Raw genomic sequence first — 144,179 nt, forward strand, 5'->3', positions numbered from 1 at the left:
TTTTCATTGTTGAATCATTATGTAATGTCCTATGGACCGCTACTAAAAATGCATATTTGAAGCATTGAAGTCCAGTGTCAAAATAGAAACCCTGAACTCCTCCTGTAGTCGACAAATCCGGGTGACATTTTATTTTTAGATTACCCGCTCCCCTTAAAATAAAGTTTTTTTTAAATCTACTGAGATTCAGATCCATGCGTTCAATGTATAAAATGGTGGACCCACTCCACTTCTCGCTAAATGTATCCAAAGTTGAAATTAGTTTATTTAATCAGTTGAAAAAATTGTCTTCAAATTCGTTTAGACCTGGGTAGAAAGTCTGGTTGACTGTCTAAAAGTGAAAATAAAACACGTCTATTTATGTCCCCTGTTGCAGAAAGAATTGTTGGTTCACTTATGATTAAATTCCCCCTGACTCTCCCATGTCTGGATCTGAATCTCAATAAGCTCTCGTATTCTTTCGATCTAAATATGGAGATTTTTCACAGGGTCAGTTAAAATAATGCCAGCGTTTTCCTCGGGAAGGCTAAAATCTACCCTGTACGTTTGCAAATGACCTAGAGCAGATTCTAACAGATAAAAATCAAGCAATTCCGGGGACGTAGTACTGTTTTGATGTCCTGACCCTGTTTGTTCAATCACATTGGAGGGATGTGACATGAGATCTCCTAGTACATATTCTAAGGTGTTTTGGGACAATTGGTCGAGCCCGCTGGTATTTTCCTCTGATGGTATTTAGTTATGAGAACCCGGTTCAGATTTACTTGTAGCATCATCATCTAAATATTCGTGCATGCAAATATCTGCCCACTCTGGGTCCTCAAGCATGTCAATATCACAAGTTAAGTCCTCCAGGCTGGCCATTTCCCCAAAAACATCATTAAGGAACCCCTCATGCCACTCCATATGCTCTAGAACCAGTGTAGGTTCATCCCTGAACTCTGCTGGTGGTGACAGAATTGGTTCTATAAATATACTTTCATCATCACTCAATGGTGCTGCCGTTGGGGGTTATATATTTTTAATCTTTATAAAAAAAAAGTTTTTTTTATTTTTTATTTAAAATAATCATTATTTTTTTTTTTTTTATATTTAATAAACTTTTTTAAATTTCTCATAGTAATTGTCCAACCACATGAACAATTAAAAGAAGAAAAAAAGTTAAATTGCATTATGTCATTCATAATGTCAACTGAACATGTTAAAAAAAAAAATATTTTTTTGTCGGGAAAATTTAGTCTTAGTCTTATTAGTATGCTAATTTCGAACAAGAGAAGGATATAAAAAATTAATGGTTTTATTCCAAATTTTTTTTTTTTTAAATAAAAACGCAAAATATGAGTACAATTCGATTCTTTTAGCCTCTTCATTATAACTGTCTATGAAATTTGACCATTGTTCGACTGACGCAGTATGTTGTACGAGCAGTTGCTCCTCGGCTTCAGTTAAAGGAAACGAACTCCATATGTCGGAGCTCGTTGGTGTTGTTGTTACTTTCTCAATAATCCGTATCTTCCTCTGTGTTTTACCAACGGATTTTTTCGACCTGGGCTAAATAAATACTTGTAAGAGAGAAGAACTTTTTTCTCCGTCCATATCAACAATTAAAATGTTGGATGGCCCCCCCTTTTTTTTTAGAGCCCTCCTCCCCCCCCTCCCAAACCCCTCCCAGGGAGAACCCTTGGGAACCGGGGGGCTTCCTTCGATGTAGGAGGATCGATACCCTTTCCGAGTTGGAGGGGTATCAGATTTCACAACACTGTTCAAATAGAATAGTCTCAAATTCTTTTCTTGAAAAACACCTAAGTGTTTCAATAAAATGGCCAAAAACGGCTTCATCCAAATAATGTTTATTAACATTGATGCGATGAAATATTTGTAAATTATCAAAAAACATTTTTCCCTGTGTAAATTGCTTATTGAAGATATACATCTTGCTATTTAAAGTCCAATTTGCATGCGACCCTACTTCGAATTCAAATCGGATTAAAAAGCGGTGGTAGATCTGATAAGTATAGCGGATGTATTCAAATGCATTAGGACAAAAATAGCAGTCTAAAAGTGCACGTTAACTGTATAGTAGCAATTGTTTTCGCTTTTCTTTTTTTTTTTCAAATAGTTAGTTTTTTTGTATAAAAGTAATATTGCATTATAACGCATATTAGTTATAAGTTACGAGGTAAGGTTTTTTTTTTTTTTTTTTTTTATTTTGAAATGCATTTTAAGCAAGCAATAAATATAATTAATTTGGTTAATGAAAGAAAATTAAATAGATTATAAAAAAATTTTAATTTTTTAAAAAGAAGTGTACATTAGAAAATTTTGTCTTATATTTGAAAATAGAGATAGAAAAAAAAAATTATGTATATACTTACAAATTCTGATTGGACTTCTAGATCTGAACTCCTTTGTAATACTTGAGGGGGGTTTGCCATGGAGCCAACGCAGGGGTCAGAGGGTTCTGTCGCTATAAGTTGAGTGCTAGATGCATGGTCCAAATCACGTGTAACTTTTCTAGCGAATTTGATAACAGACGGTCTTGTGGGCTGTATTAATGAAGGTTCGCCATATTTTGCTTTTTTCTCGGAAGGGGGATTATTGCACGTCTCTTCTTCCTTTAAAAAAAAGAAAAAAAAATTAGCCTGTAGCAAAAATGCATTTTGGGTTTTTGAAAAATATTTCAGTTTATGTTAGACATCTTGATTTCAAAATCAGAGGTTTTGATAGTGGGATGGAGGGCCTTTTATAAACTGCTCCCCCCCCCCCCACACCTCCTATGTCCATGTTTCCGTGACTGTATTTGTAAATTAAAACTTAAAAAGCAGTATTTTCTTTAAATATTAAACAAATTGTAGAATAAATTAATATGACAGTAAAGTAAAACTATAAGATTTAAATCAAATGTAGACATAAATAGAAATTTAAGAAGTGGAAAAGTTAATTAGCACGGCTCAGTCAATCCCTCTTATGAGATAATTAGGTCCGTTAAATAAAAAGGATAGCTAATAATGTTATTTATTAAATAGGGTTATAAGGTAACAAATTTTATTTTTGAGAAAATGGGGGGTGAGGGTTTTGAACGCATTAAATTTCAGGAAGAGATTCTTCAACGCAGAGTGGTCAGGAAATATTTTCAAAAAAAAAACATCCCTAAAAAACCACTGATCGTGATAAAAAAAAAAATCGCACTGTAATAAAAAAGGAAGCCTTTGTAACAATTAATACATTAAAAGAATGAACATTTTATTATAACCCCAAATTACCGATCGAAAGCTAAGCACTTTTTTTTCAAAAATATCATTAAAAAGGCCGCTTATATTGATAAAAAATCACACCATAAATGCAGACTGGCCTGGAATTTTTTTAAAAAACATTCCCTAAAAAAAAAAAACAATTTACTTGATAAAAAAAAAAAAGCAAATTATATTTATAAAAAAGTATTATTTTTTAAAAATTAAAAAATTAAAAAAAAAAAATTTTTTTATAATTCCCAAATTAAATAAAGAAAATAAAAGCAATTTTTTCAAAAAAACATTACCTAAAAAGACCACATATCTTTATAAGAAATCACACCTTAAATTTCAACCTATAAGAGAATTAGAGGTTTTTTCAACTCCTAAAAACAACAAGCTTCTAAGTACATAAGTACCCTTAGTTCTAGTTTAATGCAAGAATTTCTTCCTTAACTTAATGAAAATTTGTTTTTAATAATGTGAATATTTTTACTCACCATAAAAAGTTTATAATTATCCATTTTTTATATGTAAATGTTTTTTACAACAAATGCTTGTAATCTCTAATATAAACGATTCGAAACTGATGGAGAGTCAAATATGGAACCTGATTATATACAGAAAATAATAGGCGAGTAAAAAAAAAAGAGACACCGGTTTTTTGAACTAAAAAAAAAGACATTGAACTTTGAAATTGCGTCGTTCCTAGAGTGTAAAGACCTATAGACCTGTTTGTACGTGAGCATTGTAGAAGCATAAGGCTATGTGAGAGGATACTCACTCTCTTTGAAAGGGTGTAATGCCTCTCTAGAATAGAATTACCAGAAAAACCGGAAGGAACGTAAAGGCCGCAATAAACAGGATGGAACATAAAGTGGGCAAAGTAGTACCTTGATTACTACTAATAACGACTACTTCTATTGTGACTGCTGCCAATGCTAAAGATATTGAGGTGAAAATTTCGGGGAATGTTAAGAATTTGAAATTAATCAAAACACACTCCGTGAATAAAGGTGGTCAAAAGTGTGTACCAGCATCATCTTAGGAACGGCTTAGATCATTAAGTTCAAACTTTTAAGATATGACGAATTGACTGAAATGCAACATGTGCACGCTACTAATACTGCTACTATAACTAATACTACTAATACTATTACTACCGCTACTACTGCTACTGTAACTACTACTTCTATTGCGACTGCTACTAAGGCTACTACGAGTGGTTTGCACTGTTGATTTGGAATCCTTTATCAGAGGGGCTGGGGTTCGATTCCTGGTGTGGCCGAACCAGGGCATATATATAAGGAAATGCAGGCTCATTTCAGAATAAGAGGGCTAAGTTGAAAACGCTAAAATTAAACATTTGAGAAAATCAAATTGTTACTCAAATATTTTCGAAATTGATTATGAAAAAAACAAAACAATTACTTTCACAAGGAGGTATCTATTTCACGTTCTTAAATGCTTTGGAAAAGTACTTGTTAACATTTTGCATTTTAGAAAAAAGAGCCCCAAAGCCTCAATAGCCTCGAAATATATGGGATAATTGTTTTCCATTTTATGTTCTAGGTGAAGCCAGAACTTTTCTGGGGTGGGATACCAAATTTATTAATAATCTTTCCCAATCACACCGGAACCTTCCAATGGTGCAATTGTGGTCCTGATGATAGTTTTCGTCGTGTCATCATGGCTTGAGCTAATTTTCCTGGAGTATTCCCTGATCCAAAATTGAACTTGGTTTTCCCAACACAGCAACTTTAATTTTTCCTAACATACTTTGGTTCTTTTAAACAAAAATGTGCCTTTTTGAAAATTTTGCTTAAAAATGGCTGCCATAATAAAATAGCTTTTAATTAAAAAGGTACATGATGTAAACAAGATATATGACGTACACGTTGTCATGTTTTGAACTCCTATTTTTGGTTATTTCTTCTGTTGATACTTTTATTGCTTTCCAAAAGCCTGGATGAGACGATACAATGGCCACTTCGGCACTTTCCGTTGTCAATGGATTTTCTGTTGTTAATATATCCATTGTTTGACTTGTAGCAAACTCTTTAGATGTGCTACACTTAGCTATATTTTTAGCCTCTTCTTTTACAGCAAGTTTGTCATCTTCATCATCGTGGGATGACAACGCAGAATCAGTTATTAATATTTTAGATTTTGAGATCTTAAATCCATTTTTGAAGTCTTTAGAATAGAGAGGGTTAGGAGGGGAACCTTCGTTAGAATTTTTAAAATTATGCAGCACCGCTTGGACTTCACTGAGTAAATTAGGAGGAATGCCTCCTTGAATGTTCGGTGGCCTTGCTTTAACATATTCATTTTTAATAATATTAAGAGTTTTAGTGTCATTCATGTTGTTGTAATTTTCTAAACTTTTAGGACTTCTTTCACTATATGTTGCCGCCTTACTTACAAAACTATTTCTATCTTGAGCCTTTGCTTCTGAGTTCACGGTCTCTAAATTCTCTCTCGTTATATTCAGAGAATCCTCTAATGTTTCACTATTATTTAGCTTCTCTAGATTCCCTTGTCCTTTACTATAGGTTGTATTTGACAAAGCCAGTGACGAATCATTCAGTTTGACAATAACTTGTATTTCATTGTCGTTCTCTTTTACTAGTATCGCTTGACTAGTTTTGGATGAGGTCTTGACATACTCTTCTATATTATTGAGTTTTTCTCTATTCGTTTCTGTCAAAGATATTGCCATTCTTTCGTCACCATTAATTGCTCCTCCGGGATGAAGATTTGAAGCTTCATAATTGCCTTCAACTGGAACATCCTTCTTTATTGCAGAAATCTGTTGTTCATCTCGAGTTTCTTTAGAAATATTGTGTAAGTTTTTCTTTGGAAAACTGAGAGGAATAAAAACTGGCTGAAAAGTGGAATAATCTGATTCATTGTAGTCTATATCACTTATTCCATCTTCAAACTGGGGGCGATAATCATTATCAGACGCTTCCGTATAAGAGCCAGTTTCTTCTGTTACACGACTGTCTACTTTGGATTTCAGGACTTCAAGGCCCATTTTTGTTCCAGCTATCAGTTGAGGTAGTAAAGTTTCTCGGAGAGATTTCCAATCAATGATAAACCCAGGTGGATTTTGTACAGAACCTTTATTGCTTATATTGTATCGCTTGTCTATATTTTTGGATTTGTCGAAAGGGTTCGGGGTTTCGTAAACACTTTCTGGTTTTGCCAGAGGTAGGAAGGCTGGAGTAGAAAAAATAGCTTCTGGAGTAGCATTATCGATTGTGGGAGGTTGAAACACTTTTGTCTGTTTTGAATTTTGATCTGAAAGAGTATAATCGAATTAGCCTGTTAAACACTGGAGGTTACTATGGCTTTGTAAGGATTACTATCGTGTCTTTTCTTGTAGCATTCTGTTCTATGGGCTTTTCTGAAGGAAGCAATATAAAAAAAAGAGTAATACCATCAGGTAACCAAGTGAACATTATTTTCAAATATAATCATGACTACCATGATGATCCACCTAATCCTCCCCCGCACCTAATGGGGCCAGGTATTAGCCCAAAATAATATAATTGTCGATTACCATTCATTCGTCTTTTCATGGATTGCCTTTCGCGGCTTGGTTTCTCACGTCGTTGGTCCAAAAGTTATTAGTGAATTATAGGCTACGGATTATTTTTCTTTTTTTTCTCTCTTCCCTGTTTTTCTAGCCATGGGACCTCTTTTGGGGGGTGGGGTGGGGGAGGGAGTTGTGCTTTATTGTATGTTTTTTTGTAAATTTGTTCTCAATAAATGAACTCTGAATTCATTGCACATCTCTTCGTTATCAGGCATTTTGTTCCTAACAAATATCAGATTATTGTGAAAAATGGAATCAGTCGGACAAATATATAATTTGAAAATGGCTAAAAATGTTGATGATAATGGAAAAAAAATGGAATACATTTTCAAACGTAAGAATTTCATTATTGTAGCATCTTCTTGTAGTTTTGTACATAACTTGGGACTATATTTGACCTCACTGCTGGTATATACTATGGGATAATTCTTTTGCAAATATAATGTTTCCAATAGATGTATTCATATGCCGGTGTGTTATTCTCTTTTCTTTTTAAAATCGTTTTCAAGCACAAGACCAGTGTGCCCGAATTTATTGTCTGCACTTGTAACTACACAAACTTGGTAGAAAATTCTTTTGCCCTGCAGAATTAAGAAGCATCTAAAGTAAAGGACAAGGAAAATGGAAGAAAACATAAAAATCCGATTAGTAGAAACTTTCTACATATTGTAAAATACGGATTCAATCATTACGGAGTTTTCTTGTTTTTTTTTTTATATTGGCTAAGGCTATACCTGGTCCTATTGAAACGAGGTGGGTCCTTTTTTCATGATAGAGACCCCTATAATTTGAGATAGTGTTGATTGGGGAAGGAACTAGTGCTACTGTTTTGTTACTAAGTTTTATGGGCCTTCTGACCATGGCGATTCAGGTGGTGCATCTATGATTTTGATCCGACACCATTTTTGATGGGTTTGAGGCCATTATTTGGAATTCCCATAAAATTATTTTTGCAATAATCATTTATTGTTAAGATTGACAGCTTTTAATGGCAATTCTTCCTCATTTGAATGTTTGTTTCAAAGTACAGTTTAATATTTTTGGTTGTTACGGGGTAGAGTTCGCTCTTTACTAGTTTGCAATTGCTACTGCAACCATACTAACATTTCCTTCAGAAGAACCCACAGAAAAGTGTCATATTTTTTTTTATATTCGAGTGTTTTGCTAGTGCCTACTAATTTATTGTCTACTCTTGTAACTTTAAAAACTTAGCATAAACAGGATTTGCCGGACAAAAATTAAAGAAAATTTATATCCGATGATTACAATTAGCAAAGTGCTGCTTGGGAGGGGTTTCCTCTGTTTTACGAATCAACATGACAATTTTGACTAAAAAGTGCCTGATTACCTAGAACTCTGTAGATTAGTTAGTTAAAGTTTGTAGATTAATTAAAATTTGAAAAAAATATTATGTAAATAAATACTTTACGTTTTGTCTCTTAATTACCACACACACAAACTTTTTTTTAAAGAGAGAAACCAATCTATTGCAATGACTAAAAACTACTTAATTGCTATGTCAATTAATTCCCTAGACTAAGCAAAATATTTCTCGATATTTCCTCCCTACCCAATGCTGTCAGGATGGTCACTTATTACTTGTTATCCCTATCAAGAAAAGGGCGCAAAAAATGAAATGAAGTTAGGGTATGTAGGGTACGCAAAGCAGAGACGCAGGTGAAGTTCAATTTTGAAGGTTTTTCAAAAGACTCATATCTTATATCTACTTACTATTTTTTTTATAATTCCAGTTATTATTATTACTATTGTAGGATGGCTGATGATATGCTGTATAGGCGGTCAAAAAGATGATAAAAAGGTATTATTGATGTTAGGAAATAAAGAGCCCATAGATTTTTAAAAAGACGATTTTTTGGTATTTTCATAAAAAAGACCTCCCCCATACATTTGCGTGAATTGACACCCTGAGTTTCTCGTGTCTATAAGGAGCTCTTTGTTAGTTCATTTTCTGTTTTGGTTGGTTATTAATTTTCGCCGGGGGGGGGGGAAAGGGCCCCAGGATAAAGTTTTGCTGGTATTCCCTTTGTTAATGTAGCCAAGGACACTTTATTCGAAATTTTTTCCCCCTAAGATTTATGTAGTGCATGTATTTCGTGATAGAGGGTTGGGGAGGCAGGGTATTGACGAGGATTTGTTCCCTGTTTCTTCTATCCGTCTTATCAAACTGGATCCTAGTATTACGGGTTTTAGCAACTAATGAAGAAAATTGTATTCTTTATTTGGTTGGATTTACTATATTGCCATCTGCTTGTGTTATTCCAAGCTAACATATAAAATTTTATGACGATGGCTATGGCTGTGATTTTTATATGTTTAGTGCCTTATCTTTTATTGTAACAGAAACTGCTTTTGTTTTTTTTTGGTTTTTCGGGGTTCCAATGTCATCCTTCAGCATCTCCATCTTAAAGTCTGCAAGATTCAACCCCCTGTACCACCTAGATCATTTGAAATTTGAAAATTTAGCTTTTTTTTCAATTCAAGGACGCATTTTGTTCCAGTGAAAGGGGGATTGAAGGAAAGGCAATCCTATTTCAGTTTGAATTTGTCTTCCAGCAATTTTGTCTGCCCAGTAAAAACCTTTTTTTTTATCTCAGCTATGAGCATGTAAACAATGTATTACCGATAGATTTTCTATAGTATCGAAAGATTAACAAACTACAGAGTTCTATAATTTACGAGCAAAATAAAAGTCTGAGTTCATTGTATTCTCCATTTTGGAATAAAAGCAATAAGAAAATTATCGACCATCATTAATAATAACATTCCGGAGTGGAACCTGACAATAAGTTTCTTAATATTCTGGAATTGAAAAAAAAATATTACTCCATTACTTCAATATATGAAAAAATAAAGATGGCTGAATGGAATTAAGTAAAGATAGAATATAAAAATTACAGCTTTACAGAGTTAAAGATAAAAATGTAAAAAGATCCAATATAATAAAAGTTATAAGAAGAATATTTAAAAAGATTGGCTATTTTAACTAGTTCATTCCAGAACATATATATGTAAAGCAATGAGAGAGAAAATAAGGACCCACAGACCAGGAATCTCCAAAGTGTCAAAAATTTGAGGGCGTTTGGAAAATAATACAAAATAAAGACAAGAAAAGGGTCTTGCCTGTTGTTTACAAGTGCAAAAGTAAAGGAAAAATCATTAAGAAGATGATATTCGTTTTGAAAATAGAAGTTTCTGGTTTTTTAATAGTTATAATTTCAAGAATTTTTGTCGTAGCTGAGGTAAGAAAATCTATCAGCGAGAAAACAAACTCCTGTTATAATTAGATATAAATGCTATTTTACTTACAGAACTCTCTTTCCAAAGGTAATGCACAGTGATCCATCGATTCATTATTGCAAGGCAGTCGGCTTATAGGAACTGAACGAAGGTCATTTCCGTTAAATTCAGCAGGAGTGTGGCATATTAATTTGCCCTCGTCTACCTCTTCTACACCTCGTGCTACCCTTTAAATATTAAAAGCTAAAATTAGGGGAGGCATGAAATCATAAATATATAGACTATTCAGCGGGATTGTGGCGTATCAATTTGCCCTCGTCCACCTCTTCTACACCTCGTGCTACCCTTTAAATATTAAAAGCTAAAATTAGGGGAGGCATGAAATCATAAATATATAGACTATTCAACAGGAGTGTGGTATATTAATTTGCCCTCGTCTAACGCTTCTACACCTCGTGCTGCCCTTTAAATATTAAAAGCTAAAATTAGGGGAGGCATGAAATCATAAATATACAGACTGTTCAGCAGGAGTGTGGCATATTAATTTGCCCTCATCTAACTCTTCTACACCTCGTGCTGCCCTTTAAATATTATAAGCTAAAATTAGGGGAGGCATGAAATCATAAATATATAGACTATTCAGCAGGAGTATGGCATATTAATTTGCCCTCGTCTACCTCTTCTACACCTCGTGCTGCCCTTTAGATATTAAAAGCTAAAATTAGGGGAGGCATGAAGTCATAAATATATAGACTATTCAGCAGGAGTGTGGTATATTAATTTGCCCTCGTCTAACTCTTCTACACCTCATGCTGCCCTTTAAATATTATAAGCTAAAATTAGGGGAGGCATGAAGTCCTAAATATATAGACTATTCAGCAGGAGTATGGTATATTAATTTGCCCTCGTCTACCTCTTCTACACCTCGTGCTGCCCTTTAGATATTAAAAGCTAAAATTAGGGGAGGCATAAAATCCTAAATATATAGACTATTCAGCAGGAGTGTGGCATATTAATTTGCCCTCGTCTACCTCTTCTACACCTCGTGCTGCCCTTTAAATATTAAAAGCTAAAATTAGGGGAGGCATGAAATCATAAGTATACATACCTAAAGAGAAAAAAAAAAAATATAATAGACCTGAATGAGATTTTGTCTTTTGCAATTGCCGGCAATGCTATTTTAGAGACGGACTGCATACATACGACCTAACAAGAATTAAAAATATATGAATTAGCTTTTACAGCTCTCAAAAGCTTCACCCCCTCCCGGTCGATGAAAATAGATAAATATTCAAAAAAAAAATTAAGTAATAGATTTTTATTTATGCATTTTTTATTCTTTAATTATTTTCATCCTGCCACGATTTGATAATTATATATCTATAATATAATTATCAATGGAAGGAGGCAATGGAAGGAGGTCTGGGGATATGATAATTATTTTAAAGCGGGTTTAAATAGTGAAGAAATTAAGTGGTATATATCAGGGAGGGGTAATTCTCTAGCACTTGGAGAAAGGAGGAAATATTTAGGGAGGGTAAGGGTAAAGGAGGGTCCTTACTCATGCCCTATGTGCGGAGAAAATGGGGAGGATCTGCTTCACTTCATGGCCCTTTGTCCCGAATTACAGGATCTAAGGAAAGATTTATTTTTTGTTAGTGTGGGGACAAGTGAGTGGTTGGTTTCAGTAATGGGATCAAAAAATTATGGGACAATAAGAATGATAGCAAAGTATATAAAATTGGGTATGTCACATAGAGATAGATTTGTGTAAAAAGGGGTGGGGTGAGTGTGGAAAGTATTGTTGTATGTGTGTAAGTTGTTCTCTTGTTTGTTATTTTTGTAGTCATGGCACTTGATAGATGTAACATACATCTATCTATTTATGTTAGTTTAATGGTATCGTGTGCTTTATTATGTTTTTGTAATGTTTTTTAATTTTGCGTTGTTATTGTTATGTAGGCTATCATACTTTGCTATGAGTGTTATAATCATGTTATTATTTTGTGTGATTTTCCTTTTTTTGCCATGGCCCAAAGTGGCTTTTATTGCAATAAATATCTATCTATCTATCTATCTATCTATCTATAGGGGTTGCCCCTATCCGACCTTACCCCCTGCTCACCCTTACCTTCCCAGCATACCCTTACCTCTAAAGCTCACCCTTCCTTCCCTAATAATTGAAATAATAATTTAAGATACAGTAAACATTTTATGAATCTCTTTAAAAACAGGCTTGCTTCAGCTACGTAATTTTTTGGCAGAAAAAAGACTCAATCTCTCTGGCAAAATAACGACAAATTTACTGTTTTCGTGGGTCTAAACCATTACTTTTAAGTGGATTAAATGTATGTTTTTTTAAATGAATAGAAATCTTTTGAACTTTATTTTTAGTTCTTTTTCTACGGTTTACTTTTCTGTTTACTTTTTCTTTTTTTTCTGTTTACTATTTGAGGTTCTGTTTACTAGTTTAGTGATAGTTTTTACGGTTTTATTATTTCTATTTTTGCACTTTCTATTTTGGACAGTTGAGCGTAGATGTCAGCCAAAAGATTTGCACTCTTTTTCCATTTCCACTAGCTGGAAATATAATCCGTTTGTTCTTCTTTACAAATATAAACTTTTTATCTTATAATACCTACCCAGTGTGGTCTCAGAAAACATTTAATAATAGGTAAAATATGATAGCAAGCAAATAAAATATAAAAGTAGTGTAGCATAAGAATAGTAAAAATATTTACAGCAAGACAAATAATATTCAATTAATTTTTTTTTATTAGTTTAGGAGCATTATTGCCTACGTCGTGACTCGGCCACGACGTAATAATGAAAATAACCCCTAAACCCTAAACCTTATCTATTTTTCATGACCATTTTAAGTTTCGACAATGAATATGAGTGAAATCTGAGGTACGAACCTATAGAAACGGTCCCAATTTTCAGCGACAAGCCATCCTAACTCCGTCCGTCTCTTCTTTTTGGGATTACTATGTTCATGAAACTCTGGAGAGAAAATCTGACTTGTAGTAATTCTTTTGAGTAACCACTCCATTCGGCAGGTACAAGACAGTGGATTGCCAGATATTTTAATGTCGAGAAATGCGCTAGGCCCTAGAGCAACAGATTGACTGATTTATCAAGACTAGATCAATATTGTCCGATGCGTCAAATATTGTTTAAATATATACATAGCCTGGCATACCTTTGAAAACTTTTGTAGGTTTGAAGGGATGTAACTTTGGAATTTGTTAAGGTTTTTGTTTAAATTTATAAGTTATACAACTTTCCAAAAATGTGAAAAATTGCTATTTTTAATATTGAGAAAAGAAATAGGTCCTAGAAAAATTTTTTTAAACTTATCAGAATTACAGTGAGCATGCACGTGCAGGGCAGGGAACTGAAATTAGGACTTCAAAAAGTGAAATTGATAAAAATTAAGGAAGGTGCTATTTCGATTATCTGAAATTTCAGCTTCCGCAGAACCTCTGGAAGGAAAGCAAGAGAATTTACTACTTTAAATGGTTCAGCAGGAAGAATTTACTGTTTTGACTTGTTTATTTTGCTGCCATCAGGAATTTAACTTAAAAAAAGACATAAAAATAAGATAATGATGAATGGCAAATAGTTAGGAACCCTTGGTCCTTTGTATCCCCTCCTGGTCAAAACTTCGGCTCTTCCTATCTATTGATCTATTGTGATAAATAAATTTGATTACAATTATAAGCCCAAAACAAACCTTTTGGCTAACTATTATTTTGGTTAAAATATAATCTATAAAAAGTGAAGAGCCCCTTTTTATGCCCAAAACTTTAGTCTGTTTCGCATCATCGGGATCCACCATCTTGTATCACAACTGTAAGACTAAAAGACGAGGTTCACCTGACACTTGTCTGTATTTACGTAATCCTTAGAGGCGATTATTATGTCGTTAAGATTTAAGTCTATTTCAATTTCCAGGGAATCATTGAAGCTATTCCGGGATGAGAAATGCTCATTTTTACTGGCTCCGGGTTACTGGAGTTGGCCAACCTGACGTGAACGCTGTAATCGTGATAAGCTGGCAGACAGGTGGTTACATGGCAAACGTGCCCTACAGCTTGCAATGTTCAACAGCCTCTGGGTTGCCAACAAAATTTTTCAGAACAAAAGTGCCACCATACAACATTGAACTCAAATTGTAGTGCAACCAGGACAAAGGTCACCCATATCTTGGTAAGTAGAAGTTGGAGAACCTTTTGCCTTGTTGAAGAGCCTACAGTGGGTTGGGCACTTGGGCATGATCACGGTCTTCTTGTGTACAGGTTTTACCACAGCTGAACCTTCAGTAGAACAATAAGGTAGCACAATACCTTGAGATATCAAACTTGATATACCCAGATATAAAATCCCCATTACTCTTAAGATAGTCGCTACTTCGAATCACAGGATCTTCTGACCAACTGAGGAAGAGGTCTCAAATAAAGGAGGTCACTCAAGATATAGCCGAAAAAATACTTGGGTGTAGGAAGTCCGAAAGGAAAATAAGGTTAATAGAGGATATTGATCCCATACAGCTGATGCTAACAAGATTATCAAGCATCAAGAAATCACAATACCAGGAAGACGTTCTGCCTACTAAAGGAATCAACTGGCAAAATACCTGTACCCACCAACTGACTGAAAAAAAATATGCAGCTACATCAAAAAGGCAGGCTCTAGGAGTTACCATAAAAACTAGCCTTAAAACCGTTGCAGACGTCTTGTAACTGTCGAAAAGCATAAAAAATAATAAATCCCCATGAGAGAATGGGATCGTATTTGAGAGGAATTAAGCCCTTCTTAACACTTTTATATCGTCTGAAAGACCTAGTTTTCTCTGTGGCAATCATAACATTTCCACAGAATTTTAAGGTTTCATGCTTCTACCGTTTTGTAAAAGCGTTGACAAGGCCTTTTACTTTTAGCTATCATAGGGGAATCTTGACCTGACTCTTCTAATTCAGTTTAAAGATATCCAAAATAGACACTGTTGGTCCAAATATACACAACTTACACCAGGCTGAGGATGTCTAGAGACATACCTGTGTTTACTTCAATTATTCGAGAAGATTTTGTGGAGAACGATTGCTAAGAATAAAGCACATCTAAACACATTGCGACTCTGAAAAGTGTTTATAATTGTACAGACATAGGCTGTACGTGCCAATGGATGGCAATAAAACTCTAGATTTGCTGAACAACACGGAATTAAAGAAGATTGCTCACTCTCTCAGATCGTTTTCAAATAGTCTATAGATTGGATGGCGAGCAAAGCCTTATATCTCACTAAGGGTTGCTTTCATCCAAAAGAATGACTCTTCTTTGCAAATCACCGATCTTTATTAGTCCCATGATGAGGCAAGATTGAACAGTAGGGTTGATAGTTCCCGAAGGCTTGTAGACCAACTGTTGGATGTTTCAAACACCTTGGCCTCAGAGTCGGTAAGGAAAAGACTACAATATGGCCAACATGACAATATGGCCAATATGGTCAAATGTTAACCAGATCCCTCTTTTCCTTCATTTGTATTAAACTAGAGAGCGTAAAATTTGACGTATTAAAAGATGGATGGAATAATTTTAGGAAAACCGTTTTTGAAGTAGTAGATGGTGTCTTAGAGAGGATAATTAGAAAGCTAGGAAATTAGTAAAAATGTTGTAACTTTATTAGAAAAAAGAAGGAGCTTGTACTAGAGGTATTTGAGTGATAGATCATATGAAAATTAGAGGAATATAAGGAAAGAAGAGAAAACATTAAGATATGGATTAAGGAGGTATGGATTGGACACCATGTATAAAATTGCTGAAGATCTGGGAGATGCAGCCAGACGGTATAATAGTGAAATATAATGTTGGCATATCAAAAAAAAGAGAAGGATCAATCAATCCAGACTTGTCCGAGTCAGAGATAGGAAAGGGGCAAAATTACTTTTGAGTAAAGAGTTAAAGAAAGACATGCAGCACATTTTGGTGATGCACTAAACCTTGATAAATCTATAGGAGACGATAAAGAAAAGAATAAAAAATCTATGACGCTTTGGAAGTGAAGGAAGATATATTTTATGAGGAAGGATTAGAGACAGTACTCAAAGGATTCAAAAATAATTATGCCCCATGAGCTGATACTGTGGTAAATGAGTTTTTTTTATATATAGTGACTGTGAAGTTAAGAAAAGAGTGTAAAGTTATGAAGATCAAAGTAGAGAAAAAACTATTCAAGATTATGAATGATTTTTGAAAAAGTAACCAGTGATTTTAGGAAAAATTTATTTAAGTCCCTATATAAGAAAGGTGAAAAGAGTGAGTATGGTAGTTACAGAGGCATAAGCTTGGTTTCTGTAGGAAGCAAATTAATTAGTATGATGATACTTTTGAGACTTAAAGATGATCTGGATACAGTCTTAAGTGAAGAACAGTGCGGTTTTAGGAAAGGGGGTCGATTCGCCGACCAGATTTTTACTCTTTGATCAATAATTAAGGAGTGCCTGAGTCATCAGACTTCTTTGGTACTCTTTTTTACAGATTATCAGCAACAATTTGATTCGACCGATGGAAAATTTTTACTAATGATTCTATCCTTGTATGATATACCAGATAAACACATTAAAGTTATTAGCACTATGTGTGAGTAAAACACTGCTACACTTAAAGGAGAAAATGAGGTTTTAGCTGGTTTGGTATTGAACTAGGAGTCAAGCAGGATTTTGTTCAATCTCAACTTATACGAATCATTTTGATGGACTTTGTCCGAAGAAACACGGCAAAGGCCATAGCACAGCATGGAATAAAATGCGAAAGTAAAACTCTCCTATACTTATATCATGCCGATTTAAGTGTCTTGGATGAAAATGTCGGCAAAGAAAAGGATTTTTCGGAGGTTTTAAGAGATCAGGGTACAAGAATAGGTTTGAAAACTAATGTTATGGAGACGAAGTCACAAAGACTGAAAGCAAATGAAACTGGATAGGTAATGCAGGGTAACGAGAAGATGGATCAAGTGGATAGTTTCACTTACGTAGACAGTGTTATCAATAAAAACAAAGCACGCAGTGAAAATGTTAAAAGCAGAAAAACCAAGGACCAAGGTGTTTTTTTTTCACAGCTGAAAAAGGTTTGGAATAATAAGAAGATAATTATGCGAACCAAAATTATAATATTGGAAGCTACAGTGACGACAGTGGTCAAGTATGGGTCTTAACGTAGGTGCTCCGAAAGACAGAGGAGGATTTGTTAGATGTTTCCAGAGGAGTGGTCTGAGGATACTTTTGGGTAACTGTCTGACTTACTGTATTCCAAACCGTAGTCCGTACGAAAAATGTCACTCTATCACACTTTCTAGGGCTACAATGAGAAAAAGGTTAAGATTGCTAGGAATGGGACGAGAGGAGGTCATAAGGAAAGATTTAGAAGAAATTAGAGGCTCTTGGGAGTGTTTAAAGAGGAAGCCTTTTAATACACTGGGATGAAGGAGGACCGGGCATAGCTGTGTTGGCTTCAGGCAGCTTGGTGCTGCAGTAAGTAGTGGTAGTAGTAGCAAACACTGCATTACTAATAAGGAGAGTAATTAGAATTTGTCATTCAGCTTACACTTTTTGGAATTATGGCATCACCTCACGGGGGAGGGGGTTGGAGATATAAGTGATAAGTAGAAGTACCGGTTGGAGAATCCTAGACACGGTTTATTGAGCAGTTATCTTAGTCTATAATTTCAAATGGGGAAGATAAGAAAGAACTGTGGCCGATAGAAAGATCTCGGCCACAGTGAAGAGATACTAAGACGGTTGACCTGTGTCACTCATAGACGAAAAAGCCAGGTTATATATATTATATATACCCTATATATATATATATATATATATATATATATATATATATATATATATATATATATATATATATATATATATATATATATATATATATATATATATATATATATATATATTAATATATATTATATGCTTATGCATATAATCATATTGTATTACGTTTATACATATACATTCATATATGTATACATGTGCAAATATATGTCTTTTTCTTGAAGTTATAGTCTACCTCTTATAGTCTTACTCTTATAAGTTTTAATCTATAAATATTATAAATACTTATGCATATAATCATATTGAATTACGTTTATGCATATATTCATATATGTATACACGTACAAATATATGTCTTTTTCTTGAAGTTTTAGTCTAACTCTTATAGTCTTACTCTTATAAGTTTTAGTCTATTAATATTATAAATACTTATGCATACAATCATATTGAATTACGTTTATACATATATTCATATATGTATACACGTACAAATATATGTCTTTTTCTTGAAGTTTTAGTCTAACTCTTATAGTCTTACTCTTATAAGTTTTAGTCTATTAATATTATAAATACTTATGCATATAATCATATTGAATTACGTTTATACGTATATTCATATATGTATACACGTACAAATATATGTCTTTTTCTTGAAGTTTTAGTCTAACTCTTATAGTCTTACTCTTATAAGTTTTAGTCTATTATTAATATTATAAATACTTATGCATATAATCATATTGAATTACGTTTATACATATATTCATATATGTATACACGTACAAATATGTCTTTTTCTTGAAGTTTTAGTCTAACTCTTATAGTCTTACTCTTATAAGTTTTAGTCTATTATTATTATAAATACTTATGCATATAATCATATTGAATTACGTTTATGCATATATTCATATATGTATACACGTACAAATATATGTCTTTTTCTTGAAGTTTTAGTCTAACTCTTATAGTCTTACTCTTATAAGTTTTAGTCTATTAATATTATAAATACTTATGCATACAATCATATTGAATTACGTTTATACATATATTCATATATGTATACACGTACAAATATATGTCTTTTTCTTGAAGTTTTAGTCTAACTCTTATAGTCTTACTCTTATAAGTTTTAGTCAATTAATATTATAAATACTTATGCATATAATCATATTGAATTACGTTTATACGTATATTCATATATGTATACACGTACAAATATATGTCTTTTTCTTGAAGTTTTAGTCTAACTCTTATAGTCTTACTCTTATAAGTTTTAGTCTATTATTATTATAAATACTTATGCATATAATCATATTGAATTACGTTTATGCATATATTCATATATGTATACACGTACAAATATATGTCTTTTTCTTGAAGTTTTAGTCTAACTCTTATAGTCTTACTCTTATAAGTTTTAGTCTATTAATATTATAAATACTTATGCATATAATCATATTGAATTACGTTTATACGTATATTCATATATGTATACACGTACAAATATATGTCTTTTTCTTGAAGTTTTAGCCTAACTCTTATAGTCTTACTCTTATAAGTTTTAGTCTATTAATATTATAAATACTTATGCATATAATCATATTGAATTACGTTTATACATATATTCATATGTGTATACACGTACAAATATATGTCTTTTTCTTGAAGTTTTGGTCTACCTCTTATAGTCTTACTTTTATAAGTTTTAATCTATAAATATTATAAATACTTATGCATATAATCATATTGAATTACGTTTATGCATATATTCATATATGTATACACGTACAAATATGTCTTTTTCTTGAAGTTTTAGTCTAACTCTTATAGTCTTACTCTTATAAGTTTTAGTCTATTATTAATATTATAAATACTTATGCATATAATCATATTGAATTACGTTTATACATATATTCATATATGTATACACGTACAAATATGTCTTTTTCTTGAAGTTTTAGTCTAACTCTTATAGTCTTACTCTTATAAGTTTTAGTCTATTAATATTATAAATACTTATGCATATAATCATATTGAATTACGTTTATACGTATATTCATATATGTATACACGTACAAATATATATCTTTTTCTTGAAGTTTTAGTCTAATTCTTATAGTCTTACTCTTATAAGTTTTAGTCTATTAATATTATAAATACTTATGCATATAATCATATTGAATTACGTTTATACATATATTCATATATGTATACACGTACAAAATATATGTCTTTTTCTTGAAGTTTTAGTCTAACTCTTATAGCCTTACTCTTATAAGTTTTAGTCTATTAATATTATAAATACTTATGCATATAATCATATTGAATTACGTTTATACATATATTCATATATGTATACACGTACAAATATATGTCTTTTTCTTGAAGTTTTAGTCTAACTCTTATAGTCTTACTCTTATAAGTTTTAGTCTATTAATATTATAAATTCTTATGCATATAATCATATTGAATTACGTTTATGCATATATTCATATATGTATACTCGTACAAATATATGTCTGTTTCTTGAAGTTTTTAGTCTTACTCTCTTATTTTCATTTGAAAACACTGTGTATTCATTTAATTGATGAATATAAAGAAAGTAACAGATCTAAGTAAAGGAAAGAAAAGTAAGGTAGCGAGACCTACCATCACCAAATACTTCGCTGAGAAGATTTTGTATTTTATTTTCCCTTAAATCTAGGTATGATAATGCACTTTGGCTGGAAAAAGCATTTGGATAGATTTGACATAGTACATTATTCTGAACCTGAAATGAAAAAAATGTATAAAAAGATATAATAAACAGTAACATGGTTACGAGGAATCACTCTGCTTGTAACTTAATTCTGCGACCACACTGGCTTGGCACAACAGCACGAGAAAACGTGGGAAAAAAGAGGAAAACCAGGTGATTTGCAGCCAGTTTTTCCACTTTCCGTAAATCCCTTCGTTTTTCTTGTTTTCAAAAATTTTTTCGGACCGGCCCTATTTATGAGATAAATGAGAGTTTATTTTTAAGAATTTAAGAAAATAAATCTTATGATAGCGTGAATCGCAGCAAATGATAGCAAAGAACTTTACGTAAGAACACTTTTTTTTTCAATTTAAAAAGAACATGATGATTAAGGGGTTTTCTTTATATAACTTCAGCCTCCTTCACTAATAGAGAACTTGATCAAAACATGATACATACAGCAAACAAATAAAAAACTTTGTTCAGTAATTTAAGAAAGCACTGTGTCACTTTCAGGGGGTTTTAGATCGTTGGAAATACTGACAAATCCTAAAAGAACGTTAACATATTTGATACTGCTCGTTTTCAAAAGAAATTTCATAGGTGCAGTCCCCCCCACCCTTAAATTGACTTTTTATTTTCCACTGGAGTGTATGTTTTGTTTACAATATGAAATTTTTTATGTCTAAATTAAGATATACTTTAAGCAGATATTTAAATTATATTTTTTTATGTGTCATACCTCTTTGTGAATTTTTTTCATGTTGGTTTAGCAGTAAATGAGTTTTTAGTAGCTTATATTTAGTTTTTTTGCGAATTTGATTAACTTTGGTCGACAAAGCCTCTGTACTGTTATTTTGAAACGTAGCCCACCTTATTTTATGTAGTGAAAGCCTATTTGTTAGTAGACAGAGACAGAGACAGAGAACTGTTTTATCAGGGAAAAACAAATAAGGCATAAAATATACTAAATTCGGATGGCCACTAAATCCTGGGGAGTCTGTTTGGGTAAAATAAGCAAAAGATTCCTCCATAAAGCAACCAAAGACAAAATGAACAAAAAATATATACATAAAAGTTAAAGTGAACACTTATTTTCAACACATTCGTAAATACGTACAAGCACACAGTATGAACAGCTCATACTCCAGCTTATTTTATTACAAATTTCTTTAGTAATCTTTATTACTGATTTTTAATCTATCTTATAGCGTAAGTTTTGTTTTGTAATTTCCAATCAAATCAACATAATTTTTCACAGTTTCGGTTACTGTTATTACCGGCTATTCTTTACTCGCAGTTTGTTACCAGGATTTATTTAGTAATGAAGGAGCATCACAGATGAAGTGATTATCAGCAATCGCTGATAAAGTATTGTGGTAAATTGTGCTGCGTAAGAATTATATATTTTACAAGAGTATACAAAGGCTGTTGGTTTTCTCCCCCCCCCCCCCCGAAAAAAATATCTGAACATTTTAATAGTCTTTTGTGTAAAATAGGTTATTATTGATATTTTTTTACGAAGTCTTGCCCCCCCTCCATCCACCCTTCAAAATTTCAGGTGATCCTAACACAAGAATCTTGCGTGAATTTTAGATCTGTGATTATTCTCCTGGAGAAAAATATTAAACTTATGGTTTTTGTCGATGGCAGGCTAAATCCTAGTTGAAAGGGGTTCTCATGCATGATGAATTTGTTACCTCTCCCTGTAAATATGACGTAGATAATTTCGGAGACCACACTGCCTTTTCATGACTATAAATAAAAGTTCAAAATAAGGATAAAATCCTTTTAATCGACAGTGTTTCACAAAGAGTGATGGAAATTCACAAAAATACCAGATATTTCGGTCACATATGCAGTGACCGTCATCAGTAGTAGAACTAGTTTTACTACTGATGACGGTCACAGCATATGTGACTGAAATATCTGGTATTTTTGTGAATTCCTATCACTGTTTGTGAAACACCGTCGATTAAAAGGATTTTAGCCTTATTTTTAACTTTCCCATATAATAAAAGACATTTAATGCTGTTTACTCCTAAAAGAAACTTTAAATTTAAAGTATTCAGTTTTTAATTGAATGCAGTAAAAAAAAGAATGGAGTTCTTTCAGTTTATACGGTCCTACTTTTTTCAAAATTAATTTTTAAAGAATCTCCGAAAAAGAAGTTTTTTAATGAAAAATAAAGACACATAAAAACTTAAGACCACCAGAAATAGATTTCTATGATATTTTAAACTCAAAACGACCAGAAATTAAGAAAAAAAAAACGAAAACGAAAAAAACAATTAAAGGTCATATCAAACATTTAAATAACAGATACTAATACATATGAATAAATAACTCTTAAAAAGAGTAAAAAATTAAATCGAATTTCCAAGTCAAATTCAAATCAAACCAAACTACTACAAACAGGAGTTTGCCTAACCTCTCCTACCCTCCCCCAACTGTAAAAGACTTTTTCAATTTTGTAGGTATAACAATCTACTTATAACCAATACGGTGTTTGGTCATAAAATGGCTCATAAGTTAACTTGGTATTCACGTGATGGTAAGACAGCAAACCTTATTGATTATGTTATTGTAAACCGAAGACTGGCAGGATCCATACAAGATACTAGGGTACATAGGAGTGCTGTTATTGATATTAAAAGTAAAGATAACCATCTAGTAGTGTCTAGGGTTAATTTAAAGCTGAAATTTTGGAAGGGTAACTACCTTCTGGGAAGTTATGATGTTGGCAGACTCCAGGATGAGAGTTTGAGAGAAACTTTTCAGGAAAAGTTGAATACTAAACTTTAGAGCTTAAAATTTAATAATGCGGAAGATACCTAGGACTGCAGCTAAGAATATTAGTGAAAAAGCTTTATGTTTAATAGAAAGTATAAAGGACTTGTACAAGAATTATCTGAGTGATAGATCATATGAAAACGAAAGGAATCTACAGAAAGTGGAGAAAGTATTAAAATATGAACTAAGGAGGTGTAAAGTGGAGGCCATGGATAAAATTGCCGAGGATCTGGAAGATGAAGCTAGACATCATAATAGTAAAATATTGTACTGACATGTTAACAAATTGAGAGGGAAGGGAGTAGTCAATCCGGACTTGGCCCAGTTAAAGATAGGCATGGGGCCGCAATTAGCGATAAGGAAAAAACTAAACAGAGATGGGCCGAACATTTTGAGAATTTGCTTAACCGAGATAGAGTTGCAGGAAAAGATATAGAGGAAAAATTAAAAATTTTTTAATACCTTCGATGTGAAGGAAGATTTGTTTTGTGAGGAGGAATTAGCAACAGTACTAAAAGGATTAAAAAATAATAAGGCTCAAGATACTGATAGGATGGTAAATGAGTTTCTTAAATATGGTGGCTCTGAGGTTAGAAATAAGTTATTGAAGATTATGAATATAATTTTTGAAAAAAGGGAAGTACCTAACGATTTTAGGAAAACCTTAATTAAGCCACTTTATAAGAAAGGTGATAAAAGTAAGCGTGCTAATTATCGAGGCATTAGTCTGGTCTCTGTAGGTAGTAAATTACTTAGTAATATGATGCTTTTTAGACTGAGAGATGCCGTAGACAAAGTTTTAAGAGAAGAAAAGTGTAGTTTTAGAAAATGTAGAGGATGTGTCGACCAAGTTTTTACTATTAGGTTAATGATTGAGAAGTGTCTGAGTTTTCAAACACCTTTGGTCCTCAGTTTTATAGATTATAAGCAAGCGTTCGATTCTGCTGATAGAAGAGCTTTAGTAAAGGTTTTATCCTTTTAAGGTATACCAGAAAAATACGTTAATGTTATTAGTGCTATGTACGAGAATAACGCTGCTGCGGTTAAGGTAGGAAATGAGGTTAGCGGCTGGTTTTGTTTTAAATCAGGAGTTAAGCAGGGTTGTGTTCTATCCCCCTTTCTGTGGATTATATTGACGGAATTTGTTTTAAGGAGCACAGGAAAGGCAATGGGAGACCATGGAATCAAACGGGAAGGAAGAAACTTTCCTAGACTTCGATTAAGCAGATGATATCAGCATCCTAAATGAAAGTGTGAGCAAAATGAATGAAGTTTTAGAGGTTTTGCGAGTTCAGGGTGCTAGAATTGGTTTGAAAATTAATGTTAGAAAGACTAAATCACTAAGGCTAGGAATAAGTGAAGATGAAAATGTGACGTTGGGTAACGAAAAGATTGATCAGGTGGACAGCTTTACTTACCTTGATAGTATTATTAGTAAAGACGATGGGAGCATTGAAGATGTTAAAAGTAGAATAGCCAAGGCTCTAACAAAGTCTGCAAACAAAGATTAGAATATTAGAAGCTACAGTGATGACAGTGGTCAAATATGGCTCTGAAGCATGGGCGCTCCGAAAAGCAGATGAAGATTTTCTAGATATTTTCCAGAGAAATTGCTTAAGGATTGTTCTGGGTACCCGGCTGACTGAGCGTATTTTAAACAATAATCTATACGAAAAATGTGGTTCAATACCGCTCTCTAGGGCTATAATGAAAAAAAAGGTTGAGGTGGGTAGGACACGTTGTGCGAATGAAGGATTACAGATTCCCGAAGATTGTTCTTTTCGGCCAACCGTATAGGGCTAAACGGAAAGCAGGTCGTCCCCGTCTGGGGTGCGAGGACGTCATAAAGAAAGATTTAAAGGAAATGGGAACTTCGTGAGCGGGTGTAAAAAGGGAGGGTTTGAATAGATTGGGGTGGAGGAGGAGCGTGCGTAGCTGTGTTGGCCTCAGGTGGCTTGGTGCTGTGGTGAGTTGATAGTAGTAGTAGTAGGAGTATCTTGAAAAGTGTGCTTTGTTTTTCAAACAATCGACAACAAACAAAAAATAGATCACTATAATAATCAAGTTGGCTGGAAACGACTAATGTAAATAAACTGAATGTTTAATAAATAATGACGTTAGGCCCTGGAAGCTTAGCGATCCAAAATTTTATTTCACTGTAATTATTTTATTTTTTAATGTTATAAATAAAAACAAACTTGTGTAACATATTTCGCTTTCAGCAAATTACAAATGACACAACAGGCTTTTATTGACAAAACAGGTCAAACATTTCTCATTTCCCAATGATTTAATCCTGCATGTAAAAAATGTAAAAATTTTATAATTTACATTCCTTGTGCCGGGGGCTGCTGGGGCATGGCATCCCCAGAGGTATAGTTATTTGATCTTTGACTATTTTGAACGAAATCACTTTTTCAAAATTTCAGTCTGCGCTGAAAGGAGGAGGTATCTAAACAGAACAAGGGAAACTGGTTGCCATCCGATCATCTTCTAAATGTGCACTGAAAGTTTCAATTTGATACCCTGAGCTGTTCCTTAGATATTGCTGTTACACCCTTTTGATAACCAACATGTATACAGCGTGTTTTGATTGTGTTTGGCGTCCCTCTCAATATTTCCTTAAGGTTTCACCTTAATGCCCTAAAATTTTTGAAAACCCAGGATTAAGGAGCCCACACAGTTTCTCGTTAATACTCTAAGCCTTTTTAGAGACCGCTGAGAAAAGGAACTCCCTTTTCCCAATAAAAAGTCTTATATTTTTAAAACAGGTAGCTTCCAGAACTTACAGCCCTTACCCTTGGGACTGTGGAAGGTTATGTCTACTCCTGAGGCGTAGTAATTTGACCTTTGAAATATTTTGAACACACTGGCTATTTCAAAATTTGGATCGGATGTATTTGGGGAAATGGGGCGTGGAAGAGGGAATTTAATCCTCCAATCACTTTTGACTCTTCAAGGGCAATAGAATTTACAACGTCCAATCGAATTAGCCCCCTCCAAAGTTTATACGTTTACGCCCTCCGTACAAAGTGGAGCAGGGAAAAATAAATAGATAATAATACCTTGAAGCCATGTGGTTCTTTACTATAGACAGCGCTAGATTATTTGTGTGTTTAAGAGTTTCATTTAGTGTTAACGTGCCTCTTGGACCGCCTCCCCCCTCATATACGGAATAATTTCTGTTCGTTTTAAGTTTGGATCTGAGCAGTTGTTTTTTTGTTTTTTTTTTAATAATTTCTGACCGTTTTTCAAAAGCGGCCAGGCACCCCCCTCCTCTTGTGTAAAATTTCTACTTCTTCCTCGAAAACTTGACTTCACATGGATTAATTTTACCCGTGGAAATCCCCCCAACAAAAATATCCCCCCCCCCTCCACCACAAAAAACCGCACATTCCCCTAAAAAAACACTATGAGTAAACAATAAGCAAATTTCATAATTTACAGCCCTTCCCTCGTGGAATATGATGGGTCATATCATCCCCAGAGACATAATTAATGAACCTTTCAACTATGTTGAATCAAATGGCTATCTCTAAATTTTAATCGGAAGTCTTAGGAGAAAAAAGAAGGCGGGAGGTGGTAAAGCACTAGAACTTTTGATTTCCATTCGAATGGGCTATCTCCCGATCATCTAGGACCATTGGTTCGTTACGATCATCCCTGAAAGGAAAAAAAATGGCAAAAAAGACAACATTCCACATGTTTATAAACAGGAACCTGAGACCTCTATAGTACGGTCCTCTGATATGTTGAATCTGATTGTATAATTTCTATTAAGATAACTTGACATTTTGGGGATGTCCTTTCCTCCCTAGTGAAAAATAAGGCAAATTTTCTCAGGCTCAGAACTTTTGATGGGTAACATTAAACTTAATAAGTTTTATAAATTTGGAATCAACATAAAAGTTCACTCTTTTGATATAATAGTTGTTACTAAAATTTCGTTTTCTAGTGCTTCAGTTTCTGTTGGGCCGAGTCCCTCCTTACTTACAGTACGTTACCAAGAAATGTTTAATAATGTTATTTAAAAAAATAATAACCCATTTTTTTAGTTTAGTTATATTATTACTAGCGTAATAGCGTATAGCGCATATGGGCTATTAAATAGGTACAATTGTTAAAATATTACTCATAATGAATATATTTATTGTAGCCTAATAAGCGTACAAAAAACTGAAATTTAAACATTACTGTACAGATATTCAGATGGAAGCAGCTTCCCTCATATTTATGTTAATTCTTTTTCGTCTTAAGCCATTCCGTATCCAGGGAAGAGGGGGATAGGGGGTGCTCCCCCCCAAAAAATCTGACTTGTAAAAACGTAACAAAAATGATTAAAAAGAAATTTTTGACGCGTTTTTTAATTTTTGTTGTGTGTAAAATATACCCCGAAAAAACTGTTTTGTAGAATCCCCACCCACCCCCCCCTGAGAAAAAAAATCCTGGATGTGGCCCTGGTCTCTGTATCCCTCTTTAATTTCATAAGAAAAAAAAACTTTGGCTTAGTTTGATTTCTGGAAATGCATATCATTGTTATCCCCTCCTACAGATATCTGGCTATAAAAAATCAATATAAAAAAAAAAACAATGATACAAACAAACAAGTAATAATTAAACAGAACTATAAGGGATATAACAAAAAGTGAGGAATAGAATGTTAAAAAAGAGAAAAATAGAATACAGATAAAGCCTTACTCACTTTGATATCTGTAAGTCGTTCCATTTTTCTGAACACTACATCATCAATTTCTATCAGGTTATTTCTACTCAAATCAAGTTTTTCCAAAGATGACAGTTTTTCAATTCCAGATCTTGAAATCGTATTCATCTGGTTATTACTCAGATTCAAATTAGAAATAGAAACAATATCATGAAATGCCTCAAAGTCAATACGATAAATTCGGTTATTACTCAAATTGAGTTCATCCAAATCTCGAATGTTCGTGAAAGCATTCTGGCGAACTACAGCCACTTCATTATGATCAAGTGATAAGTAGCGTAAGGATGGCAAGTTCGAGAACGAATACGGAGGTATTTCTTTTATTTTATTATAAGATAGATAAACACTAAGAAGAGACTCCGAGTTTTTGAACGATTCAGGACCAATATATTCTAGAGAATTATTTTTCAGATCCAAATAACTAAGGGAAGGAAAATTAGGTATCTTGAAAGTGTGTAAATTTGCGATACGGTTACTCGAGGCGTCTAGAACTCGCAAATTTTCAAGTTTAAAGCTTGGAAAGCTCGTAAGCACATTACCAGATATATCGAACACTTTTAAGTTTGACAAACTTTTAAATACTCTTCCCTCCAGATATTGTATCGCGTTATGGCTGATATTTAGCTTCATAAGAGCATATAGAGTACTGAACAAATTTGTGTCTAATTTGTATAGGCTGTTATAAGATAAATCAAGCTCAATTACATTTTTTAGATCTTGAAATATTTTTCTCGATAGAATAGACAGATTATTTTGAGAGAGATCCAAAATTTTTAACCTTTCTAAACCTATGAAAGATCTTTCGTCCAGTGTTGTCAGATTATTCCCTCGTAGGGAAAAAAATTCTAAGTTCCGGAATAGATGGCTCATTTTATAATCTAATTCTTGCATGTTATTTGCTGCAAGATTTAAATGTAGCATGGAGGTTGTTCGTGGAAAGACACTAACATCTAGCGATAATAATTTGTTGTAAGATAAATCCAAATTCTCGATAGAGTATAAAGTTGTAAATGTTTCTCCATGAAGGGTTTGAAGGTGGTTAAAACTAATATTTAAATTAAGAAGGTTATCAAGTCCTTCTAATTGATTTGAGTTCAAATTTTCCAAATAATTTCGGCTAATATCCAGGGTTGCCAGATTTCTAGTGGACTGGAACGTTCCTTCTTCTATCGCGAATAACTTTGAGTCACTTAAATTCAAGATTTTCAAGTTATCTAAGTTTTCCAAATTAAATTGTCCGATCATGTTAATCTTGTTCTTGGACAAATTTAGTACTTCTAATGATTTTGGCCATGAAAATTGTAGAGCTGATGACTCTAAAGAGTTTTCACTGAGATCGATAAATTCTAAGAAATGGAACGAAATGGCATCTCCAGAAATTACCTTCAGCTGATTTCTGGCTAGACTCAACATTCGAACTCGTGAACGAATCTGCAAAAAGTAAATACTTTCATACCATGCTAATGATAAATTTAGTCTATAAAATAATGATGTACACAAAAGAAAATAATGATCAGCTACTAGTATTATGACTCCGTTAAAGTTTATGTTCCCTGTCAGTGGCGGTCCTAGCCTATCTTGTGCCCAGGGCAAAATCTTTATTAGCGCCCCCCCCCGGCCCGCCACAAGATTTTTAAACCAAATTTTAACATAATTTACATTTATTAACAAAATTATTTAAAATTTATTAATTAGTAAATAATTTATTTCTAAATTATTTTTTAATTTATTATTTGAATTATTTAATCATCTAATTACTATCAATTATTGTAATTATTAATATTTAATTATTTTAATTTTAATTTTTCTATTTTATTAATTTATTAATAATTTATTAATAGTTTACATTTATTGACGGCGCCCTCTACTTTATTTTATTAAAACTAAATTTTTATAAATTACAAAATGACTTTAACCGTTTGAATATTTTTTTTTGAAACTTCGTGCCCCTAAAATTTCTGCACCCGGGGCAATTTCCCCTCTGTCACTGCCCTAAAACGTCCTCTTTTCCCTTTACATGTTCTGGTACACAATTTTCTTGAAGTCTTACGGCTTTACAACTAAAATAGGACTCGCAATAATTTTTGGTGAATTTGCTTACCTCTTTCTAGATTGATAATACGTCAGAAACACTGTAAATATGAAAATTTTTCTGATTTTGAAGGAAGTTTAGATTTTTCTTTAAGAAAAAGTCATTTTTCTTTGACAAAAATTCTGTCTCAGTGGATATATAGATCTTAACCTAATTTATTTAAAGATATAAATGTGTTATCCTTTCGATAGACGCTACACCTATTGGCTATTCGTAAAATAGCGCACCTCAGAGGGAACATCAATCTAAGTCAATATACATATAGATATATATATATATATATATATATATATATATATATATATATATATATATATATATATATATATATATATATATATATATATATATATATATATATATATATATATATATATATATATATATATATATATATATATATATATATATATATATATATATATATATATATATATATATATATATATATATATATATATATATATATATATATATATATATGCTAATGGATTGATATTTTACTGACTAAGGATTGAAACTGGAGGAAAAATCAGAGGGATTTTTACTTTTCGTTGTTTTGCTTTCAGGTTTTACAAAGACTGGGTTGTTTGATTCTCCCCTATTGACTTTCACTAAAAAAATATATCACACACTAAAACCTATAAATGCATTATATATATATATATATATATATACACACACACACACACACACACACACACACACACACACACACACACACACACACACACACACACACACACACACACACACACACACACTACTATCATCATCATCATCATCATCATCATCATCATCATCATCATCATCATCACTCTCTCTCTCTCTCTCTCTCTCTCTCTACTACTACTACTACTACTACTACTACTACTACTACTACTACTACTACTACTACTATCTATCTACTATCTATCTATCTATCTATCTACTACTACTACTACATACATATATATATATATATATATATATATATATATATATATATATATATATATATATATATATATATATATATATATATATATATATATATATATATATATATATATATATATATATATATATATATATATATATATATATATATATATATATATATATATATATATATATATATATATATATATATATATATATATATATATATAATATTATAAAATATATTTTACTGACTAAGGATTGAAACAGGAGGAAAAATCAGAGGGATTTTTACTTTTCGCTGTTTTGCTTTCAAGTTTTAAAAAGATTGGGTTGTTTGACTCTCCCCTACTGACTTCCACTAAAAAAAACATGTCACATACTAAAATCTTCAAATGAAGTAATGCACGTTTTTTGTCACTGAGTTATCGCAAAGCGCACTTTTCGCAATATGTGATAAAGTACATTTATGTAACAGAGCTAAAAAAAAAAAAGTAATCTGTATTATCAAAGAGCTTTCATTTGTTTAAAATTCGGGCTGAATTTGGCTTTGGTAACCAGCTTCATGTCATCTAATAAAAAAAACTCTTTATATATGGTTCTATCTTGTTTCAAACCAGAGTTCTTTTATCCCAGGCATACTTGGGAGTTTTTTTTTTCAGGGAGATAATAAACCTAAATTTTATTTAAGAATTTGAATATTAAGTGGCCAATGCATTGTGAAAATCTAAGATTTCGGGAAGGAGCCCGTCTCCCGAACCCTCCCTCCTCTGCACACATCCCTAGGTTATTCCTTCTAGAAAAAACTGCCCCATTCCACTAAAAGACTGACTATCAACTGGCTGGGAGTTACTGACAAAACTAATCATATAGATAAATATTCAAAACCCAGGACGCTTACTGGAATTGGAGAAGTTACATCTATTTCTTCTAATTTGTTTTCATCCAAGTTTAGCTCTGCTAGTTGAGGACATTCATTCAAGAATTGCAAAACTTCTATCCAGTCTGAAATAAGGTTACTTTTAAGATTAACAGTTTCCAATTTCGGAACTTCAAAAAATATTTGGGTTGTTACCATTTGCAAAGAGTTCTCACTGAAATCAACATTTGTCAACACTGGTAAATTATTGAATGCACGTTGGCCGATATAGCTCAAATCACATTTGTTGAGACTCACTTTTGTCAATTTTGTGTAATTTTGAAAAGTGTTACTTTCTATTTCCTGCAATCTATTTCCATCAAAAATGACTTGAAGTAAAAAGTTTCCTTCCTGCATGCCTACAGAGAACGGTTGAAGATCATCAATAGAATTATGACTCAGGTCTAATATTTCTAAGTTAGGCAACTGTTCCAAAGCACGCGAAGTAATAATTTCTATCTCGTTGTATGAAAGGTTTACGTGCTTCACCTTCCATAGTTTGGATGATGAAAGTGGTGGAACTATTTTTAGGTCTGAATAAGCTATTGTAACATCGACTAGTTCTGAATTGATATCAAAAACTTTTCCTTCCACTTTGCTGATTAAAGATGTCTTTAACTCGAATGATTTTAAATCTTTTAAATTTTCCAGATTAGGTATTGTGTCTAAGGGTGTATTTTCAACCGATATAATTTTCAGTTTACGAGAAGTGAGAAATACATTATCTGACAAGTAGAATAGTCTATCTTCACGAATAAAAATTTCTTCAAGGTCAAATTGTAATCCCTTCAAGGCATTATCTGATACCGACTCCACTTTGTTGCTCCATAGCATGAGTTTTCTCATGCGCAGAGAGCCAAAGAAGTTATCTGAAAAGTAAAGCATGCTATTAATCCTTAATACTCCCTGTTACGTTGTAAACACAATAGATTTGCCAAATAATCTGCTTTATTATAAAGCAGCCAATAGAATAGGACATTTTCGTTCACGTGTTTGTGACCAAAATCAAAATGACAAGAAGCATCCCTGAAACTATGTTTATTAAAGGGAAAGATTTCCAACAAGTATTGCCTCAACGATAAAGGGGTATTAGTCATGAATTTCTAATGGAAAGTAGAAATGTCTTCGAGGACTGGCTAGAAAGAGCATTGAAATACAGATTAGTTCAAAATTGACCATGCATCCAGTTATCACTATAAATTCTCTATGCTTGGTCTTAGCAATAATTCTAAGGTTTCAAAAAAGCAATTAATTTCACTAAGCTATTCACAAGAAAAAAAACAGTAAAATTTAGCATTATTTTTTGCCATCTGTGTAACAGTTCGAATTTGTTGCTAAAACAACTAGCCAAAAATACTTTTCGACAGTAAGTTGAATCCACTATCCGAGTCAAATTAATTCTTCTCTCCTCAGGAATATTGGTATGGCCACTTTCTAATTGTCCTGGACATCAATGGAAAGCAAAGCGGCTTCATAAGCGAGCTTCCGAAAATCATTTTAAAATGCCAAAGACATCAAAAATAAAATAAATTTGCCATAATTTTAAAATGTCACAATTTTACTAGACTTTTCTTGTGGATATTTCAAAATAGTGAATTTTTAGCGCAGTACACAGTTTATAGAATTATCCAGTAAGTTTATCGCAGATCATTTCTGGTCTTCATTCTCGGTGCGAACAAAAAACTCCTCCCACTTATTCATGGGTTAGCGGGCTAGTCTGTATGCGTCAATCAATGAGAAATGGTTCGAAATTGTATCATTCATAATTGTGAAAGCAGAAAAAAACTTGGTGAGCCAGCCAAGTGGTTTGCAAGTGTCCCATCTCACAGGTATGACTTAATTTATATACAAATTATGACTTCATCTATTATTTACAAACAGTGGACTCAACTGATTGGCCTATGTAGGTTTTTATAAAAAAGAGGGTGAGGGGTTGATGAAATTTATGAAAATAAGGATTTTTTTCTTCTTCTAATAACTGGTGAAATAGGTGTGATGGTTTCAGGGGCGGATCCAGGATTTTTAGGGGGGGGGGTGCAAAATATGTTGATCCGATAAAAATACGTTAGGATCAAGATTAATTAATGCAAAATTGCATTAATTATGTGAATTAAGCTAATTTAGACTACTATATGGGGGCACCCCTCGCCCCCCCCTCTGGATCTAACACTAGAGGGTTTATCTTTTTTTTTCACGTCATGAAGTTTATTTTATACGTTAATTAATGTCTAGATAAGACCACTTTCGTTTTAAATCAATGTTTTAATATCGAATGGGCAGACCTTTCCTGAACTTTAAACAATAAACACCTCTGTTTGAAAATCTTTGCACTTTGTGACTTTATATAGCGATGAGGGTTCCTGATTGAGACCAATTTGAGGACTTGGGTTCTAATTATTGGTTGCTGTGGTATAAGTTGGCACAATAGCCCTATCCAATAAAATGCCAAACGTCTGTTAAAAAGTGTTTTTCGTTAAATTCTTAGGGAATTTTCAGAAAATTGAAGGACATCACATATTTTAGTGGCAGATCCAAAATTTTACGGCGCTTTACGCTAGAAAAGCTCCTATTATAGAATATTCTTCCAGTTTGTATATATACAGTTTATATATATATATATATATATATATATATATATATATATATATATATATATATATATATATATATATATATATATATATATATATATATATATATATATATATATATATATATATATATATATATATATATATATATATATATATATATATATATATATATATATATATATATATATATATATCATATACATTTATATACCGCTAGGTCTAATTACCCTGGAACACGTATTTTGGCAGAAACTTTCTCAAAATGCCTTTGAAACCAACTCGAGACTTCGAAACCTACTTGCAATTCCTATAAACATCTGAACTAATTTTATATCATATATATATATATATATATATATATATATATATATATATATATATATATATATATATATATATATATATATATATATATATATATATATATATATATATATATATATATATATATATATATATATATATATATATATATATATATATATATATATATATATATATATATATATATATATATATATATATATATATATATATCGGCGCGTACAAACAGCTCCTCTCATTTGATCTGCCATCAGCGGTCCAATTACCCTGGAACACGTATTTTGGCAGAAACTTTCTCAAAATGCCTTTGAAACCAACTTGAGACTTCGAAACCTATTTTTAATTCCTAAAAACATCTACTAATAACATTGCACTACTAATTACCAATTTTCATGTATGTATTGGAATAAATTAATTTAAAATTAGTTTCTTCAAAATTAGTGTTCCAACGTTGATGCCGAGTTTCGCATTCAAGAGAAATCTGACTTGTTTACCCGTGAAAAGACATAATGCCGCTAATGTTTTTACGTTCTTCGGAGCACTTGCACCTCGGTCCGGGTTTTTATAATGGGTGAGATAGGGAATGATCATACTGCTAATTCTATAAACTGTGGCGCAGTATCACATTCTTGTCGGCGTTGTCATATTTAACCATGAAAATAAATCAACAAAACTCATTAGTCAGGTTTTACAACACTTTTGGCTCGTAAAAAGTAATGATATGTTGGCTAGATGGACAGCCAAACCTTCTTAAGATATTTGATACCATACGTGTTAAGCTTAATATTACCTGATTTTTCTCCCATTGTATTTATTTTTAATTTGGTGCCTGCTAATGCAAAAATACACCAAAACTACAAAAGGAAAATTTTTTAAAATTCAATTGTAAATTTTATATAAATAATCTATATAATTATCTATGATCTATAATTCATAAATAAAATAACCAACAAAGAAACACAAAATGAACACTATTTTAGCCATTATTTTTAGTAATTTGTTATTGATTAAATTTTAATGTAACTTAAATAACATAATTTACTCTAATAATTTTGTGAAAATAATATAATGGTATTAAATATTAAACAATTAACTGAATTAATAATTCCGTAGTTACAAAAGATATACATTATTGTGTGAATATCCGTTTAATGGGGTTGATTCAAATAGGGCTGAGTTGAATTAAGCACGAGTTGAGTTACATGCACTTCATAATTTTCTACTTAATCATTTCAAAAAATCGGATTTCATTTTTTCTGTCCTTGCTTCATTATTGATGAGTAGTAAATGCGATGAGCTTTCTATGGACGCCACCAGGATTAGTAAAGACTAGTAGTAACCGTACAATGCATTTCACGAGTGATTGCGTAATAAGCCTTACCACGGGCCAGGCATCTATATATTTGAACCCTACGCCTAGGGCATATATATGTATGTAGGTTTTCAATGAATTGGGGTTACCAGGATCATTTGCAAAGAGGTATCATTTCTATAGTAATTTGAAAAATCATATGGAATTTGCTTGATGGTATATACTTTGCGTACGTGCCCGTACCAAACAGGTTTTTCTGGTAGTCCTATTCTACAGATCATTACGCCTTTTGGAAAGATGAGCGAGTATAGCTTAATTAGGATTTGAATAAAAGGAATAGTTTTCTTTACACTTCATATTAGTAAGAGAATTGAATTCAAATAGAATAGTTTATTTGAAAGGACATTAGTGAAAAAAAAAAATTAGTGGTGCATTTACATTATTTGAGATTAGTTATGGAACCGACAGCAGCAGCAGTAACGATATACGACTACATAATGTATCTGTGGAAATAACTGCTGGCTGTAGACTATGTCTTGAATGTGACATTATGTCTGCAAGATCTGTGATATCATTAGGCAAATTTAAGCAGAAGGAGCAACTATGTTTTGCTGGAAAAGTAAATATTCTCCATATAAATAAACTTCAATCAGCATTAGATGTCCTATCGATATATATTGATGAGAACAAACTGCATTAGTGAATATTATTATTGTAATTATTTTAAATAAAAATGTTTCTAAATCGATGGTATTTTTTTTCTATAGTAGAATATCGTATATTTCATAGATTATAAAAAATAAATTATGATTATTATGAATTTTATAGTGAGATATATAGGACAAAAAAAAAAATGGATATATTAGATAAATATCGAATAATGAGTAATAAATTTAATATGTAAAAACGTTTGATTATATATTATGATTTTATAGAGTTGTCTATTAAAAGGAAGATATTTTCTCGAGGAATGCTTGTCGATATAATGAAAACTGATTCTCCATCATTAGACTATTGTATGAAGCTTCTACAACGTGGTCCAAATGCATTTACACAATTTATTGATATATTGATCACGACACGACAAAATGATATTGTGGATATGCTTTTAAACATTAGTTTAGAAATTTAGGACTTTTTTTCATAAGAAAGATGGTGCTCAAGGATGATTTACTCAGTCAGAGTAAATCATCCTCTCTCTCTCTCATCTCTCTCTCTCTCAGACAATTTTTTGTTGTTGCTAGCTCAGTTTCATTGTGGCAGTGAGAGCGTTAACACATGACAAAATGTTCCATACATGTCCGTTATGTATGTACACACAGGGCAGCTGGTCATCATGTGAGAATTGCACAATGATTGAGGAGTATGATGAAAAGTGTAGATTATGCAATCCGTATAAATTGCATAGAGAATATGCTGTACAAATTAAAGGTTGTAATTCCTGTCTTGAAGAGGTGTGTGACTCTCATCCTAGAGGTCACCTATGCTCCAATTGTCATTATGATAAGTGCAAGCAGTGGGAGAGTACATATCCCGGTATGATTGGAAAGAATCCTAACCGTGATTTTAGTTTATTGCTACGAGATTGGTATCGTCGTGGTTTTAAATTGTTCTGGGAGGAGGAACCGGGTCAACGATTCAACTTCTGGAACAACAAAGAATATGGTTTCTACGTCATCGTTGTGAAGAAAATGGATGTTACGATTTTAAGCCCACTGATTTCTATTTGGCTGTGACAGAATGTGATTCGACACTTGAGGACACTGTGAAATTGCTTCAAATAGGCAAATGGAAAAATGTGAATTATATAGAATGAATGAGAATAGTATCATTGACTATACAAAGAGATAAGACAAGAGTGAAGTCACACTCTACTGTAGAAAATGTGACCCTGACATTGCACTACATCAGGATCAGTATACTGTTAATTCAGATAATCGACCTGCACGAGTTGTTGTCTAAAAAGAAATACTTTTTTACTAAATATAAATCTTATAAATTTCGTTTTTTATAATTTATATAATTTTTTTTTTTTATTAATAAAAAAATTAAAAAAAAAACTTGTAAAAATTTTTTATTTTTGCCATAAAAAAAAAAATAAAAAAAAATTTAGTTATATTATAAAAAATAAATTAATTCAATCTAGGTCGTTCAATATATATGTCGAGAAACTACTTGTAGGTTTAGCCACGACATTTGAACATGAAAAAGAGTAGTGCATGAAAGCCGCAAGTCTTAGTCGCTAAATCCTGTACTCTTCGTTGATTTTGAATAATAGTTTTCCCACTGCTTTCAATAAAGTTGCTGATGTATGGAGCGTAGAATTTATACGATAGGCCAAGAGGATCAACAAATTCAATATTCTTCGCTGTTTGAAAGATGCATAGCCAATGGCCGGTCTTCAAAGTTGATGGACTGCTATTAACAATGATTAAGGTATTGTTAACACTTGGAATTTTTTCAATGAAGTCCGATGGTATGCTTTAGGACTTGTATTGGGACATGTATGGATCCATACTAAATACGTTGATTATTTGGTTTGTGTTCATGGTGCTAGGTCTAGTAGAACACTGCCGTCGGGCGTGATTTCCCAATAGGTTTCAAATTGACTCAGTGATATTAGCGTGATACTCTCAGTCAGAGCATTGGCAAATGTACACTCTAAACGTACATTCCCTGTTCGTACTATGGTCATATCTTGTGTGCCAGACAAGTCCAAAACAATAACCCCATGATTTTTTGAAAACATTGAATCAATTATTCCATTTTCCAATAGTTGGGAGTAATGATATAGGGAGTGCATGGTCAAATCATGAAGAGTTCTATAGGATTTTTTGTCAAACGATAAAGTGTACAGCGGACTAATATTCACTTTGCACACAAGGTTAGATAGACTGAAAAAATTAAAACCATGGGGAGATTCAGTCCAGGATCCAACGGCACTCCCACTCCTCACAAAGGCCAAAGCCAATTTTGATGGGATTTCTCCATTGATAAATGATTAATCGCTATATCTACGAGAGCCGGTGGCTATGTGACGTTGATTGGTGATTGTATGGGGGAAAAGAAGTTTAATGGTGTTACCATTGTCTCTTAATTTTTCCACTGCCAATGCAACAGAGCTCATGATTTGTTGTTTTCGGACGTGGAGAATTGCCAATGTGATAACGACATTCGTATTGGGTGTTGCAAGAAGGGTTTTTCTAAAAATGAAATTCGATGGGGTCATTTGTAACTTTATGTCAGTCTTGAAATTGGGTGGGTAGCCATTGGGATATATTGAATATCTCATGATTTAATTTTCCAACCAGATGATACTCCTGGGTCACTGCAGTAGTCAACTCACCATCAGTATCAATACCTGATTGATATTCATAGCCCAGCGATTGTCCTCTCATCTCCTTGTATGCCTTTGGTGTCATCATCATAAAGTTTATGTAACTTGCATAGTTGGATAAATTATTGCTAATGCTCACCAATGTCCCATTAATAAATACATTAATTTGCTTGAATAGGTTGTGTAGAATACATTTTTCATAGGAGAGACCATCGCCGGCATTTGGAGTTGTATTATCTGACTGTTTCTTCACCACAACATTTAAATCAATAAATGTTGATGACAATTCAAGGAAATAGTCTTCATTGGAAAATATTTGAAAGTGTATATTTTCCGAGAGGGGTTGTTGGGGGTGAAATTGTTCATAGTAGCCATACTTGACACTGACATCAGAATTTTCAGCATTGACTAAATTCAATGAGGAAGTGAGTGATGGATATGATTCCTTGTGGGGGAGATAAGTCATCTTAAGAGAAGAACTCCTTCTTTGATCTAACAATCTTTTTCTTTTTCTTCTTCTTCTGCTGCTTATTGGACTTCGTTGTTTTATTTCTCAAAGTCCTTGTTGATGTCCTTTGCTTCCTGCCTGGGTGGAGACTGATGAGTGAATGACGTGAACGCATCCTTTTCAATCCCTCCCCATTTTGTCGAGATTTTAATTGTTCACCAACGGCTCTTGCTGAAGATCTAATATTTTCCTCAACACTCTCCTTGAAATTCTTGCCCGACCCCCAGTCCTGCAGTGTGGAGGCAGCAAAATTTGATGAAGCAGGTAAAAGATATTTTCTGTCAAGGAGTAGTGCAGAACCATATAGCCTAGCAAACCAGCTACCAATACCATAGACAGACATTTTAGTAAGACCCCTGTAGTAGTCAAATCCATTCCCTATTTGACGTGGACTCAGAGCACCAAAATAACAGTCAATATCGGGACAGACAAATGGAATTCTTCTATTGTTCAGTGCTTAGGTTATTGTACCGTCGTTGTCGTTGACAATGGGTCGAAAATGACATGTAATCACTGCTAAGCCTTTTGAAATTGCTATTGGATCACCCAATTCACTTCTTAGTGTTAACTGACAGAGTTCCAGATAGGAAGTGTTTACGGGAATATACTGAAGATGCTTTATATTGTAGTGGTGAACATGTTCTTGATTGGTTTTTCGTTAAAGAACTCGTAGGAGGGGGACATTTGAATTACCAACCCGAGATGTTTCCACAAATGAAGAGTAGAGAAATATACAAGTGTCCGTGGAGAAGCTGGGTGCATAGTCTGCATAGATAAAATGGTCAATACCACTGAAATTTTATGTCTTAATAATACGTTTTTTAAAACCAAGAACCTCACGTAAATTCTCATTGAGGACCATTCTTTCATTCTCATATGGATTGGTAATATAAATTCTCCTTTGTTCCGTCGAGTAATTGAAAGTGAAACCGCCTTTTTTTCGACTTGCAATTTTTTTGTTGATAACTCGACACAGTTCATGCATGTTATTGTATTCCCTGTAGGGGATGTTAGCAATAGGGTACTCAGTAGAGTCAAAAGTTGCCATTGCACCCTCATCACCGAATACAAACGGTCGTATTTTTATTTCATATTTACGATCCTTTCTAAGGATGTCATATGTATTTTTTAGAATGCAGTCGACAAGAGCCACTTCATACGTGCCGTCAAATTTGATGGCAGGGGAGAGTTTTGTTAAAAAATCATTTGTTATATTCAAGTTGTTTCAGAGAGGATCGTACACAATATTGATTAATTTTACATAGAAATCATGTGGCCGTTTCAATATCTTCAACACAAATCCAAGAATCAAAATTAGAGTTGTATCCTAGACATAGAAAAAGTAACTCTTTCTTAACCCCGCGTGTACGTGTCTTTAATATCTATTCAATTTGATAGATTTCACTGGCATTTTTAACTTTTTGCAATTCATAGTCATAAAAGCCGCCGAGAATCTCCTCATCTTTGGTGTCACGCACACGATAAGTTACTGGTGTAGTGTCTAGGATTTTTGCCACTTTAAAAAGTTCAGTGGACCACAAGTAATTCCCCTTTTCAAAAACATTATTTGTTCTATTAATTCGAACCGTATCACCAACATTGAATTTATTTTTCTTCTTCTTCTTGACTTTTGTTTCATTGGAATATTGTTTAAGAAAGATGTCAATTGTATCATGATCCGAATGATGAACTTCCGTTGGTGTAGAGTTGGACAATGATCGATGAGGTCGTTGATTATAAATCAACATGATTGTATCAAGATCATGAATAAAAGCCGATGTATTTTTCAATGTACAATATCTTGAAATTAAAAGTCGAATAGTTCTTATCAATCGTTCGGCCAATGCAGCCTTTATAGGACTGTGACTATGATACAGCAGTGTACTATATTTCTATAGTACTTTTGCAACATGAGGATAAACAAATTCACTACCGCGATCCGTTTGAATTTTTTTATATGAATCCTGTTGGATAATACTTTCAATGGCCTGAGCAACTTCAACACCTCTCTTTGATCGCAATGGAATTGCATATGCATAACGACTATAAACACTGATTGCAAGTAGAATGTACTTGTATGGTGTATTGTGACGTCGTTGAAGCTCATCTCGAGTCAGGAGATCTGCTTGCATTATATGCAATGGGTAAAAGGCTTTAGTTTTTCGATATTGATTGGCACGAAGTCTATGATTTCTATGCAGAGTGTAACTTGATTCATTTTGTAGATAGTCTTGTACATTTTTAGTGGGAACACCAGTGACTTTGGAAAGAGTTGTGGGGGAGCTTAAACTCCCCACCTCACCAATATTGTCATAAACACCTTTCAGAACTTCAACCAATTTGAACGTAAACACGTTGTGTAACGACCGCTACCCTTCTGTATACTGGCCAGTGATGGTGGTGGTGATGATGATGACTTGATACGTCTTCTCTTTTGTCTAGCTATCAGCGGTTTGCTAGTATTTTCCAAAATTGATTTGAAATCTTCTTCTTCAAGTTCATTTTTTAATGGTGTCAATGTTGTTGTTGATGATGATGATGATGACGATGATGTAGGTTCATTTAATTTTTTTAGAATTTGTCTATTGCCAATAAGACTTTTGGGGAAGTTTAATGTATTTAGAAAGTTGTATAGATGAGTGTCAAATTATAATAGTCCTTTAAGATTTGTAACCATATCATAGATTAAATCAAGTAGATTATAGCTCTTGCCCTGAATTATAATCCCTGCCCCATTGCTCTCAACTTGAATGTGATCACTTTCCAAGAGATAGGCTAGGAGTCGTTTTATTTTTTCGAGCTATTAGTTGGGGATTATATTTAAAAATTTCAATAAAAAAGAATACAATTCCTCCCTCTTAAATTGTGTTCCACCACCAGAATGCTGAGGAGATGATTCTTTTTTGGGATCAGCAGCAGCAGCAGCAGTGGGGTTCGAGCGATAGGACTTGTGTTTGTACACTCGACGAAGTGCATCTTGAAGTAAAAGCAGTTTTTTATCATCCTCAATATTATCATTGTCAAGGAATTTACTCAGATTGTTCTCAAAGTGTTCGACGGGTGAGAGAGCGAGTTATATTGGAGTCAATTTATAGGGTTTTGCCATTCTCTCTCTTTTAGAGAAAACTGTTTACAAGTACTACAATTATTGGCAGTAAAAGTGTGAAAAAGCTACCACCCGCCTGAAGAAGTCGTTTCCTTTTGAAATTCTTTCCTTTCTTTTTATATGCCACTGTACGTACCAAGGAACGATGGTTCTTTGCCTGTTGCTTAACTACTTCTGGCAGTTGAACATTACCCTCGGTCAAATTTAAACAAAGTTCGGATATTAGATTAATGAAATCGTTGTCAATACAGTGTTTGAGTATTGCTTTCCTAAGCGGTGGTTTTGAAGTGCTTAGAACTGAAAACAAATGTCTATTTTCATGTAGTTTCTTCAGTGTCATGATAGCAACTAATAGGTCTTTTTAGTGTTCACCGGGAGATATACTGTAATTTCATTGTCAAAAATATCTGTGACGACACGTAGATCCTCGGGTGTATTTTGATTAAGATCCAATAGGATGTAGCCGTAGGGTTTATTAGTTGCCTGATTGTATGCTGAGAGCAGAAATTTGGGGGCTCCCGGATATATTTGTTTATTGAGAGTTATTAGCGAGCGAGAATCACGAACTACTCTTTAGATGATATAGTAGGTACAGTTCAATGCAAGTGTTCTCATACACTTGCTCTGATGAAAGAGATTGTGTAGAACCAAAGTAACGGAAATCTGTTCGTGATAAGAGCGATCAGTGAACAGTTGTAGCATGTCCTGGGACCAGTGTTCAATAGATTCAGCCAGACCATCAATAATCAGCCAAGAATTTTGTTCAATAATGCTGAAAACATCAAGTCCCTGTATGAATTGTATCTGCACCAACCCTGTCGTGGTAGCAATTGCTTTTATTTCATCATATGACTCCTGTCAAACACTGTAGCAATGGTAGATTTTTTCGGCTATTCCACAAACATTTTATCTCAATTTTTAATTAGTTTAGTTGAGAGTTTTGTTTTGCCTGACATTGATAGACCACACAGAAACGATCTGAATGGTGTTTTAAATTGATACATGGTCCCCTCAACAGTTCACCTGGACAACTAACTGTAGACTATGGCTGTGTAATGACTAAATAATTTCCCTATTACTACTACTACTCCGCTCAAGAATAATAATAACGAGAAGAAGAAGAATAAAGAATAACATTTTCTTTTATTTTATACATAAAAAAGGTGACAATACTTTAAATAAAAAAAATACTACATTGAAAAAGACACATTAAACATGAATAAAAAAAAATACACTTTTTTTTTAATTTATTTATAATAAAAAAATACAACATTTACATAACCACTAGAAAAAAAACAAACACTTAAATAAATACACTTTTTTTTTTTTTAATTTATTTATAAAAAAAATACAAAATTTATTGGCCTAAGGTGCACTTTACATAACATACACGTGGACTAACCACATTTTAAATTTTGGGGTCCCCCCTCCCCCCGGGGGGCAAGCGCTGCGGCGGCCGGGGGCGGGCCGGGAAGCGCCGGGCGCCGGGGGGCCGCGTGCGGCGGGCCCGGGCCGGGGCTGGCCTCAAAAAATTGAACATTAGCATACTTGCAAACACACACGCACACACACATTGAATATTTTTTTTGATAGAGAAAAAAAGAATTAAAAAAAAAAAACCTAATAACCCCAAAAAACCCTCCCACCCCATTTACAATTTTTTTTTTTTTGAATTTAAGTTAATTTTTTTATACCGAGTTGTTTTATGTACTCTGTAAAATAAACACGGGATGAAAGTAAATAATTACCCTGTGGCAATAACATAACACCAACCTCAAGTACAAAGACATTGTCCGATATGGCAGAAAAGGCGTGTGTTATAGGTCTACCTTTGTAATTTTCGTATTATAAAGAGCAAATCACAATTACAGATACCCATGTCACTTGACTCAGCTCCACACAGCTTTCATACACAAACCTGGTGAAATTATTTTTTAAGATGTATGCGGATATCCTTTAGCCCACATTTGCGACATCATTTACGTGTGCTTCCACAAAATATACATTAGGAACGGGACAAAAGCCATTGGATATGAAATCGCTACCCGATTCATAGTTTAGTTTTAACAATTGATTTGGGGCCTGGCGTTTCACTAGTTCTGGGTAAAGAGATTCGTCCCAATTAGTGTAGTCCATTTGTGAGCTAATGTACTCGCCATTTTCCAAATCATTCAATAGATTTTCAGTTTTGACTTTTAGCAGGAGTGAATCAGTGTCCCCGTAGTACACTTGAACGTGGCCCTCAATCGGCCACTGTACCTTGCATACATTATAATAAAATGACAACATGAGTTTCTTGGATATTTCAGTTATTGCACTTCCCCCCGCAATATTTTATTTAATACAATGCTTCTTTTTTTGCGATGTAGGAGAACCATATTGGAGTCTATGATTGTGAACGATGTGAATTTTTGATTCGCAATAACTCAAGCACACTCTTTGGGGTTGGTTACAACGTCACATCGACTTCTGTTTCGTACGTTTTCACAAATTTTACCAAACGCTGAGTTCAAAATGAGTTTATATACATTTTTTTCAACCTTTGTTTTTGCGTGTGACCGCTTACTGACAAATGTGTCACTAAACGTTTTCATGTAAGGCTTTTGATCAAATTGGAGGGCTCTATGAATCTTTGTGACCTTGAAACCATTGGATACAATCCATTACAATAGAACGTGATGAACAACAATATTCTGTTTCGGGTTGAGGTTGGCAATTAGTTTTGTTCTGAAGGTACCCAGTGCATACTCCCATCCTCTACTAAAGATAAATTTTAGAGGCTCAGAGAGACCCACAGGTCTATTTATGCATGGAAAAACAAAGTCTTTTACCGAGTCATGGATTTCCATGGGTTTTTCACCGTCAATTTCAAAAAACCATTCCTGTGTCCCATTCTCCTCAACACTGGCAATGTCGGGGAAATTCGAAGCACAGGGATTGTTAAGCCATTTATAATTGCCACACGGCAAACAGTAGTGAGACATTGCCGATGGGTAATTAGAATTCATATCCAAAAAAACTGCGTCCGACTTTTCATCGGTGTGCTGTCCACTCGGATCAGTTTTCATGATACGATCCCCGTGAAAAACATACCCACCCCGCATTGATCTCTCTACAAACAGATGCTGATCCACATAGGCGATCAGACCTATTTCTTCTTTGCTGATTTTAAGTATCAAGTCCATCACCAAATGGGGAGTGGAAAAATAATAACCTAAATCCAACCCAAACTCCCCATAGATTTTATCCGTATTTTTGCACACAATATCCAGAAGAGTGAGTACGTCACTGGCCAAGTAAAGTTTACAATAATCCCACCTATTTTTGCATTCGCCCTCTGCCTAATCCCTCTTAGAAAATTTAGAGTCACTAGTGGTGCACTCACTCTCAGTAAGAGAATTGCAAAAAGCTTAAATGGGTGGTAGTGACACCTAATCTAGCCTCGAGCCAGAGTTGTAATAATCATATGGATATACACCCTTAAATATTAATAAATCATACATTTCATCATCGGGAACGCGCTGTTGGAGGAGGGGGAAGCTCTCAAAATTGTCACTTCTCTGTACCTGAATCAATTGACTTAAAGATTTGGGGAAGAAGCTGAGAGTCTAAAAAACGGATTTTATTCAGGCACTTGTTACCCTTGTCAACTGTTTTCCATCTGAATTTTAGCAGCAGTAATTTATCCGATGATTTGGGTATGATATTATATGAAAAAAAACCTTCTATCCATGTGTCATCTACAACTCCACCCTTGGCAATGCGGGCCAACGCCGGAAGAACAAACTTTAAGTCATAATTGGAATTGTGTATAAAAACAGGTACGAAATATTGTTGTCTAACGTTTAAATTGCATGACTGATGGGCTACTTCGCTAAAGTTACTCCCACCCGATGTAATTTCCTGCCACAAAGGATCATGGTCAATCACCGTCCTCCTCCCTCCCTTCCCAACACCATCATCAAATTCCCCCGTGCAAACCCAACACATTGTACGATTTTTAATGGCTACTATGTCATCTGGTGATAGGAGCATAGGATAGTTTGTATAACGAAGGCGAGAAATTGCAGCGTTCGCTGTTTTGATTAGACTGACCAATGCCGAGCGCATGCAGTCTTCACCGTCACTCAACATCTCCACTACCTCCAGCACTTGCATGGTATTATGGGAATCTCATTGCGCGTGAGCTTAAGAGGCCCCTATGACTTCATGTATTTTAACACTATTTGATATAGACTGACTACATACGAATGTTATCTCAGCTTCGCAGTCTATCCAAGTCTGGGTTATCTATAGAGGTGTATCTTTAGATATTTCTTAAAGTAGGATTTATTTCTCACAGCTTACCGTCTCAACTACCTTGTCTCCATGATAGTTAAATTGTTTCATCTGATGCTGTAAATTTAAATCAGAGAAAAATCTTGAGAGACATGTTGGACAGTAATAGCATGCACCCCCACGCCCCCCCTTTTTACCCGCACAAAAAACCCTACAAATATACGTACACGGATTGAAATTAACAAATTAATAGGAGTCTGTAGGTGGGGGGTATAGAAGCCACACCCAATATTCTACTGATTCAATTGAAGGAACTCGCACTGGAAATAATATCCCCTTCTTATCGGAACGCTGACACTCTTCAAATTCTGGTTCATACTCTAGCACCGTGACACCAATATTCAAATGTGCATTATTCCACTCAAAAATATCTATTCCTTTTAGTCTCATGGTGTATTGACCATTTAAACAATTAAAATCTACTTTGGGGAACTTTGAACCCTCCCTACCATTAACTGCCATTTTGTCCAACTTTTTCTTAGATGCATCATCGCGCAGAGGTCTGTATGCCGCAATTAAAAACGCATACTTGAAACACTGCAGCCTCGTATCGAAACAGATTCGTTGTATCCCCCTACACCCCTCTAAATCTGAATGATATTTTAATTCAATATTCCCCGCGCCCCCGCTTACAATACCATACTTTTTAAAACTACACATGTTAACATTTAAACTTTCTATAAAAAACACCACAGATCCACTACACCCCTCGGTAGACTTGTACCACGTACGTTGAATAATATTAGCCCACATTATAAAAACCACCCCAATAATTTATAAATTCGGGTGTATTGGCCACATCTCTGTGTGCAAGTATTTAGAATATACCTCACCCGTACTTTCATTTAAAAAAAATTTTTTTAGTGCTATTGATGCTTTTAAACTGACCCCCACTCCCCACACCCCCCGGTGCTGTTCAAGAATGGCTCGAATCTTATCAGTATAATAAGGTGTAATGGCCAGGGGATCTGTTATTATACCCCCCGACACTAGTGAGTTGACAGGGTCACCGACGTGGGCGCTATAGAATAATGTGGTATGCAAGTCAGAGTTTTAGAGAAAAAAAACCGTAAGATGGTGGACTGTTGCTGTTGTATTACTACTTCTAGCTAGGGAAGGGTGTGGAGTGGTGGCGGGTGGCAGATACTTACCAGTAGCACCCCCCCAGGTTTGTTCAATCATATTGGAGGGATGTGACATGAGGTCCTCCAGTACATATTCTAAGGTGTTTGGGGACAATTGGTCAAGCCGGCCGGTATTGTCCGCTAATGTAATTTCGTTATGAGGACCCGGTTCAGATTTACTTGTAACATCATCATCTAAATATTCATGTATGAAACTATCTGTCCACACCGGATCATCAGCCATGTCAATATCACAGCTTAAGTCATCCAGGCTGGCCATTTCCCCAAAAACATCGTTAAGGAAGCCACTTTGCCACTCCATAGTCTCTAGGACCAGTATAGGTTCATCCTTGAACTCTGTTGTTGGTGACAGAATTGGTCCTGTAAATATAGTTGCCCCATCACTCATTGGTGTCGCTGGTGGTTGTGCTATATTTTTAATCTGTAGAAAAAAAAAGTTTTATTTTTTATGTAAATTTTTTTATAGTTAATAAACTTTGTCAATTTCTCATAGACATTGTCCCACTACCACCTGAACAATTAAAAGAAGAAAAAAAAATTTAAATTTTATTATTTATTTAAAAATTTAAACTTAAAATTTTAAAAAAAATATTTTTTTTTTTTTTTTTTTATTAATTCAATTTGATTCCTTAGATAATAAAAAATATATTTTTTTTTTACAAAAATTTTTTTTTTTTAAAAAAAATGTAAAAAATTTATAAACAGTCTTGTTGTTTTCCCCACCTCATAACCAAATCTCCTGCTGAAGCTAGCTTAAAATATTTAAATTTTTATCTTTAAAAAGTATAAATGACACAAAATGGTATTTTTTCAAAAATAGGGGGCAATTGCTCCTTATAACTCAATTGTCAACACTAATATCCTAAGCTCCGGCTGAATATAGCTTCGAATATTTAACTTTGTATTTTTTTTAAATTATAAATGCCAAAAAAAGTTATTTTTTTTTTTTTTAAATAGGGGGCAATTTCACCTTATATATCATTTGTCAACACTACTATCCTAAGCTCCTGCTGAAGCGAGATTCAAATCATTAACTTTTTATCTATAAAAAGTATAAATTTCAAAAAATTGTATTTTTTCAATATTAGGGGGGCAATTGCCCCCACTACTATCCTAAGCTCCTGCTGAAGATAGGTTCGAATATTGATCTTTGTATTTTTTTAAAAAATATAAATTGCACAAAAATGTATTTTTTAAATAATATGGGGGCAATTGCTCCTTATATCTAAATTGTCACCACTACTATCCTAAGCTCCTGCTGAAGCTAGTTTCGAATATTGAACTTTGTATTTTTTAAAAGTATAAACTCCATATGTCGGTGGTTGATGATGCTACCTTCTCAATAATCCATATTTTCCTGTGTATTTTACCAACAGATTTGTTTGAAGTTGACCTGGGCTGAATAAATGCTTGTAAGAGAGAGAAGAACTTTTTTCTCCATCCATATCAACAATTAAAGTGCAATTAAAATGTTGGATGGTCCTTTTTTAGAACCCTCCCTCCCCTCTCCCGGGGAGGACCCTTGGGAACCGGGAGCTTCCTTCGATGTAGGAGGATCGATACCCTTTCGAGTTAGGGGGATTGGGTATTGGACTTCACAACACTGTTCAAATAGAACAACCTCAAATTCTTTTTCGTAAACACCTCAGTGTTTCAATGAAATGATCAAACACGGCTTCACCCAAATAATGTTTCCCAACATTACCGCGAAGACATATTTCGAAATTATCAAAAAAAACCTTTTTCCCTGTGTAAATTGCTTATTGAATATATACGTCTTGGTATTTAAAGTCCAATTTGCATGCGACCCTACTTAGAATTCATATCGGATTGAAAGGCGATGATAGATCTGATAAGTATAGCGGATGTATTCAAATGCATTAGGAACGAAAATACCACTCTAATAGTGCGCGTTAACTTTATTGGTGCAATTGTTTTCACTTTCGTTTTTTTTTTTAAATAGTTAGTTTTTTTTTGTCTTAAAGGTATATTGCCTTAGAAAGCATGTTAGTTATAATTTAAGAGGTAATGTTTTTTTTTTTTTATATAAATGCATGATAATTACTCCTTTATATATATCGCTAATTTGGTTAATGAAAGAAAATTAAATAGCTTAAAAACAAATTTTAAGTTTTTAAAAAGCTATGCCCCTGAGAAAATTTTGTCTTATTTTTTGAAAATAGGGATAGAAAAAAAAAATATTTATATACTTAAAAATTCTGATTGGACGTATATATCTGAAATCATTTGTAATAATTGAGGGGGGTTAAGGTCACAATCTTCAGTCGGCTGAGATTAGTCATTATATAATTCAGTCCACTCCCTTTTCAATTTAATTCAAGATGATATGGAGATAACACTGGGGTCAGAGGTCCCTGTAATTAAAAGATTCGCAGGCATTGGCTGGTCTTGTGTAGTTCTAGTAGAGAATTTGATAAATGAAGGTCTTGTATCTTGAATTATTATACCTTCACTATATAGTGCACTCTTTTCAGAAGGGGGGGTATTGAATGTGTCCACCTCCTTGAAAAAAAAATTCATTTTAGTTTTGGTAAAATAAATCAGTTTATTTTATGCATTTAAATTATTTAAAAACATTTTTTTTTTTTCAATATATCTAATCACTTTTTTTCAAAAAAATACATAAAAATGTTAACTGATAATTATAAAAATAAAACCTTAAATGCATACTGGCGTTGAATTTTTTTAAAAAAAAAAAAAAAAAAAAAAAAAGCCCCCGTAAGATTCAAAAAATCAGATAATTATTTATAGGTTTAAGATCCTAAAAAAAAAATAATTATAATTATATAATTACCCTTAGTTATATTGTATGTAAAGAATTTATTCCTTAACTTAATGACAATTTCTTTTTAATAATGAGAAAATTTTTACTCAACAGAAATTGCTTTGAATTATCCATTTTTTCTATGTGATTACAAAAAATTACAGTTGTGTTATGTTCAATAAACTATTCCAAACTGTTGAGGTATCTAATTTGAAACTTGAATATATACAAAAATAATTAGCTTCTAAAAAAGATACACCGGTTTTTCCCACACGGATGTAACCTAAAAAAAAACTTGTTTATCATGAAATAGAAATTCAGTTAATTGTGCCAGAAAAAACTTGAACCAGAACAGATTATAACCAACCTGTTTGGTATGGGCGCGTACGCAAAGTATATACCTTCAAGCAAATTCCACATGATATTTTAAATTACTATAGCTTCTATAGAAACGGTACCTCTTTGCAAATGACCCTGGTAACCCCAATTCATTCGAAACTTACACACATATCTATGCCTCAGGCGTAGGGTTCAAATATATAGATGCCTGGCCCGTGGTAAGGCTTATTACGCAATCACTCGTGAAATGCATTGTACGGTTACTACTAAGACTGACCATTTGAAAACTAGTGACATGTACTCTGTCCTTAATTTCTTAAATTATTTTTTTTTGCTTAGCTGATAACCTTATAATTTAAAGTATTCTTATTGATCTATTTCTTAACGGAAAGTCTAATTTTAGAAAGACACGGCATCAACCACTTTACCTTTTGTACTCGTATTTTCCTAAATAAAAAACTTCATAGTCTTAGCTTTTAATTTTCAAAGAAGTACAAGCGAATAATCGAAAACATTGAGTAGCAAAGTGAAAAAATAAAGGAAATGGAGGAGTTCCTTATGAATTTTCAAAAATTCCCGTTATAGTCTATTCCGCCATGTAACTTTTTTTTAAGAGTATGGAAATTATACATTTTGAGAAATATTATAGCATTAGTATTCAGAAAAATAATATTTCCATTTGCAGAGAGTTCATTATGACAGCCATGTTGGATGTTACAGTGTGGCTGGCCGTGCAACTTATTTTTATTTATTTATTTTTTGAGCATCCACCATTCACATAACATGATAAGACGAAGTAGAAGAAAAAAAAAGATAAAAAGATATGAACAAGAAACCAATTACTGCAAAGAAATTTAACGATAAAATAACATGAGTCAGAAACAAATAAAATATTACTTCACTAATTGATAAATTAAACAAAAACTTTCCAAGTTTGAAGTTTGATTGTAATTCTACTCCAAAGAAGGACCGCTAGTGTAGGTGAGAGTTCAACTGAGACAGACGCGCGCAATCGCCTCGCTTGACCAAAGCAACACCGGTATTTTAAAGTAATTTTAATATACCGTGGTTAAGCTCATGATGAAACGCTGAGAGCTCAATGGAAAGGGAAATTGGAAGGGTAGTTGAACACTCAGCTACCCTAGCGCGCCTTCATTGGAGTATAAATAAAATAAAAAATAAAACATTGTAAGTTTTTTTTTAATTTATAAATTATAATACCAAAGGATCGCCTTAGCTCCGCCATCGAGTTGAACTGAGATTTTAAAGTTCAGCCTGAACTAAACCAACACTAATGATCAATAACAGCCCTATTCATAAAAAGATGCTGTTGTACAAAAATTCATTTATAGCAAGATATTTCAAATATAACAAATTACAGTGAATATATTCAAAACACAGATAACTGCTGACCACTTTCAATTGGTTTATTATAAAACCTTGCAAACGTTTCGGCATTTGTCCAGCCTACATATTTTACGATTTGATCTACATCAACTCCTCTTGCTTTAAGGTGGGACGTTGAGGCAGACCGTGTGCTATGAGCACCATAAACACTGATATCTATACCTGCAAGAAATAAAACTTCTTTTATACATCTAGAAATAGATGACTTGGACGCAGCAGTATGAGGCTTACGATATGTAAGAAAAAGTGCGTCGTTTCTATTTGGATATGATGTCATTCTAATATACCTAGCTAGGTGCGTCACCGGACACGGGGACGACTCTTGAAAAGGCCGAAATTTAACTACTGATTTGTGGTTGCCCGGTTTCGTTGTTTTTAACAACACATTGATTTGAAAATCAAAACTTCCATCGTCATTATGTACCATATTACTAAGTGATAAACTGGTCAAAAACTGAACTCTTTTACAAGCTGATAAAATCCATAAAACTGCTAATTTTTGTGTTAGTGTCTTTAATTGAAGATTTTTGATATCCCAAGCTGGCAGTTTAAAGAGATCAAATGCACATTTTACATCCTAAATACTTGAAATCTTGGGTAGACTAGGCCTTCTATTAAAGACACCTCTCATAAACTTCTTGGTGATGTGATTACTGCCTAACTGAAGGCCTGGTAGAATTGCCGATAAAGCACTCCTCGCAGTATTAATAGCACCGTATCCAACACCTGAGTGAAAAAGTTCCGTAAGAAATGTCAAAGTCTCCGGTAGAGTTGCCTCCAAGGCCTGGATTGTGTTTCTTCCACAAAAGTCGATCCATTTTTCAATGTAAACTTTGTACTGGCGCTTAGTTGAATCCCGCCACTTATCCATGATAATATCGACTGTGGAAGGAGATTATCCTTGGTGGTGAAGCCCTTGCTGGAGACAACACAAGTCGCTAGGCGTAACGTCTTGTACAATTGATGGTGCAAGGTCGGCTTTAGTGGGAAAGACAAAATAAAACTATCTTTTGGTGGAAGTATGTGCCTTCCTACTCGAAGCTTTAATAGTGAGCGATACCAGACTTATGTGGTCCAATTAGGAAGGATCGGAATACGTGTGGCCTGATCTGTTTCCACCTTCTGAAGGGTCCTCAGAAGTAAACTGAATAGGGGGAATGCATAAAAAAAATAATACTTCCAATTCATTGCAAATGCATCTAAGAAAAAACATTCTGGATCTGGTTTCCAAGAAACAAATGGTTTAATCTGAAAATTTAATCTAGTCGCAAACAAATCAATATCTATTGACTGACATACCAAAAAATTCAAAATAGTAAATATTTCAGAATCCAATTTCCATTCCTTTTCATTATCAAATTTTCGTGATGCTTTATCCGCGATATTAGTAACCCCAGGCACATGTTCTGCAGATATCCATCCTTTGCCCTGCAATACTACCTGCCAGACCTTATTTTCGAAATAACTAAAAAGTTTAGATTTTGATCCTCCCATTTTATTTATGTATGCTACCGAGGTTATATTGTCAGAACGCAGCCAAACAAGTATGCCTTTAATATCATGGGCAAATCATTTTAATCCCAGATAAACGGCCTTCGTTTCTAAGACCTTGATATCAAATCTCTTCTGAGGACCATTCACCTGTGGCCGTTTTCATGGAATATTCATCCACGAGTTCCCAACCTAGTTTCGACGCATCACTACACAAATATTTGTCAATTGATCTAGACTCAATTGCTTTAGAAGCATGATTGGCAATACCCAACCACCATTGTAGTTCCGAATTTACATCGGATGTTAAAATTATCCTTGCCGGAAAATCATCCTTCGCGTACCTTAATGCTTGAGTTTTCAACGATTCCGCTTTTCGGTAATATAAAGGCCCTCATTCTACTGCTGGAAATGTTGAAACGAGAACGCCTAGAGTTTCGGCCAATTCTTGAATCGTAGTCAATTTTTGACTAAGAATTTTTGAAACCAAATTTATAACTTTTAATTTTTCTTTCCGGCAGGAAAATACGCATTTATCGCGAATCTAACAAAAAACCCAGAAATTCTATTTGTTGGCTTGGAATGAGAACTGACTTTCCCGGGTGGATCACAAACCCCAGCTCTGACAGTAATTTCGTTGTTTCATAGACATTATTTTGACACTCTAAATATGACCTTCCCAGAAGGAGAGAATCGTCTAAATACGTAACTGACAAATACCCTTTTCTTCGAAGCAGAGAGATAACAGGTTTCATAAGTTTCGTAAGAACCCTTGGGGCAGATGATAAGCCATTCGGCATCGAAGTGAAGCCATAACAAAGGTCAACTTGAAAACAAAGCCATATTTGATCATCAAAATCAACAGGGCATGAATAATAAAAATCGACTAGGTCAATAGAGGCCATATAACAATTTTTGTCATCAAAAGAACCGCAGAATGAACACTTTACATTTTAAAATGGTAATATTTAATGTTTTCATTTAAATTTTCAAAATTAAGAATAAACCGGGTAGACCCATCTTTCTTTGGGACTGTAAAAACGGGAGAAATACAACGTATTTCCTTTATTGTGAAGTCGGGTACTTTAACAGTACCACCTTTATGCAATAAAGTATCAAGTTCTTTTCTTATATCCTGTATTTGTTCAAACGTAAAACTTTTGTTTTTTGTTTTCAAAGCTGTTAATGGTGTTTTCTCAAATTCAATCTTATAGCCAGAGGCTACAATATTCAAAATATTCAAATCACTGGTTATTGACTGCCATTTTGAGATGTACTTACTAATTCTCCCAGCTTTAAAGTTATCAGCCAAATGTTGTGACTGCCTATTGAAATTAACAACAAAATCATAAAAATCAAGGGCGGGGTATGTTAAATAGTACATACCAGCTATTTGCTATCCCTTCTCTGGATATTCTGGAATTTGGCCCTCTCTTGACGGTCCTGGCCCTGCTTTGTGTGATAATTTGGACGGGGGGCTTCGTTCTGCCATCGGCGATAACGGTAGGCCCTCCCTTGCATGTTTTTTGGTTTTCCAAAAGATTTTTTCAAATCCGCGACGGATTTAGCTTTAGACGTTGTTTTGGCAATATCTTTGCCAAAAAGATACTCCGTGACTTTGACTTCAGGAGCACATAAAGCTGATGCTACAGTGGGATCTGGGCTCAATTCGAATTTCATCGCCTGACGTCTTTTTAAACTTAGATCGTAATTGGTGAGGCCAAGCATATGAACTGCATCTGTAAGGTTTTTGACAACCTTTTCTTTAATATGCTCATTTTCTAGCTCAAGAATCGCATTTGCTGCCTCTAAAACACAAAATGTTGAGTGAGCAATTGTCCGCTGCACTTGAAGTGCCTTAGCATCCCTCTGTTTAGCCTGTGATGATAGAATAGCCCAAATTTCACTATTCACCTTTGGAGGAACAATTTTTTCGGTATTCGCAGGCCTAGGGTGGTGCTCAAATAACTCTTTTAGCTTCACTATTTCCAAAGGCTGAGAAAAAGCTCTATCTGCAACTTTGGCAAGTTTCTTATGGATCTTGGGACCCTCTTTGTACCAGAACGTTCTTCAGAAATTTTTTTGAATAGAGCGTCATTTGACATGTTTTCTTTTAATCTTTTACCTTTGTGCTTTTCCGGAGAAGCCTTCCGCTTTGTGTCATGGATTTTTATGGGGCTCCGAGAGCAAGATTTTTCGTTCCTAGAACTAATTTCAGGGCTCCGAGAGCCCTATCGAGCACGAGTTTGAAACTCTGGGCTCCAAGAGCCATTTATTTGATCGCTGTCACTCTCACTTGAGAGTATTCTGCGACGCGAAGGAGCTTTATATTGCCTTCCACACCTCTCACGATCATAATCTTCATCGACTAAATTGTCCAACAATTCAATCACTATTTCACTATCACTCATTATTTAATTTGGTCCGAATCGAAGCGAAAGCTAACGCCAACTGATTTTGTTTTGGTCAATTGAGGCGATTGGACGCGTCTATCTCTCAGTTGAAAACGAAGGCGGAGCTAAGGCGCTCCTTTTGGAGTAGAATTATAGTCATGACACAGACATAAAAAAATACTAAACTCAATTGAATTAGAGCATGATACCAATCATTCTGTGAAGAGTTAAGTTTTCAATTATGTTTGGCAATTAATTTAGAAATGGTAAGATCAGAATCAGCGAGTTTAAATTATTTGATCAATGAAGAATCCCGATGCCAAGGTGATAACCGAAGCAAATATTTAGTGGACCGGAGGAAAATGTACCGGACTTTCAGACAATCAGTTCTAGTAAACAGCTTCTAAAATGAAGCAATATGCAAAACGTGAGGGAGGGCATTGAAAGGCATTGAAAAGGCCAGGGTCTTTACTAGCCAAAATTTTTGGACGGAGGGGGGGGGGGGGGGGGTGAGGGATTTTACCGTCTGGCTGGACATTTTTACCGACTGTTTTTTATCAAAAATTATCATAATTTCCGTTTTGAACACGATACGTAAAATCACCGCACGGATCGGTAAAACCGCTGCATTTGATTGAAATTTCGGTAAATGTCATGTCTCTTACCATACTCTTTATTTAACCAAATGGAAAATTGTGACACCATGTGTAAAATAACGGCAGGCTTTGATAAAACTCCAATGCATTGGAGACCTTTTGCGAGGATTCCAATGCAAAAAGAAGAGGGCACAGCTCCCTGTGTAAATATACTCTGTATTAAGGGGCCAAGTGTTTGACTAATGCATCCCCACTAAATTTCAAATATAATTTGGTCAATACAATTGGACGATTTAGGCTTTAAATGCCTGATGACAACTTCAATTGATCCTGCGCTAACCAGGTACTCTGTTGAAACTGGTAGTAAGGATATTATCAAACTCAGTTTCATAAAAAAGTTCATGGTGCTGGTCAGGAGCTGCAAATTTGGAGTCACGGTAGGAATACTCATCAGAAATGTCTGTCGCAGCGACAGAATCTTCAAAAAATAGATTTTTGTCATTTTAAGCAAGTGTCGAATTGGCGTTTAATAGGTTTCTTCGATGAAGAGTGACAGCCTTAGAAAAATTTCTCTTTGTTTTGAGCCGTACAAGACTACAGGATCAGTTGATGGACCGTCGCAAACCTTTCAATTGGCGGAACAAAAATTTTGCTTCGAGCAAGGAGCAACGAAATCAGGGTTTGAAGATCAGCCTGGAATAATATCAATATGGATTTTTTGAGGCGAGACAGCTTGATTTTCGGCAAAACGAATAGCATGGCTGATTTCGGTTACACATATATCCAGAGAAAGTTTCACGTCATTTTTAACAATTTCCTTGATCTTTGCAAAAGGTGGAAAGGAGTCTTAACTTTGGTCAGAAAAAAAAACCTCTACAAGAAAGAAGTAAATCAGAATTTGTTCTAGCCTAATCATGATTACCGCTAGGGCAACAGTCTAACGGTTGACGGTTTTAGGTATCCGTGAATAAGTTCTAAGGCGAGAGTGGAAGTTGGGACAATTTTTGGAGGTGCCTACCTCACCTGCTCAGAGTCTTAGGCAAGTGACCCTAAACTTGATAAAGGGGAAATTGGCTCAGATTGCTGAACTGGACTGATGCAATGAATAGATACTATTGGGAAAGTGATTGGAGACGCTGGGCATCCATGAACAAGTGCTAAATTGAGAGAGGAATTTGGGACAATATTTGGGGGCGCCCACCCGCCCAGAGTCTCGGGCAAGTGACCCAAAAAATTAAAACATTTGTGAAAAATTAAAATTTTTTTCAGAATGTGGGGCTAAGCTTAGGCAAAGAATAGGTACTATTTGAAAGATAAAGATGGCTTTAAACGATTGTTTGCCTGTTATTTCAAGCAAATTTATGGTCCTATGTCAATTTTAAATTCTTGGTCAACCTTCTTAAGACCATAGGCGGATGTGCCTTGTTTGCCTCTTTTTGAATTCTTGATCAGCATGCCTAAGACTCTAGGCAGGCATGCCTTTCCGAAAACTAAACTGACAAAATGTGTCCAATAAGAGAGTCATGCATACTCCTGCCATTTACCCGTGCCCCAGCCATTTAAACATTTGCCTCTCAATTACTTAGACTATCTTTCTTGGCTTTTCTCTGTCTACAATTACCCAGCGTCTTGATGCAACCTATTGCAAAATACTTGATAACTTAAATTCAAGCCTAGAAGGAATCCTAAAATTATTCCGTTTTTTGAAACCATGGAATTGGAATGAGGATGTAATAGGGAGATGGTCAGATAATTGATAGTCATAGATATCCTTCACTCGTTCAGCGGAGAGTTTTTGGTAAACAGCGACATGATCTAGATTAGAAGTTTGAGCAGAATAGTGCACATAAGTTAAATTGCCATCGTTTGCAAGAACACTAAAATAATCAAACATACTCATTATCATTGACGTACCAGCTGATTGATGAATCCCAATTTCTGAGAGGCCACAATTAAAATCACCAGGAATAACACAGGGGCACAAGGCAAGCCTGCTCACTTTGCTTTATCCAAACATGAGCCAAGCTTTTGAAGAGAAAGTGCAAATAATTGATCAGACTGATTATTACCATAATTTATTAGCAGTACAAATTAATGAATATACAACTCTCAGCCCTAATTGCAAGAAAATAATCACCCGTCTCAAATAAACTAGAACGCACATCTGAAAGTAAAAAGGATGCTAGACCTCCCGAGTGTCTGCCCTTTTTACTTAACATTTTAGCGGGAACACGGAATATTGAAGCACCTTTTAAATTGTGTAAATTCAAACTAAGCTTAGTAATAAAATGATCTTAAAAAAAAATAAAAGAATACTTAGAAATAAGGGCGTTTATCACTTAGAGCTAAATATCCCAAGACATAAGACTTAGCATCATGACTTAACTTTTGACAGTTTTCGAGTTTTGGGTCAGTTAAAACTCTAGCATGTATAACCTTCCATTTTACAAGTAAGACAAGTTTTCTTGCACGGATGACAGGAGGTTGACTTGTGGTCAAGCGCTCCACATCTCAAACACAAGGTTGGCTTCATACAGTTGGTAGTGACATGTCCATTAACAAGGCAGTTAAAGCACCGGTGAGAGCGAAAAATCAAGTATTGCACAGGAAAGCTCTCGTATCCAATTTTGATTGAATCCTCTAGGAATCTGTCAATATCATGTCGATATTGGAAGCAAAATTTAAATGTTCGTTATTTCCCAAATTTGGCTGTTTTGGTCCAATTTGCAATAGGTTCCTTAAGTTGGAGTCGTTCAGATCGTCAGGACCCTGCTTAAAGTCTGCAACATAGACGGGTTCTTTAACTGGTGCCTCAAGAGAGACTTCATAATTCATAGCCTTATCAACAATTTGGTTAGCAATATGTTTACTAGAAATGACAAGCTTCCATTACCCTTTACTTTAGCTAGGTCACTTGTCCCTCCGACAGCACTGGAATACAAAATATCTTATAAAGGCCCTTCGATGGACCTTTCAAATCTTTGGGAGGGTCCCTGAGAACCACCGCATAAAGACTTTTGAGTCAGAAAATGACTGATTGGACTGTTCTTGTGGTTCCTCTACTACGGTACTACTGTCCTCTACTACGGTCGGGAATTCACTCGGGCTCGTTATAGCAAATCTAGGCATGAAAACATTTGGTTCGCAGCTGTGGAAAGAGTTTAACCCAAGTCCCATCTACCGAGTGTGTTAGTAGACGGCTTAAAATATTTAGTTCAGCATTTAGTAGGTTTTTAGCTTGCAAAATTACGGCTTGATTTCAGTAAGCAACCGCTGTTTTTACTATTAATTTAATTTTCACACCATTAAACATCAATCTCCTCAGGGAATTTAAATCCAGGTTTGAAATACACTTCATCAATTTTTTCATTGCTTCTACCGAAGTTATCTTGCAACTTGGACCAGCTGTTACTCCAATCCTCTTACTGATGATTTTCTTGTAAATTTTCTGCTATAAGCAAACTGTTGAGAAGGTCGGTCAACTCAAATTTGTCCAGGCATGGCAGGACTGTCTCATTCTTAATCAACTTAAGTATCTTGTAAAACAAGATCTAAGTTCTATAAACCCAGAAAAAGAATATTAGATTCTATCCTCGCCCTCTTAAAAAATGTATTTAACCTCATCCCAATCATAGGCAGCACAATAGCGCTGCCTAAGTAAAGAACGATGTTGGCACAATGTATTATTTTTTTTTCCATACCCGGGCACCTCGTATCGAAGGAGTTGTCTTCGAAAAGGGCTCATTCAATTGGAAATTTGAGTGGCTAGTGCCCATTTTAATAGTCGAAAGTGATTGGAGGGCAACTAGCCCCCCCCCCTCCGACACCCATCATTCCCCCAAGCCTATCCAATCAAAATTTTGAGATAGACATTTTGTTCAGCATATTTGATTTCAAGATAGAAATATGTTTTTGAGGAGGACACTCCCCCACAATCCTCGGGGCAAGGGTTTTAAGTTATGCCCTAGGGCATATAAGAACGATGTTGGCACAATGTATTATTCATTATTTTTTTCCTTTAGAGCAGGGCACCTCGTATCGAAGAAGTTGTCGTAGAAACTCCAAAAAGGGCTCATTCAATTGGAAATTGGAGTGGCTTGTGCCCTTTTTAATAGTCGAAAGTGATTGGAAGGCGTCTAACACTTCTTCCACGCCCACCATTTCCCGAAACACATCGAATCAAAATTTCTTGATAACCGTTTTGTTCAGCGTAGTTGATATTCATATAGAAATTATGTTTTTGAGGAGGACACTCCCCCAAAGCCTTCAGGGCAAGGGTTGTAAGTTATGCCCTGGGGGCATATAAGGTTTTTATAGAAAGCGCTGTCGTAAAAACTTCGAAAAAGGCTCATTCGATTTGAAATCGAGAGGGCTAGTGCCCTTTTTAATAGTCAAAAGTGATTGGAGGGAAACTAACCCCCCTCTCAAGCCAACCTTTTCCCCAAACACATCCAATCAAAATTTTGAGATAGCCAATTTATTCAACGTAGTTTGAAGTTCTGTAAATTAGTTCTTTGGGGATGACAACCCCCTCACAGCCCTCAAGGCAAGGGTTTTAAGTTATGACCTGGGGGGAATATAAGGTTTTTACAGAACGTGTTGTGGTAGAAACTTAAAAAAGGGCTGTTTCAAGTAGAAATTGAAATGGCTAGTTCCCTTTGTAACAGTAAAAAGTAATTGGAAGGCAACTAACACCCCTTCCAAGCCCACAATTTCCCCAAACACACCCAATCAAAATTTTGAGACAGCCATTTTGTTCCACGTAGTTTAAAGTTTTGGCCTTGGGAAGGCATAGGGGTTTTGAGCCCATCTTATGTTAATTTCTGCTCGTTTTGAGCTTGACTCGGTTATATGTTGTAATTTCTGTTGGTTTTGGGTTTCATTTATGTGGTAGTTTCATGCTTGGTAGATTATTTGATTTTATTTTTGCTCATTTTTTGTTTAATGGAGTTCTTTACTTTTCTTTGAAAAACTTATTTTGTGGAAAAAGTTTTTTTAATTAATATTATAAAAAAGGCCACTCTCAAAGAAATGATTGGAACAAAATGAAAATTTAAGTTGTTACACAGGAGCTTTTCCCCGTTTTCAATTCTAAAACGCGTTTTAGTTTTCAGTTTCTTATTGATGACTAAAAAAAGGAGATTCCTAAAAAAGGAGATGACTAAAAAAGGAGATGACTCAAATTCCTAATCAAATAAATAATTAAACTTTGTTTTCCCTGATTTAAAATAAACTATTCTTGGCTAAATTATTTCTTAGCTTCCTTGGAATTGATAGTCTTCATACTTTATTTAGTCTCTTCTAAAAACATTCCTTTAATTTAATAAACCGAAAAAAGACTAAAATTAAACTCCCCTACCTCAACGAACAATTTGACTTAAAGGACTTACCGAAAATTTCTGGAATATAATTATTCTCAAGTAGTAACTCACTGACCAATGGCAGTCGTCTGACAATCACGGAAAATAAAAGTTGTAACTCTTTCGTAGTACTGCCTCGACAGCTTAAACAAAAGAATTATTACTGACAATTTTCATTTCATTATAAAATAGAAATCTTTTGGTTTACTGTGTATATAATTCTGTCAAACAGTGAACATAAATTCCTTGACTCTGCAATAATCTCGAAGATAACTGTCTGCCAAAAAATGACCTTGCATAAATCAGAAACTAAACCCGTCTTGGAACCTTTCTAAAATTACAAAGAAGAGGAACCAGAAAACAAAAGCTCCTTCTGCAACCCCAGAAAGAAGAAGCTCCTTAAAAGGGTAAAATCTGTGTTTAGTTTTGATTTTTAAATGTAATACTAAAAAATTAACTATTCCCTTCAGTTACTAACTGTTTTGATGCAGACAAGTTTAATGACGATATTTTTTAGTACTTAAGACAATTAATACAACTACAATTAGCAAAATCATTTTTATAAATTTGTTGCAAAATTTAGTCCAAAATAGAAATAACAGGCCAAAATGTTGATCCTTAAGCAGAAAAAGTGAAAAAATCTACAAACTTGTAAAGTTATAGATTTTGTACCCAGAGCTTGAGAGGTATCGTAAACCTTACAAAAAGCTTTCAGGAAGTCCGTATAAAAGCAATAACGAGATAGAATGGGGTAAGCTCACTGAATAAAATCCTTCATAACCTCTAGAAATTCCATGCTACAAGATCTTTTTTACAAAAACAATGCTGTGCAGACGACCAAATATTTTTCATATCAAAGTGGTTTTAGATTCTTGCTTTAAGTAACCTCTTATCAGCTATAGAGAATAATGACGCAATTTTAAGTTAGACCCATTAGACTTATACCTAGACCCATTTTTCTGAAGAGGTTTTTGTAAGCTTCCTTTAATTCAGAAGGATGCATGTGTCAATAAACAAATTAGTTTTGAAAAAAGAAGGCTCAGGAATTCTATGAACAATATGTTTCACAAATACATGTTGAAAACCATCTTAATCTGAAGTGTTCGAATTTTTGGGAGCTTCAAAAATGGAAAAATCAGTGTCATCGTAATACATATAGAGATCAGCTAAGCGAATTAAAATCTTTTAAAGAATCACATCAGTTGGTTTCCTCCGGGCTGGGATCTGTGGCAAAAATTTTTATCTGGGAAGGTCGGTTTGTGCTTGTCAACATACTTCCAGAACTTTTGTGACCAACAAAATGGTTTGTTCGTTCCTAGAATCCTGGTGGAATTATTTCTTACAGGCCTGTATACCCTATATACAAATCATCTTAAGTCAGAATATAAAATGGTCCTGACAGCAATTTATTGAGATGATATCCTCGTTAACCTTCATGAAAAAATACCACAGTTGGGGCTGCATGGGTCTTATGCTGGGGTTATTACCAGGCCCATTTTTTGCTACGCGATGCGAATTCAATTCTAAAACGTCACGTAGAAACGTCAAGTAGATGGACGTCAAACGTCCATAGAAAATTATTGATAAACATGGACAATTATTATAATAACGCTCCATTTAACGAAGTTGATTCACATCAAATCTTTCACGAATAGGAGGGGGGATTTCCCGGTATGATTGGAAAAACGGTCAGAAATTTAGTAGAAAAAAAGGTTTTTCAACTTAAAGTAAGGAGCAACATTGAAACTTAAAAGAAACATAAATTGTTTCATATACGAGGGGGGAGGGGTTGCCCCCTCCTCTAATCTTCGCTAGTTATGCCAAATTTTTTAGTGCTTTAAAAAAGCTTCCTATTTCATAGCAGCGCAATAATGATGCCTAAGTAAAGAACTATGTTGGCACAATGTATTAATATTTTTTTTTTTTAGACCAGGGCACTTCGCACAGAAGGAGTTGTCGTAAAACTTTAAAAAGGGCTCATTCAATTGGACATTGAGAAGGCTAGTGCCCTTTTTAATACTCGAAACTGATTGGAGGGCAAATAGCCCCCCCCCCCCGCCCATCATTGACCCAAACACATCGAATCAAAATTTTGAGATATCCATCTTGTTCAGCGCAGTTGAAAAGTCTGGAACTCGTGTCTTTGGGGATGACAACCCCCCTCCCCGCAGCTCTCAAAGCAAGGGTTTTAAGTTATACCCTGGGGGCATATAAGGTTTTTATAGAAAGAGTGATGGTATAAACGTCAGAAGGGGCTCATCAGACTTTGAGGGTTACAACTCCTCCCCCCCCCCCACACCAACACAACCCTCAAAGCAAGGGTATCAAGTTATGCCCTGGGGGCATATAAGATTTTTATAGAACAGGTGACCGTACAAACTTCGGAGAGGGCTCATCGGACTGTTAATCATAAGTTATAATGCCTTCTTAAGAGTTAAATTGATCGGAGGGCAGCTACCCTCTCCCCTCGCACGTCGTATTTTTCTGAAATGCATCCAATAGAAAGCTTGAGAATGTCATTTTCTTCAAAATAGTCCAAATATCATATAACAAGGTTTTTAGGGTTGAAACAAAGCCCAAGAGCCTGGGAGCTGGGATTTTGAGTTATGCCCCGGGACTATTTAAGGTTTCTATGGAAGAGAGGGTTGAATGAATTTTAGAGGAGGCTCATTTGGTTGTAAATTGGAAGTTATAAATTCCTTTTAAGAGTCAAAGGTGATGCATCTGATTGCATCTGATGAAATCGTGAGATAGCTAGTTTCTTCAAAATAGTCTAAAGAGCATACAACAATGCCTCAAGGGTTGACACTACCCCCCCCCCCCCCGAGCTCTTAGGCAATGGTTGTAAGTTATGCCCTGGGGGTTATATAAGGTTTTTATGGAATGGGTGGTCGTATAAACTTCAGATGAGGCTCATACAATCTGAAATTGGAAGTTGTAGTGCCCTTAATAAGAGTTCTAATTCCCCTTTAAGAGTCAAAAGTGAGGGAGGGCAACTCAACCCCCCTCCCTCCGACTACCCTTCTTTTCACCAAACGCATTGGATTGAAGTTGTGATATAATAATTTTGTTCAAAACAGTGTCAAGAACGTATGATGATGCCTCAAGGGCTTACACTACCCCCCTCTAGAGCCCTGGGGCAAGGGTTGTAAGTTATGACCTGGGGGCATGTAAGGTTCTTATAGAATAGGTGGCCATATAAACTTCAGATGGGGCTCATTTGGTTTGAAATAGGAAGTTATAATGCCCTTATAATAGGCTGCGCAATGTTGGCAGAATGTTGGGAGAAGGTAAAGAACAATGTTGGCAGAAAGTGTTATCTATTTATTTATTTTTTTGGTTTAGACCAGGGCACTTCATATCGAATGAGCTGTCATAGGAATTTCGAAAAGGGCTCATTTGTTTGGAAATTGGAAGGGCTTGTGCCCTTTTTAATACCCGAAAATGATTCGAGGGCAACTAACAGCTCTTCCACGCCCAACCATTTCCCCAAACACATCCAATCAAAATTTTGAGCTAGACATTTTGTTCAACGAAAGATCAGGAAATTATGTTTTTGAGGAGGACACTTACACACAGCCCTCAGGGCAAGGGTTGTAAGTTATGGACTGGGGGCATATAAGGTTTTTATAGAAAGCGTTGTCGTAAAAACTTCAAAAAGGGCTCACTCGACTGGAAATGAAAGAGCTAGTAGCCTTTTTAATAGTCGAAACTTATTGGAGGGCAAATAGCATCCTTCTCACGCCCAGCATTTCCCCAAACACATCCAATCAAAATTTTGAAATAGACATTTTGTTCAACATAGTTGAAAGATCTGGATATTATGCTTTTGAGGAGGATACTTACCCCATAACCCTAAGGTCAAGGGTTGTAAGTTGTGCCCTGGGGGCATATAAGAAAGTGTTGTCGCAGAAACTTCAAAAAAGCTCATTTGATTGGAAATTGAAAGGGCTAATGTCCTTTTTAATAGTCAAAAGTGATTGGAAAGCCACTAACCCCTTCTCATGCCCACAATTTCTCCAAACACATCAAATTAAAATGTTGAGATATGCATTTTCTTCAACATAGTTGAAAGTTCTGGAAATTATGTCTTAGAGGATGACAAACCCCCCAAACCCCTTAAGGCAAGGTTTGTAAGTTATGCCCTGGGGGCATATAAGGTTTTTATAGAAAGCGTTTTCGTAGAGACTTCAAAAAAGGCTCATCCGATTGAAAATTAAAAGGGCCAGTGCCCTTTTTAATAGTCGAAAGTGATTGGAGGGTAACTAATCTCACTCTCACACCCACCATTTCCCCAAACACACCCAATCAAATTTTGAGATAGCCATTTTGTTCAACGTGGATTTAGGTTCTGGTTTTTATAGAAAGCGTTTTCGTAGAGACTTAAAAAAAGGCTCATCCGATTGAAAATTAAAAGGGCCAGTGCCCTTTTTAATAGTCGAAAGTGATTGGAGGGTAACTAATCTCCCTCTCACACCCACCATTTCCCCAAACACACCCAATCAAATTTTGAGATAGCCATTTTGTTCAACGTGGATTTAGGTTCTGGAAATTAGGTCTTTGAGGATGACACCCCCCACACACACACAGTCTTCAAGGCAATGGTTGTAATTTATGCCCTGGGGGCATATAAGGTTTTTTTCTTATAGAAAATGTTGTCGTAGAAACGGCAATGTAGGCTCATTCAATTGGCAATTGAAAGGGCTAGTGCCCTTTTTAATAGGCTAATCAAAACTGATTAGTCAAAACTGGAAATTATGTTTTTGAGTATAACAAACCCCCGTCAGCCCTCAAGGCAAAGGTTGTAAATTATGCCCTGGGGGCAAATAATATCTTATAGAAAGTGTTGTTGTTATAAGAACTTCAAAAAGGGCTCTTTAGATTGGAAATTAAGATGACTATTGCCCTTTTTAATAGTTGAAAGCAATTGGACGGAGAATCCCCCCCCCCAACACCCATCATTCCCCCAAACATTTCCGTTCAAAATTTTGATATAGCCATTTTTTTCAACATGATTGAAAGGTCTAGAAATTATGTCTTTGAGAAAAACAACCCTCCACCCATAGCTCTCAGGATATGGATCCTAAGTTATGCCCTTGGGGCATTTAAGGTTTTTATAGAAATTTTTGTCGTAGATGCTTCAAAAAGGGCTCATTCGATTGGAAATTGAGAGGACTAGTGCCTTTTTTATTAGTCAAAAGTGATCAGAGATCAAATGCCCCCATCCACGCCTATCATTTCCCAAAACACTTCCAATCAAAAAATTTGATATAGCCATTCTGTTCAGCCTACCAGAAAGATCTGGAAATTATGTCTTTGGTGACAACATATTCCCCCAACCCTCAGGGCAAGGGTTGTAATTTATGCCCTGGGGACATATAGTTTTTTTTTATAGAAAATGTGGTCATATAAACTTCGAAGGGCTCATTGGATAGGTAATCAGACACTCTAGTGCTCTTTTTAAGAGTCAAAGTGATCAGAGGGCAGCAACCCCCCTCCCCCATACCCACACGTCGTATTGTCCCGAAATGCGTCTAATAAAAATTTTGAGATAGCCATTCTATTCAAAATAGTCTGAATATCATGTAACAAGGCTTTCGGGGTTGAAACAAATCCCAGGGATTAGGGCAGGGGATTTAAGTTCTGCAGGGGGTATTTAAGGTTTTTATGGAAGGGTTTATGGGTTATGGTTGTTTAACTTCAGAAGAGGCTCAGTCTTTCTCCCTGAAGAAAACTACGTCAATATAAAAAAACAGAAATTAATTAAAAAATGTTTTTCGAAAAAAATAAATTTTTCAAAAAAAAGTAAAGAACTCCATTAAACCAAAAATGAACAAAAGTAGGATCAAATGATCTAACAAGCATACTACTACCAAAATTCAGTATCAATAAACAAATGAAACCCAAAACAAACAGAAATTAAAATAAGTCAAACTCAACACGAGCAGAAATTAATACGAGTAGGGTTCTAAACCCTATGCTTTCTAAAATTCAGAATATATTTTGTACCTTACGGAACAAATTCTTTTATGTGTTTTCACTTTTATAACTTTAAGAAATCAAAAATTAATTAACATTTTAAGGAATAAATATCAGCATATGTACATTAAACTGGCAATGACGATTTTTTTCAGTAAATTCATTTGAATTTTTTTCAGTAAAGTACAAATTATATTCTGGCTTTTAGAAAGCATAGGGTTTAGAACCCTACTCAGAATAATTTCTGTTCGATTTGAGTTTGACTTATTTTAGTTTTTGTTTGTTTTGGGTTTCATTTATTTATTGATGGTGACTTGCGTTATTTGTATGATTAATAAATTATTTGATTCTACTTTTGTTCGTTTTTGGTTTAATGGAGTTCTTTACTTTTTTTTGAAAAAATTATTGTGTGCAAAAGGCCTTTTTTTGATTAATTAAGAGTTAAAATTGACTAGAGATTACCACCCCCCTCCACACTTCATTTCCCCATACACATTCAATCAAAATTTTGAGACAGCAACTTTGTTCAGCGTGTTGAAAGGTCCAGAAACTATGTCCTTGAGGATGACATCGTCCCACAGACCTCAAGGCAAGGATTGTGAGTCATGCCCTGTTGCATATAAGGTTTTTATAGAAAGGGTGGTCCCATATACATACGAGGGGGCTCATTGGATTGGTAGTCAGAATTTTTATTGCCCTTTTTAAGAGTCAAAGTGATCAGAAGGCAGCTACCCCCCCCCCCCCACACGTTGTGTTTTCCCGAAATGCATCCAATAGAAATTTTGAGATAGCCATTTTATTCAAAATTAATTTAAAAACTCTCCGAAAAAGTAGTTTTTCAAAGAAAAGTAAAGGCCATTTTTAACTTAAGATCAACAGATACAAATACTTGTTAAAATTCAAACTCAAACCGACCAGAAATTAATATTAAAGAATAAATGAAACCCAAAACGAATAGAAATTAAAAAAACAGTCATATCGAAAAACATACAACAAGTAATAATATAAATGAATAAATTAATCTTAAAGCGAGAAATGTTTAAACTGAATATACAAATCGAGCTTAAAACGAAAAAAAAAATATTTTGCTACTGAAATATAAATGGAACCAAAAACGAACAGAAATTAAATAAAGAATCCAAGCAAACAAACATACAATAGATAATAATATAAATTAATAAATAAATCTTAAAACGAGTGAAACTTAAATTGAATATGCAAATCAAGCTTGAAACGAACAAACATCACTATAAACAAGAGTTTGGGTATCGCCTCCTTCTCTCGCTGAAAAATTCTAAAACCTACTGCGTCATTGACGTTTTACTGAAAACGAATTGTATTACAAATTTTTTCCTTTGTACTTAATATCGAAAATAAACATTAGGATTACAGTAAAATTTTGAACTGATGAGCTTTCAGCAATTATATCATATACATCAAATATTCTATTTAATTTATTAGTTCTTTCTAAAATTGCTCACGACCCCTAAAATTGTCCCCTTCCTTAACTGTAAAAGCCTAAAGCCTACTACGTCATTGACGCTTCACTGAAAACGAATTATATTCCAAATATTTTTTTCCAGTTCTTACAGCATTGAAAATAAAATCACAGTGAAATAAAATCTTGAACTGATGAATCTTTAAACAATTAATATCATTATATATCAAATATTAAATTTGATTTTGTTTATACTTTCCAAGACTGATCAAGACACATGTAGTTTTCAGTAAAGCGCCAATGAAGCCAGAGGTTTTAGACTTTTACAGTGAGAGAAGGAGGCTATACCCAAACTCTTGTTTGTAGAAATTTTTGTTCGTTTCAAGCTTGATTTGTATATTCAATTTAAGTTTCACTCGTTTTAAGATTTATTTATTAATTTACATTAGTATCTTTGTATGTTTCTTTGCATTGATTGTTTATTTAATTTCTGTTCGTTTTAGGTTGCATTCATACTTCAAACGCATAATATTTATTTTCGTTTTAAGCTTGATTTGCATATACTAGTTAATTTTACTCGCTTTAAGATTTATTTATTCATTTATATTATTACTTGTTGTATGTTTTTTTGCTTTGATTGGGTTTGGGTTTCATTTATTCTTTAATAGTAATTTCTGGTCGTTTTGAGTTTGAATTTTAACAGGTATTTGTATCTGCTGATCTTAAAGTTTAAAATGGCCTTTACTTTTCTTTGAAAATCGTCTTTTTTGGAAAGTTTTTTTTTTTAATTAATGTTTGTGCGTTTTTGATTGATAAAAGTTTCAAGTTTTTAAAAATACCTTATTTCAAAATCAAACTTTTTTTTTCAAAATTAAATGTTCATCAAAGTATCAAAACTAGTATTAAAGTAACAGTATCAAAGTAATAAAATGGGGTTGTGTCCACCTCGGAGTTTTCAATATCTAATGTTTGAAGTATTTTTAACAAAATGACTATCTCAGAACTTTTATCGGATGGTTTTGGGGGAAAAGGAGATAGAGGGAGGGCCGGGCTAATTGCCCTTCAATCTCTTTTGACCCTTTAGAAGTGAACTAGAACTTTCCATTTTCAATCAAATAAGCCCTCTCTGGATTTTATACGAGCACCCTTTCTATAAGAACCATATATGGAGCCCGGGCATAACTTACAATGACTATCCCCGGGCCCTGGGGGGGGGGGGGGGTTGTGTCAACCCTAGAGTCTTAATATCTGATGTTTGAAACTGTTTTTAACAAAATGGCAACTTAAAAGTTCTATCGGATGGGTTTGGGGAAGAAAAAAGCGTAAAGGAGGGAGGGGCTAGTTGCCCTCGGATATTTCTTGACCCTGAGAAAGTGAACTAGAACTTTAAATTTCATATCAAGTAAGCCCTCTCTGAAGTTTATGTGAGCATTCCTTTCATAAGAATCACATACGGCCACAGGACATAACTTACAACGCCCGTCCCCCGGGCCCTGGGGGGTTTTGTCGACACCGGAGTTTTGTTATCTGACCTCTGAACTGTTTTAAAAAATGGTTATCTCAAAATTTGTGTCGGATGGGTCTACGAAAAAAGGGCATGGGGTTGGGGCTAGTTGCCCTCCAATCTCTTTTGACTCTTAAAAATTGAGCTAGAACTTTCAATTTCCATCCAAATGAGCCCTTCTGAAGTTTACACGAGCATCCTTTCCATAAGAACCATATATGCCACTAGGGCATAACTTGCAGCGCCTGCCCCCGGGCCCTGGGGGGTTGTGTAGACACCGGAGTTTTTGTTATCTGATCTTTGAATTATTTTTAACAAAATGGCTATATCAAAATTTTTATCGGATGCATTTGGGGGAAAAGAGGCTTCGAGGGGATAGTTGCCCTCTGATCTCTTTTGATTCTTAAAAACTGAACTCGAACTTTCAATTTTCAATCAAATGAGCCCTGTCTGAAGTTTACACGAGCATATCTTCCATACCTGCTATATATGCCCGCCAAGCATAGCTTACAACGCCTACCCCGGCCTTGAGGGATTGTATCGACCCCGTAGTTTTCGTGGGACTTGTTGCTCTCCGATCTCTTTTGAATCTTAAAAAGTGAACGAGAACTTTCAATTTCAAATTAATTGAGCCCTCTCCCAAGTTTTTACAAGCAACCCTTCCATAATAACCATATATGCCCCCAGAGCATTACTTACAATGCCTGCCCCCTGGGCCCTGGGGGTTGCGTCGACAAAGAAGGTTTTTCTTATCTGACCTTTGAACTATTTTTAACGAAATGGCTATCTCAAAATTTTTATCGGAGGGGCTTGGGGAAAAAGGGTGTGTGGAAGGGGAGAGGGGTTAGTTACCCTCGGATATCTTCTGACTCTTAAAAAGTGAACTAGAACTTCGAATTTCCATTCAAATGAGCTCTCTCTAAAGTTTATACGAGCATCCCTTTCATAAGAACCATATACGCCCCAAGGACAACACTTACAACGTGGGCCCCCGGACCCTGGGGGTTTGTGTCGACATCGGAGTTTTTGTTATCTAATTTTTGAACATTAAAAAAAAATGGCTGTCTTAAAATTTGTAGCAGATTGGTTTGGGGAAAAAGGGCGTGAGGGGGATAGTTACTCTTCATTCTCTTGACGCTTAAAAAGTGAACGAGAACTATCAATTTCCAGTCAAATGAGCCCTCTATGAAGTTTATACGATTATGCATTTATATGAACCATACATGCCTTTAGGGCATAACTTAGAACGCCTTCCCCCGGGGAGTTGTATTGACACCGGAGTTTTTCCTATCCGATATTTGAGCTATTTTTAACAAAATGTCCATCTCAAAATTTTCATCAGATGGGTTTAGAAAAAAAAGACGTGGGGGGGGGGGTAAGGGTTAGTTACCCTAGGACCTCTTTTGACTCTTAAGAAGTGAACTCGGACTTTCATTTTCATATCAAATGAGCCCTCTCTGAAGTTTATACAAGCATCCCATTCGTAAGAGTCATATATGCCCCAGGTCATAACTTACAACGCCTGCCCCCGGGCCATGGGGGGTTGTGTCAACACATGAGTTTTGTTATCAGACTTTTGAACAACCTTTAAACAAAATGGCTGTCTCAAAATTTTTATCGGATGTATTTTGGGGAAAAGGGGCTTTGGGGGGGAGCTAGTTGCCCTCCAATCTCTTTTGACTCTCAAAACCTGAACTAGAACTTTCAATTTCCAGTCAAATGAGCCCTCTCTGAAGTTTTTAAGAGCATTCCTTCAACAAGAACCATATATTACCCCAGGGGATAACTTAAAACGCCTGCCCTCGGGTCCTGGGGGGGTTTTCGTTACATGGTCTTTGAAATGTTTTCTATTCAATTTCCAATCAAATGAGCCCTCTTTGATTTTTATCCCTTCGATAACAATCATACAACCACATATGAGCATCCCTTCCATAACAACCCTAAATACCCCCATGGCATAACTTACAAAACGTACCCCTGAGTAGAAAGGCCTTATTGACTCCCACGAGTACAATACCCCTTCGAATCCCGATCCGGACACTTTTTTTTAAGACTCCCACGAGTACACCAAATATGGGCATAGAGTCCCTAGGGAGAACACGTGGTTAATGGGTCAATGACCTAAAATTTCCAAAGGTGCTGTTGTTGTTGTTGTTTTGGCCATGTGCATGCTCAAGGCGAATGTTAAGACCTAACGGATTAGGAAACAGTTAGATCACATGTTTCCTTCTCAGCCAATCAGAGAGCTGGCTTACATATTAGCGGCGGAGGATTGCAGAGAATATATGTAATGGGTTATTGCCAAAGTTTTATTAGTCTATGAATAGAATTCAAAGGAGCGAGAAGAAGAAGAGTTTGACTTTACTCATTTCGATATACATTTGTGTTGATGGCAAGTGGAATGTTTACCCTACTAGAAGTTGATAGTGGAGTTGATGGTAATAATACAAGAGCACCAAACATTGCGGTGGAAATCAAGAAAGGATCACGGCTTTGTCTGGAATGGGATGTAGTATATGCAAGAGATGTGATATCCTTGAACAAATTTAGAATGAAAGATCAACTATGTTTCGACTCTAAAGTTGACTAAGCAGACGTAAATAGACTTCAATGTGCTTTAAGTGCATCAGTGAAACATATCGAAGACAACAAACTGTATCGACAATTGTACCTGCATAATATTATTTTTGTTGTTGAAATTATTCAATAAAATTGTTTCGAAATCGAAAATGTTCCTTTTCTTTTCTGGTCAGGTTAGGTTAGGGCTAACGAATAAGGGTCAGTCTAGAGTCAGCAGTCAGAGTGAAAGGATTGAAAAATGAATAAATTTGAGAAAGAGAGAATTAGATCAAATCTGGTGTTTATGGAAAAACAATTGATTTTGGATGACGATTTTCTCAAGTTATCTCTTCAACGCAGGATATTCTCTTGTCAGTGAACACTTGACAATATAATGAAGACTGATTCTCCACCATTCGACTATTGAGTGAAACTTTTAAAATATTATTCAAGTGCTTATAGTCAATTTATTGATATTTTAATTGAAACAAAGCAGAATCATATCGTGGATATACTTTTGAAAACATTGCCAATGGATTCAATGTAGATGGCTCCCCCCCAACCGTTCGAAAGAGGTAACGTCACAGAGTTACTCCTCTCCCCATTCCCTTCACTGAATTTATGGAGCCAGGACGACCAGTTTCGTTTTAGCTGTGAGAGAGTTGACATCGGAAACCAAAAAAAGTGTTCTATACATGTCCATTGTGCATGTACACTCTTGGCAGTTGGACTCAATGTGAGAATTGTACAATTTTTGATGACTATAGTGAAAAGTGTAAATTATGTAATCCTTGTAAATTACATAGAGGCTATGCAGTACAAATTAAAGGATGTAATTCATGTCTTGAAGAGGTGTGTGACTCTCATCCTAGAGGGCACCGGTGCTCCAATTGTCACTATGATAAATGTGATCAGTGGGAGAATACTTACCCTGCTAGGATTGGAAAGAATCCCAAACGTGATTTTAGTTTATTTCTACGAGATTGGTATCGTCGTGGATTTAAATTATTCTGGGAAGAGGAATCTGGTCTACGATTAAACTGTTGGGCTAACAAGACAATTTGGTTTCTACGTCATCGTTGTGACGACACTGCCTACTATGACTATAAACTAAGTGATTTTATTTTGCAGTTACTGATTCTGATTCACCATTTGAAAACACTATGTGATATTGCTTCAAATAGACCGATTGAAACTCGTGAATTTCAATATATGAATGCAAATAGTATCATTGACTATACAAAGAGATATGACAAGAGTGAAGTTACATTGTACTGTAGAAAATGTGACCCTGACTTTGCAGTCAATCAAGATCAATATACAGTGAATCCAAATGATTTACCAGCATTAGTGGTTCACGACATTTGCCTATACACCGGAGAAGAAGAAGAAATCTAAAGTGAAGATTTAAAGACATTGTTGTATATATATATATGCATTTTATTAATAAACAAATTCACAAACATTTTTTAAGCACTTTACTCTTAGGGCACTGAAATCAATACTGTATATGTCTGAGAGGATATTTTCCACTAGGAAGTCGTTCAGACGGGGGTTGTCAACATAAATGTGGAGAAACTGCTTGTAAGTATAGCCGCGACATCGGAACACAAAATATAGTAGTGCATGGAAGCCACAGCTTTTAGTCGTTAGATCCTGCACCCTCTTTCGATTTTGAATACTAGTTTTCCCACTGCTCTCGATATAGTTGCTGATGTGGGGTGTGTAAAATGTATAGGGTAGACCAAGAGGATCAAAAAATTCAATCGTCTTTATTGTTTGAAAGATGCACAGCCAATGACCCGTCAGCACAGTCGACGGACTGCTATTAACAATAATTAAGGTATTGTTGACACTTTGAATTTTTCCAAGAAAGTCCAAAGGTAGACAATATGATTTGTGCTGGGAAATGTAGGGATCCATATTACATACAATGATTATTTGACTGGTGTTCATGGCGCCAAGTCTAGTAGAACACTGCCTTCGGGAGTGATTTCCGAATAGGTTTCATATTTATTTAGTGAAATTAGTGCAATACTCTCAGCCAATGGGTTGGCAAATGTACACTCTAAACGTACACTCCCCGTACGTACTATACTCATATCCTGTGTGCCAGACAAATCCAGAACGATGATACCATGTGTTTTAGCAAACATGTGTTCGATTATACCATTTTCAAATAGTTGAGAGTCATGATCTAGGGTTTGCATGGTCAACTCATACAATGTTCTATAGGATTTATCAAAAGATAGATTGTAGAGTGGAATACCGTTTACTTTGCACACAACAGATGAAAGTCAGAACATCTCGAATTTATGTGGGCATCCAGTCCCTGATCCTATTGCACTGGTGCTTTTTACAAATGCCAAAGCGAGTTTTGACGGAATTTCACCATTGATAAAGGATGAATCGGTGAAGGTGCGTGATCCCATGGCAATATGACGTTGATTGGTGATTGTATGAGGAACAAGTAGTTTAATATTATTTCTATTGGCTCTCAGTTTTTCCACTGCCAAAGCAACAGAACTCATGACCTGTTGTTTGCGTACATGAAGTATTGCCGAGGTGAGGGAGAGACTTACATCAGGATTGGCAGAAAGTTCTTTTCTCAATATGAAATTGGAGGGTGCAAGCGTCAATTTTATATCCACTTTAACATTGGGTGGCAGCCATTGGGGTATATTAAATATTTCATAATATATTTTTCCAACTAGATGTAATTCACTAGTTGCAGCATTTTTAAGTGCATCTGTACTATCAGTATTAGTAATATATTCATATCCATTGGAGGTGCCTCTCAATTCCTTTTATGACTTGGGTGTCATCAACATGAATTGCATATAGCTAGTATAATTTGAGAGATTGTTGCTTGTGCTCACCAGTGTGCCATTGATGTAGACACTAATTTGACGAAATAAATTGTGTAGTACACAATTTTCATAGGATATTCCATCGACCCGAATTGGCATTGTATTAACGGATTTCCGGACTTTCATTTGCAAATCATCAAACGTCAACGACAATTCCATGAGCTAGGTTTCATTCGAATAAATTTGATAGTGGAATAAATTGGAGAGGGGTTGTTGATGGTGAAATTGCTCACAGTAACAATGCTTCACAATCAGGTAGACATTTTCAGCATTGAATAAATTCAATGAGGAGGTGATTGAAGGTTGAGAATCCTTATGCGGTAGGTAGGACATCTTAAGAGAAGAAATCCAGTTTTGATCTAACAATTTTCTTCCTGGGGCTACTTCTTCTGTTTACAGCACGTGTCGGCTTTTTCCTTCTTTTCTTTGACAAGAGGGATGATGTCTTTCGTTTCCGACCTGAGTGGAGACTGATGAGTGATGCAGTGTTTCTCGACCTTTTTAAACCTTTACCATTTTGTTTTAATTTCTCGCCAAGGGTTCGCGCACTGGACCTTAGATTTTCCGAAGCACTTTTTTTAAAATCCTTGCCAGAGCCCCAATCGTATAGTGTAGAGGATACAAAATCTGTTGCAGCTAGTACAAGATATTTTCTAGCCGCTGGCAGTGAAGAGCAAAACAGCTTAGCAAACCAACTGCCAAGACTGTAGCCAGACATTGACGAGCGACCCTTGTAATAGTCCATTCCATTGCCCTGTTGTCTTGGGTCAAGAGTATTAACATAGCAGTCAATATCAGGACAAGTAAATACCACTTTTCTATTAGACATCTTGTTGAACGATGGGACGGAAATGGCATGTAATCACAGACAAACCTTTTGAAATTGCTATGGAATCACCTAATTCAGTTCTTAGTGTTAACTGACAGAGTTCCAAATAGGAAGTGTTTACGGGAATATACTGAAGATGTTTTATATCATAGTGGTGAATATGTTCTTGATTGGTCTTTCGTTCAAGAACTCGTAGGAGGGGAACATTTGAATTACCGAACCGAAATATTTCCACAAATGAAGCGTAGAGAAATATACAAGTGTCTGTGGAGAAGGCAGGTGGATAGTCAGCAAAAATGAAATTAGTGTTTCCGGCACTTTTACCATTGATTATATTGAGCTTAAAGCCAAGAACATCCTTTAGGTTATCATTGAGAATAACCGTTTCGCTGGCAATAGGTGAACTAATGCAGATCTTGCCCTCCTCCTTTGAATAGTTAAAATGAAAAGCTCCTTTTTTACGAGCGGAAATTCTTTTATTAATGTAACGATATAAATCATTCATACAGGAGAGTTCCTCGTAGGGTAATTCAATTTATGGATAATTCAGCCGATTGATTTTTTTAATTTGTTCTTGATCACTTGAGGATGGTGGCGGCCAATCATACGGTATAATTTTTATTTCATATTTACGATCGTTTCTCAGGATGTCATAAGTATTTTTGAGAATACAGTCGACAAGAGCCACTTCATACTTTCCATTGTTGTCGAATTTGATGGTGGGGGGGAGTTTCGTCCAAAAATCACTTGTTCTATTCAGGTCATTGTATAGAGGATCAGAAACATTGGACAAGAAAGTCACATAGAAATCATTAGGCATTGTTAATATCTTCAGCACTGACCCAAGAATCAAAATCTGAGTTGTTTCCTAGTCAGCGAACAAGTAACTGTGTCTTGCCCCTACGAGTACGACTCTTTAATATCTTTTCAATTTGATAAATTTCGCTAGTGTTTCTAACTTTTTGTAATTCATATTCATAAAAACCACCGAGAATCTCATCATCTTTGGTGTCTCGCAGTCGATAGGTCGTGGGCTCGGTGTCCAGGATTTTGGACACTTTAAAAAGTTCAGTGCTCCATAGACAAGTATCCTTTTAAAAAAAATTGTTGGCTCTGCTATTTGTTATAGTATCACAAATATAAATTTTCGTCTTCACACTTTGCTTTCTTTGCCACTATTGAAGTATTGCTTTAGAAAAGCATCAAATGTATTTTCACTGCAATGAACTTCCCGAGGGTTTGAGTTGTACGGAGATCGACGGGGTCGATGGTTGTATATCTGCATGATTTTATCTAAATCATGAATAAAAGCCGGTGTATTTTTCAGTGTACAATATCTTGAAATTAATAGACGAATCGTTCTTATTAATCGTTCAGCCAATGCAGCCTTTATCGGGCTGTGACTATGATAAAGTGTTGTATTATATTTCAATAGAACCTTTTGCACATGGGGATTAACAAATTCACTGCCACGATCCGATTGAATTTTTCTATATGAATCCTGTTCAAGAATACTTTCAATGACCCGAGCAACTTCAACACCTCTCTTTGACCGCAATGAAATGGCATGGGCATAGCGACTAAAGACACTGATTGCCACCAGAATATATTTGTAGGGTGCATTGTGACGCCGTTGAACTGTGTCTAAAGTTAAAAGATCCGTTTGCATTATATGCAGAGGGAAAAAGGCTTTAGTTTGTCGATATTGTTTGCTGCGAAGCCTGTGATTCCGATGCAGTGTGTAACTCGATTCATTCTAAAGATACTATTTTGCATTTTTAAATGTAGGGCGAGAAATAGCCTTGGAAAGTATTTTTGGATAACTTAAACTTTCCGCGCCATCATTATTTTCATAGATATCTATCAGTACTTCATGCATTTTGAACGCAAACAGGTAGTGTAATGTCCACTCCCCTTTTGCACACTGGGGGATGAATCAATTCGTCCTTTCTTTTGACTAGCATCCGCAGATGTTGTAAAATTATTGCTGCTGTTGCTAGTATTTTCAAATATTGAATCTTCTTCTTCTTTTTTAAATGGTGGTGTTGGTGTTGTTGGAGGACTATATTCTCTTAGTTTCTTAAAATTTGCTTATTGCCAATAAGACTTTTGGGAAAGTTTGATACACTTAGAAAGGTGTATAGATTATCGTCAAAGGATAAAAGTCCTTTACGATTCGTCACAATATCACAAATTAAATCAACTAGATTATAACTTTTTCCCTGAATTATAATTCGTTTCCCTGTGCTATCGACTTGAACTTGATGACCAGGAGTTTCCAACATGAGATATGATAATACTCTTTTACTCTGTTCACGATAGGTCAGTGGCAATAGGTTCCCAATTTTTATTACAATTGAATTGAATTCCTTCACCTTTGATGCTGCTGCTGAATCATGAGGAAGTGTTTCCTGTTGAGATGTATCAGTGGCGGCGGCGGTGGCTCTTTCACGATAAGGCTTATGTTTGTCCACACGTCGCAATGCAACTTGAAGTAAAATCAGTTTTTTGTCATCGGCAATATTCTCATCGTTAATGAATTTGCTTAGATTCTCTTCAAAATGTTCGATGGGCGAGAGGACAAGTTCAAATGGTTTCAATTTATAGGGTTTTGCCATTCTCTAGAGAAAACTGTTTACAAGTCCTGCAATTATTGGCAGTAAAAGTGTGAAAAAGCTACTGCCCGCTTGAAGGAGCCGTTTTATTTTAAAAAATTTTGCCTTGTTTTTACAAGCCAAGGCGCGTACAGTGGAACGATGTTGCTTTGTCTGTTGTCTAACACCTTGTGGCAGTTGAACATTGCCCTCAGTTAAATTTAAAAAAAGTTCAGATATTAGATTAATGAAATCATTGTCAACACCATGTTTGAGTATGGCCTTCCTAAGCAAGGGTTTTGAAGTGCTTAAAACGGAAAATAAATGCCGTTGTTCGTGTAGTTTCTTCAGTGTCATAACTTCAACTAATAGCCTTTTCTACTGTTCACCGGAAGATATACCGTAATTTCATTGTTGAAAATGTCGGTGACTACACGTAGATCCTCGGGTGTGCTCTGATTGAAATCCAGAAAAATGTAACCGTAGGTTTGGTTAGTCACCTGAGTGTATGCTGACACCAGAAATTTTGGGGCACCAGGGTACATCTGTTTATTGAGAGTTATGAGTAAGCTAGAATCAGGAACAGCTCAATAGATAATATAGATGGGGCAATTCAAACCAAGGGTTCACATGCATTTGCTCTGATAAAAGAGATTGTGTAGAACTAGGGTTATGGAAATGTGTTCATGGTGAGAGCGAACAGTGAACAGTTGTAGCATTTCCTGTGAGAACTGTTCAATGGATTCAGCCAAATCATCAATAATCAACCACGAGATCGATTCAATACTATTGAAAACATCAAGTCCCCATATGAATTGTATTCGTATGGTTGTGGCAATTGCTTTTATTTGATCATAGGACTCCTGCCAAATACTATAGCAATAGTAGATTTTTTTCGACTTTTCCAAAAACATTTTATCGCAATTTTAATTATTTTTATTTAGTTAAGAGTGTTGTTTTCCCCGACATTGAGGGACCACACACAAACGATCTGAAGGGTGTTTTAAATTGATACATGCTGCTGCTGCTGCTGTTGACAACAGATGGACTATAACTAACTGTAAACAAAACTTGCTAAATGAATAAGTAGTAGTAGTAGCAATAATTTTCTCATTGATATATTTAGTACGTTAATAAGAGTAACAACAAAAAAACAATATATAATGGTAACATTCATTTCGGCAACATGAAAACTTGTTTGATCAACGTGAACAATTGACAACGATAAGAATAACACTTGTTCAACAAGAACCTGCCAACAATATTTCATGGCAGCATTTATTTCGGCAACATGATAACTCTATTTGTTCAACGTGAACTGCAATTGACAATGATAAAAATGACACTTTATGTACAGCATAAAAATAAACACTTTTTGTCCTTGAAGAGCAACACTTATTGTATTTAAAAACACTTTTTGTCCATCAACACTTTTCTGTACAACAACAACACTTTTTGTCCAGCAACATGAACACTTTTCTATACAACAAAAAAACACTTGAAAACAACACTTGAAAAAAAAACACTTGGAACTTGAACTAGCACAGTTGAACATTATGAATTTAAAAGTGAGGTCCCCCCCGGGGGCCATGGGGCCGAAGGCCGGCCGCGGGCGGGACCTCCCAACCCCCGGGGCGGCCGCGGGCGGGATCCCCCCCCCCCCCCCGGGAACCGCGGTGGAAAAACATTACACAATAGTTGTCGTCACTGCTGCTGCTACAGGTTAGTTGAGGTTGGGTTAGTTGAGGTGGTTAGTTAATCTATGAACGGGTTGGTGGTAGTTAGTTGGTTAGTCAGATTAGGTTAATTTATCCAGACCAAGCTGATTGCGATAGTCTATGCATTCAACTCGGTCTGAAATACGGTAGTGGCCCTGAGGCAGGACACTCACACCATTCTCGAGCACATAGACTTTATCAGATATACATGACATTGCATTCTTTTCCACTCTCACAGTATAATTTCTATACTGTAGAGAGCGAATTGCAAGCACCTGTGCTCTCGGCACTAGGCTATTTTCTACACAGTATCTGTACACACTCATTTTGAAATTGATCATTACAAGATAATTAGGCACCCCTTTACACGCCTGCTTTTCATCTGCACTATTTGTTACAACGTAATAAACTTTGGGAACTAGAAAAGACCCCATGGATACCAAATAACTCCCCATCTGTGATATTAACCTTAATAGTTGGCTGGGGGCTTGACGTTTCACCAACTCGGGGTAAAGTGATAGATTCCAGTTGGTGAAATCCATCCGCGAGCTGATGTGTTCCCCCTTTTCTAAGTCACCCAATAAATCTTCGGTCCCATTTACCTTTAACAGCAGAGAATCTGTATCCCCATAGTAAACTTGAACCTCCCCCGCCCGCGGCCATTGCACCTTGCACACATTGTAAAAAAACGACAACATGAGCTCTTAGGAAATTTCCAGTACTGAACTGCCGCCCGCTATATTCTTTTTCAGTACCACATTTCGCTTTCGCCTGTGTAGAAGAACCATGCCAGTCTCTATGCTCGTGAACGATGTAAAATTGGGATCGGCAATAAGTTGTGCACACTCTAGAGGGTCAGTCATGACGTCACAGCGAGATCTATTACGAAACGCTTTCAGACATTTTGCCAGACGCTGAATTTAGAAACAGTTTTTACATTTCCTTCTCCACCTTGGAGTTTGCCCTAGAGTGTTTATTGAAAAAAGTGTCGATAAATTTTTTCAAGTATGAACACTGATTAAAATGCAGGACCCTGTGTATTTTGGTGATTTTGAAACCATTATTCACCACGCAGTGCAAAAGCCTATGGTGAACAACGATATTCTTCTTAGGGTCAAATCAGCATTCAGTTTTTGCTTAGAGAGAGTCCTGTGAATTCCCATATCCTCAACCACTGATCTATTGTAGGGGCTCAATGAGTCCCTGCTCACGGGTCGATTAATACAGGGAAAAACAAAATCTTTGACGGAGTCGTGAAGCGCCAGAGGAATGTGCCCGTCAATTTCAAATAGCCATCCTTGTGGCCCATTGTCCTCGACGGTGGTAATGTCGGGGAACTCAAAAGGATTCTCGATACATTGATAGTTCCCACACGGCAAAGAGTAGTGAGACATTGCCGAGGGGCACAATGAGTTCATGTCAAAGAACACTGCATTTGACTTTGCACCGCTGCTGTTTTGTCCGCTCGGATCGGTTGACAAGACACGGTCCCCATGAAAAACATACCCTCCCCTCATTGAACGCTCTACAAAAAGGTGCTGATCTACGTCGGTGATTAGGCCTATTTCCTCCCTACTAATTTTTAAAATCAAATCCATCACCAAATGGGGTGTGGAAAAATAGTAGCCTATATCTAACCCGAACTCTGAATAGATTTGGTCTGTGTTATTTCAGACTATATCCAACAGAGTTAAAACATCACTGGCCAAGTACAGTCTACAATAATCCCACCCATTTTTACAATCCCCCTTAGACCACACCTTCTTGGCAAACTCATATTCCTCGGCTGTGCATTCACTGCTGGTCAGTGAATTGTAAAAAGATCCAATTGGAGGTAGTTTCACCTCGCTTAAGCGAGCGCCAGAACAGTAATAGTCGAATGCATATACACCTTTGCAGGTCAACAGGTCATACATTTCACTGTATGGAAAGTGCTATTTAAGCATGGGAAAGCAATCAATATTTTCACTTTTCTGCACTTGAATCAATTGACTGAATGCCTTGAGAAAAAAACTAAAAGAATCTAAAAACCTTATTTAATTCTAACCCGTATGTCCATTATCTATTGCCTGCTATATCAGCTCGAGACGCATCAACTGCTCGGCCGATTTGGAAATAACGTTATAGGTAAATGAACCCATGGACTATCTACTCCCCCTCCCTCCCTGTGCATACGTGCCAGTGCCGGTAAAATAAATTTTAAATCGTAATTTGAGTTGTGAATAAAAACAGGAATAAAAAAACTGCTGGCTAACATTTAAGTTACATGATTGATGCGCAACCCCTCTAAAATTATTACCCCCAGAAGATATTTCCTGCCACAAGAGATTATGATCTCTGACTTTCTCCCTCCCACCACCACCTCTTTTCCTTTAGTCCCCTTATCCCCCTCTAAAATCTCCCCCTTACAAACCCACCATATTTTTTGATTTTTAATCGCGAGATGATCCTCTGCAGACAAAAACATAGGATAATGGGTATTTCTCAAACGAGAAATAGCACCATTAGCCGTGCCAATTAGTTTAGTCAGTGCCTTGTCCATACACTCCCACTCCTCCAATGTTTCTACTATTTCTAACAACCACATAATGTTAGAACTGTCTCTTTGCGCATGAGCATAGGACACTGCAATAGCTTGATGTTCTTTGACTCGGTTTGGAAATCTAGGATCGTTCACCTCCACCAGCTTAGCTTCACAGTCCAAAGATATTTTGTTGCACTGGAGGAGGGTATTCTGGAAATTTTTAAAACGTAAAATTGCCCTATCCCCTGAAACCGTTTCCACTGTCTGGTAGCCATGCCGTCTACAATGCTTCATATGATCCCGTAGTTTTATATCACTACGGAATCGAGAGAGGCATGTCGGACAGTAGAAACGTGTCCCCCTATTCTTACCCTCCCCCAGAACTCTACTGATGTCTGTAATATGGTTAAAATGGCCAATTGAATTGGCAATGGCACTAGATGGGGGTGTATACAACAACCAAACCCAGTGTCTGACCAAATCAATTGACGGGCCTCTTACAGGGAAGACCACCCCCTTCTTTCTTAAAAGAAATTCATATTCAAATTCAGTTTCATACTGAACCACAGTAACGCCGATATTTAAATGGGCATTAGCTCGTTCAAAAATGTCAATAGATCTTAGCGTTACTGGGTATTTTCCTTCTAAACAAGAGAAATCTACAATTGGAAAATTGGACCCTTCCTTCCCAAGTACAGCCCAATCGTCTAAATTCGTCTTGGTAGCGTTATCTGCTAGAGGCTGAAATGCTGATATGAGGAAAGCATACCTGAAACATTTTTGACCTGTTTCAAAACAGATCCGCTGGACACCACGACAACCTACTAAATCTGGATTATAATTTAAAACTACCGCTCTCCCTCCCCCAGCCCCCCTCTTAAAATAAAATCTTTCTTAAATTTACAAATATTCACACTTAAATTTTCAATAAATAAAACTACAGACCCACTACCGTTTTCGTTTAAGTTCTCAAGATGCGCTATAATTTGACCTACCCACTCCGAAAAAGCACACTCAAAATTTTTTAAATTCGGATAAATTAAACGTATCTCGGAATTTACATAATCATAATAAACTTCGCTTTTCCCCTCATTTAAATAAAACCCCTTTAAAACAATAGAAACCTTAATTGAATCCCTCCTCCCCCACAACTGAATTTGGTTCTCCAGTAGCGCACGAATTTTATCTACATAGTCATGCACAATTTCTACAGGATCAAACACAAATTTTCCCCCCATAAGTGAATTAAATGGATCCCCAAAAGCCGCAGTGTAAACATCTATTGCATTTAAAATTGTGTTGGACAATTGAAAATCGGGAAAAGTCGTAAATTGGTCATTACCCTCCTCCCCCTCTTGTATATCATCAACACTCCCTCCCCCAAGTTGTTCAACAATATATGGGGTATGCGAATGTTCCACTTCAGTTGTTTGAAGTGAATTCGTTAGGGTATCAGGGGCTGGAAGAGGAAGAGGAGGGTTCCACGTTAATTCATTTGTAAAATCCTCCAAAAGCTGTAGTGTGTTTGGACTCAAGTCCCCCTGCCCAACTGCGCTATTATCTACATTAAAAAAATCATTTAAAAACTCATCAATATTTAACGGTATTTGACTGTCATGTAAAATTGTATCGTCCCATGTTAAATTGTTGGGGGACTCCACGTGTGCCTCTTCTCCTTCACCAGCTGATGAGGACGATGGTGACATTGAATAAGGGACCAATGGTCCAATCTATAAATGAAAAAAATAGCTTATTTTCAAAATGTTCAAATCATCCCTACTGTTTTTAAAATTTGGATTACATATTATTTAAAACGCGATTAGTAGTAGTAGTAGCAGTTTGCACATAGTAACATTGGGTTAATTCAACTGAAATTTCCAATTTCCAACTTAATATAAGATATTTACAATCTAAAACGCCGCTTAACACAAAATTGACAATTTAACTTTGTTCAAACAACCCCCTGTCCCAATTTCCAATATTTAATGCTCCCCTCTCTGAGCCGGCCAGCGCAGCGCTTTCCCACGGCGCTTTCCCTCAGCGCTTCCCGCAGCGCTTCCCCCCGGCGCTTCCCCCAACACTTCTCGGTCCCACCGGCGCTTCTCGGGAGCCGTGACGGCTCCCAGCCGTTTACATAATGTCCAAAAAAAAAATATTGTTAGACCATAAGTCGTTTCAAATATCACGTACAGGTTGTGAACTCATTAGCTTAATTATTGTAAGCCGCGTATGTTCATTTCCAAGACTGTTCAGCAGGAAAATACAATTAAATGGGAAACCGTTAACTCCCCTAAAATCTTGCCAAGTTGTAAGCTGTCAAAAATATTGCGCAAATTAGAATCCATATGTGCAATAGATACATGGGATAATCTCTGTCCTTTCCCGAAAACTATAATATTCAATTGTGAAAAATAGCATTTTGAGTTTCATAGTGGAGAGAGATAGCAGTAAACTAGAAATTACCTAAAAATATTATTATGAGATAGCGAAGATGTCTACAGAGAAAATAGCAAAGATTAGAAAAAAAGAGCGGTTTCTTTGCAAAAAAATTACATTATATTTAGATATCTCTGAGGGGGGGAGCAGAGAAATTTAAAACAATGGTTGGGGGGCGAGGGGTTAATATTTTAATATCTCTAAGATACACTTTTACACAGTGTTGAAAAATAGTGAAAAGAAAAGACTAAAAAAAATATTGGAAGAAATAGATATAAATTTCTATAACTAGAGGTAAAAATGCTCACATTTGCAAATCCTGGCTGCACTTGGGTGCCAGATGGTCCGGGTAGTTCGTGTTGGAGGGCGGACGGTGCGGCGGCACTATGTTCTTGTGCAGATTGGGCTGCGGCTTGTGCAGTAGGGCCTGTGACGGTACGGACTTATGTAGTCGAGCCAGCGATGTCATGGGCTTGCACAGATGAGACATCAGGGTTCTCCATCCTTATGGCCCATTCTCTTTTTGGTTTATGCTCAGACTGCATAGGGGCTGGCACTGATGGGGCTGCCTCACCCTCTCTTGCTCTCTTAGATGGAGGGGGCATACATTCTTCATAATTGGCCTTAAAAAGAAGAGAAAAAATAAAAAAGTATGGAAAATAATTTCCCTCTTTTTTAAAGAAGGAAAATTAGTACCCTCATCCACAGAATTTTGTCTAGAAAAGCATTTATCACTAAGAATGCCCCCCCCCCCCTACGCCAAAAGCAAAGCAATAGGTAAAATTTTCAAGAAATGCCCCTATTTTTACCTTGCTTAGAAAATTTTTTAAATGTTTCCCGTCTATAGGTCTTTAAAATAGAAAAAAGATTGCTAGCCTTGCAGCTTATAGGCCTAAATTACAATCTAGGATTTAAATTTTACAGACAGAATAAAGCTATCTTTTTTTCTTAGAAACCCTCGGTCCTCTTACTGCCCTAACGCGAAGAAACAGTTATGTTTTTCATTTTAAAATGATGGCGATAGAATAGAGGCATGGCCCCCTCCCCCTTTCGCCAATGTCCTAAATATATTGTTAGACCTTAATTTGAAAATAACGAGATTTCACCGGTTCTCCAAATAGAGATTGTATAGGCCTGCGCTAAATTATTGCAATTGTCTGAAAATGTTTTAATTTTGACGGAGAAACAGTTCCTTTGACTTGGCCACCGCTATTGTAAACACACAGGAAAAGGGTGATAGCTAATTTTAACCTCGCGCATAGCATTATGTCAAAACAGAACGGCATAATGTTTTAAGAATTGACGGAAGTCAGTGGTCGCTTTTAGCTAGGATATATAATGCTTAAAATTGTATAAATTTAACAAAAAAGAATTATCATCGTAAAACAATGGGGGGGGGGTTAGGTTTTGAGGGTAAAAAGAACATATTTTATGTTTTCTATCGAGTATAAAGATAGCATAGGGGGGTGGGGGGGACTTAGATAGACTGCAGGGTGATCAAGGAAAATAATCTTTTTTTGGAAATGTACTAAAACGGAACTTACATGGTAAGTAGAGGTTGCCAATGCTTCAAGTTCATGATTTATGTCAGTTGTTATATCCATTGTGTCACAGTAGTTTCTGATAATTTAATCACAATGCGTGTCCGTTATATACGAAATCTCAAGGGTGAATTGTTATGTAAGCAAGCCCGCTGATTGGCTGAGAAGGAAACACGTGATCTAACTGTTTCCTATTCCTGGAAACTCTTAACATTCGCCTCGAGCATGCACTTACAACAACAACAACAACAAATGCTGTTTCCTATTTCTGGACACCTTGACATTCGCCTCGAGCATGCACTTGGCCAAAACAACAAATAAATCGACCTTGGAAAAAGAGGTCATTGACCCCATTAACCACGTGTTCTCCCTAGGGACTCTATGCCCATATTTGGTGTACTCGTGGGGGTTTAAAAAAAAGTGTCCGGATCGGGATTCGAAGGGGTATTGTACTCGTGGGAGTCAATAAGGCTTTTCTACTCCCCTGGGCCCGGGGGGGGGGGGGTGTCGAAACCGGAGTTTTTGCTATATGATCTTTGAAATATTTTTAAAAAAATGACTATCTTAAAATTTTTATCAGATGCAGGTAATTTCAGAGACCACACTGTCTTTCCATGACGATAAATAAAAGTTCAAATAGGGATAAAATCCTTTTAATAGACAGTGATGATGATAACAGTGATAGAAGTTCACAAAAATACGAGATATTTCGGTCACATATGCAGTGACCGTCATCAGTGCTGAAACAGTTTTACTACTGATGACGGTCTTTTCATATGTGACCGAAATATCTGATATTTTTGTGAATTTCTATCACTGTTATCATCATCACTTTCTATTAAAAGGATTTTATCCCTATTTGAACTTTTTTTTTATCGGATGCATTTGGGAAAAAAGGTCTTCGAAAGGGGGGGGGGCTTATTACGCTCCGATATCTTTTGTTTTGACTCTTAAAAAGTGAACTAGATCTTTCAATTTACAATCAAATGAGTCCTCTCTGAAGTTTATACGAACACTCCTTCCATAAGAACCATATATGCCCCCAGGGCATAACTTACAAAGCCTGCCCCCGCGCCCTTCGGGTTTTGTCAACACCGGATTTTTTGTTATGTGATTATTGAACTATTTTTAACTAAATGACTATCTCAAAATTACTATCAGATGCATTTGGGAAAAAAACGGCTGGGGGGGGGCTTGTTGCCCTCCGATCACTTTTGACTCTTAAAAAGGGCACTAGAACTCTCGATTTCCAATCGAATGAGCCCCCTTTGAAGTTCATATGACGACCCCATCCATATGAAGTGCCTCTGGGAAGAAATAATAATAACTAAATAATAAAACATTGGAGCCCTATGGCCTTTACTATAGGCAACGCTATAGCGTTGCCTCTGATAGTCCAAAGATCGGATAACAAGGTTTTTGGGCTGACACAAACCGACAGAGCCTGAGGAAAGGGCTGTAAGTGATGCCCAGGGGTTTTTTTATGGTTTGTATCGAAGAAATGCTTGTATAAGCTTTAGAAGTGTCTCATTTAGTTGAAAATCAGAAGTTCTAGTTTCCTTTTAAAAGTCAAAAGTGATTAAGGTCTATACCTTCATCACTTTTGCGGATACAGGATACGGATATGAATGCTATACCGGATACGGGCTGATCAGCAATATTTTTGGAGCGGCTTATCGTATCAAAAGTAAACTTCAGGGGCATCATGAGCGGGAGGTTCGGTTGATCAAAAGACAAAATGTGCCTGCTATTGCTTCTACTAATACTGCTGCTACTACCGTTACTACTACTAATAATAAGGCACTGTTACTGCTACTACTGTTACTCCTGCTACCACAGCTACTATGAGGGTAGTACGATTAAGGCTCCGCTTATGAAATTGAAAATTTGACATAATATTCAGGAGGAATTTGAACTTAATCAAAACGGGCGTGAAAAGTGCGTCAAAAGAGGGTCAAAAGCGTACATCAGCAATAATTTTGGACCGGCTTACTGTGATGTTCAACTGACCAAATGGAGAGATGTTTGTGCTACTATCGCTATTAATGCTGCTGCTACTACTGTTACTACTACTACTAATACAACACTAACACTGCAACTACTGTTCCTACTAATACCGCAATTACTATGATGCTAGTACTATCAATGCTAAGTCTATGAAGGTAAAATTTCAGAGTAAATAGATGACCAATTCGAACTAACAGAAGACACTATGTGCATTTTGATTGTCAAAATAGCATATATGAAGAATATATTTGTGAATTAAGTCAGAACTGTCAGAGAATGCTTAAAGGTGAAGATCAATTGACCGAAAGGCAATATGCACACACTGCTACTAATATTACTATCACTGCTATATTTACTAGTTCTACTAACACTATTACTATTGCTCCAACTACTACTTCCATTTCAACTACTTCTAAGGCTAGGAACATTAATATGTAAATTTCAAGAAGTATATGAATATACAGCATATCAAAGACATATTGACAATGTCATAGCAATATCTAATTGCATTAAATTGAGCACTAGCACTACTGCTGTGACTGCTATTACAACTATACCTAAGGATATTAAGATGAAATTTTCAGAGAATTTTTAAGTGGGTAGGTAAACTGAATTACATTACGCCATCCATATGCAGGATGTTAAAAGGGCATATCAGCAATATCTTAGGAACAGTTTTGTATGTGAAATTAATACTTACAAGGCTTGTTGTGGGTGAAGTTGAACTAACCAAAACACGTTATTTGCATCATAATACTACTGTTTCTACTCCTACAACTGCTACTACTGGTGCTATTATTATTACTGCTACTACTACTACTGCCACTAAAGCTAACACTACTACTATTAATTCTACTGCTACTACTACTACTACTAGTACTATTACTATAACTACTGCTACTACTGCTACAAAAGCTAAGGGTATGAAAGCGAAAATTTTGGGCAGTATTGAAAGTGTATTGAACTAATACAAAACACAATATGCCCACATAGGTTGTGAAGAGGACGCATTAGAAATATTCCAGGAACGGTTGGTGGTTGTAAGTAGAAATTTTTATCATGTGTTGAAGGAGATGTTAAATAAACCAAAGGTGCTATGTGCTTACTGCTACTAATGCTACTGCTGCTTCTACAACTATTGCTACTACACAAGCGAAAGGGTATTAGGTGAAGCTTTCAATGAATATTGTTGGACCTTTCAGGGCAAGTTGTGGCGGATTTTGAACTAGCCAGACGACACTATATATATACATTTAATGCTGCTTATACGGTTATTGTAACTAAAGACAGTAATGGCATTAAATCGAAACTTTTAGGGAACACTTAGGGGGAGTTACAATAAACTAAAAACTATATGCGTGGAGGTATTAAATGGGCATATAAGCAATATAGGGCGCATAAGGACATAGACAGCGCTGCTCTATCATAGCTAGTAATATCATTCATATTTTAGAGGAGCTAATTTGACTGTAAATTAAAAGTTTTAGTGCCTCTTTAAGAGTCAAAAGTAAAGTGATTGAAGGGCAATCAGACCTCCTCTTTAGCTCACAATTTTCCAAACACTTCAATCAAAATTTTAAGACAGCCATTTCGCTCAGCCCAGCTGAACGGTCTAGTAACTATATCTCTAGGGTTATTGGGTAGATCTACCCCATACAATTATGTATTTTGCCCATTAAGCTTGAAAACTAAATGTTGCTTTAAAATTAAATCAAACGCCCTGTGTGTATGCTAGTTGTCAATAAGATATCCTAGCAATATACCAAAAACCACTGAGGGCATTAAGTTCAAAGACTAAATTAAACACTACTATTTGTGTCAAGATTTTCAAGAGGGTGTATGTTGTTAAAAATTGTTGAAAAAGTTTTTCCAGCATTCAAAACAGCGAGCCAAACTATAAATTCTTAAAGAAAAACCGGAAAGATTCAAACTAATATTTTAGTTTTCCCTGAAAAAGACTACGTCTATATAAAACGAACAGAAATTAATTAAAAAACTTTTTCCAAATAATACGTTTTTCAAAAAAGTAAAGAACTCCATTAAACCAAAAATGAGCAAAAATGGAATCAAATAATCTACCAAGCATAAAACTACCACAAATCAGCATCAATAAATAAATGAAACTTAAAACGAACAGAAATTACAATAAATAACCTAGTCAAACTCAAAACGAGCAGAAATTAACATTAGTAGGGCTAAAAACTCATATGCTTTGTAAAAGCCAGAACATAATTTGCAGTTTACTGTAAAAAATACAAATGGATGTGCATTGTCAGTTTAGCGTACACATACTGATATTTATTCCTTTAAATCTTAATTAATTTTTGATTTAATAAAGTTATGAAAGTGAAAACATTAAATTTTTTTTTTATTTTGCCATGTTTTTGGAAAGTTTTGCCAAAATGTGTCATAATTTTGCCATCCTTTGCAAGTTTCTTCTTTATTCCATCACTTTGTGACAACGTAATGAGCTAAACACGTTACTGCATATTGATTCCACTTTTCGGGGGAGTTGGGCCGGTTAGAAAATTTTTCTACGAAATTATGGTATTTTTTCCAAAAAAAAGTTGTTTCCCCAATCTTTTATGACTACCTTTGGGGGGGGGGGGGGGTATTTATTTCTTTTCATTAAGGGGTGTCAATACCCCTCCCTTATCTGCTTTGTTTATACATACAGCTATATAGTATTTTGAAGTACCCAGAAAATTAAGTAAAGGTTTCGAATTATAACTGGGTAATGAAATAGTACTATGGATTCATCGGTGAGAATTTTATGAAAATTCAATTGCTTCTTTTGGGCGATTCCCTGCAGCTCGTTTAATCACAAGAATTAGTTTTGAGCAAATTAATTTATTCGGGTAACTTCAAACTGAATAAACTCACACCTTCAAATCTACATAAAAATCCTTTCTCTCTCAATTTCCAATGTGGCTTATTACAATGTTAATGGACTTTATATCTTTTGTCCAGCTCTTTTTACAGATAAGAAAACATGGGTTAAAAGATAACATATTTTTTTTCACAATTTTAAATAATTATGCCTTGAATCTTTACTCTGATTGGTAAATCATAAAACTTACTCTTGAAATTTGGGCATTGCTCAACTTGCCAAAAACACTAGCGACATTTTACTTGGGCTACATTGTTGCGCAATTTAATTTTATCCACATTTCCCCGTATCACTTATCCCCATTGGACCGTTTATTTGTTCTTTAATAAAAAGGCTGTGTGGAACCTCGCCTGCGTATGCAGCCTGTCCCAAGCCAGGATAAAGAGGGAGGGTTGGGCTTTGGGCTTGCGACCCACACCCGGGACCTCAATGGCTTACCCTTGGGGGAAATCCTAACTGCAACCGAAACATCAAGTTTGAGCCTCGGATTTTTGAACCCCCTTTTGATGACGACCTCTGCATGCCCACGGACAAGATTAATGAATGCGAAACAACACCTCAAATTTGGTTTCTGGAACGTCCGCACAATGTCTTAAGACTCCAAGACTGAACAAGTGCTAAGAGCACTGAAAGATTACCACCTCGACATTCTGGCTCTGTCAGAAGTTCGATGGCTAGGATCTGGATCAAATAAACTGGATGGAGATGTGACCATTATATACAGTGGATCGCAGCAAAAGCGTGAATACGGAATAGCCCTAATGATGACAAAACAGGCTTCCCAAGCTCTATTACAGTGGACACCGGTGTCACCTAGAATCCTGAAAGCCCGCTTCATCGGCCCGCATGTGAAACTGTCAGTAATAGTATGCTACGCACCCACCAATGACGCCACCGACGAAGCAAAAGACGAATTTTACAGAGCTCTCAACTCCGTGGCAAACGACATACCACGGCATGACATGGCATGTCTTCTAGGATACTTTAACGCGAAAGTAGGGAACGACCGATCGTTTTCCCCAGAGGTTCTCGGCGAGCATGGCCAGGGCCAGCGAAACGAAAACGGAGAACTATTTATCGACTTCGCTCTACTTAATGACCTAGTAATCGGAGGTACCCTATTTTCTCATCGGGATGTACACAAATATTCTTGGATATGCCCCGATGGCCACACCCGAAATCATATTGACCGTTGTCTGTGGAGCATGAAGTGGAGATCAAGCCTACTTGATATAAGGGGATATAGAGGAGCTGATGTTGGCTCAGATCATAATCTGATGGCAGCAAAAATCCGCCTCAAATTGAAAAGAAATAGAAAAGCAAATAAGGCTCCTTTAAACCCAGTATTTGACTCGGAGAAACTGAGGTTGAGAGAATTCAAACAAGCCTTTAAACTAGAGATGCCGCGAAAGCCACAATTGGGTACCGCAAGAGCCCAAAAGACCAGTGGCTATCTGACCAAACATGGGAACTCATAGAGATAAGGAAAAAAGTAGAAGCATCACTTATCCAAAGACAAACCCCCGACCAACAGATCCTCAGAAACGATGAATACAGAGCCACGGATAAAGAGGTAAAGAAAAGTGCCAGAAAAAAACAGAGAAACCTGATGGAGCGAAAAGCAGCGCAGGCAGAAGAGGCGGCGAAGAGAGGTGACTCAAGAGCCGTCTATAAAATCACTAATGAAATTATTGGAAAGAAATTCTCTATTCAACATGAACCAGTAAAAGACCCCTCGGGCATCCTGATAACACAGCAGTCTGACGTAAACGAAGTTTGGGCCAGCCACTTAGAGAAGCTGTTGAATAGACCTCCACCAGAGGATCCCCCAGAGATCCCAGCAACAACACTGTTTTCCTTAGATATGAGCACGGATCCGCCGTCATCCACTGAAATTATAGCAGCAGCAAAGAAGCTGAAAAAAGGTAAGTCTCCTGGCTAAGACAGGATATCCGCGGAAATTATCAAAGCGACTGTTATGACCTGCATCAAGTTCTGGACAGCGTTGTTCGCAGTAATCTGGACGACCGCCAAAATACATTTGGATTGGAAACGCAGCACGCGTGTGAGGATCTTTAGGAAAGGCGATACGTCCTTCCCAGGCAACTGGCGAGGAATCTGCATGCTTTCCATACCTAGCAAATTGCTGACGCACATTTTACTGCAGAGAATCAGCTCGACAGACACCTTCGTGACGAGCAACATGGATTCAGACCGAACCGTTCATGTGCAGACTTGATATTTACCCTACGGCTACTGACGGAAGAAAGCAGAGAATGGTGCTCCAAAATCTATATGATATTCATCGATTTTGAGAAGGCATTTGACTCAGTAGACCGCCAAAGTCTGTGGAAGATCCTACTGCATTACGGAATCCCTGAAAAGATAGTTTCACTGATTGTTGCGTTTTATGAAGAAAGCGAGTGCTGTGTAAAGACACCAGAAAGCCAAACTCGTTTCTGCCGCATTATGTCAGGAGTTAAGCAAGGTTGCGTCTTGTCACCGCTACTTTTCGTAATTGTCATTGATTACATACTGCGAAGTACAAGCACAGACGGAATCCAGCTGAATCCAGAAACAAGACTCAGTGATGTAGACTTCAGTGACGATGTCGTCGTCCTAAAATCAAGCAAGCAAAGACTCCAAGAACTCCTGGACAAAGTGAGGGAGAGAGGTGGCCATGTCGGCCTGAAAATAAATAATGAGAAAATAAAATGCATGGCTACCACAGATTCACCCCTGAGCATCACTTGCGGAGACCAACACATAGAGCAAGTCGTCCATTTCAAATAAATGGGAAGCATAATAGAAAGTACCGGATCGACCACAAAAGAAGTGCTCACAAGAATCGGCCAAGCCAATGGGGCCTTCAATAGATTACGGAAACTATGGTGGTCCCAAAGCTTCTCTATACGGCTAAAGTTACGACTCTTCAATAGCAACGTTATACCAGTGCTGCTTTACGCAGCCAAAACCTGGCACCTGAACCAGGAACAAGAGAGAAGAATACTTGCTTTCAAAAACACATGTCTCAGAAGAATTCTCAACATCCATTGGCAGCAGAGAATAACAAACCAATCCATCCGTGAAAAGACTGGCCAGCCTCTTGTGACATATATCATAATAGTCCGCCGATGGAGATACCTTGGCCACGTACTACGTATGGACAATCTCCGACTACCAAATGCAGCGCTCCATTGGCAGCCATCGGGCCACGCCGCAGGGGCAGACCCAGAAACACCCTGCGTCGAACGTACCAGACAGATCTCCATAACCTGCACACATCAATCCAACCTCAATGGGAGAACATACTTGCAGCAGCAAAGCGGCGGGAAGATTGGCGGCTCCTTCTTGATGCCCTGGGTACCTCTGGAGGCACAGGCAGATCTAAGGTCTAAGGTAAGGTGGTCTTGGAGAAAAAAAAAAAACTAATTTAAGGTATTACGTCGAAAATATATCAATATTTATGGCTTTGAAGCAAGATGGCATAATATTTAGAGCCTAATAATATATTAGGGTCTATATATAATAAATATATAATAATATATTTATACAATAATATAATAATATATTATATAGTAATATAACATTATTATTATATTATATATAGTAATATTTATATATATATAATAATATATGTCTATATATAATAATATATTATACATAATAATATTAATAATAATAATATACTTTTTGAAAGGGCTAACCTTATGAGTGCCTCCATTCCTCGGCTTTTGCATTCACAAGGATAAATTTCATTTTTCTGTGGACAAAGATCTTCCCGTAGCAACATCCCATCAGTTGAGCAGACAATTACCATGACAAATAGAAGAAATGTCCTTCTAATTGTTCTCCCTTTCATTTTTTTTCATGCACAATGCTTTAAAGGAAATATTAGTAGGTTTTGAATCATGAGATATGTAGCATGACTTCCTGATACGGATTTTACTTAGGTGCTGGAACGGGCAGCAACTGAAAACATAAAAACAGACATAAAAATCAAGGAAAAAACGGAAACAAATGCGTTGGATGAGTCACCAGCCAACATTATATTTGACAACCCAACAGTAATTAATTAAAAAAACAAGTTTTCAACTGAACGTAAGGAGCAACATTAAAACTTATAACGAACAGAAATTGTTACGTATATGAAGGGGGTTACCCCATCCTCAACACCTCGGCCTTTACGCTAAAGTTTCTTAGTACTTTTAAAAATGTTTCTTATTGTTCTAATTAAACGACCCTTGGGATTCAGGAGTCGTTCTTAAAGAATTGGGACACAAATAAAACGTTGGCGTAAAGAGCGAGTTGTTGAGGAGGGGACAACTCCCTTCCATATACGTAATATTTCTGTTCGTTTCCTGTTTTACTGTTGCTCCTTACTTTCACTTGAAAAATTTGTTTTTTAATTTAATTTCAGATTGTTTTTAAAATAATACCAGGAAATCTGGCTCCGCCTCCACGAAGAAATCCCCCTTCTCACGGAAATATCCTTCAGACAATTCAATCCCGGTGAAAATTTTTCAGACAATAAAATCCCGGTGAAAATTTACCCCGAACAATTACCCTTAACATCTCCACAAGTAAAACTGAGACGGAAAAGAGAAAGTAAGACATATAAAAAGAATTTCGTACAGGAATTATGGCAAATTCCTTCAGTGTAAAATTTTCCCTGAAATATTAAGCCCCTGGAAACTTCCCTCCCCATGGAAAATTCTCCCGTGGAAAACCTGCCCCTCCCACCCGAAAATGTATGAATACTTCCTAATAACAAACACTATGTGTAAAAAATGGGTAATTTTTTTAAACTTAGGACCTTTCCCCTGGGGCTGTGGGGGGGGGGGCTATTATATCCAAAGGCATAGTTATTGGGCATTTCAACTATGATGAACATAATGGCTATCTCGAAATTTTGATTGGACGATATTGGGGAAAAAAAAGGTGGGGACCTTTTTCCCCACCTAGTTGCTCTCCAATCTCTTTGGTCACTTAAAAAGGGCACTAGAACTTGTAATTTCCATCCGAAATGAAACCTCTCCCAATATTCTAGTACCCCTTGGCCGATATGATCATCCCTGGAAAAAAATAAATAGACACGCATCCGTGATCTTTCTTCCGGCAAAAAAAAAGAAGAAAATTCCAATTTTTGCAGATAGGAGGCTGAAACCTGTACAACAAGGTTCTCTGACACACTGAATCTGATGATGTGATTTTCATTAAGGTTATTCAACTTTTAAGGGTATTTCCCCCCTTTACTAAAATTAGGCAAATTTTATCAAGCGCGTAGCCTTTGATGGGTAACACTAAACTTAATGAAAATTATATATTTGGAATTAGCATAATAAGCCTATTCTTTTTATATATCTATTGGTATCATTTTTGAGAGTTTCAGTTACTATTGAGCCGCGTTACTCCTTGTTTACAGTTCGTTATCCCGAACTGTGTGATAGTGATAATGAAAGAGAAATCCAATTGCTTGGATTGGTTAACTTACACATCATATATATCCTTATAAATTAATTTAAAAAAACAAAGTTTTCTGAGGGAAGTAATGAGCGAAGCTGAAACTTGAAACAAACAAAAATTATTACTTCATAGCCTATCTAACATATATCAATAAAATTAATGCAAATATATCAACTAATGATATATCCCAATGTTTGTAACACTACAGAAAACTATCGCTTTACTGAAAACACAAAAGCCAAATACAAAAACAGGAATATTGATTTAGGAGTTAAAAGTAAATACGTAGCCTCACAAAAGCAAACTAATTTATAACGCTTTCCATAGTCCTACAGGAGCTGTGATAATAGTAACTTTCAGCATACAATTAAAATTATCTTAAGAACTTGGACAGAAAAATAATGAGTTTAAAGTCAATTCACAGCATATATAATACTGGATTGATTTAAAGGGTAACATTATGGGCGCCCATAAGCTGAATTCTAGGGGGGGGGGGCAAACCTCGTCTAATTGGCACTTTTAATGCTATATAATAGAAATCTCAGAACAAAAATATAAAAAAGGCAGCATCATTCGCCCCCCACCCCTGCCCCCCTTATGGGCACCCATGGGTAACATCTTGGTCTCACCTGGGATTATTCAAAATTAACAACATATCAACGGTAATGAGAACTCTGGAAATCCAGTCATTTCCCTCTATGAAACGGAGAATTTTAAGTTGTAATACAAATTCTAAAGGGAGTCTGTAGTGACACTTCAAACTTGTCTACAAAATAATCATGAAATGTCCTTTTCAGATCCAAAACGACAATGAATCATTGAACTGAGCTCATTGTGCAGAAGTAATGCCAAATTAAAAAAAAAAAAAAATAAAAAAAAATAAAGCAACAATCTAAAAATGCTTTACTTTTATACTGTTAAAAGTGTCCTTAGAAGGCTTACTTTAACCGAACCAAAACTCCTATATTGTTTTGTGTTTTCAGTAAAGCGCTAGTTTTCTGTAGCGTTACAAACATAGGGAAATATCACCAGTTGATTTATTTACATTGGTTTTATTGATATATGTTAGATAGGCTGTGAAGTAATAATTTTTGTTAATTTTAAGTTCAAATTTGCTTTTTTTTATTTGAATTAATCTATGCTCGTTTTTGATTAAAATTTAATTTTTCCATTGGACCTGAACCACCGTGTAACTAAACCCCAAGCAACTGAATCACTGTAACTGAACCACCGTGCAACTGAACCACTGTATAACTTAACCCTCGTGTAAGTGAACCCTCGTGCAACTGAACACCATTTGACTGAGCCCTCGTGCAAGTCATCCCACGTGCAACTCAACGCCATTTAAACAAACCCCCGTGTAACCACGTGCAACTGAACCCCCGTGCAACTAAGCCACCGTGTAACTGGACCACCGTGCAACTGAATCACCATGCAACTGAACCATCGTGCAACTAAACCACCGTGCAACTAAACCCTCGTATAATTGAACTTCCGTGCAACTCAACCACCGTACTTGCATTGGGTAAAACCCAAGTTAGAATCCTTACATGTTCAACCTTGTTGGAACTGTTCGCGTCTAAAAGTCATGATATAAATGACTGCCAAGATGATTAATTCAAAAGCTCTGTTTTGTTGTGACAAAAACAAAGAAAATCGAACGTCGAAAACTCTTAAAGCCAGATTTATTTCTTCTTTTTATGTCTGTTAATGGGGGTTCCCTTCGCCCTATCACTGTCTACGGGTCTAGGCGTTTATCCCCCTCTCCCATGGAAAAACCCTCCCCTGGAAAATACCCCCTCCTGGAAATTTGGTTTTCCAAATTTGAATATTTTATTTGAGTTCTGTTGTTTTTTTAGTTCAGTTGAGAAGTGCTAAAGAAAGTGGGAAAGAGAATTTATGTGTAAGTTTTGCCCCCCCCCCCCTCCATGAAAAAATGTGATTCTCATGGCAAATCCTCCAGAAAATATCCCCCCCCTCCATCAGAAAATACCCACGCGAAAAATGTCCGTAGGTACTCTGTCAATGGAAAAGTTACAAAACTTAAAAAGGCACTTAAACTTTAGCAATAAATGGTTTCTGATTGTTTTGTAGCTAGAGAGAGAGGGAGATACCTCAAAGGATATATTTTAATGACAAAACATCTCAACTCTCAGTCAGCCTTCGGATAAATACAGAGTTAGCTCTAGGGGAGAGATGAGAGGAGGATGGAGGTAGAAATTGTTTTATAATCCCCAGGCACTTCTAGTCTTTTTTCATAAGTCGTAAGATATTGGATATCAACCAACCGCAAAGGGTATTTTTCGGGGGGAGATTTTTCACGGGGAGTTATTTTCCAAGGGGGGTATTTTCCGCAAGGTGGTTATTCTCGGAGCTATTTCACAGGAGGTGTTTTTCCCAGGGGAGAGGGGGAAGGTTGACCTCCAAACACTTTTGACTTTTGAAAAGGGCACTAAAACTTTCAATTTCCAATCGAATAATAAAATATGATTAAAAAAAACCCCCAGAGTCCTTGGGGCAAGGACTGCAGGCTATTGCAAGTTACTCATTGTTAAAATTTAAGGTTTTTGTAGAAGGGATGGTCGTACAAACTTTGGAGAAGGCTCACTCGATTGGAAACTGAAATTTCGAGTTCAATTTTGAGGAATCAAAGTCAGAGGACAATCAGCCTCTCCCTCTTAACAGCTATTTTTCCTCCAAATGCACCCGATCACAATTGCAGGGCTGCAAGTTCGACTAGTAACTCAATGTTAACACCTAAGGCTCTTATGGAAAAGATTTTTGTATGAACTAGGGGGGGGGGGTTGTTCATTTGATTGGAAATCAAAAGCTCCAGTGCAATTTTTAAGATTAAAAGTGATCGAGGAGCTTCCTCCCCCACCCTATTTTTTTCCCAAATACATCCAATTGACAATTTTGAGATGACCATTTTATTTAATTAATTAAAAAAACTTTTTCCACAAAATAAGTTTAAAAAAAAGTTAAGAACTCCATTAAACCAATATGAACAAAATAGAATCAAATAATCTACCAAGCATACAACTACCACAAAGCAGTATCAATAAATAAATGAAACCCAAAACAAAAGAAAATTAAAATAAATAAAATAGTCAAGCTCAAAATAAGCAGAAATTAATACGAGTAGGGTTCAAAACCCCTATGTTTTCTAAAAGGCAGAATATAATTTGTACTTTACTGGAAAAAATTCAAATGAATTTACTGAAAAAAATTCAAATGAATTTACTGAACAAAATGTGCATTGTCAGTTTAACATACATATGCTGATACTTATTCCTTAAAATCTTAATTAATTTGTGATTTCTTAAAGTTATAAGAGTGAAACATTTAAAAGAATTTTTTTCAGTAAAGTAAAAATTATGTTCTGGCTTTTAGAAAATATAGGGGTTATGACCCTACTCATATTAATTTCTGCTCGTTTTGAGTTTAACTCTTTTATTTATTTTAATTTCTGTTTGTTTTGGGTTTCATTTATTTATTGATATTGATTTAAGGTATTTGTATGCTTGGTACATTATTTGATTCTATTTTTGTTCATTTTAGTTTAATGGAGTTCTTGGTACTCTCCCATTACGTGGACACCATTACGTAGGACACTCCCCGACAACCCTTGGGACAAGGGTTTTAAGTTATGCCCTGGGGGCATATAAGGTTTTTATAGAAGGCGTTGTCGTAGAAACTTCAAGAAAGGCTCATTTAATTGGAACTTCAAAGGGCTCCTGCCCTTTTTCATAGTCAGAAGTGCCTATTAAAAAGGCACTTTTGACTATTAAAAATCAGATACTAACTCTCAGATACACTAGTCCTTTGAATTTCCAATCGAATGAGCCTGTTTTGAAGTTTCTACGACAATGCCTTCTATAAAAACCTTATATGCCCCCAGGGCATAACTTAAAACCCTTGCCCTGAGGGTTGTGAGGGGATTTCTTCCTCAAAAATATATTTTCTATCTGGAAATCGACTTTGAAGTTTCTACGACGACCCCTTCCATATGAATTGCCTCTGGAAAAAAAAACAAAAAACATTGGAGCCGTATGGCCTTTACTATAGGCAACCCTATAGCGTTGCCTCTGATTTTTATCACAACCATTCACATGGTCGCTAAACAGTCACAAGATGGCCCATAAAGTAAATTATATTTTTTATAACATCTATAGGTGCTGGTTTTCTGTTGAAAGCCGCTTTCTTTTGCGACAGCATTTGACCAAGAACTAAATGGCATCGGGACCAGGTTTAACCACAAATCGAATTATAGTTTGTAAAATATACAGGTTTGATTTATAATAACAGCTACTTTCACTTACGACAGCTTCTGGCTAAGAATAATATGCCATTAGGATTCTGGTGGCCCTTAAAGTAAACACTATTTTATAACATCTAAAGGTTTAATTTGTTGAAAGAAGCCACTCACTTTTCCGACAGTTTTTGGCCAAAAATAATGTGGCATTATTGTTTACTTTGAAATTTTTGACTTTTAAATTTAAAACGGAGTGACTTTAAAATTGAACTAAAATTTAATTGGTTGAGAATAATATTTTCAATTAGTCTTTCAAGGCTAATTTTGATTGACTTTTTGAATTTCTTCAAGGCTTACCCTTGAACTTTATTCACTCGAATTTTCATTTTTTTTTATTTTGAAATATGGCTATTTCCTCTCACAATAGTTTTTGGCCGAAAATACTATAAAAACTTGGTGCCGGGGTGGCCCTCAAATTGAATTACAATAGAGAGAAAAATTACCAAATATTTGCTTATATCCAATTGATCGTAACTATGTAGCTTACTTCGCAAAACTTAACTGAAGTCTAGTAAACAAAAGCTTTAAGACGAAAAAGAAACATTTCCTGTCTTCACGCAAGCCTAAACAAATGATAATGTACACTTACTTTCATTGTATCTTCTCGTGTTTTACAGAACTCAATTGTCATTAATAAAATGATTAATCATTTGTCATTATTTTTGTTCCAAGACAATGGATAGAACAAAGATTTTAATAATTAGCAGTAATATTAATGAATAACATCTATAATATTTACACTTTATGTGTGTTATAGGTATTTAAGTGCTAAATTTGTTGTTGTATGCAATTTTAGGCTGAAGGTAATAACAAATATCAAATAATAATTAATATTATTTGAGTTCTGCGACATACTCTTAGTATCTGATTTTTATATTTAAGAGTTCCCTGACGTCTTGTCCCATAAAAGATAATTAAGTAAAAAAAAACAAAAATTGTTTTGCAAAACTTTAAGAGTTTTGGCCACCCAAAATCAAAACATATTGATCCCATTTACTGAAGTATATTTTTATAATGAAATGTTCTTACGAGACGTATTGATTGGCAGTGAGTCCCGTTTTTTTTTAATTACATATACATTTTGAGATACCCAACATTATCTTCATGGCCTAGTTTTCAAAAAAGTACACGTTGCGTATACTGGAGTTGTCACTAGCAGAAGATATTTAAGCCCTAAGTGTCTGGCTCGACTTAATAAGGCGGTTGCGCTGCCTAATGTGCTGTTTCCGTCTCCCTTATTTAAGATTTCGAAAGCCCAAATTAAGAAAGATTTTAGGAATGTATTTTTCAAGTTTGCACGGTATTTGCTGCAGGAGCCACCTTTTGCTTAAAATTATACGGACGTAAAAGATTGGACGTAGCCATTGAAAAAACAAATGAGACACAGAACACTTTCTATTGTAATAAAAGAGTCAATATCTTGTTTAAAAATACACATAAAAAGTATTAAACTCCCACTGAGCATTACTGGCTTTATAATCCGTAATCTGACCAAAAATAAAGTTTGTTGTGTCAATAGAGGTCGTTTTCGTAAAAAAACAAAAAAAACAACTAAAACCTAAGTTTTTGAAGAAATCAAATGACATAAATAAACTACGGTTCATACGTTTAATTTCGATAACTAAGCTGTTTCAAACTATATGTCATTAATATTTTCATTCCTTTCTATCATCTTGAAATAGGGCTTTTTAAAAATTAGAGTGCATGTGACAGTTTGTTTTTTATTTAATTACCAATGGCATTTTTGGAAAAAATAATTTGTACATACTTTTAGCCATGTTTAGGGGTATAAACATGGAATTTTTCACTAAAAAATACCAATTCAGGAGAATGATATTGAGCATTTTTAAGATATGAAAATAACATTAGATCGAAACGAAGGAGATTCGTCTTAAGTGGAATTTCGTGTGAAGCTTTCAGCGAATCATATTTGCGTTTGTCAAGTTTCTTCCTTCTGTAGTTATAATTATATTAGTACCCTGTCTTTTTTTTTGTTGGTTGTAAATCAGGTTCGTTAAAGTAAAGTTTCATTAAAAGAATTATATTTTATTTATTTACTTATTACACGTCAAAAAAAAGGTACAAAAGACGGAGTATCACTAAAAAAGATAAAACACGCACAAAAAACAAATTACAACACATTACACATAATCGAAAAAATTACAAAGACGAGAAACAAAAACTCAATTATACACTGCACTGCAGGTACGTAAGAAATTTTACTTTTTAATCTCCCAAGCACTGAAGAAACATAAGCAATATGATTGATAACTTCAATTCAACTAACCTAACCTACAGCAAAATACTTAACTACAATTCAAAATCAACGGGCTTAATCAACTAGTCTAAATACGACAAGAGATGGTAAAAAGACTAAATATGACAAGAGATGTGCAAATAAAATTAAATGGATAGCGATTTACTGCCTTAGCAAACGGTACCAAGGGTGGGAAGAAACTTTCTCGTTGTACCGTTTAATTTGTTCAATTATAGCTGCCGTTGGGTCTGCAATTTTAAAATTTTTAACAAGGTGCGAATTTCTTGTCTACGGTGGGAGCCGAAGCAAGGACTTCGCATACTTAAAAAACGCGGATCTGAGCTTTCTTTTCTCTGGCTCAGGAAAAATTATCCGAAACGGGCTTAGATACATGAAATGGGGAAGGGATACTGCGTTATAAAGTCGAACCAGAATTAAACGTTTGAAACGGATTTTAGATGAGACTACTCTACTGTAAGCAGAAGCCAGGCGTTTACGTAGATGATCAATAAGAAGGGAGTGGGTAGTTTTTAAATCCTTTCCAATTGGTAAACCAAGGTAAATAATTTTCGAGACTGGGGCTACAGACAGTTCTCCCAGACTCAGAGACGAGACCTCTTCTTGGCGCCAGTTGAACAGAAGAATATCCGACTTCTGCGGGTTAAATTCATTGTTATGACACTGCTAATATTCAAGTTCAAGTTCAAGTTCATTCAAGGCCAATGTGACTGTAATTTGATTGTAGGTTGGAGAAGGTGGTCTCTGTACCTGCGACTGTGCAGCTGGGGTTCAGAATGTCATCGGCGTAGGCTGTCATTGTAACGTCTATGCCACGAGCCATGCATGTTGTCTCGATAGTAGACTGTGGTTCAATAATACAATTATTAAAGGCACAAAGAGATGTGACTGATCCTTGGCGAGCACCCTTTTTTACTGGGACTACAGGATTCCCTCGGTAGGACAGCATCACGTCTGGTGTATATTCAGTGAGGGCTTGACCATGGTCAGGAAGTAGGAGTTCAGCCTGTAGGTGGTCGTACATGTCTTTAATGGGTTGTAGGATGTCCTTCTGTACACCTCTCTTTCCCATATCCAGAATGAGTTGGTCATGGAGAAATGATTCGTAGGCACGGCAGACGTCATGTAGACCTATAGCAATGGACTCCTTTGATTCATCAGCGTCAATCAAAACTGATACCAAAGCTGAAATGGTGTGGGCCGCAACCAACACCCCTCTGGAACCCAAACTGGGAAGGGGGAGTCCAGCATTTTCCTGGATTTCAGCAATGACCAAAAGTTCGAAGATTTTGCAAAGCGTTTGTGATACTGTGATCGGTCTGAACGAAGTACATTCCGAAGTACTTTTTCCTTTCTTCGGGACTGGCCTAAGCAACCCAGTACTGAATGCCAATGGTACGAGTCCAGTGGTGAAGATCATCTGAAAGAGAAGAGTTGGGTGCCCCATGAAAGTTGGGAGGCAATGGCTAAGGTGAAGGGCGGATACACGATCAATGCCAGCCGATTTCTTCTTTTTCAACCGTCGGATCGCGGACGCAACCTGTGATTGGGTAACTATAAAATTTGTATCTGGAATTGATGAGAGGAGGGATGATAGCTTTTCTTGAACAGAAATGTTAAGCTCCTGTTTTGGGGCTGAAAACTCATCAAGATAATAGTTTATTCATGTTAAAGGTGGGATATCTGACTCGGGACCCGCCGACTCCTTCTTATCAAACATTTTCAATAACAAATTAGGATTCTTAATTACTTTTTCAGAAAGCTCAGATTTCAACTGCACACGGTGACGAGCAAGTTCCTTCCCAAACCTACGCTTAGATGCAACTGTAAACTCTTTAACTACTCCTGAGTGTGGTCTACCACATTCTTTCCATATCCCGTACCAGAAGGTAGCTCGGTCGCATGCTAATTGTAACAAAGGGTTAGAAGACCATCCCTTTTCTTGAGTTTTTTGTCTGGCAAGAGACTTGGGTACTCCCTGAGATTGGGCAAATAGAAAAGCATGGGTCAGTTCGGCGTAATAAATATTAAGACTTAGCAGTGCATCTCTTTCATCACGATGAGAGAGTTTCATAAGTAGGTCAAACGGTACGCAGATTTTTGACAAAATAAGATCAAAAGAACCTTGAAACTTTTCTTTATCAATTTTACGCCAAACTGGAACCTCATGCCACCTCTGAGTGAATATCGACGAATTATTCGCAGCGAAAAACGAGGTAGGCCTACTGATAATACACTGAACTGGGAAATGATCCGAAGTGAAACTATTTGGAAGGACAAGAACCTCACGTACTGGCAAAGAACTTGAGCTAACAATCTGGTCTACATTGGACGTAGAACCAGATCTGTAGATAGACAAGAGGTTTTGGCGCTTCTGATAACTATTAAAATAGTTCTCAAGTATCTATCCGCCTTCGCAACAACGACTCCCTTCTGCACCGATATCAACTTTTAAATCCCAGTTAAAGTCAACATTTCTTATACACTCATGAGACTCGCGTCCTGCTTTTTTAAGGCAGCGGGCTAGTTTGGGACTACTTAAAGCAACACTACTATCAGATTTGGCGTCACGTGAATCATTTGGAAGGTAAGAGTTTCTAACTAGGAGGTAATTTAGTGTAGTTGCAGTAAAACTGTCTGTGCTATCGTATACCTTACACACGAGACGATTACTAACCAACGTCTCAACTCCACCAGACGGACGGCCCCGGCGAGATGAACGGTTTGCAGGCACGGAGTACACTGAATAGGAAGACCAGAGATTTAGTAGGTTTAGGCCAGCTTTATTCTATCAATATCGGTTTTAAAAAGTGATTAAATAAAAAAAAAACAACTTTTTTTCAACTGAAAGTAAGGAGCAACATGAAAAATTGAAATGAAAAGAAATTATTACGTTCATGAGGGGGATGCACTCTCCTCAGTACTTCACTATTTACGCTAAAGTTTGACTTTTTGTTCCAATGATTTAAGAATGACTCCTGATAAACAGGGACCATTTAGTTAGAATTAATAAGCTTTTTACAAATTCAAAAACACTTCATCGTAAAGAGCGAGGTACTGAGGAGGGGGAAACCCCCTCATTAACGTAATAATTTCTGTTTTTTCAAGTTTTTAATGTTGCTCCTTACTTTCAGTTGAAAAAACTTCTTTTTTTAAAATTTAATTTCTTAAAGTGTTTACAGTAATGCTGGAAAATCCAGCTCCTCTCCCATACAAATTCCCTTCCCCCACGAAAACTCTTCCATGGAAAGATCCTCTTACGTAAGCACCCACACTTTTATCCCCCCATTATTCTATGCGGTGATTTTTATCAAGATCACTTGCCTTTTGGGGGTGGCTCTTTGCGCTAAAGTTTTTAATTGTTTTAAAAAGTAGAGTTGTGACAAAGAGTCAAACTTTGGCGTAAAGAGTGAGCCGCTGAGGAGGACACAACCCCTTTTATATGCGGAATAATTTCCGTTCGTTTTAAGTTTTAACATCGCTCCTTACTTCCAGTTAAAAAACTTGTTTTTTTATTTAATTTCTGAACGTTTTTCAACTGATGCAGGTTAAAATTTGGCTCTCCGTACATGAAAAATCAAAAAAAAATTTACTCATTAATTTAGGCAGATTTATTCCCTATATGAAGGGTTTCCCTCTTCTCACCTTGCTCTTTACGCTAAAGCTATTAGGAAGCTTTTTCATAAAAAAGCTTCCTATTCTAATTAAACGACCCCCGTGTTTAAGTAGCCACTCATAAAAATTGGGACAAACAGTCAAACTTTAGCGTATAGGGCAAGGTATTGAGGAGAGGGCAGCCCTTGCTATATGGATTCATGTCTGTTCGTTTTGAGTCTTAATGTTGGTACTTACTTTCAGTTAAAAAAAATTATTTTTTATTTAGTTTCTAATCCTTTTTCAAATAATGCCTGTAAATCTGGCTCATACTCTGTGAAATATACCTCTCCCCCTCACGGAAAACTCCTCCGTAGAAATTTCATCCAATGTAAATTGCACCTCCCCCCGTAAAATTTCCTCAAGAAAGTTTCTTCCCCGCCGAAAATCCCCCCCCCTTGTAAAATTACTTGCTGACGATTCAGCCTGAAAAATTCTCCTTAACATTCCTTCATTTGAATAAGACTTTAATCTCTAGATGGTTTCTTGGTCACTCCAAAAATGCCCCCTTCTGTGGAAATTATTTCCCGAAAATCCAAAGAGGCGGAAAATAGCCCGCAGATAATTTCCCCGGAACATCTCCACAAGAAAAATTTGGTAAAGGGGATGTAAGACAATTAAAAAGAACTTCGTAGAGTAATTCTGGCAAATTCCCCCAGTGTAAAATTTTCCTTGGAAAATCCCCCCCCCCTGGAAATTTCACTCCCCAAGGAATATTCTTCCTATAGAAATCCGCCAAAATAACACCCCCCCACCCAGAAAAATGTCCGTATACTTCACAATAAAAGATACTGTACGTAAACAATGGGACAATTTCATAACTTACAGGGCTCTCCCCACGGGTTGTGGGGGTTATTTTGCACCTAAAGACATAGCTATTTGATCTTTTAACTATATTGAACAAAATTTCTATATAAAAATTTCGATCAGATGACTTTGGGGAAAAATGGGTGTTGGAGGGGGCCAAATTGCCCTTGAATCTTTTTGATCTTTTAGAAAGGGCACTAGAACTTTTAATTTCAGTTCGAATGCACCCTCTCCTGATCTTTTAGGACTATTTTTTCAATGCAGTCACCCTTGAGGAAAAAAAAACATATATTTTAATGAATTTGTTTTCGGGGATGTGTAATTGCGCATCAGCTATCATGCAGAAGGGGCAGTGGGTCATTTTGCAGGCAGGGGGATGCCATATACCTCAAAGACTAAATTTCAATGCAAAAATTCTTTATCTTTTCATGAGTCTTTAGATAAATATAGAAAGGGGTGTAGGGTGGGATAAGAAATAATCTATCTTCATTTAGGTATGGATGAATAAGGGCACTGAAGGGGGATACCTCTCTTCTTGCAGAAAATGTAAAGAAGGAAATGCGGTATGTAGTTGTGTAGGCCTGGTGGGGGGGCACCAAATGCCAGATAGAGTGTATTTTAATTCCCAATTTCCTAGCTCTCATTGAGCCTTCAAACAAATATAGAAGGCATTTGGAGGAGAGACGCGGGGTGGAAATTGATACCTAATCCCTTATGATTCCCGAGAAGAATTTTCATCTATGTCTTTTTTATTGGTGCTCCGAGGTGCTCCTCGAGGTGCTCCTACTGGCGATTTGCCTACTGGCGAATTGCCTACTGGTGCAGAGACGCAAAACTGAGGGTGGGGCATCTTAAGTCTCAGCAGGAAAATTCTGGGAGGAGGGGGGGGGGGGGAAAGCACTACCAAAAACTGTGTTTTCAGTGAGTTTAAATTGTAGTAATTCCCATTACGTACACTATAGTACTACATACAATGTTCAATATCTACTCGTTTCCCAGGGGCGTTACCCCTCCACTGGCGTCCATAGGATACTTGCCTGTAAAACGAGTTCTTTAGAAGAATTCTCTATTAAAAAACCGTGAAAAAATTACAATGTAATGTTTTTAATATTCTAACCCCCGCCCTTTCAAATAAATACTCGTGGGACACATTTTTTTCCAGGGATAAACATCATTCTTGAATTTTTTTTAAACTTTTTTATATAATTTAGCAAAGATAGAAGTACTCTCAACGAAAAATGAAGACGAGGATTTAATCAAATCTAAAATTAACTGCAATTTTTTTTGTTGCAACACAAAATAGGAAATACATTGAATCCTTATTTTTTACACTCTAATAACTTCCATTGAGAGAATCCAGGAAACTGCTTTGTACGGAATATAACACAAAGAACGACACATCACCTCCCAGCGAATAGCAAGTGTATCTTGAATTGAAATTTGCTTAGTTTAAATGCTTTAACATAAAAGTAAATGAACTTTAATTTTGAATCAATATCAAATTCTTCCGGCTGATTTTCTTTTTTGAACTTCGCTGAAAAACTATTTTTGCTGGTTTTCTAACATGATAAGTTAATTAGAACAGTATCTTACCCAAACTCTGGGAAAATTCTAAGTAGGATTCCTGTCATAGATGGGGTTGGTTCGTGTACCTAAGTCTTGCCTAAGCACCCACGCAGGTTTCCATGACATCATGCCCAGAAAACTCTCAACGAGAATAAACAAGAAAAAGAACGTCATTCTTGTGGAATATTAAATAAAAAAAAAACAAGTTTTTTTTTAACTGAAAGTAAGGAACGACGTTAAAACTTAAAACGAAGAGAAATAATTCCATATATGAAAGGGGCTGTCCCCTCCTCAACGCCTCGCTCTTTACGCTAAATTTTTTTATTGTTTAAAAAAAAAGAATTGTGAGAAAGTCAAACTTTAGCGTAAAGAGCGAGGCGTTGAGGAGGGGACAGCCCCTTTCATATACGGAATAATTTCTGTTCGTTTTAAGTTTCCTTACTTTCAGTTAAAAAGACTTGTTTTTTTTTAATTTAATTTTTGAACGTTTTTGAACTAATACAGGTTGTGATTTTGGCTCACCGTACATGTATAATTAAAACAAAATTTGCATATTGATTTTACTTTTCTTTGGTTAAATGACTTTCTCGAAGCTTGTTTAATTTTATTTACGAAAGTTTTTATTAGTAAGAAATATACGTAACTTACGAATTAGCTTACGTAACGAACTTCTATATTCATATATTTTTAATCCGTCTATTAGGGGGTTCGCCCCCTAGTCAATACCTCTCTCTTCAAACTAATATTTTCTGTTCGTTTTAAGTTTTGATGTTGATGTCCTTTTTTATATTGTCCTTGTCCTTTAAACTTTTTTATATTTAATTTCTGATCTTTTTTTGAATAATTCTGGGAAATCCGGCGTCCCCTTTGTAGCAATGTCCCTTCCCCCATGAAAACTTACTTCAGGGAAAAATCCTCCCACATAATCCCCGACCCCCCCGCCCCCCACTACCAGAAAAAATACCCCCTGAAAACGTCTGTATAGTTCCCAATAACCAAAACTGTACGTTAACATTGGGTAAAGTTCATAACTTTCAGCCCTCCGCCCGGGGACTTCGGAGGATTAAGTCATCCTAAAAGACATAGTTATCATATTTTCGACCATGCTGAACAAAATGGCTATCTCAAAATTTTCATGTGGTGACTTTGGGAAAAAATGAGCGTGGGAGGGGGCCTAGTTGCACTTCATTTTTTTGGTCACTTAAAAAGGGCACTAGAGCTTTTAATTTCCGTTCAAATGAGCCCTCCTACGATATTCTAGGACCACTGGGTCGATACGATCACCCCTGGAAAAAAAAATAATAAACACACAATTGTGTCTTTCTTCTGGCAAAAAATGCAAAATTCCACATTTTTGTAGATAGGAGCTTGAAACCTCTATAGTAGGGTTCTAATATACGCTGAATAATATGGTGTGATTTTCATTAAGCTTCTATAGCTTTTAGGGGGTCTTTACCCCTTTTTTCGAAAATCAACCAAATTTTCTCAGGTGTGTAATTTTTGATAGGTAGGACTAAACTTGATGAAACTTATATATTTGAAATCAGCATTAAAATTTGATTTTTTTTTATGTATGTATAGGTATCAAAATCCCGTTTTCTAGAGTTTCGGTTACCATTGAGCCGGGTCACTCCATACTTACAGTTCGTTACCAGGAACTGTTTGATGAGCAAGCATTTGAAAACACTTTAAGGAAGCTCCTATCCTTGAATGGTATTTCTAAATACAAAATAACAAATATTGTTTTAAACTGAACGTAAGGAGCGACATTAAAACTTAATACGAACAGAAATTATTCTGTATATAAAATGAACTGTCCCATCCTTAACACCCCGCTCCTCCCGTAAAACATTTTATTGCTTTAAAAAGTAGAGTTGTGTTAAAGAGTTGAAGTATGTGCATGGCAACTGCTGGGTTTTGCCGATCTTTCACTGTATCCACGATGCTCCTGTTTTAACTAGTCCTGCAACCAGAATGCAGCTCTGGCACATCATTAAGATTGTGCCAAGGTTTCAAGTTACGAATGATAGTTTTTAGAAGAACAGTTTTATAGGGCATCGATATCGCTGAATACGAATCAATCGATTCCTATAAGAGAATTATTCCGTATATGAGGGGGGTTGATCCCTCCTCAATACCTCGATCCCACTAAAGTTTTTATAGAACTTATATAAAAACGCTTCTTATTCTAATCATACGGCCCTTGTGTTTGAATAGTCGTTCTTAAAGAATTGGGAGAAAAAAAAAAAAAAAAATCAAACTTTAGCGTAAAGACCTTAATATTGAGAAGGGGATAACCACCCTCATATACGGAATATCTTCAAATGAGTAGACCTCTTGTTTGTTACGTTTGCGGATGACTTACTGAACGTTTCCTGCCCACTCAAAGGCTGCTCTTCGACTTTTAACCTTCTCCAAGAAGAGTGTGAGCACATTGGTTTGAGTTTTAACACTGATAAGACAGTTGTTCTGACAATTAACTATAAAGCTAATGGGAAGTTCAATAGCCTACGTCTATCTGGCTCTGAAGTTTCTTCTGCAAGCAGCCTTACTTGCCTGGGCGTGCCTATTGGAGCAAATCAGAAAGAAACTGAAAACTTGACACAGAAAAATTATACTTGTAAGATTAAGGCTGCATATGCATCGTTGGCTTCAAACATTTCGTATCTGAGAAGAGTTCACTGTTCTCGATTATGATAGCCTATAAACTCGCTATCGATATGATAGCCTATCGATATATAGCCTATCGATATATAGCCGATATGATAGCCTATCTATATGATAGGCTATCGATATGATAGCCTATAAACTCCTCACCTAGCTGCTCTTGCTCATGTTTTTGTTGTTTCTTGTTTTTATTTTTGGTAAGAGAAATCAAGTTCACTGCCTTTATTGTAAATTGCGAAATTTTTGATGAAACAACCAAAATAGACAAGTAACTCTTTTTTGCAGAGAAATTGTCGATTGGTGAACTCAGTTGGTGTTACTGAGAAATGTATTTGTGATTTTTCTACTGAATTGATTAAAAGAAAATTTTTCCATAAAATAAGTTTTTCAAAGAAAAGTTTTGAACTCCATTAAACCAAAAATGAGCGAAAAAAAAATCTACCAAACGTGAAAATACCACAAATCAGCATCGATAAATAAATGAAACCCAAAACGAACAGAAATTACAATAAATAACCAAGTCAAACTCAAAACGAGCAGAAACTAACATGAGTAGGGCTCAAAACCCCTATGCCTTCCCAAGGCCCGAACATAATTTGCACTTTACTGAAAAAAATATCAATGTTTTTACTTTTAAAACTTTAATAAATCAAATAATATTAACATTTTGATTAATAAATATCAGTATATGTATATTAAACTGAAAATGTACATTCATTTTGATTTAACCTCAAAGCAACATTTAGTTTTTAAATATAATGGGCAAATGGGACTAGTTGCCCTCCAGTCACTTTAGACTATTAAAAAGAGCATTAGTCCTTTATACTTTCAATCGAATGAGCCGTTTTCGAAGTTTCTACGACAACTCCTTCGATACAAAGTGCCCTGGTCTAAAAAAAAATAAAAAAAAAAATAAAATAATAATACATTGTATCCACATCAATCTTTACTATAAAACTAAATAAAAATTCCGAAAAAGAAGTTTTTCAAAGAAAAGTAAAGGCCATTTTAAACTTAAGCTCAGCTGGTACAAATACCTGCTAAAATTAAAAATCAAAAGGATCAGAAATTACTATTAAAGAATAAATGAAACCCAAAACGAACAGAAATGAAATAAACAATCATAGAAAAAACATACAACAAGCAATAATATAAATGAATAAATAGATTTCAAAGCGATTAACGCTTAGATTGAATATGAAAAGCAAGCTTAAAACGAAGAAAAAATATTTTGCTATTGAACTATAAACGAAACTTAAAACGAACAGAAATTAAATAGACAATCAATGCAAACAAACATACAATAGATAATGTAAATGAAATAATAAATCTTAAAACGAGTGAAACTTGAATTGAATATGCAAATCAAGCTTGAAACGAACAAAAATCACTACAAACCAGAGTTTTGATATTGTCTTCTTCTCTCACTTTAAAAGTCTTAATCCTACTGCGTCATTGGCGCTTTACTGAAAACTATGTGTCTTGAACAGTTTTGGAAAGTATAAACAAAATCAACTTGCATATTTGATATATAATGATATTAGTTGTCGAAAAATCCATCAGTTCAGTAATTTATTTCACTTTAATTTTATTTTTATTTTCAATAAAAATAATGATATGAATTGCTGAAAGCTCATCAGTTCAAAATTTAACTGTAATTTTGATTTTCAATATGAAGTACAATAGAAAATATTTGTAATAAAATTGGTTTTCAGTGCAGAGAGCTCTAGTGCCCTGTTTAAGGGTCAAACGTCATTGGAAGGCAACAAACACCACTTCCACGCACACCTTTTCCCCAACACATCCAACCAAAATTTTGAGATAGCCATTTTGTTCTACGTATTTGATTTTCAGATAGAAATTATGTTTTTGAGGAGGACACTTCCCCCACAGCCCTCAAGGCAAGGGTTGTAAGTTATGCCCTGGGGGCATATAAATTTTTATAGAAAGTGTTGTCGTAGAAACTTCAAAAAGAGCTCATTCGATAGAAAATTCAAAGAGCTAGTGCCCTTTTTAATAGTCGAAAGTGATTGGAGGGCAGTTAACCCCCCTCTCATACCCATCTTTTTGCCAAACACATCCAGTCAAATTTTGAGATGGTCATTTTGTTCAGCGTGGTTGAAAATTCTGGAAAAGAGGTTTATGAGGATGACAACCGCCCCCACACAGCCCCCAGGGCAAGGGTTTTAAGTTATGCCCTGGGGGCATATAAGGTTTTTATAGAAAGTGTTGTCGTATAAACTTAAAAAAGAGCTCTTTCGATTGGAAATTTAAATGGCTAGTACCCTTTTTAATAGTCAAAAGTGATTGGAAGGCAACTAACACCCCTTCCACGCCCACCCCTTCCCCAAGCACATCCAATCAAAATTTTCAGATAGCCATTTTGTTCAACGTAGTTGAAAGTTCTGGACATTATATCCTCGAGTATGACACCCCCCCCCCCCAAGGTCTTCAGGGCAAGGGTTATAAGTTATACCATCGGGGCATACATGGTTCTTATGGAAGGGATGCTCGTCACAAAACTTCAGAGAGGGCTAATTTGATTGGAAATTGAAAGTTCTAGTTTAGTTTTTGAGAGTCAAGAGAGACTGGAGGGCAACTATCCCCCACCCCACGCCCCTTTTTCCCGGATGTATCCGAAAAAAATTTTGAGATAGCCATTAAGTTAAAAATTGTTCAAAAGTCAGATAGTCCTAAGTTATGCCCTGCGGCATATATGGTTCTTATGAAAGAGCTGCTTGTAAAAACTTCAGAGAGGGCTCATTTGATTAGAAACTTAAAGTTCGAGTCACTTTTTCTAGTTTAGTTTTGAGAGTCAAGAGAGATTGGAGGGCAAATAGCCCCCATCCCACGCCCCTTTTTCCCGAATGCATCCGTAAAAAATTGAGAGAGCCATTAAGTTAAAAATTATTCAGAAGTCAGATAGTCCTAAGTTATGCCCTGCGGCATATATAGTTCTTATGAAAGAGATGCTCGTAAAAACTTCAGAGAGGGCTCATTTGATTGGAAACTTAAAGTTCGAGTCACTTTTTAATAGTCAAAAGAGATCTGAGTGCAACTAGCCCTCCCCAAGCCTTGTTTTTCCAAACCCATCTGATGAAAAGTTTGAGATAGACATTTTGTTAAAAAAAAATAGTTCAAAGGTCGGGTAAGTTCAAAGTTCCGGTGTCTATACAACCCCCCAGGGCTCGGGAGAAGACGTTCTAAGTTATGCCCTCAGGGCATGTATGGTTCTTATAAAAGGGATGCTTGTAAAAACTTCATAGACGGCTCATTTGATTGGAAATTGAAAGTTCTAGTTCACTTTTTAAGAGTCAAGAGATTTAAGGGCTACTAGCCCCCCCCCATGCCCTTTTTTCCCAAACCCATCCGCTACAAATTTTGAGATAGCCAGTTTTTTTTGAAATAGTTCAAAAATTAGATAGCAAAAACTCCTTTGTCAACACAACCCCCCAGGGCCCAGGGGGTAGGCGTTGTAAGCGTTGCCCTGGGGCCTGTATGGCTCTTATGAAAGGGACTTCAGAGAGGGCTTATTTGATTGGAAATTGAAAGTTCTAGTTCCCTTTTTAGGAGCCAAAAGATATCCGAGGGCAACTAGCCCTGCCCCCACACACCCTTTTCCCCAAGCCTATCCGATAAAATTTTTAAAATAGCCATTACATTAAAAATGATTCAAATATCAGATAAGAAAAACTCCTGTGTCGACACCCCCCCCCCATGGCCCAGAGGCAGGCATTGTAAGTAATGCTCTGGGGGCATATATCGTTTTTATGGAAGGGATGCTTGTACAAACTTCGGAGAGGGTTCATTTGATTGAAAATTGAAAGTTCTCGTTCACTTTTTAAGAGTCAAAAGAGATTGGAGAGCAACTAGCCCCCCCCCCTCCTCGCCCTCAATGAAACAGATAAAAATTTTGAGGTAGACGTTTTGTTAAAAATAGTTCAAATAACAAAAACTTCGGTGTCGACACAGCCCCCCAAGGCCCAAGGGTACGCATTCTAAGTTATGCCCTTGGGGCATATATAGTTGTTAAGGAAGGAATACTCGCATAAACTTCATAGAGGGCTTATTTGATTGGAAATTGAAAGATGTAATTCCCTTTTTAAGAGTAAAAAGTGATAGGAGGGCAGCTAGCCCCCCCCCGACACTCCATTTATTTTTCTCCCAGGGGGGTTTGTGTCGAAACAGGATATTTTTCTTATCTGACCTTTGAATTATTTTTAATGAAGTGGCTTTTTTTAAATTTTTATCGAATAGGCATGGGAAAAAAGGGGGGGGGGCTTGTTGCCCTCGGATTTCTTTTAAATCTTAATAAGTGGACTAGAACTTTCAATTTCCAATCAAATGATCCCTCTCTGAAGTTTTTATGAACGTCCCTTTCAGAAGAACCATATACGACCCTAGGACAACACTTACAACGCCTATCCCCCGGGCCCCGGGGGGTTGTGTTGACACCGGAGTTTTCGTTATCTAATTTTTGACCAATTTTTCAAAAAACTGGTTATCTCAAAATTAGTAGTGGATGGGTTTGGGTAAAAAATGGCATGGAGGGGCTAGTTGCCCTTAAATTTCTTGACTCTTAAAAAGCGAGCTAGAACTGTCAATTTGCAATCAAATGAGCCCTCTATGAAGTTTGTACGAGCATCCCTTTCATAAGAACCATACATGCCCTTAGGATATAACTTCGACCGCCTTCTCCCAGGCCCTGGAGGGTTGTAATGACAATGGAGTTTTTCTTATCCGAACTTTGAACTATTTTTTTTTATAACAAAATGTCTATCTCAAAATTTTAATCTGATGGGTTTAAAAAAAATAGGTCTGGGGGGGCACTAGTTGCCCTTGGATGTCTTTTGACTATTAAAAAGTGAGCTCGAACTTTCAATTTCAAATCAAATGAGTCCTCTCTGAAGTTTATACGAGAATCCCTTTCCCAAGAACCAAATATACCCCAGGGTCTAGCTTACAAAGTCTGCCCCCGGGCCCTGGGGAGTTGTTTCGACACCTGCATTTTTGTCATCTGACTTTTGAACAATTTTTAACTTAGTGGTTATCTCAAATTTTTTATCGGATGCATGCGGGAGAAAAGGAGCGTGGGGGAGGGGACTAGTTGCCCTCCAATCTGTTTTGACTCTCAGAAACTGAACTAGAAATTTTAATCTCCAATCAAATGAGCCCTCTCTGAAGTTTATATGAGCATCTCTTCCATAAGAACCGTATATGCCCCCATGGCATAACTGACAACGCCTGCCCTCTGGCCGTGGGGGGTTGTGTCGACACCGGAGTTTGTGTTATATGATCTTTGAACTATTTTTAACAAAAAAATATCTCAATTTTTTTTTCCGATGCATTTTGGAAAAAGGGCGTGGGAGGGGGGGGGGCTGGTTACCCTTTGGTATCTATTGACGCTTAAAAAGTGAACTAGAACTTTTGATTTCCACTCAAATAAGCCCTCTCTGAAGTTTATACGAGCATTCCTTCCATAAGAACCATATATTTCACCAGGGCATAATATACCTTGGGGGGGGGGGGGGGGGAGTGTCATGCTCAAAGATATAATTTCCAAAACTTTCAACTACGTTGAAAAAATGGCTATCTCAAAATTTTCATTGGCTGTATTTTGGGAAATAGTGGGCGTGGAAGGGGTGTTAGTTGCCTTCCAATCACTTTTGACTATTAAAAGGGCACAAGCCACTTCAATTTCCAATCGAATGAGCCCTTTTTGAAGTTTCTACGACAACCCTTTCTATAGAAAACCTTTTATGCCCCCAGGGTATAATATACAACCCTTGCCCTGAGGGCTGTGGGGGTTTGTCATCCTCAAAGACCTAATTTCCAGAATTTTCAGAAAAGATGAACGTGATGGGGGATTAGTTGTCCTCTAATGATTTTCAACTATTAAAAAGAGCACTAGCCCTTTGAATTTTCAATCGAATGAGCCTTTTTTGAAGTTTCTACGACAAAGCTTTCTCTAAAAAGCTTATTTTTTGCCCCAGGGCAAAACTTACAACCCTTGCCCGGAGAGCTGTGGGGGAATGTCCTCCTCAAAAACATAATTTTTAGCTGGAAATCAACTACGAAGAACGAAATGGCTGTCTTAAAATTTTGATTGGATGTGTCTGGAGAAATAGAGGGCGTGGAAGGGGTGTCCGTTCCCTTCCAATCACTTTTGACCCTTAAAAAGAGCACTAGAACTTTCGATTTCCAGTCGAATGAGCCCCCCTTGAAGTTTTTACGACGACCCCTTCCATATGAAGTGCCTCCGGGAAAAAAATAATAATAATAAAACATTGGAGCCACATGGCCTCTATTATAGGCAACGCTATAGCATTGCCTCTGAAAAATGCCAAGCCTTCCAATCACTTTCGACAATTAAAAAGGGCACTAGCCCTTTAAATTTCCAATCGAATGAGGCCTTTTTGAGTTTCTACGACAACGCTTTCTATAACCACCTTATATGCCCCAAGGGCATAAATTACAACCTATGCCCTGAGGTCTGTGAGGCGGTTGTCATCCTCAAAGACCTAATTTCCAGAACTTTAACTACGTTAATCAAAACGACTGTCTCGAAGTTTTGATTGGATGTGGTTGGGGAAATGGTGGGCGTGAGAGGGGCGTTAGTTGCTCTCCAATCACTTTAAACTATTAATAAGGGCACTGCCCTTTCAATGTCCAATCGAATGAGCTTTTTTGAAGCTTCTACGACAACGCTTTCAATAAAAAGCTTGTATGTCCCCAGGGCATAATTTACAATCCTTGCCCTGAGGGCTGTGAGGTGGCTGTCCCTATTAAAAAGGGCACTAGCCGTTTCAGTTTCCAATCCAATGATTCCTTTCTGAATTTCTATAAAAAAAAACCTTATGTGCCCTCCAGGCATCACTTACAACCCTTGCCCTGAGGGCTGTGGGGGAGTGTCATCCTCAAAAACATAATTTCCGGACTTTTTAACTACGTCGAACATAATGGCTATCTCAAAATTTTGATTGGATGTGTATGGGGAAATGGTGGGTGTGAGAGGGGTGCTAGTGATCCTCCAATCACTTTCAACATTTAAAAAGCGCACAAGCCTTTCTAATTTTCCATCAAATGAGCCTTTTTTAAAGCTTTACTCGTTTTAAGATTCATTTATTCATTTATATTAGCACCTGTTTATATTGTTGGTGGGATTTTTTATTCAATTTCTGTTCGTTTTGGGTTTCATTTATTTTTTAATAGTAATTTTTGATCGTTTGGAGTTTAAGTTATTGTAGTATTTTATTTCTTCTGATTTTAAGTTTAATATGGCCTTTACTTTTATTTGAAAAACTTCTTTTTAGGAAAGCTTTTTTTAAACTAATTTCTGTTCGTTTTTGATTTCCAAAGTTTCAAGGTTTTAGAAATACCATATTCCAAAATAACTTTTTGTTTCAAAATAAATCCCAAAATAAAACTATATGTGTCTAACAGTCTTGACAAGAACTAATAAAATTAAACTGAATATTTGATATATAATGCTATTAATTACTTAAAGCTCATCAGTTCAAGATTTCGTTTCAGTCAGGTCCGGATTTAAAGCTTTGGCGTTTCAAGGCCTAAGCGTGTTCGCTGCTCCGTTTGACTTTTGAGCTTCTCCAAGATGAGTCTGAGCACTTTGGTTTGAGTTTTAACCCTATTAAGACAGTTGTTCTACCATTTAATTCTAAAGGAAATAGAAGTTCAAAACTTCTATCTGGGTTTGAGGTTTCTTCTGCTAGCAGCCTAACTAACCTAGGTATGCCTATTGGGTATGCCTCCTTGGCTTCAATCGTCTCGTATCTAAGTAGAATTCACTGTTCTCAGTTATACAATAGCCTAAAAGATCCCTCGACCATTTCATTTTGCTCATGTTTTTTTTTATTATTATTTATTTTTGGTAAAACAAAGCAAGATCACCGCTTTATTTTAAATTTGAAAAAATATTTGATGGCACAGAAACCATAGACAATTAGCTCTTTTCTGCAGAGAAATTATCGATTGGTAAACCCAGCTGGTATTACTGAAGTGGATTCGTGATTTTTCTAGAGAATACTGGAAATCTTCCCATCTTTAGCCATTGCTATTTGTCCAGTGTTCTTAGATGTCGAATTATGTTTTTATTTCTGAGTTTCTTTTGTTTTTCTTGATTTTTACTCCGTCTTTTCTGGGCCCTGCCTTTTTTGTGACGGTTTAAAACTAAAATATGATGATGATATTTAACCACTATAGATTCAGCTCTTATGAATTTCCAATTCTCTTGGGAATAAGTATTAAAGAGTAAAAACTGAAAATTCTAAAAGAATCTGTTAATTCATGGTTTGTGAAAGTATGTCTACTTCATTTAATAATTTTAACAATGTTATTTTTAGGTGACCGTAGTAACACTTTAACTATCATTATCTTCATCTTTGTTTTCCTATCTGTTATTATAATACAGATTTTAAGAATCCCGCTTTTCATCAATAAAGCTATGGGTAACTGCCTCCTTGTGTTTTTCGTTTCTTAGGGTTCATCTCAATTAACAGTAAAACTTTCGACAAATTTATTTTATTGTTACAGAATTTCCTAAAAAGGTTTTAAAAATATGTTGTAAGTTTTAATAAAGATTTTATGAATATACAAAATGTTAAATAAAGTAGATTTAATATTAAATAAAGTAGAATTAAATAAAGTAGATCTTTGCTCAGAAATACTATTAAAAGAATCGTTTTTTCTTTTAAAAATTTATTATGGAAGAAAAACTATTAATATAATGGTGAGTCCATGCCCAGGGTTGCCACGGTTGGTGATTTATCACCAAATTTTGGTGATTTTTTTTCTTTTGGTGATTTTTTGGGGATTTTGTAATTTTTGGGTGATTTTACCTTAAATTTGGGGATTTTATCATAAAATTTGCTGATTTTACTTTGATTACGTTTCATTTTCTGAATAAAGTGAGGCAAAGTCTGATGAAAATGCTATTCAACTGACTTAATTGTCAGTGGATAGTGAATTAATTGCATATCAAAATAGCAAATGAGGGAAGATGACCATCAACCGTGCAACCTATATCAATAAAGAAGAAAATTTTAAGAAAATATAATAGAGAGCAGTTGCAGGATGTAAAAAACAGGGCTCAATTTTAAGCTTGTTGCAGGCTCAGAAAATATATTATATTATTTTTATTTTAGCCTATATGTACATCTCAACGCCTAAGTAAGTGGATTATATAGAAATTTCTCGTCATCAACTACTATAATACGCAGAGATATAAACGTGTATAAATATTGCATTCACTTGTTACGTCATATACGGTTATGACCTCATACTCTGGATGAGGTGTAATTCTAGCTGAAGGGCTTTTCACTAAGGTGTTTCCTAGCTCCCATTTTAGGGTAATTACTGTAAAAATTTGTTTGGAAATCCAGATGAGTCTGGTTTAAAAGCAGTTGGTTTCACAATCCTCGATGCATTTAAAAAGCCCAGACTTCAGATTGAAAATAGGAATACTTGTATTCCAAACCCTAAATATGAAATACTTGTTGAACGTATATTGGATGGGAAGTTAACTGAAGCTCGGAATATTATAAAAATACCCTGCTGCTAAACTAAGAATTAGTCAGGTTAAGAGAAAACTATTCAAAAAACTAGTAAAGCATTTTATCCCGGTCCCCTTTACTGTACCCTCTAAGAGCACAACTTGCATGAACAGCTTGGTGAAAATTTTGCAAGTAGACTTTTGAACACAAGTTCATTTACTTCTTAATAAGGTGAAAAGCTGCTTGAAAGAAATAATGTCAAATTTCATCAAAGCCGATGTTTTGGCTCGCACTATCCTATTTACTATAGACGTTACAAGGCCTGATAACCTGCAAATCTTCATACATTTATTTTGGAGTAAAATTTAAAGCGCATATCAGCAAGATGGGAGAAAATCTTGAACACCAAATATTGACCAATATGCTGTTCAAATTGGTCACTTTCTATAAAAGCTATTATTGGGTTGACTTATACCGCTGACACAACTTGTTGGGGTGTAAAGTACGGGGGTCACCACTTATTGGTGCAAAAATGGAGCAAAAACGTTGCTATGGCACTTACTCAAGGGGGAGAACCCCTTGTCGGCCCAAATGTTAGTGGGATTCCCGCTCTTACCCCAATGGTTCCGTGTCTATCGGGTACGTCAATGCCCGATTTACAATATACCCTGCCTTAGGGTACTATAGCGTGATCGAGTGGTCCCAAGGGCCACTTTAAGGCCAAGGGTAACCGGTAATATTTCTAACTATCTCCTTGCACTCGACCTAGGCTAAAAAGTCAAAGATTATATAGTATAAAAAATCTTACTGTAATCAGTCACGCTACAAAAAAGGGACTCAAAACGGAACTAAAGGTAAAACTCTTACGATTCACCAATACACTTTAAGACACGCGCTTGCCCGCGCACCCTTGACCAAAGGCGATGAATGGCCGAATCAAATAAAATTCCCAGCACCCTTTGAAGCTTTTCAAACTGTAAATTTAAGCAGTATGAGTCATCGCTGAACTGGCTTTTTCAGACACTCGATAATTAGTGGATTCTTCAGATATCATAATAAAAGATTTCCCAGGATTTAGATATGTAACAAAAATGAAGCTAAATTTATAAAAAGGACATTTTTCTGAAACAAAAGGGGCCATAGGTCCCAACACCTCCCTCCTAAGAAAAATGACCGCCATCACGCCATGGGTCAGAGCACAAAACAGAAACATAAAATACAGAAAACATAAAAACATCTGTGTATAGAACTCCATATCTCAATAAAAAAAGTAAATTGCCCCTTGGCATAATTTGAAATAGTCCCAGGCCAAAATTACACAGGCCTCTGAAAGCGATAAGAGTTCAAGAAAATGAAGTAAGAATCTGAGCGAAACTTGAATCGCTTTTTTCTGGGTTTTGTCCCCTAAAATAATTGAATGAATAATGTTCAGCGATGAGGGATGAAAATAATATTGAAGACTGGAAAGACAAGGCTTCAGCAAAGGGATCACAACTTGTCCGCCAGTTGTGCATTGAGGAAAAGAGCAATCTTTCACGTCTTCCCGCAGGGGATCTTCCCCAAGGGATTCCTCCTCCTCATAAAGGAACAAACCCTCTTTTGAGTTGATCAGACCAATATCAGATTCCTTCTCAAATTTCTTCGATCCAACCCAAATTTCAGTACCTTTCAATCTTTCCGTAACCCGTTGTTGACAAGTCAATTCTATGTCAGGATTATCTGTAGTTTCTCTTAGTTTGTCATGGGTCTTCTCCTCTCTCCTAAGTTTTTCCGTCTTATTGTAATTTCGTAATTTTCCCAGGGGGATTTCGGGGATTATTGTAATTTCGTAATTTTCTCAGTTTTGTCATTCGCGCAAAATAATAAATCATCGTTAAATCTGATTTGGACTCTAGTATCCACCATATTTGACTGCATTTCTTCATTGTAGTTCCGTCTTGCATCTTTTTTCTCTCTTTTAGTCTTCTTTATTTTTACCGCAGAAATAAATATTTCGTCATCAAATGGAAACTGAACTCCGACATTGTTGTTGACATTGAATGTCGAAACTGACATTGAATTGAAACTGAATGTCGACATTGTCCGACATTGTTAAACAATATTGTTTAATATCTCTTTTCTTCCTCTTAGTTTTCTTTTCTTTTGTAGTAGCATTAAATAAATCGTCATAAAATCTGAATTGGACTCCAGTGTTCACCATCTTTGACTACATTTCTTTATTGTAGTTCCGTCTTGCATCTTTTTTCTCTCTTTTAGTCTTCTTTATTTTTACCGCAGAAATAAATATTTCGTCATCAAATGGAAACTGAACTCCGACATTTGGTTTTTCACATTGTACTAAAATTTCTCGAACTTTACGAGGAAAAGCGCGCACAATAAATTTCGTCTCCTTTTTATCTGGTACAATCAGGGCTTCATTTTGGCCTGTACTTGTTAGCGTCTCACATTCATTATAAGTGTTTTCAAGTTTTCCATTTTCTGGAAATTTTTCCGTAAAATCATTCTCGCGCGTTTTATTTTCAATATTTTGTGGTGTTTTTACTTCCCCATTCCATTTTGTGGATTATCAACATTTTGAACACGAGTATCAAGTATTTCATTCTTCCGACAGGGTGGCGCAGCCTCCCCATTTGTTTTATGGGCCGGTCCAGCTTTCCCCGCAGTCAACAAAGTATTATGTTTTCTCGTAAAAGTGTTTAATGTCTGGTAATTTTCTTTTTCTCGCGATTGATTCTTAGACAAATTATTATGGCTATTTGACAGCCTAGACGTTAGTTGTGATAAAATATCACTTTTTGCAATACCCCAGCGGGCTTCTATTAGTCCTATCAAGGTTCTTTTAAACTCTTGGTGATATCTTTCTTCTTTCTCTCTAGCTATTTTATCATTCTCCTTTTTTCGTTCTCTGGCTATTCTATCAGCCTCTTCCATTCGTTCTCTCGCTATTCTATCAGCCTCTTCCTTTCGTTCTCTCGCTATTCTATCAGCCTCTTCCTTTTTTTCTATGAAATTTAATATTTGTTGTGTCATATCTATTTGAGTGCTTCTTCGCGAGCTCCTGCTGGATCTCCATTCAATACTGTTCCTTCTACTCGGACTACTTTGATTCCGTCTGTCATTATTTCTTCTTAATTCATTTTCTGAATTGTTCTCTCTCTATCCGTATTGTCTCTTTCTTTATAGGCTACTCTAGCTCTTTCATCCTGTTTTCTATTCTTTCTATTTTCATCTTTCTCAGCCTGCATTTTTTCCTTATATTCTTGGTGCTCTCTCTCAAAGGCCTCTATATTAGCCTTTCTTTCTATTTTCCTGCTTATTCTATGGGCTTCACTTGGCCTTCTTAGTCTTTGGGTCAATCTCATCTCTGTCCAACATTCTTTCAAAATTCCGTCTGTAATTATTTCTTCTTAATTTCTTTTCTGAATTGATTTGTTCTATATCTGTACTATCTCTAACCCGCAACTCCCCTTCATTTGGCAGAGCCACGGAGGGATGAGTTCGTCTTGTTTTTTCACATATTATTTCTTCCTTGTGTATTTCGTTACCCCTCATTTTACTGCGTATACTTCTTTCCGATTATATTATCTCTTATTCAATTAGTCAATCTTAGCAAGTTCAAAATTTTTTCAAATAACCGGAATGTCTAGACTTCATTAGGGAATAACGACTTCTTTCACAACAAGCGGTTTTACACGAGTGAAATATATCTCCGAAAAATGAATTAACAGGGGTTGGACGAGAAAATAAACTGAAAAACCCCGCGAATATTCCACTAGTGAATTAGCTGGACTAAACTCAAACAGGGGAACTACCCTGTAAAACAAATCACGTATCCTCCCTGGATACTCGTATTCCCATTATAATCTCCTCCTGGGCAGATTACTCAATAGGACAGGTGCCTCCCACCTTCATTGTCCAATGTGCACACAAACTGACGAATTCTCCTAATTTGCCGTCCTCAATACTCATATAACCTTCGTCACTGAAGATTATGTCTAAGTCCACCAATTCACTCAAATAATAACTGTACCATGTACAATGTTTACTTTAAAATATGAAAAATTTATTTTATTCTAAATACGTTTCCAATGTATATCAAACTCCCTTAATTAAGCTTGAAACTCTGTTTCAAACTTCCAATTATTAATCAGCCAAATATCCCTTTGAAAAGCACCAAATAAGAGATAATTAAATTCGAAGAATTCCAAAAGGTACTTTTTGTTGTACTCAGTAGAGATTCGCATTCTTTGTTCTACAAAACAAAAGGCTTTTGAACATTTCAGACGCTATGGACATATTTCAAAGGCGAAAAAAACTACGGGCTTTTTACAAGCATAATGCTAATGAGATGGATTGGAATTTCATAAAAGCATTAGCCAGACAGAGTAGGACATTGTCTAAGGTTTATTTTGAAGTTTTTATTAGAAATGTGGCTATTTAGTGATTAATATTGCGAATAAACTATTGGGTAGTTTCGGCTGCATAATGTTTGATTTTGTCAGCATAAGAGTAAAGTGGAGGGCCCTCCGGGAGGAGATGTGCCAATTAGAAAATATTGATTATTGCTCAGAATCAGAACCCATGTTATATGCGAGTGAAGAAGTGTTTTTTCACGTCATATTCATTCTGGTATTGATCATTATCATTACATTCTTGTATTGACCATTTCTTGCATTGCCTATTGAAGTTCGATGCTGTATGATTAATCATGTAAGTCTAATAAACCTATTACTTTTCTATTTTCACAGTTTCATTTTATATTTTCGTATATAGCTTTCAAGGGTAGCCATCTAGTTCGAATGCTCTCCATTGGTAACGCCCCTGACGAATATGACAATTTTGTGACGGATGATAACATGCCTGGATTGATGACTCTTTGTTGAAGTAAGTCACTTCACAAAGGACTTCGAGTTTATTAGTCAACCTACTTTTATTTTCTCCCAATAGGGAGTGGCGCGGTCAAATATATTACTCTCTCCCCAATTACAATTGGTGTGGTTCTTAACGCCACTGGAGACATGAAAATATAACGCCACACATGGAGCAGTCGTAAATTCTATTATAACATTAATTAACGCAAACCCCCACGTAACACCAAGCATCGAAAACCCCCCCATAACATCTGGCGCGGTCGTAAACTCGGATGAAGCGTACGAACTAGTTAGGCTACAAACTTCTCAATTTAAAATTTAAAATATTTGCTAGATACAGACATATAAGAAAAAAAAATTATTATTATATATGTCTAAACCTATTACCGCTAGGCTACAATAGGGACACCCTTTTAAATATCTCATAAGAGATAATAGAATTCCCCAAATAGGTTAAGTAAAAGTGATTTATTAAAGTGTATAATTCCACTAACTAAAACGCAGGAATGGCGGAAGAGCTAAGTGCATTATTAATTGCGCAAAAATTAGTCGCGCAAAGTGTGGAAATAACCAAGTCTATTCCGCAATATGACGGACAAACGGACGTTGATGAATTTAAAATACAGCTAGCACAATTTGTAGAGTTAACTAAAACTGACCTGAAAACTTTAATAAGTATGCTTCTTCTAAGGCTAAGAGGGCAGGCATTAACTTTTGTAAAACAGATTGAAAAGACCGTCGGAGAAGATAATAATTTGCCAATAAACACAATAGAAAAACTATTAACAGCATTTAAGGACAGATTTGTTGAGACGAGATCAACAAACAAACTTAAGCATGGAACAATATGCTTTGATCATACACAGAACGTACAAGAATATCTGCATAACGTACGAATCTCAGTAGAAGCAAAGTATGGCAAAGGCTCAGGAGATTTATACGAAAAAATCATACTCAATTCATTTTTGCAAGGACTTCCTCCAAAATTATATAGGATGGTAATTTCAAAAATATCCAAACACTAGACCTTGCAGTTCAGGAGGTAGGGCGAATGATAGAAATTGATATAATTGTAGCAAATCATAGCAAGACAAAAATAAATAGCATAAACGAATCAAAAACATACCTAACCTCCAAGGGTGATCAAGAATACCCAAATTTCTTTTCAAGGGATAAATCCTCGCTGCCGCAAAGAACTGGAACACAAGAAATCGCCAGGCAGAAAACAGTACGTTTTCAGCCTGTAAAACCAAACAATTATGAAAATAACCCAGTAATAAGATGTTATAACCATAATCGAGTTGGACATATCGCGAAATAATGTCGTTTTAGAAATAGAATGGCGACATCATTTAATAGTGACACCACCAGAAATATACGATATTACGGAAGGGCTTTGTTCGGGAGAACAAATTTTAGTAGCAGGGGCGCAGAAGGGTACATTCAGGACGCAATATTCCGACAATACCCTCAAATCCGCCAGCCAGCACCCCATAATGTATACCGACAGAACTCGTATGACTCTCCCCCCAGTAGACAAAATAATTATCGGCCGACGGGAAACGCAAATTTTTCAAACCGACGGCAAATAGTTAACTGGCCCACGAGAGATGAAAATTTCTCGAGCCGACGGCCTTTGCAGCCAGCACTAACAGCTGGCACTAACGCCAGCTGAAATACAAATTATCGCAATAATATGTGGCAAGGGAGGACAAATGTGAATCAATTAGATACGCCTATGGAACCTCACGTATCTGAACCTCTGATGCAAGCACCTATGTATGAAATAAATTCCCAGGGAAACGCATTAGGCCCCTCAGAAGAATAAATTGGGCCCAGAAGGGGCCTCGAATATTTTACAGGTCCAAGCCCGTAGTAGTACCGTCCTTCAGTGGTAATAATAATAAGTTACCCATATTTAATGGTTTTTGTGTGGCAAAAGTCTACTTTAAAGCTTTAGTTGACAGTGGCGCACCAGTTAACATTGTAAGCTCAGGCGTATTTAATATATTGCCCCTGCAAATCAAGCAACGGAAAAACACTAATAATCCAAACATAAATAGCGTAACAGGTCATAAATTAGATACAAAAGGTTCAATTTGTCTTCACGTAAAAAAGAATAATGGAATTTTCCCGACAATTTTCAGAATATGAAACAATTTTCCACATGCAGCCATCATAGGCGCGAATTTCTTAAGGTCAAATAAGATATTATTAGACGTAGCAAATGAAAAGCTTGTCTACACGGCTTAGCCAGGGACAGGAATCTCAATCTCAAGAAATATTAACCGAAGCTATACAGAAAATGTAACAGTTAATAAAATTTCCGACGGTATAGTGTCACAATCCTTTGAACCTTATGCCTCGCTACAAAGAGGACGTGGCATAGCAAGAAATCCATTTTCTTATTCTGTGCAATATCGGAAAAATGAATTAAATGTAAACAATAAGTGGATTGAATCTGCAAAAATAAAGATAGGAGATATGCAACAATACTGATCAAATGAAATCAAGGAGATAGTGGAATTGTGGAAACAAGAAGGGAACCCCAATGCAGTTCAGGCGCAGCCAATGTTATTGTCGAATAGCGCTAGTCTAAACTTAATAGACAATGAAAATAAAGAAAAATATTATGGGTTTTCAATACGGAAAGAAACAATTCCTACCAGGACAATGCAAGGGATTCAAATATTGCAGATGATTGAATCAGTGGATAGCAAATCTAAAATATGGTTTGTAATCCCGTGAAAGGAAATTCCGGAAAATTTGTTATATGAACAACAAATTATATCTTATTACAAAGGAAAAGGTTTCATTTGGGTAACTAATAAACATGAAAATGATACTATTACAATAAAAAAGGGAACATATTTGCTTCAAATCCAGATTATTTCAGAAAATGACTCAAATAGGTGGGAAAATTCCAAAAGAAACTTAGTTAATGGCATTAAAACCTCAATTAACAAATACCCCCTAACCAAATTGAAATTTTTAAACAAGTTCCATATGGATCATATTACTGACTCAGAACGCAAAAAGAAATTATGTGAATTATTATGGAATTTTAGAGATGTATTTTCAGCATCTGAGGATGATATAGGACTGATACCGTTCTATAAACATTCAATTTTAACGACCGGTAACCCCGTTGCGAAACATCCATATCGTGTACCGTACAAACACAAAGAATGGTTAAAAAATAAAATTCATGAATTAGAAAGAAATGAGATTATACGCCCCAGTATAAGTCCGTATTCCGCACCAGTCATCTTAGTCCCAAAAAAGAATGGTGACCTGAGGCTTGTAGTAGATTATAGAGCTCTTAATAAGCAAGTAGTGAGCAACAAATTTCTCTTGCCAAGAATAGACGAAATTCTTGACTCAATTTCAAGCAAAACCAAAATTTTTACTTCTCTGAACCTCACCCAAGGCTACCACCAAGTGAAAATAGCCGAGAAAGATGTCTATAAAACTGCATTTTGTGCAAGCGAATGTGGTTCATATGAATATTTGAGAGTACTATTCGGACTTAAAACGAGTTCAAGCGCGTTATGTAGACCCTTATTGCATTTATTAAGAGGATTAAAGAATATCATTCATTTCGCTGATGATGTTATATGCGTGGGAGAAAATGTGGAACAACATCTGGCAACATTAGCTAAAGTGTTTGAAAAATTCAGAGAGGGCAATTTGAAATGCCGGCCTGAAAAAGTAAATCTGTTTCAACCAAAAATTAAATTTCTAGGAGTAGTAGTGACACAAGGAGAAATATTCCCAGACACAGACAAAATAAAATGCGTCGAAAATCTCACACCACCTAAAACTATGAAGGAATTATGAGGAATTTTAGGCCTTACTGGGTAATTTAGAAAATCTGTGCGAAATTATGCCATTATTATGAAACCACTTAGGGAATTAACTAAAGGGAACTCCCAAAATGTTGCCTGGTCCCAGGAAGCCCAAACTTCCTTAGACCGTCTCAAAAAAGCACTCATTTTGGAACCCATATTAGCACTTGCAGATTTCGAGAACGGAAGGTTCGTAGTTAAAACTGATGCCAGTATAAAAAACATCGGCACTATCCTTTCAAATATAATCCCAGTAGAAAAACTCAAACCTTTAGAGGAAGCGTATAAACAAAAAGTATTAGAAACGGTTATATGTTATTCAAGCAGAACCTTAACAAAAGGCGAAAGTAATTATTCTGCCACGAATTTAGAATTATTGTCTATAATCTATAACTTGGATAAATTTAGACACTATTTTAGTGGTAGAAAAATTCATACTACGTTCGGACCACAAAAGCTTGCAGTACCTGCGCACATTTAAAAACCCCACGGGAGTTCTAGCTAGATGGATTATGAAAATCCAAGATCTTTATTATGATTTTGAATACTTAAAAGGCAAACAAAACGCAGCATGCGATTTCTTGAGTAGGTTTCCGGAAGATGAGCCGTCGGAAACTGAACGGAAGGAAGTTAATGCTACTTACACCAAGGTTGTTTTTTTTCTACATCTAACACTGATAATTCCTATATTTCTAACAATATTTTTTAAACTTGATATTATTATGCTACTAACAAAAATTTATTTTTTTTCAAGGTTCATCTTTTATATACTTTTCTATCTTAAGCTAGCTGCGGAATAACTATGTTTCCTATCTTATGCTAAATTATACGAATAACATTGTAATATTACACAAAATTCTACCTGAACATATAACGAAATACACATGAATAATTTATGACACACAATATTAAATTACCATTTTCACTGGTAATAGAAACACTTTCACTGGGGATGTTTGTTATGTAAACATCAATAATATAATATCAATATCGTTAAGTTGTCAAAGTTAATAAAACGTGATATCAGTTCACACCTATTATACCACTATACGTGTCCTTTAGTATACTCGCTTTTTCTGCTGCAAATTATGGTACTTCACTAGTATCGTTTTCTTGAAACAAAATTTTAAAATACTTCATATGTAGTTTTTTCTTAACAGGTTAGTATCACATTTTAGATACGTTCATCTCAGACAAAGTAATTTTTCTAATTATTAAACTTTTGGTTGCAGGTGCGTGGAATTTCACCATTAGGGTTCGTTCTCACCTGATGTTTTTGAATGTCTTGTAGGGTGCTTTGTTGTTAAAGTTTGGTTATTCTCGACGAATTTTTGGTGGAACATACTACTGACTGTATGTGTTGTATTAGCGATTTCCTTAGCTATGAGAGCCTTACTGACTTTCAATTATGGAAGAATTTTGAGAGTAAGAAGGCAAATACAAAAAGAAGAACACGGGGAAGTGGCTAAAATGCAAAATCTAAGCCCGGAACCCCCTTAAAATATATAGGCCAAGAAAAAAGGAAGATATAAGAGAAATAGTGTGTATAGAGGTCTCCACTCGTCCTTGCTATGTCTATTTCCCTCCATGTAGTATAGTGAAAGTTAGAACGTCCGGCTATTAAGCAGGAAAAAGCGCTTATTTAACATTACGGATGTGCGGGAACAGATCAGGCATGAAATGCGTTGTAAAGTTAGACCTTAAATTTAAAGACGTATTGTAAAAAATGTTCAAACGGTTGTTTTAAATTTATGTAAAAGTAATTAGATGTTAAAGGAGACTTAAATAAAGTTTATTTAATAGCGTATACTAGGGAGCATAATGAAAAACCTCGTTTCATAAGAAAGAATCCCCTATGTCATTGATATATCATGATAAGCTAGAAGAAATTTCTATGTTTTAGAAGTCCAAAGTAAAACATCATAAATGTCTCAACCAATGTAATAAAAATGTCAATATGTTAAAAGTCAATGTGTGTGTATAAAAATATTAGTGCAATTAAACTAATATTATCCTGAACCGTATTCAAATACCCATTGGATACATGACCTATTTACATCATGACTACACATTTTCAAGAACATGTGATTCTGCCGAGTTATTTTATTTCAGGAATTGGAACGGCATGTCAAATATCAGGCCAATGCATAAGCCAGTGCAGGTATAGCCCAGTAGCACCTATTTTAATCACGCCTCGACTAACAAAGAGTACTCGCCATAAATCCCAAGAAACTCTCATCCAAGCTTCGCCCACCAAATTACGGATACATTTTAATCAAGGAGATGATGATCGTTCAACGAATAATAATTTCTTCAATTACAACTCATATTGTTTATCAGGTAACAAATCTCAGTATCCAGTACTTTATAAACATAACAATCCTGAGAATCCAATCATCAACCATAAAATGTAAATGAATATATCATCCTTAACAATAAGATCGATGAACCCAATTTAACATGTCTAAAGTGTTGAAGAACCCAATTCAGCAGAATTTTTACATGTCGACGATTCACATGTCAAAATCCCTTCGACCATTTCTCCACTACGAGACTACAGAGACAATAGATATATTACCGTAAATATTAAGAGATAAATTTTGAAACATGGACTTGGAAACTTGAATCGTTCGTTGAATTCAAGTTCGTTGAATGTTACAATAGCAATCACAGTAAATGACCCCTGAGTGACAATGTACTCCTACCACAAATCAAATACAGTATGTTAAAGGAGTTACTAAGGTTTGATGTTGACCCACTCCAAATTAAAACATCATTCTTCCACGATACACAAATGAATCTCAACATAAGTTAATGAAAACAAGCCATGCACGAACAATCTTATGAAATATAATATTTAGGTGCACGAAGGAACATTTTTACACGACAAATACATTCTCTACGTAACTGAAGATAACCCAAAGACGATATGTTATATCCTGCTGTCTTAAAATAATCTACATCTCTGCCATCAACAAAATTCCAGTGCTCTAATCTTCAACAACAAAGCGCCCTACAAGACATTAAAAAACATCAGGTGAGAACGAACCCTAATGGTGAAATCCCACGCACCTGCAACCAAAAGTTTGATAATTAGAAAAATCACTTTGTCTAAGATGAACGTATCTATAATGTGATACTAACCTGTGAAAAAAAACTACATATGAAGTATTTTAAAATTTTGTTTCAAAAAGACGATACTAGCGAAGTACCATAATTTGCAGCAGAAAAAGCGAGTATGCTAAAGGACACGTATAGTGGTATAATAGGTGTGAACTGGTATCACGTTTTATTAACTTTGACAGCGTAACGATATTGATATTATATTATTGATGTTTACATAACAACCCTAGTGAAAGTGTTTCTATTACCAGTGAAAATGGTAATCTAATATTGTGTGTTATAAATTATTCTTGTGTGTATTGCTATATGTTCAGGTAGAGTTATGTGTAATATTACAATTTTATTCGTATAATTTAGCATAAGATAGGAAACATAGTTATTCCGTAGCTAGCTTAAGATAGAAAAATATATAAAAGATTAACCTTGAAAAAAAAGAAGAAATTTTTAGTAGTAGTAGAAGAAGCTCAAGCTTACTAAATATTGTTAGAAATATAGGAATTATCAGTGTTAGATGTAGAAAAAAAACCTTGGTGTAATTAGCTATCTTAGTCCGATAGAGGAAACTCAGCAGACTATATGAATTAAAATAAGAAGAGTAATATAGAAAGAATTTTAATCGCTTCTGATTAAGATCAATTAGACATATAATAAAAAAATGTCATTTAAAATTGCATGAAACGAACAGTAAACAAATTTCAAAATAATTTAAAACCTAAGGGCAAGCAAGTCATAATGACGGGACGTCATTCAAAAACGGGATGGGTGAAATGTACCATGTACAACGTTTACTTTAAAATATGAAAATTTAATTTTATTCTATATATTTCCGATGTAGATAAAACTCCCTTAATTAAGTTTGAAATTCTGTTTTAAACTCTCATTTATAAATTTGCCAAATATCACTTTGAAAAGCACCAAATAAAAGATAATTAAATTCGAATACCAAGAATTCAAAAAGGCACTTTTGTCGTACTCTGTAGAGATTTGCATTCTTTGTTCTAAAAAACAAACGGCTTTTGAAAATTTCAGACACTATGGACAGATTTCAAAGGCAAAAAAAACTACGGGCTTTTTACAAGCATAATGCTAATGAGATGGATTGGAATTTCACAAAAGTATTAGCCAGACAGAGTAGGACATTGTCTAAAACTTGGTTTGAAGTTTTTATTAGAAATATGGGTATTTAGTGATTAATATTGCGAAAAAACTATTGGGTAGTTTTGGCTGCATAATGTTTGATTTTGTCAGCATAAGAGTAAAGTGGCGGGTCCTCCGAAAGGAGATAGGCCAATTAGAAAATAGTGATTATTGCTCAGAATCGGAACTCATGTTATATGCGAGTGAAGAAGTGTTTTTTCACGTCATATTCATTCTGGTATTGATCATTATCATTACATTCTTGTATTGACCATTTATTGCATTGCTTACTGAAGTTCGATGCTGTATGATTAAGTATGTAAGTCTAATAAACCTATTACTTTTCTATTTTCACAGTTTCATTTTATATGTTCGTATCTAGTTTTCAAGAGTAATCATCTAGTTCGAATGCTCTCCAAATGGTAACGCTCCTAAGGTATCTGACAATTTCGCGAAGGATGATTACATGCCTGGATTGATGACTCTCTGGCGAAGTAGGTCGCTTCACAAAGGAATTCGAGTTTATTAGTCAACCTACTTTTATTTTCTCCCATAGGTAGTGGCGCGGTCAAACATATTACTCTCTCCTCAATTACGATTGGTGTGGTTCTTAACGCCACTGGAGACATGAAAATATAACGCCACACATGGAGCAGTCGTAAATTCTATTATAACATTAATTAACGCAAACCCCCACGTAACACCAAGCATCGAAACCCCCCCCCCCCATAACATAACACAACTTTCAACGTTTTCTTATCTGTCCTTAAACCCTGTAAAACTTTTCAATACGGAGAGTTCCCCACTGTACACCCAACTCATTAATTTCACGTTATTCTTTTTTATATTTGTCTAACAAGGCACACAACCCATTATAGACCTTCATAATTCTATCAATTGATTGCATATTTTTGTCTTTTTATATGCAATCACAATGGCTACTTTCTAGGCCAAATTAACCCGTCTCTTCGAAAACGCAAAATTCTTTTACTATCAGTGCTGTTGATAGCTCCTTTTCTTGCTGCTACGACTTATTTTTTGGGGGGGGGGTCTCAGGGGCCACTTTAAGGCCAAGGGTTACCGGTAATATTTCTAACTATCTCCATGGACTCGACCTAGGCTAAAAAGTCAAAGATTATATAATATAAAAAATCTTACTGTAATCAGTCACGCTACAAAAAAGGAACTCGAAACGGAACTAAAGGTAAAACTCTTATGATTCACAAATACACTTTAAGACACGCGCTTGCGCGCGCACCTCTGACCAAAGGCGATGAATGGCCGAATCAAAATAAAATTCCTAGCATCCTTTGAAGCCTTTCAAACTGTAAATTTAAGCAGTATGAGTCATCGCTCAACTGGCTTTTTCAAACACTCGATAATTAGTGGATTCTTCAGGATTTAGATATGTAACATAAATGAAGTTAAATTTATAAAAAGGATATATTTCTGCAACAAAAGGGGCCATAGGTCCCAACAGCTATGTTTGCAAATTAAATTACGAAGCTATGCCTGTGATCCTCTTCTGAATCAGCTCAAATGTCTTACTCCGATAATTGACATTTTTAGGACGATTCCCTCTATTCCTTTGATACACAGTAGATGTTCTCCAACTTTAAATTTTAAAGAAGATTTGCTCAATACCGAGTGGAAAATGCTTCCGCAAGCTGATGAAGAAATCAGAAAAAACACCAAGCTAGAACCTGTGCGGTTTTAGGGGTTTGTAAGGACGGCGGTGGAAATTCTTTGTTTTTGACCCTCCCCAGCTTTATGGAAGTATTGATATCCCTACCTCACTCCAGTGCCTCATCAGAAAGATGGCTCTCTTTCCTGAAGCTAAACAAAGTCGTTATGTTTTGTTGTCAGTTGAAAATCGTATTTTGCTATTTTTCCTTTAAGCTCAAGAGTTAGCCTAGTATATATTTTTTCTTTCACTCAAGAAAAATCTGACAAATTGTATTTTACTTTCGCGTCCACATTAAATCTTCCATGTTTTCTTCTGTGAAAAAGAAACTACATCTGGGTTATGATCAAGGATTTTTTTTAGTTCTTCATTCATTCATTCTTTTTTTTAATATAAAAGGACAAGAAAGACTTAAAGAGATTTTGTTTAGAAAGTCACAATTGTATAATTTTTTTTATTTTGATATCCCTCAGTTTTAAAGCCGAAACAGATTTCTTATCAAAAAGGAAATGATAAAATTTAGAATTGATAACTCTCCAAAGGTTTCACCTAAACGTTTACCAGTTCTCTTTTATTAGGTATTTTTGTTCAATTTCACTTTGAAGCAGTAACACAGCTAGGAGATAGCTATTGGCTAGAAAAAACTTCTTTTGTTTTCACTTTTCTAAAATAAGAGAAGTTAGGTGGTGAAAAGGGCTTCAAGGTAAGGCAATATATTTACTTTGTATGGAATGTACAAGTTTTTAAGTACAGCACATCCAAAACATAACATCCTACATCCCCCATTAGGCTGTATGGCAGTAAATGCATGTGGTAAGAAAAAAAAGACACTAAAGTGCAAAACGAAAAAGACGGGTAGCCACAGTTGAGTTAAACTTGGTTGAGTTTAGATAAGGTTATATGGGTCCTCTGTTAAGGTTTTTACCGAGCCAATCATTTTACCTAAGCCTGAATCTTCAAACACTTAATCTTCAAAAATTAACATACCTGAAAACAAAAGACTTACACTTGTCACCTAATACACTGTGGTAAGTGGAAACACATGCTAAAAATTTGGACTCTTATTGATGCCAAAGGCAAAAAATTTGTGAATTCAATCCATTTTTGGTGCTTTGGTAAAAAATAGTCTTAAATCCACTGTAGGTAAGTAATTTAAAAAAAACTAATTTCTTGTTTGTTTTTAAAGTATAAGATTCTGCAATATCAAACAGTTCGTGGTAACGGACTGTAAGTTAGGAGTGATGCGGCTAAATAGTAACCAAACATCTAAGAAACAGAGTTTCAATAACAACAGATACATCAAAAGAACCGAATTCTGATGCTTATTCAAATATGAAAAATTCATCAAATTTAATGTTGCCCATCAAAAGGTACGAGCCTGAGAAAATTTGGCTAATTTTCAAAATAGGGGGAAAACACACATAAAAGATCAAGTGATCATAATGAAAATGACACCATCAGATTCATTATACCAAACAACTTTACTATAGAGGCTTTAAGCTTTTATGCACAAAACAGTGGAATTTTATATTTTTTTTTGCCCGAAGAAAGATCACGGATGCGTGTTTTTTTTCAGGGGTGATTGTATTGAACCAGTGATCGTAGAAGATTGGGAGAGAGCTCATTTTATCGGAGGTCAAAATTTTTAGTGCCCTTTTAAGTGATCAAAATTTTGGTAGGCAGCTAGCCCGCCTCCTATGCCTATTTACTCCCCGAACTCTATTTCACTATTGAGCTGCCTTTTATATATGTGAATTTACTGTTTTTCTCTGTTTTACATTTGAAATGTATTCTTATTTCTTCTTTGAAAGGAGATGTGATTATATATTTTTCCCTTCCAATTCTTTGGATTAAGATTTTATTTTCCTTTATAATCTTGGTTTGGCACTCTTTATTAATTAATACATTATTTTCCATATAGTTTGCTAAACTGCAGGAGTTCATTTGTGTGCTTCTAATAATAAATTGTTGGTTGCACAAAAGGAGGGGGGTGTTAATTTATGTTATTGTCCGATAATTCCAATTTTGGATATAAGGTCCTTATAAAGTCAAACTAAACCTCAAGGGCCTCTAGGCTGAAAAAGGGAGAGCCCAAATGGCTACTAGCCATTTGAGGTTTCCTTCCTTCGTTAAACTCTCAGTTATTCAAAGCTTAAATTTCTGGGAAGAAATTTACTTTGGCTTATTCTAACCTTAAAAAAATGCTGTTTTGTCCAGATGGTTCAAGCCTTGCTTAGGTGAAAATACGAAATGAAACTATAAGTCCTAAGATCATCAATTTCTCTTATATACGTATTAAAATTATCTCAAAGTGACAGACAGCCTTTTTGAGGTTTTCTTTCTTATTTTAACCTTTATCTTCAAACTTTTATCCCCAAGAAGAATTTCAGACCGACAGTGGTAGCTTATCGTTATTACAAAGTAAACACTTACTCTTCGTTCGATTTCCAAAAAAGACTACCCTGTTTCCGTTCCTCAATCTCTATTTTAAGTTCTATCTATTTTGTTCTTGTTTCTTGTCATTGGTCAGAGACTAGTTTGATGTCATCCTAATGATACTTCTTTCTTCAAAGATTGGTTTCCACTTTTTCTATTAAAAAACCCTGTTTTTTGGTCATGTGATTCAAATCGCGTAATATACTTGTCGTTGACCCCTTGAGTTTGAAACGGCAGTCCGCTATTTGTATTTGCATTTTATGGTCCTTGTTGACAGGGGTACAATTGTTCAAAATCCTTACACAAAGAAATTTAATACTTCGTTACTGCAAAAGTCTTCTATCCTTATAAATTCTTAGCGTTGGAAACGTTTCGATTCCTTATAGTGCTTTTAAGTCGCTAAAATGGTTTTACTTATAAATTGTATGAGAATTTTCTCAGTACCTTGGTTTAAATTTACTCTCAAGTTTAGTATTATAATTACACACTCTTGAGGATGATTAACCTATGACCCTATTTAGGTAAATTACAGACGCGGATACTAAACTTGTAGCAAAGAGAAAGAGAAGGAGAAGAAAGAAAGAATCTTAGGAAGATAAAAGATAAACGTCTGTCTGAGCTTCCCCCTTAGGCTAAAATTTCCTTTAATGAACACTTTTTCAAACTTTTCTGTCTTAGAAAACTGAACACACACCTTCTTGTGAGGAACAGAGGACTAAATTTTACCAAATTTTATGAGTTTAATTAATCCTCCCCCATTTAAACGAAAGTTGCACCGAACTTGAGTACCGCTGCGACCAGTTTTCCCGAACCCGAGTACCGCTGCGACCAGTTGTAAGCTTATAAACGACGGATAGTAAATATAAGACAAATTACAGATAAACAAAGAAATGACAAAGGGTTCAGTCCAAATAAAAAAGCTAGTGAAGAAAATAGAAACAGTAATCCTTTCTATTCTTCAAGCAGAAAATAAAAGTTTCCCATTCATTGTCACAGATCCGGCAGACATGCTTAGGACAATTTTCGAAATTGAAAATTCACTACCAATAGGCTATAGAATATCGGTTAATTATATTCGTTACGGCTTACTGGAGCTTTATAAATCGACTAGCTGCAATGTGACGACACAACAATTGAAATTGTTGGTTATTTGTGATTTCTCTATATCGAATAAACAAGATGGGTTCAGAATGTTCGAAATGTTCAGCATTCCGTTCCCAATGTCAAACACTTCGTATTTCTTTCAAATAGAAAATGAGTTCAAATTTTTTGGGTTAAGTAAAGATAAAACGAGATATTTTTTAGAAAATGACAATATAGAAAGAAGATGTAATTTACAGAGTATACCACTATTGTGCAACCACCAATTTATTATTAGAAGCACAAAAATGAACTCCTGCAGTTTAGCGAACTATATGGAAAATAATGCATTAATTAATAAAGAGTGCCAAACCAAAATTATAAAGGAAAATAAAATCTTAATCCAAAGAATTGGAGGGGAAAAATATATAATCAAATTTCCTTTCAAAGAAGAAATAAGAATACATTTCGAATGTAAAACAGAAAAAAACAGTAAATTCAAATATATAAAAGGCAGCTCAATAGTGAAATTGCCAGAAGAATGTTCTCTAACTGTAGAAATGTTAAAGATAAACAGTATGTATAGGGGGCAAATTACAAAGGAAATGGCACCTTTAAATATATCGATAATTAGCCTAGATGGAAACCTCTCCATAGCCGGTATTAAAACGAATGGAGCGAAGAATTTGAAGATTTAATTTCTATATATTTCCAGAACAACACAAAGACGCAGATTGGCATAGCTGAGCTAAGAAAAATGCAAATTTCCTTAAAGGAAGAAAACGGAAGGAAAACAGCTAGCTATTGGACATTTTTTTCAATACCCTTAATCTATTTCTATCTTTATTAGGACTAGTCTCTATTGGAATTATATTTAAAACATTGAAAAAACTATGGTTAGACTATAGAAAACAAAAGTCTCAAGGATTCCACGTAAATGTAGAACAGGAAGAGATTGAACTAAATTGATTCTTAGCAAGTTATTGTTTCATTAAGGAAAAACTAACTGTACTAAGAATTTTAAGTGTGGGAGGTTTTAAAAATGTGGGAAAGCCTTCATAACCTGAATAAATTGTAAAGATAGCAAAGTATGACTTTTGCAGTAACGAAGTATTAAATTTCTTTGTGTAAGGATTTTGAACATTTTACCCTTGATTCAACAAGGACCATAAAATGCAAATACAAATAGCGGACTGCCGTTTCAAACTCGAGGGGTCAACGACAAGTATATTACGCGATTTGATTCACATGATCAAAAACAGGGTTTTTTAATAGAGAAAGTGGAAACCAATCTTTGAACAAAGAAGTATCATTAGGATGACATCAAACTGGTCCTGACCAATGACAGGAAAGAAGAACAAAATAGATAGAACTTAAAATAGAGATTGAGGAACGGAAACAGGGTAGTCCTTTTTTGGAAATCGAACGAAGAGTAAGTGTTTTCTTTGTAATAACGATAAGCTACCCCTGTCGGTCTGAAATTCTTCTTGGGGATAAAAGTTTGAAGATAAAGGTTAAAATAAGAAAGAAAACCTCAAAAAGGCTTTCTGTTACTTGGAGATAATTTTAATACGTATATAAGAGAAATTGATGATCTTAGGACTTATAGTTTCATTTCGTATTTTCACCTAAACAAGGCTTGAACCATCTGGACAAAAAAGCATTTTTTAAGGTTAGAATAAGCCAAAGTAAATTTCGTCCC

The 144,179-nt window shown here is 35.6% G+C and overlaps 2 protein-coding genes and 1 pseudogene across 2 annotated transcripts; all 3 read right to left on the bottom strand.

Moving 5' to 3' along the window:
* Nucleotides 1-5,069: 5,069 nt before the first annotated feature.
* LOC148944782 (uncharacterized) lies at nucleotides 5,070-104,294 on the bottom strand. Its single transcript, XM_089100667.1, has 9 exons — nucleotides 104,264-104,294; nucleotides 97,747-98,011; nucleotides 63,181-63,293; nucleotides 32,098-32,984; nucleotides 28,163-29,614; nucleotides 20,580-20,700; nucleotides 13,011-13,203; nucleotides 10,162-10,319; nucleotides 5,070-6,536 (listed from the first exon to the last, which is right to left on the bottom strand). Exons 2-9 carry the CDS (start codon nucleotides 97,899-97,901, stop codon nucleotides 5,083-5,085), a joined length of 4,533 nt encoding a protein of 1,510 aa, XP_088956793.1. The 5' UTR covers nucleotides 97,902-98,011; nucleotides 104,264-104,294; the 3' UTR covers nucleotides 5,070-5,082.
* On the bottom strand, nucleotides 56,047-57,212 carry LOC148944783 (uncharacterized; annotated as a pseudogene).
* On the bottom strand, nucleotides 81,473-90,846 carry LOC148944784 (uncharacterized). The gene is made up of 4 exons (XM_089100571.1): nucleotides 90,735-90,846; nucleotides 87,910-88,028; nucleotides 86,443-86,895; nucleotides 81,473-81,493 (listed from the first exon to the last, which is right to left on the bottom strand). The coding sequence occupies exons 1-4, from the start codon at nucleotides 90,844-90,846 to the stop codon at nucleotides 81,473-81,475; spliced, it is 705 nt and encodes a 234-aa protein (XP_088956697.1).
* Nucleotides 104,295-144,179: the final 39,885 nt, after the last annotated feature.

The sequence above is a fragment of the Artemia sp. Qi Xiang Cuo genome, chromosome 14 (genome assembly GCF_049724085.1).
Source record: "Artemia sp. Qi Xiang Cuo chromosome 14, ASM4972408v1, whole genome shotgun sequence".
Taxonomy (NCBI): domain Eukaryota; kingdom Metazoa; phylum Arthropoda; class Branchiopoda; order Anostraca; family Artemiidae; genus Artemia; species Artemia sp. Qi Xiang Cuo.

Coding starts and splice junctions, on each gene's coding strand:
- LOC148944782 (XM_089100667.1), bottom strand. CDS start 97,901: ATGAAAGGGAGAACAATTAGAAGGACATTTCTTCTATTTGTCATGGTA. Junction 29,615..32,097: donor ATGTAACTTCTCCAATTCCA/GTAAGCGTCCTG, acceptor TACTTTTTGCAG/ATTCGTTCACGAGTTCGAAT. Junction 13,204..20,579: donor CAGCGAAGTATTTGGTGATG/GTAGGTCTCGCT, acceptor CTGTTGCTCTAG/GGCCTAGCGCATTTCTCGAC.
- LOC148944784 (XM_089100571.1), bottom strand. CDS start 90,846: ATGCCCCTGAAGTTTACTTTTGATACGATAAGCCGCTCCAAAAATATT. Junction 86,896..87,909: donor TGCAGCCAGGATTTGCAAAT/GTGAGCATTTTT, acceptor TTTCATTTATAG/ATTGGACCATTGGTCCCTTA. Junction 81,494..86,442: donor CAATTTTAAATGCAATAGAT/GTTTACACTGCG, acceptor TCCTGATTCTAG/CTTACTCATAACTCTCAATA.